A 116461-nucleotide genomic window follows, 5' to 3' on the forward strand; every position below is an offset into this window, starting at 1 on the left:
TTCTTTCCTTCTTACTCAGTGGCTGCCTGGGTGGCTGTGTGGCTGTGTGGCTGGGTGGCTGGCCCTTAGCGTCCTCCTCTCCTTGTTCTCTTGCTCTTTCTTCTTCTCCCAGATTTCTCCTTCTAATTATTCTCTCTCCTGCCAGCCCCACCTGTCCTTTCTCCTGCCTTGCTATTGGCCGTTCAGCTCTTTATTAGACCAATCAGGTGTTTTAGACAGGCACAGTAACAAAGCTTCACAAAGTTAAGTGTGTTTACAACATAAACAAAAGTAACACACCTTAAAATAACATTCTACAACAGATCATGGTGACACACCTGGTTATTCCAGAATTCAGGTGGCAGAATGATTCCACAAGTTCAAGACCAGCCTGGGCTACATAGTTCCAGGCCAGCCAACGTTATATAATGCGGCCCTGTCTCAAAAGGAAAAAAAATGCTTCTTGGATATTCTGGACATGCATTTATTTCCAGCTTCAGGACGCTCAGACAAGAGGATCACGTGTGTGAGGACTACGTGACACTTTGGGCTCAAACAAACCAACAAAATAATAAATAAATAAACTTTGTTTATACATTTCTTTCATGTTGGAGATCAAACAGGAACCTTGCACATGCCAGGCCGGAAATCTACCTGCCTTGATTTTCTTTCTTTCCTGCCTCCCTCCCCGACCCGATCCTCTCTGAGACAAGCTCTCCCAGGGTGCAGCCTGGGCCTGAACTGGAATTCCTCGGCCTCCCCAGTGCTGGGATTAAGGTCTGAGTCACTACTATACTCAGCTTCCTTCTGATTTTTTCTTTCTCCTTCTAGAGCTGTGCTAGACAAGCGCTGTGCCCCAGCCATCCCCAGCCCTGTGGCCCCCAGACTCTTCTCAGGAAACGAGTCACAAGGCTCTGAGAGTGCATGGGGGCAGGGGACAATCTTTGAAATTCTTCTCAGAAAACCAAGTTTATTCTGTCTGGATTGTTTGTGTATTAAATCATTTTTATCAGATAAGTCTGGACTTCCAATCCGTTTTTGTGCTTTTTCTGGTTGTCATATATTTGTGTGTACATGTGTGGGGTCAGCATGCACACATGTGAAGCTCATGATCCATCCTTTTTTTTTTTTTTGAGATGGTCTGTCCAAGTCTAGGGACCCTACTGTGCCCACCTCCCCTGCACCGGGGTTACTGCCTCACCCAGCTTTTATGTGGGTGCAGGGCATCCCCACTTAGGACATCTTCCCAGCTGTTGTTTCTTTGTTCTTGCTGGACGCTCCAGACAGGCCTCAAAAGCCTGTGCCCGATCACAGGCCGCGCTGTGCCCAGCTCATGAGTCCGGCTAACCTGAGCGAGCCTGCCACATCATCCCACTGCTGGGACAGCCCCAGGCACAGGAGCCCTTCCTGTCCTACTCTGTCCCCTTGACACAGCATCCTTGTGCTAATTTATTTGTTTTGGCATTTCCTTCTCTTCCTGGCTGCCCAGGCTGTCCTGGGTTGTTTGTCCTGTCCCAGCCTTACAGCTGGCCATTTCTCAAAGAGCCTGGTTCCTGTCATTGAACACAGAGTACAGGACCTAGACCTGGGTCTCAGTGTGCTTGTTACTATTCAGGGGGTCACTTCGGTCCTCACAGCTGACAGAGCTAGAAACGTGTGCCCGCTTACTATGTAGACACACAGATATTCACACTTACACAGAAAATGGATTGTTTTCTCTGTACGGCTTTCTGTCTCCAATCCCACTGTTTTCCTCTGTACCACCTCATCGTGTCCACAGCAAATCTAGGCGGTCCAGACTATTGACTTCAATCATTTGAACTTATTTAATAACCTCTGTGTTTATTTTGAGACAGGGCCCTGCTATATATACAGCCCCTTATGTTCGGGGTTACATGTGTGTGCTTCCACCACCAGCTGGGTTCCCACCCCTTTTAGAGATGGAAACGGAGGTTCGGAGAGGTTCGGAGAGCTTAAGCAATCTGCACAGCTCTGGGAGGAAGGCCCGCCCACCAAGGCCTCCCGTCAGCACCTGAGCTGGTGACTGGCCACCATGATGACAATGCAGTGCCTGGTGTCTGTGCAATAGGGGACCCCCATTTGGAGCTCCTCAGGGAGGTGAGGAAGTGCTGGGACAACTGGGGTGGTGTTATGATTGTAGGCAGAACCGTGATGTGGCCTGGGGGAGTCCAGGGCAAAGGCCCCCAAAGCTGATGCAGTGCGGAAACCCAGGGAAGGTCTGGAACCAGGCTACCCAGAAAGAAGCCATGTGGTTGCAGTAGGTAGCTCTGAAGATACATCTTAAAACAGACAGAGAGTGACCTTCACATGGCCGCCTGAGAGGCAGGGCAGTAACCTGGGAAAGGCTCTGCAGCCCGGCCTGCTCAGCCGCTTCCAGGTCCTCTCTGGTGCTTCACTTCTCAGGGTTTGCTTGGGTGACATGACAGTGTGTGCCCAGACCCTTCCCGAGTCCCTCAGATTCGGTCCACTAGTGCCTCCCTTCACTCACCGCCACACCTCCCCACCCCCACCCCACCCCTGGGTCTGAAGCAGCCGAGGACTTTCCATCTCTCTGCTTCTCTGTATGTTTATGGAGTACATTATGGACACTCGGGCCAAATCACTGCCTCCCTCAGCACCCGGATGGGCAGAGAGCTGAGCTCAGGGCTCGACTACTCCAGCCTGGAGAAGTGTGAACTGCTGTTGGTAACTGGTGTGCAAAGGATTTGGGGGATCCTGGGGGCCCGTTGCAGGGATAGCATCTTCCAGTTCCAAGAGCGCGTGCAAGCCAGGTAGAGTGCTGCACACGGGTAGTCCCAGCACCCGAAAGACTGGACTGGCGCAGGAGGATTACAGTTTTGAGGGCAGCCAAGCATAACAAGTGAGACTCCTTTCAAAAACAGAGAGACACAGGCTTTGAAGTCTCGCTGGGGTCCGGAGGTGCCCGGCCCACAGCCCTGCTGGAGAGGACGCCGGGCATGGGCGCTCAGCCAAGGAAGGGAACCCGCCGCGTCTAGAGCTGGGCCCTAGGAGAACACAGTCCCAGGGATAGACCAGCCTGCTGTCGCCCTGCTCCCCGCGGGGTGCTAAGAGCAAGGGGCTGAATTCTTCTTCTCCCTTCTTTGTTTGTGGAAGCAAAAAGCAGCTGTAAAACCCAGAAGCCTGGGAACCTGGACACGGAAGTGGAGTCCTTCTAGGGAAACCCAGCAAGAAGGGGAAGAGAAGAGAAACAACCAGACAACCCGCCAGCTGTCCACAGTCTGAAGGGAAAGGCCTAGAGTATCGCAGTACATACAGTCCCTAGCGGATGGAGCCAGAGTAAATCAGAGCAGGCCTAGGTCCGCTCTGGGAGGAGGAAGACACCCCCTGGCCGCTGACACCTGCTTCCCGTGGGAGGGTTTGCCTCCTCCCCTTCACAGGCCAGTTTCTCCCGCCCTTTCTTCCTCTTGGTCCGTGTCAGGTGAATACACTGTCAATGCCTTTAGAACCCTATATCTAAATGGTTCTAGAGCCTTCCCTCCTAAGGGGGAGACATTTTTTTTTCGTTTGTTTGTTTGTTTTGTTTTTTGAGACGGGTTCTTTCTGTGTAGCTTTTCACCACCTTTCCTGGAACTCACTTGGTAGCCCAGGCTGGCCTCGAACTCACAGAGATCCGCCTGCCTCTGCCTCCAAAGTGCTGGGATTAAAGGCGTGCGCCACCACCGCTCGGCGACATTTTTTTTTTAAAAAATTCATTTCACTATTCTGGCGACCGGCTAGACTTGAAATATGGATATATGAGCACCTTGGTTGGTGCAAAGTCACGTGTGTGCATTTCACAGTACCTGGGTGGAGGGCAGAGGCCTAGGAGTTCCTCCCAGTGGGTGAAGATGGCAGAGCCGGATGGGGGCTGGGCAAACCCAGACTTTCCAGACAGTCGAGGAGCTCACCCACGGAGGCGGATCTGGACCCTGCCAATTCAGATGGCATGATGCGCCCCTGTGGGGGGCTCCATGCAGTGACCGGTGGATCTGTTTCTTCACCTCCTCCAACCTGTTGAGGCCGTGGTTTGGGGCTGAGCTGCTGAGCAGAGATTTGTGTGCAGGCTCAACCCCTCCTGTCTCTAACTCCCCTCCAGTCCGGTGCTTTGCGACCCTCTTCTGGCCACCTGCCCTTGTGGGTGTAATGAAGGTGGAAGGAGATGCAGAGGAGATGCAGGTTTGGGCCAGTGCTCCACTGCCCGCCTCACCTTGAGACACACACCTCTCTCCAGCCTCAGTTTCCTCCTCCCTAAACCAAGAACACCAAGCTGAGGCTTCAGGTTCAAAGATGACGCAGGGGAAAGCTCAGAAAAGGATCTGGCGCTCAGGGTCTCAAGAAACAGGAGGAAGCCTTGAAGCCGTCAGCCTTTGGTGCATGCGGGGACACAGACCCAGGCGCAATGCGACGATTGGCCCAAGGTCACTCAGCCCGAGGTCGGGTCTGACCCCAGGTGGCCTGATTCCATCATGGGCCTGGACAACAGCCAGGTTGCAGCCGGCGGTGTTGGAGGAGCGGGCAGGTGGCGCCCCGGGGCTTCTGCTTTGGAACCGCTGAGGGGAGCACGTTGCCACCTGGGGGGCTAGGCACTAATGGGGCAGCCCGCCCGGCAGTCACTGAGCCGTTGACCCTCCCCGGGAGGGGCGGGGCGCTCGGTTACCTCATCGCCGCCTCCGGGAGGCCCTGCTCGCTTGCTCGCCCGCGCGGCCGGCTGGGGCGGCGGCTCCCGGCGCCCGCCGGAGCGGAGAGAGGACAGAGCTGCGGGCGGGGGCGGGTCTGCGCCGCGCCGGGTGCGCTCTCCCTGCCGAGCTGCGGCTTCGTCCGCCGCCGCCGCCCGCCCGCCCGCTCGCTCCTCGGGCCTGGCCTCTTGCTGCCCAGGTGCTGCCGGCGGCGCGACGCGGGTGTCCCGGGCAGAGCGCGCACGGCGCGGTGCCGGCTCATGAAGCTCCCCGGCGCCGGGCGCGGGGGCGCGGGCCAGCCATGGGCGGCAGCCTGCGTGTGGCTGTTCTGGGTGCTCCGGGAGTGGGCAAGACTGCCATCATCCGCCAGTTCCTGTTCGGTGACTATCCCGAGCGCCACCGGCCCACAGACGGTCCCCGCCTCTACCGGCCCGCCGTGCTGCTCGACGGCGCTGTCTACGACCTGAGTATCCGCGATGGTGACGTCGCCAGCCCCGGCTCGAGCCCCAGAAGTCTCGAGGTAGCGGTTTGTAGGTGGCCAGGTGTGTGTGTGTGTATGTGTGTGTGTGTGTGTGTGTGTGTGTGTGTGTCTGTGTGTGTCTGTGTGTCCGTGCGCTTGGTGCCCACGTGCGTGTCCACGTGGACTGACCCAGGGCGCCCGAGCATGTTCCGGGATTAAAGGAAGAGTGTGTCTTGGTGCACTGCATGAGAGCCTCCTGCGCTAGCCTGGAGGCACCCCGCGGCTGTTTCTTGTCCCCGTGAGTGCTGGTGTCTGGATCGGCATCTGGTACAGCACTGCCTGAGCTAAGCCGCTGCCACAGACTGGGCCAGACACAGGAGTATCTTTTCTAGAGGGGGCCACTGCTCCCCCATTCCTGTGCCCTGCATCAAAACCTCAGTGAGTTGTGCAAAGTCCCAGACAGACCTCTAGTCTTGGGCGCTGGATGCCTTGGAGGGCTTCCCAGAGAGCCTGGCCTTTGAGAAGCACCTGGGAGGCTAAATGGGTAAAAGAAGCCGGAAGAACACCGCAAGGGGAGAGAAGAGAGGTGCTTGGCCCAGGCTTCACCTGTCGGGCTGCACCGGCAGTCAGTCACCACCGGCTGGCTGGTGGAAGGCGGGCCGGGGGTCGCACTGACAATGACAGGCAGCAGTAGTAGTATAGGGAGGGTAGTAGTCTGCCGGGAGGCCAGGACGTAGGAGAGTTAGGACCTGACAAGATCCAGGCACAGCTGGGAAATCTGGCCTGAGCGAGGGTGTGTACAGAGTTTTGGGAGGTGATGTGGTCTGAGGACGAACCATGGGGTTTGGGAGTAGGAGGGTCAGCTGTAAACCTCAGCCTTTACCCCCAGGAGTGGCCAGACCCTAAAGACTGGAGCTTGCAGGACACAGACGCCTTTGTGCTGGTCTACGACATCTGCAGCCCGGACAGTTTCGATTATGTGAAAGCCCTGAGGCAGCGCATAGCAGAAAACAGGTGAGGGCCGGGCTGGAGGTGGAGGTCTGCCTAGGGGAGTGGGTAGTTCTGGTCTGGGGGCTTCTGGATCACACGTGGTGCCCATGAGAAGGTCTCCTGCTATATGAGGTCTTTGGTACAACCGAGGGTCTCTGGCAGTAGGCGGGGGCCGCCTGTATTTGTACGCACGGGGAGGGTTCCTCTGGCCATGCAGTCTCCAGCACTGCCTCTCTCATATCCATCGGGCCTCCAGGCCGGCGGGCGCGCCAGAGGCACCCATCCTCGTGGTGGGCAACAAGCGGGACCGTCAGCGGCTGCGCTTCGGACCTCGTCGTGCACTGGCCACTCTAGTCCGCAGGGGCTGGCGCTGCGGCTACCTCGAGTGCTCAGCCAAATACAATTGGCACGTGCTGCGTCTCTTCCGGGAGCTTCTGCGGTGTGCTCTGGTGCGTACACGTCCTGCGCATCCGGCCCTGCGCCTGCAGGGGGCGCTGCATCCAGCGCGCTGCAGCCTCATGTGACCAAAGTGGACAGGGAAATCTCCTAAAAGCAGGCTCCCACCCAGTCTCCAGGCCGACAGGCTTTCCTTTGAACTTGATTGGACCCAGCCAACTCCCAATCATTGGACAAGTTCAGTTTTATCTGAGACCTTATTGGGTCACAATCACAGATGGAAAGGACCTGAATATGAACGGGATTGGAAGCCTTCGTACAGCTTTACTGGAAACACCTTTTGTTTTTGAGACACAGTCTCACTTATGCAGGCTTGGCTGGCCTCGAACTACAAAGATCCACCTGCCTCTGCCTCTCCAGTGCTGGACTGGTTACTGGAGACACTTTTTAAGTCATGCCTTACCAGGTAATAAAAAACAACTTAACCGCACAATTTAACTGTTTCTTGTTCTGGAATAGGCAGGTCAGGGTGTTGAGGCTTGGCCTCCAGGCAGTTAACTCTAGAATCCCAACATATAACGAAGGCTCAGTCCCCAAAAAACAGGAGCTGGAGCAGTACTTGACTGTCAGAGGTTCTGTTTACTGGACCACAGGTCCTCAGGACACCGGGGTGGCCCGGTCTCCTCTAAGGCATTCAATAATATTAGTAATTAAATAGCAACACTCATCCCCGAAACCGGAATGTACAACAGGTGTCCCATTGTGCCATGTGGTCCCGTGGGGTCTGGTCCCATGAGGTCTGGTGCTCAAGAGGTGGAGGGGGGGGGGTCCCTGATGCAGAGGGTAGGTTAAGGCCACAAAGAAAATGGAATGGGGTATGGGTGCAGTTGAGCCGGTCCATCACATTCAAGAATCTGGTTGGGTCCTTGGGGTGACCGACTGTAGGGCATTCCAAGCCCCGAGCTCCATGGGTCCTGATGGGCGGCGGGGTCCCCGAGGTGTGGGAATGCGTGAGGGTTTACGGTCTGGCTGTGTGTCCATCCGCCCCCTTGCCAAGGTCAGCGAGGGTTCTGGGCCAGTCAGAGAGCTCCTGGTTGCATCCAGCGCCCGCCCCACAGCAAGGCAGGGGCTGCCTTCATCAGAAGAACTGGACAGAGCCTGGCTGCGGGGCGTGGGCAGCCCATTGACTGTGCGGCCCGATTCCCCCGGTTGGCCACACTTGCCACCCAGGACGCTGAGGGATGAAGATGAGGAGCTGGACGAACAGTAAGCAGAGTCCGGAGCTGGGGGGTCAGGGGCGGGTCCCATAGGGGTATGGCTGGCAGCAGCCTCCAGGGCTCGGGCATTGGCCAAGAATTCCTCTTCCAGTCGCCGGATCAGCTGCTGCTCCTGCTGCGGGTCAAGCTGCAGTGGCGTGCGGAAAACGCTGGCGGGTGTGGCAGCCAGTTCTGGGCTGGGGCTGGGGCCCCGGGGAGGGCGGGGCGCCGCAGGGCTGCGGGCACGCGGTGTCTGCGGGGTGCTCCTTCCAGAACCCCCCGACCCCCCGCCACCCCTGCCCCGGGCTACCCACGAGTGCTGCCCGTCTTGGTCCCTGCGCACCATCAGGACCGCCTGTTCCTCGCGGCTCTGGCTGCGGGCGCGACGCACGGGGCTGGAGGCGGACGGCTGAGAGCCTCGGCCGCCCGGGGCCACGCGGGGCCGTCCCCGGTCCAGCCGGTCTCGAGACTGGCTGCGAGGGGCGGGCGGCCGTCTCGGGGAGGCCGGGACAGCCGAGGTCAACCGGTGGCTGGGCCGCTCCCTGCGGGAGGCAGTGGCCGTGTCGTCGCTGCGGGCACCCAGGGGGCCACTCTGGGCCGAGGAGGCGGAGGAGTCACTGTCCCCGGAGTAGCGGCGGGAGCGGGGGAGGGGGGGCAGCTGATCTCGGGGCCTGAGGCGGGGAGCGAGAGAGATGTGTATCACTGGCGCGGGTGGAGCGAGCTGGTGGGGCCTGGCCTCTGCCAGGGGACTTCCAGGGACAAGTGAGCGGCCTGGCCGAGGCCGCGACTTCCCGCCCCAGGTTTCCGAAGCCTGGGTTGGACCGGCCACCGCCTGGAGCCCGCCCCAGCTGTGTTGTTGGTTTGTCTGCGTTACCATGGAGACGGAGAGCCAGGCCCGCCCCCACGCGCGGGAACTTTTCCCAGGGTGTGAGTCACCGCGCCCCAGCGGACGCCCCTCCCCCCCAGCCCGGGCCGCTCCTCCGGTCCTCCAGCTTCTCACCTGAGCGGGACCTCGGGCCCCTCCTTCGTGCTCCGCAGGCTGATGGGGGTCACTTCTGGCCGGGAGCCCCGGCGCTCACTCCCAGGGACGGGGCTACCAGGGCGAGGGCTAGGAGTGGGCGATCCCCTCTGCGGGGAGAAAGTCCCGGCCCTCTGCGGGGGCAGCCGGTGCGCTGTGGGGATGGAGGCGCCAGGTGAGGGCGGGGCCTCGGAGACCGGCCCGCTCGGCCGGGGGCCGGACCCCCCCACCAGGCACCTACCCGCCGAGGAGCAGCGGCAAGGGTCATGCTTGTCTAGGTAGTGCTCCAGCGTATCCCAACCGCCACCCACGCGCACCATCACGTGGCTCCGCAGCACCTGCAGGTCAGAGGGCAGGCAGGTCACCGTGGGCCTCCCCGACAGCCCCGAGCAGCGGGACACGCCCTGCCCTCCCCACTTACCCTTACAAAGATAAGCAAGCTCGAGTCTCCCACTCGGTACTTGCCCTCCGAGACTTTGATCATGGGGAACTGGTCGGGGCAGGTGCAACGGCCCAGGATCTCCCTTACCTGAGGGCAGAGAAGAGGCTGAAGGTCAAGGGTCAAGTCCTCCTGGGGTTTAAGTCAGCAGCTGCTGGGCAGGAGGAAGTGCCCACTCCCTCCCACACGGGACCTTTTGCCCGCATACTGCATGGGCTCTGAGAACTCTCGAGAGTTCTGGAAGCAACCGGAATGAGAGGACAGGGCTGTGATCGGGCCAGGGGCTGTGCCCGGGAAGAAACACCCGGAAGAGCCTTAAGCCTGTGACAGCCCTGGAGCCATCCACAGCCAGGACCCGATGAGTGCAGGAGGCCCATGCTCCCATCCGAGCATCCCAACCAGAGGGTACCATGCGGGACACACCCCAACAGGCACAAAGGCCTGGCAAGCACACAGCCGCACACACGTCCACAGAGGCAATGGATGACAGGCTGGCCCTGTGGGAAGGCTACCCTCCTTCTACCCACAGTGACTCCAGAGGGAATGAGCAGGTGGGGCCTTGGCTGACCCAGGCCCAGGCTGGGGTGGGTGTGGACAGGGTATCCATGCTGCCCACAGCCATCCAGCGCCTGGGTCCTAGGCAGGCACATCATAGTCCTAAGCTCCTGATAAGAAAGAAACTCTCAGTCCAGCTGCGGGGGTGGCTGGGACACCTAGGTCTTGGGACAGGAGGAGGGAGCTGGAAGTCTGTACCCTGTACCTCCGATGCTCCCAATAGCATTTCCTGCTCCCAGCAGCAGCAGCCGCCATGGGGCTGGGCTTTCCATCAGGACACCAGAGCGAGGTCTCCCCAGACACTCACTGTATACAGCCTAGGCCAGGGGCCGCAGGCACTCGGCCTGAGGTCTGAGGTTGCCAATGTGTCTGTCTAGCACCCGTGTGCCAAAAGGTGCCTAAGTCACGCTCCTCCAAATGAAGCAATGCACTGAGCTGTGTTGCTGCTCATTCTACACAAAAAAGAGTTCATGCCAGAGGCTGGGGTTTTATCTGCCTCAGACCTAGCTGGGCTGTGTGGCCTCACTTAGCACCTCTGCCTCTCTGGGCTTAGCCATTTCCTTGTGACCAGATATACACCCGACAGTGAACATATGTACCCCCCTTTCTGTGGGGCAGGCTGCAGAGGGTGGGCCCCCAAGGCTCAGGGATCGGTGGGCATTAATTAGCTCTGCCATCTGGTCCCCGGGTGGGGAGACTGGGCAGGGGCCACCCCATGTGTACATCAGAAGGACTCACCAGCTCGTCCAGGTTCCGCAGGTCATTGAGCGTCATTCGGGGCGTGCGGGAGGGAGCCCCCGAGGCAGTGACCATCTCGGTGGCATCCTCTTCAGCAGCAGGGGCGCTGGATACCTGCGGGGTAGCCCGAAGCTCCCGCTCAATTTCCTGCTCGAACTGGACCAGCTTCGGGGCCAGCAGGCCCAGGCGCGCCCCGCGCCGGGCCACCTCCAGCAGGCACAACACGACACTCTTCTCGTTCTTCCGCAGGACCAGGTCCTCCGTCTCGAACATGAGCACTTCGGGCACCCCCAGCTCCGCCCGGCACCAGCCGATGAAAGTGGCCACGTTGTCTCGGGCCATGAAGGAGCCAGGCGCCACACTGTGTGCCTGGAAGGCCACACCTCGGGTTGGGCGGGCAGCGGCCAGAGCCCGGGCGGCCTCGGTGACAGCGTTGGCGTGTTGGCACAGGGTTGTGCCTGTGGCCAGCCCCGTGAGGAAGCCCTCGCCGCTGCCGGGCAGACCTAGACCGTACAAGGCATTGAGCCAATCGGCCAGGTCTTCCTTCATGGCTTCCACGTAGGCCTCGCTGGATCGGAATGGCCGCACACTCTTGGCCGCAGAGCCCGCGATGCCCGCCACCGGGTCCGCCATGCCCAGGGCCAGGGGAGTCACTGTTGGCAGGGAACACAGGTCAGGCCTGCTATTGCTATGGAGACAGACCCGCAAGGGCTCCGAATGGTCTACCTCTGCCGGCCCGCCACTCGGGGGCAAATGCTAAGTTAGGTGCGGGCCACGAGCCAACGCGACACCTCCTCGCCCTCGCTGGGAAGTGGGTACAGTGCCACGACCTGCTTCGAAGGACTCCGTAAAATGGACCCCATCCTAGAGTTTGTGCGCTGCTGCCTGGCTCGTGCGGGGTCGGGGGCCGGGGGCAGGGTGGCACCCGCGGGGCAGAAATGCCACTTACAGACATGTGGGCGGGGAGGGACGGGCGAGGAGGCTCGCCCAGGACCACCGGGGGGCTGTTTCCACGGCTCAGCCCCCAGCCCTCGCCAGTCCCCGCCTTCCCCTCTCCCCTCCGCTACGGGCCGCGCCCCTGGAACGCGCCGACCGCATCTCCATTCTACAGACGAGGAGACTGAGGCGCAGGAGGGGCAGGCGCGGGCAGAAGGTCGCGGAGCAATGGGTGGAGGGATCGGGGCGCCCAGGCAGGCCCCGCCTCCTGGGAGAAGCAACCCCCCCGGCCGGCGCTCGAAAGGCCGGGACGCCGAAGAGCCCCCGCCAGCCTCCGCAGTGCTCGCGGCCTGGTCCAGAGAGGGTGCGTGGCCGGTCAAGGTCACACAGCCCTGGGAAGCGGAGGCCCCGCCCCGCCCGGCCCACCTCCGGGCACCCTGGACGGAGGTCCTGGGGGGTCCCCGCGCTCACCTGGCTCACCCGCCGCCCCGGGGAGCATCGCCCCGGCGGGGCCGGAGCCGGGCCGCGCCGCCGCACACAGGCGCCGCCCGAGCTCGCTGCATCCCGGCGCCGGCTCCGCCCCGCCCCCCTGGAATTCGGATCCGGCCAGGAAGGGGCGGGGCCGCGCTCTTAAAGGGGACGTGTCTTTCTCGTCCCTTAGGCCCCGAGGCGGCCGAGGACGCCCTCCGGACCTTTGACTCGGCGCCTAGACCGCCTCCACCGTCCTGGGTCCTCCGAGGAGGGGTTCGGACTCTTTTAGTTGTCCTCCCTCCGCGACAGTGGCCTTCCCGGAAGCGATAGGGGCCGGGGATTGCAGAGTCACCTCCGTCCCTGGTGGACCTCGGCAGGCCTGATAACCCGATGCCCTTCCTCCAGGATGGCCCAGGGATATTGGGGCCCAGGGATAGGCAGGTGGCTGATGGATAGAATAAAGGAGGGGGCGTGGCAGGGGCGACTCCACGCCTGAGCGCGGAAGGTCTGGGGAATCCTGCCCCCTGCTGTCGCCGATGAGCTGGGCACCGCCAGCCAAGTGAAGGTCCAGAACTTTCGTAAAGCTCCCACTGTGTTCCCTAGACCTAGACCTGAAGACTGGGCAATCACCTCTAGGAAGGGCATCTCCAGGGGAGCAGCTGAAGGAGTAGGGCCTTGATCTGACTTGTTGCACTCTCAAGGATCACAGGCACGTGTTGGACACCTACTGTGAGCCAAGTCTCACCCCCAAAGGCAGCTCTCTGCTTACGGTTGTCAGGAAAGCAGCCCATGGTTTGAGAGAGGAATGAGTTACTGAGGGGAGAGTCTGGAACATGTGGGTGTGTGCAAAGACTGAAATTTTCACTCGGATCAAGGAAGGAGGTAAGGGAGGAAGCTGGGAGATATCTAGAGGGCGAGTTTTTCACACTGAGGGAACCTGTCTCAAAAAAGAAGGGAAGGAAGAAGTGAAGAAAGAACAGTGGACAGGTTTGCAAGGCCGGAGTGGTAGAGACATTAGGGCAGGTCATACAGGGCCTCGTGGACCATGCTTTTCAAAGGACATGGACGCTATAGAGGGGTTTATTTCTTATTATTGAATTATTATTGCTGGACAGTGGTGGCGCACACCTTTAATCCCAGCACTCAGGAGACAGACAGGAGAATCTCTGATTTTGAGGCCAGCCTGGTCTACGTGGGGAATTCCAGGTCAGCCAAGGCTACACAGTGAGACCCGATCTCAAAAACATAACAAAATTCCAAATATGTTTTTTCGAGACAGGGTTTTTCTGTGTAGTTCTGGCTGTCCTGGAACTCGCTCTGTGGCCCAGGCTGGCCTTGAACTCACAGATCTGCCTGCCTCTGCCTCCTGAGTGCTGGGATTAAATACATGCTCCACCACACCTGGCCCTTATTATTACATTTTATTTTGAGGCAGAGTATTACTCTGTAGCCTGGGCCCCTCTAAGGAGGAATTTGGAACAGGGGAGTCATACCGGCCCTGTAGCTGCTGTGGTGGGCAGGGGGTGGGGGGGAGGGTCAGAGAGCCTCAGAGGAAGTCAGGTGGTTTAGGTGGGAGTGGTGAGGGGGTGCTGGATTTTGGCTGCCTGTTGAGAACTGATGATATATCTTGGTGAGTTGAGTGTGTCAGGACAGATGAGGGAGAAATCCCAGGTGTGGGGCTGAGCACTGTAGGGGGAAGAACTGCTAAAAACCACCCAGCAGGCAGTGAGGGACTGGAGGTGGGGGAATTGGATACGGATATTGAGAAATGACCTGGCCTGGAACAAGCTGTAATGAGCCATCCTACCCAGCAATAATAGGATACACAGATACTTTTTATTACATCGGTGTGAGTGTGTGTGTGTGTCTGTGTGTACATACATGCCAAGGTATGCATGCAAGGCAGACTTTTGGGAGCTTGTTCTGCCTTTCCCCATGTGGGATCCTGGGGATTGTAGCTTGGTGGCAAGTACCATTATCTCTTGAGTCATTTTGCCAGCCCCATATGACAGTTTTGTGGACTAGAGAAACTGAGGACTGGGGAGGTTGAGGCACATGTGCAGCTAGCAGCTGTGCAGGCATTTGACTCCTGCTTGGACACAGGACCAGGTTTCCTATTGCTTTGTGTTGAAGTTTTGAGGACCTCGTGGTACTGTCTAGCTGGCTAGCCTTGAACTTAACAGTGTAGCCAGTTTTATTGCCCTACTGTTGTGCTAGTGAGCAGCCTAGCTAGCCTGGGTTGTGGTCAGAGGTCTAGTGATGTCAGTGGAGTCCCCTAGCAAAGCCTTCACGGGCAGGCTCCAGCCCAGTGCCTGGCAGCTCCAGGAGTCGGGTACACTGGTCAGTTCATACAAAGCTCTCTCCCGTCTATCTGGAGCGGAGCGGAGCCCAGTCCAGGGCCAGGCAAACATTTACAAGGTTCAGACTGGGCCTGCCAGATGAGCATCCAGACGTCAGGATTCCTGCTGTTAGCTGTGGACATGACTCTGACCAGCTTCCTGGGTCCTCCAAGAAAACAAAACAACGCAGCAGGCTCAAAGCTGTCCACTTGAGTGTTGTCCCTGTACCTCAGGAGTGAGGCAGACTGGGATGGCCCGGAAGCTGCCCTGGGCCCTGATTATACTGAGGGGCACCTCCCACGTGACCCTTTTGTCAAGATCTGTGCTGTGTGGCCTACAGAGGGACCACAAATCTCTTGTGGAAATTTTACTTGCTCTTCTGCCTTTCCTCCCTCCTGAGGCATCCTCTGGTATGATGGATTCAGGAGTTACACCGCCTGAGTGCTCAGGCCCATCTCCACCCATAGGCAAGTGCTTCACCACCCAGCCCTACCCTATCTCCAGTCCTCAGTATTTGGGAGTCTCACTGTGACCTCAATTCAGGATCCTCTTGCAGCCTCCTGAGTTCCGGCAGTCCAGTGTGTAGCACCACTTGACTGAAGGCTAAATTCTCTGACCTGTCCTATCAGGTGTTTGGGGTTAACATGTTAGGACACTTCACTTGTCTGGAAGAAGCCTGATGGTAATCCTTTAGGCCTCACAGCTGTGTAGAAGGCACTGGTCTGTGGCGCTTGATTGCAGTGATCAAGAAAGAGCAGGTGGCTGGGTGGTGGCGCGTGCCTTTAATCCCAGCGCTCGGGAGGCAGAGGCAGGCGGATCTCTGTGAGTTCAAGGCCAGCCAGGGCTACAGAGCGAGTTCCAGGAAAGGCACCAAAACTACACAGAGAAACCCTGTCTCGGGGGTGGGGTGGGGGAAGAGCAGGTGTATAGTGAGGCAACAGCCAAGCATGGTGGGAAACCACTCAAATTTTAAGTTTGGGTGACCTGTGTGTGACCTTAAACTGCTCTGGCCTCATTTATTTGTGGGTGGCCATAGTTTGTCATGTCTAGGAATGGACAGACGAAGCTGGAGGCTGGTGTGGGTATTAATGGTTGTTGGTGTGACAGAAGCAAGCCCTACTTCCACCAGTTAGACTGAAACAGGGGCAGCTCTTGGAAGAAGGGTGCCAGCCGAGTTTAGGGCACAGGGCGGAGGCCTGGCAGTGGTGGCACACGCCTTTAATCCCAGCACTAGGGAGACAGAGTTGAGTTCCAGGACAGCCAGAACTACACAGAGAAACCCTGTCTCAAAAAAAACCCAAGACAACATGAGAGGAGGTCGGCTGGGTGGGGGAGCCCGAGTCAAGTCTGGAAGAAGGCAGCTGAAGAGCTAATGGCCTGTTTGCACTGCAGAGGACATGGCGGTTGGAATGACTTAAGGCCCCATGGCTGGCTCAGTCTTCCAGAATTCGGGGAGCAAATGACACAAGTCAAGCCTAACAATTCCAGCTCCCTCTGGAGGAGCCAGGGGATGAGAACAGGTCTCCAGTGGCTCACCTTTTCAAAGAGCACCCCTAATCCTTGCTCCCATCCAGTAAGGGCTGGAAAGAACTGAACATGAGACTGCAAAACAGAGGCTGAGAAGGATGACAGTTTATAAACATTTGGAATTTTATTTAAAAAAAAAATCACAACCATGAACATTGTTACAATTAGAGGCCCTCTTGGTTCTCCACAATGATACTGAGCATGCTCACAAGGGGTTCCCATTGTTAAGTCTTAAAATAACCATCTTTAAAAGGAAAAAAAAAAAAACAAACAAAAAACTCAGCACACTACCATTTAACTTGTTTTAATGTTTCTTCACAAATGGTGAAAATACTAAAGTACAGACAAGGAATAATCATAATGTTGTGGCCAACATTATAAATATGGAATTATAAATTTAAAACATTTTCTGGTTTAAAAAATAAATCTGGTCGTCAATGCAGCTCTGCGGGTCTCTCTAGTAGGGCCGGTCTCTACGTTCCTGACGGTGCTCGCCTCTGCAAGGCAAAGGGACCCATTAGACAGAATAAGGAGGGACACAGAGCCCTGTCCGAGCCCCCAGGTGCTCCAGGACTCACTGCAGCAGAGGCTGGGAAGGGGCAGTGCTCTCCCCACCACATACTTATCCATTTTCCCAGGTCCTCCACGTCCGCCTCTTCTTCCTCCCATCTGTTCCATCAATGGTCCAGGAGGCCCCCCAGGACCACCTCGTCTTCCTCCACCAAAGCCACCACGGTCCATGCCACGGCCGCCTCGGAAGCCACCTCTGTCTCCACCTCGGCCACCTCTGAACATTCCTCCAGGACCGCCACGGTCCATAAGTCCACCTCTTCCTCCCCGCATGCCACCAGGACCACCTCGGCCACGATCACCACCTAAGGCAGAAGAATGGCAGGTGAGTCAGAGGAGTAGAGGCTGAGGCTCTGAGGACACACTGGTGAATCTGCTAATCCTTCTCCTAGAGCAGACACTACTCAATCACCAGGAAGCTGAGGTGCTCCAGGAAACCTGTACCTACCCGGAGGTGGGAAGGGTGGCGGGAGGAAGCCCTCGGGCTTAGGGGCCTTACACTGGTTGCATTCTGTTCTCCAGGCGAAGTTCTGGTTTCCACAGCCCCTGCACCAAGAAAATCACCAACAGAACTGAGGGAGGTGGAGAGAGTCACACGACATACTATGTACCATCATGGAATTCCAGGTACGACACTAGGGTCTGAATGAGGTCTCAGGCAGCAATGTACCCCGGAAGCACCAGAGTGCTCAATCCGACCCTCCCCAAACAGTCCTGCCCCAGAGTGGCAATGGGCGACATCACTAGCAGGCTACTAATTTGCAGGGAGAGGTACATACGGATTGGGACACTGCCAGTCTCCAGCTCGGTGCTGGACATTTCCTCCTCCAGAGGGGTTCCCTCGGGAGCCCCGGGGCCCCCTTGGGGGGAAGCCTCCTCTGTCTCCTCCACGGCCTCCCATTCGACCCATGGGTCCTCCAGGACCTCCTGGGCCACCAGGACCTGCAACAATAAAAGAGTCAATCACCTCTTCATGACAACTTTGCTACAGGAAACTCTTCTACAGGCCCAGAGTGCTGCCCATGAATGTTGTTCTTTCTGTGTAATTTCATGTAGCCTCCAACTATGGCATTTCATATAATGAAACTGACATCCAGGCAGAGGTTCCCTGGAGCTTCCACGCCCGCTAACCACTTAGCCCACATTGTACAAACACGCAATGTTGGCTCATGGTCTAGTATCAATTTTACACACCCTTTTCTTATTTTACCGCTCTACTAAGTTTCTCAAGGGCAGCAATTACTGGAAAAAACCAAACCAACACTGTTGAAAGCAACACAAAAGTAGCTAAAACAAAGTGCCCAAAGAATACCTCCACGAAGTGGTGGTGGCATTCCTCTGCCCTCACGAGGTGGCATGCCACCCCGCATGCTGTTCATTGGAGGCTTCTTTCGGGCAAGAGAAACTTTAAGTTTGCTTCCTTGAAAATCTTTTCCTGGAAAAGATAACAGAACACCAGTTATCCTCACATTCCAACTCTTCCCTCTCCAAGCAGCTACTTTCCAACAGATTCCACCTTACGGAACTTGCCCACCCCCCAAAGCATAAACCTGCCCTCTCATAATCTCTAGGGTCTTTCCTGGCATGACTGGAGATGTATTATGGTTGGCGGGGCTTGCTTAACACATACAAAGGCTTGGGTTCCATCCCCAGCCTTACCGAAGACTGGGCATGGTAGCCAATGCCTATAATCTCAACATTTGGAAGTAGAGGGAGGACTGCAGGATCAGGAAGCTCAAAGTCATCAATAGCTACATATGGAGTTCGAGGCCAGCCTAGACTACATGAGGTCAGAACAAAGGTTGTTAAAGATATTTATTTAAGCAAGGTATGCAGCACACTCCTGTAATTCTAGCATACAGCAGCAGAGGCAGAGGAACTGCCAGGTCTGAAACCAGCTTGCCCACGTAATGAAAACTTGAAAGACCCAAGGCCTAGGGATAAAACCCAGTGCTAGAGCACTTGCCTGGTATGCAACCGCCCTAGTCTGTCAGTACTTGGGGTAGCTGTGGGCCTTGAAACACTCAAAGGTGTTTTCCCTTCTCTATGTCTCTCTCTCATGGAGCTAGAAACTGAACCCAGGGTCTGTACATATTGGTGAGTACTTGCAGCTTGAGCATGGTAGCTTTGCAGTAAGAGACACAATAAAGGGACAGCCTGACCCAGGGCCAAGGGCCGTGTCCTTTAACAGCAGAAGAGCAACAGGGCGAACCCCTGTTTTCTGGAGTGGATCATATTGTTTCAGCTCTCAAACTCCTTTTTCCTCCCATACTGTGGTCCAGAAAAGGTTACGTACATGCCTTCTGTTTCTAGACTCGAGAATGGTGTTTTAATGGTATCCAGTATAGCACATACTCTCTCAGAAGGTGACACACGCAACTGTTCTAAGCAGAATTCAGTGACAGGGAGCACATCCTACCATCAAACCACTCCACGGCAGCCTTGGCAGTTGGCGGGTCTTCATAGGACACTGTGGCGTCACCTTTAGGCTTTCCTGTCTCCTTATCCAGGTAGATGTGGATCATGGGTTGTCCAGTTCTCTTGTTCATCTATTGATAAAACAGTAATTAGGATGTGACTGTAACATTTGAGCTTAAACAAGTTCACAGTAGTTCCTAAGTGCCCCCACCGTCAAAAGGCAGTCCCGCAGAGTGTGGTGCTCCACACTTTTAATCCCAGTGCTCAGGAGGCAGAGGCAGATGTATTTCTAGGCCAGCCAAAACCGATACAGCGAGACCCAAAAAAAAATAAGACTCATTCAACTTCTATTAAATATTAATACTACATATCAACTCTACACCTCAGGGTATCAGAATCACGAGTGACTTAATTCTTCAGCTCTACATCTCAGTTGTGTTCAGTACAGAACCAAGAGCAAGCAGCATTGAGTCCTACTCCTGGCCCAACCATCCTGATCTTGCTTCCTGTGTAGTAATCCCACATTATGTGCCCAAAGAGACACCTAAGCCAATCCAGGATTTGGCTTCACAGGACATGTAACTATTACAAAGAAAATCACTGCCAGGGCCAGGGATGCAGCTCACTGAAGAGCCCTTTTCTCGCATGAACAGGATCCCTAGCTCTCTAAAAACAGAAAGAAAAAACTCTTCCTTAATGACAACCATGAGACTGTGAATATACTACATGAACTCTTTACTTCCTCTAGGGTTGGAAAGATGACTTATTCTTCAGCTAAGTACTACATGTGATCGGTCTGAATTCAGAAATCATATTGTACAACAAACAGGCACATGAATAATACCCAATCTATATAGGCTTAGACATACAGGGAGGCAGAGGCAGGAGGATCTGAGTTCAAGACCAGCCTGGTCTATAAAGTGAGTTCCTGGACAGCCAGAGCTACACAGTGAACTTCTGTCTCAAAAGAAAAAAACAAAACAAAACAAAACACCCAACATAAATAAATGGGGAGGGAAGGAAAAAAAAAAAGCTTGGTGGCAAGCATTTTCATCTTACTGAGCCATCTTTGATGCTTAGTCTTAAGACTTAAAGTGTGTGTGTGTGTGTGTGTGTGTGTGTGTGTGTGTGTATGAGCCTTCAGAGGCCAGCAGAGGGTATCAGATCCCCAAACAGAGTCACGACTGTGGCTCACCTGAAAGAGCATTAAGTGCTCTTCTTTACTTAGCCATCTTTCCAGCCCTGTTATACTAGTACAACCCGGGTATAGGTGCTAGTGCCTGTTCTGGAACTTGCTTCATAGACTAGGTTGGTCTCAGAGATCCACCTCCTTCTGCCTCCAGACTGCTGGGATTAGAAGCGTATGCCACCACACCTGGCTAATAGTCAATACCTCAAACATAAAATGTAGGCGCAGAAATTTGGGTTTTCACTTTTGCCCAGAGTGGGTAGGACAATGGAAAATCCTTACAGCATATGGTGAATGTGTGTGCATGCAAGATAGGTAGAGAAGAATCTTATAGATCATTTGGTCTTCTTTCTTGCAAAGGACCTATGTTCAGTTTAGAGCATCGAGGTCAGACTTTGCAACTGCCTGTGGCTCCAGTTCCACAACAGATCTGACAACCTCTTCTGGCCTCTTTGGAGGCACCTACATGCATGCAATGCAGTGACATACATTCAGAGATACATACATATAGCTTAGTTACAGATGGAGTTCAAACTTACACTGCAGAGTGGACAACTGTGCAGAGGTCTGGCCAGACACCTGCCACATGGACCAATCCCCAGATCCCATATAGGGGAAGGAGAGACCTGACTCTCACCTCTGACCTCCTGAGACATTCTTTGGTTCGTGTATGTATCCTCCCACAATTACACAAACATGGATCTTAAAGTAAGTGTAAAGAAAGAAAAAGCAGAAGAACCTGACTTCCTGGCTATAGAGAGTCAGAACAGAGTTGTAGGACAAATCCACCAAGTTTACCAATCAGCTTGTACCAAGTAACCAAATAGTTGCACATGGGTAAACCTTTCAGTAAGATATCACAACAGGCTTGTAAACAGGAACAAGGAAAAGAAGCCAACAAGAACAGATCTGATAGCTAACAACATTCGAACCAAGGACTTCTAGTTCAGCTAGGTGTGGTAGCAATGTGCCTTTAATCCTAGCTCTGGGGAGACAGAGGCAAGATAATCAGCCCGGTCTACATGGCCATCTCTAGGTCATCTCCATTGACCCTGTCTTAAAAACAAAACAAACAAAAAACCAAAATCAACCAAAAAACCCCTCACAACAAACAAAACAAACAACCACTACCACCACATTACCAAACCAACAACAACAAAAATCACACCAAACTAGAAAGAACTTCTAGCCCCCAAAGGAATACAAATACATGAACAAGATACAGGCTGGAAGAAGGTACTTCCAACAAACAAGGATTAGCACTCAATCTAGAGCACTGGCTGCTCTTCTAGAGTGGTGGGTTCAATTCTCAGCACCCACGGCAGCTCACAACTGTCTGTAACTACAGTCCCAGGGATATAACAACTCCCTCTTACCTCTGAGAGTACCAGACACACACACACACAGACAAAACACTCATACACATAAGATAATAAGTCAATCTTTTTACTGTTGCTGTTTTGAGACAGGGTCTATGTAGATCAGGCTAGCATGGTCTACAGAGTGAATTCCAGGACGGCCAGAGATGTTTCATTGGGAGACCCTGTTTTTTGTGTGTGTATGTGTCTGTCCCCGACCATACTTGCCCCATTCACTAGTTTATTATTCTCAGAATTTGGTCACTTAGTAAGGTTTGAAATAAAATATTACTAAAAATAAATCATTTAAGATGAAAATAAAATTCAGTCTAAGGATGATTTCAATTGTTATGTGCCAAGTAATTAGAGAATACTAAATCGGGTGTGGTGGTGCACACCTTTAATCTAAGCACTAGGAAGGCAGAAGCATGTGGATTTCTTTGAGTTCCGGCCAGCTGGAGCTTCAGCAGTGAGACTCTACCTTAAACAAAACCAAAAAACAAAACTCATGAAGATCTCTCTCTCTCTCTCTCTCTCTCTCTCTCTCTCTCTCTCTCTCTCTCTCTCTCTCTCTCTCTCTCTCTCTCTCTCTAAAAATTCAAGACTGGGTTTGTCTGTGTATAGCAGGCTGGCCTCAAACTCAGACATCCTGGTAAACCTTCAATCTTACCTTGGGAAATAAATCTATAAATGTTTAAATGCCTCTACACATCACACAATTTATTTGTGTTTGTGTATGCATTTGAACCATTAACTGATCATTTGAAAATATGTCTCCAAATTATTAACTATTCAGGGAATACTAAATACTTTTCTTTTTTTCAACAGAAAAAGACAAGTTTAAGTTACTTAAAAACCCAGCAGACCTAGTAATAGAACCACTAGATGTTTAGCATTTTTCCTCTACAAAAACTGGCTAAGGTTGGTGTGGCAGTGCCAGACTATAAACCTGGCACTTGGGAAGGTGGAGGCAGAAGGATTAGACCATCTTGGAAATCTTGTCTCAAAATCCACAGAAATCCAGCTAACAGGAGGGGAAGCTACTTATCTTGGTAGCCCTAAGGCCCTTGTGTACAATGCAAGCCAGGCAAGTGCTCCATCCAGTGATGGCTATAGCCCCCAGCCCTGACAGAGAGTCTTTGCATCACACAGTGTTTTAAGGAGACAACCACAAGATAGCGACAAGAGTCAGAGAACTTCATAAACAATCCTTAGCATGGTTTTAGTACTTCAAATGTGTCTTGTGGGCTCAATTTCTGCTGGATCATCGGATCACTATCCACTCACCTTGACAACCCCACACTGCTTAAAGAAGTCTGCCAGATCATCCAGAGTCACATTGTCATTTAAACCTTGCACATAAATTGCACTGTTGTCAGAGTCTTCATCGGGATCTATAGGAAGGCCTTCCAGAGAAAATAAGATAAAACAGAATTACCGCTCTGTATTAATAGTGGCTTCCTTTTTTTGGAGATAGGCTGCCCTCAAACTCCTAATCCTCTTTTTTCAACCTCCCAGGCATGTCCCATCAGGATCTAATAATAGGGGCTTCTTAACCAATTGGACATTATTATCAAACAAAGGCAAGAGAACTAACTACCAATTACAAGGACATCAAGTTGGAAATTTTTGGTTACTTTAAGACAACTATAAAGGAAGTCTCAAGCTGTCTTTGCCAAGACAAGTCTGCTAGGCTGTTGAACTCTTGCTTTTATGGCATTTACTCAAAACAGCACAAGGTAAAGTTCAAAAATTTAAAGTTACCTAGATCAAGATCTGGTCCTTCATCCATGGGTCCTGCCAACCAGGAAAGATCATACAAGATATTATCAGTGCAAGCCTTGCAAGCTACAAATCTTACAAACACACACAGCTATCTACTACACCACCATTTGATGGGGGACTCATTAATTCAAAATGACCCGCACTGTTAAAATGGAGCAGTGCCCCTTTAGCGTTTGTGAAGTTTGCTAGGGTTTTCTTTTTCCTTTGCTCGTTTGTTTCTAGACCATTAACCAAATACACTCTTAATGCTTTATGTGCCAAATTAGTGTTAAATTAAATTCAAAACCTTTCCTCCACATAAACCAAATTAAAACTGTACTCTCCCCCATATTATAGAAGCAGTTGCTCAATATTTCAAGTTACCCTTTGTTTTGTAACCATAGGTTAACCTTATTACCCCTAAGACAATGCCGGCAGTACCCATTAGTCTCTTGTATAGATCATTTTTAAACCACTTATGAAACTAGTAAAAATTATAGTTTTCTAAAAACTGACTGTATTTTTTTTAAACACTATCCATGGTAATACTCAAAAACTTACCACCAGGCTTATTGAAGCCACCTCGCTCTCCAGCGCTGCTGGGGGGATAAACGAAGAAATGAAGGCCTTTCCCTTTAAAAGCCAGTACCGCTCTGAGCCTTGCGGGGGCTCGTGGGGAAGAAGGGCACTGGCTAAACACATCTCCAAACAATGCATCTCTCTCATCTTGTCACTATGCCTTTCTTCTGGGCAGCTTGCTCAAATTTCCTTAATATACAACCTTGCTTGTCTGATTGGATACACCAGTGTGGCTGGTTTCTTTCATGTCAGGGGCTGGTATTAATAGTGCAATACTTGGCAAATTAAGGAAGGAAAAAAAAAAAACCCTAGACCCAAACACCCACCCCATCAGCTGAAACACCAGGGAGCTTGGTGTAGAAATTTGAAGGCAGAGACAGTTGCTGTGATAAACCTTTCCAAGTTCATAAAGGTGCACCCTCAACCTCTCCCAAGAGAGCTCCAAATGAGGCACTAGGCTTCCTAACAAGTAACAGTATATTAATAGAGCAGGAGACAACCACATTAAATGTCTACAACACACATCAGAGGACGCATCCAGCCAATCTTCAGCATAAAGCCATACAGTCCAGGGCCCTAATGGATTTAACAGTTACTGTGAAAGGAGAATTTACAACAAAAGCAAGGCTCAGCGGACTGGGGGTGCAACTTTATAGACATACCAGTTAAGAAGACTATGGCAATACACACACTATAATACAGAGGGGAGAGGGAATATAAGTTGCAGCTTTTTTTGGGGGGAGGGGCAGTATTTCTAGGATTAAATAAAGGTAGCTCCCCAGGGGGGAAGACCTGACATTTTCTTAACCAGTATTGCACCTTTAATACCTAAATATACAATTTCAAGCTGTTGCATGCAGCTTTGCTTCTTTTTTAAAAGTACACACCATAAAATGTTCTCTCTCTTTTAACACAAAGTTTACACTTTAATGTTACACAATTCTAGAGTATTATACCTCCTCTGGTTCATTACCAAACAACAAGTATGCAGTTACCAAAGTTACAGAAGGATTCCATTTATACAATGAATACATTTTGTTTTAAATATTCTATGTATATTTTTCCTCTCCATATGGACACCGTGTCTAGTCCCACTTTTCATTATGCTGCCGGCTGAGTACTGAGTACGGGTACTTTTTAAGTATTGAAGTGTATACAAGGCTCTCACTTTGTAACCTGTAGCATATAAATGCGACAAAGCATGTTAAAAAGTTTCCACGTTTAACAGCCAATGAAAATATCAAAATACTGAGGCAATGAAAAAGGGCATGTTAACAACATTGAGCGCCTTACCTGGAGCAGACACTGAAAACCATCACCACACCACAATAAAAAAGGGAAAGGGAACTGCCCCGTGTCCTGTCCCCACAGGATCCAACAGACTGCTTCACAGTCTGTTAAAAACCTATGGGGTAGGCCATGGTCTCTTCTATGGCTCCAGGAGAGACTTCTCATCCAGAAAGATGGGCCCCTCTAATAGCAGTCTAACAAAGTCGTAGAATCATTACTTCTGGAGTACTGAGATGAATAAACTTCAAACTGCTTTTGCAATTGAAAAATACTAAGAATTCTAAGTGATTTGAGACGTGATGATAGTAATTTCAAGTGTCGATGTCTATTTTAAAAAAATCCATAAAGACGTGAAACCTTTATAATGGAATAATATTCTCCAAATCAGAAAACCAATTTTTACTTTTCAAATTATTCATAAAAATTTGCATGTTATCAAATGACTTTTTTCCAATAAAGATTTCACTGAAGAGTTTATTAAAGTTATGCAGAATAAACAAAACATTAACTATCTTTCAGCACTATAGAAATTTGCTAGTATGTGAATAGGTCACCCTAATCGTTTAATTTTGTATCTATAAAAAAAGAATTGCTAGCTTTTCTTTGAACAATTGCCCCAATCAAATTTATACTCACTACAACATTCTGCATAACTTTTTTACTAGTTTATATAGGGACAGAACACACACATAACTAAATCTGGATTATGTTAACCACCAACATTATATCTCACCTTCATCAAAGTATAGACACCAGAAAGGGATGAGGGATAGAGGGAGGGAGGGAGGGAGGGAAGGGGAGGCAGAGGCAGTAGGGTCACGTTACTGATCTAAACAGTTTTCTAAACCAGATCGTGCCATCAATCACAATGGTCAAACCAATTTAGACTTTTACAATCTCCAATAGGGAGTGATGCTATACTCATACACATTACTCTGTAAAAAAGTTATTAGATTGTTCTGTGCTCCAACTCAGGCCATGGTTTAAGGGTTACAGGGCCAGTCTTCATCATGTTCAACAATTCTGGGTACAAACACTGGAAAACAGCTGCATCCTTTTTCTGCAGTACATACACCAGGTATTTTAAGACAACCGTTCAGAGTTCATTAGTTAAGACCTAGGGTTGTTAGAAGGTTGTGTGTGTTCCATCCCAAATCTATTACCCAAAGAGGCTCTCACCTCTGAACACCATGAAGGGGACTGAAAGCTCTAGTTTCAAAGCCATTCTTTGCTCACCCCAACCCAACAAAGGTTATTGGCAGGGAAAAAAAGCAAACTGCCACTTAAATGACATTTCCATGTTTTAGAAGATAGCTTGACCTCAACAGATTGTCCATGGAAATGTAGAATAAATTTCTTATGTCTTTCAGTCCCTTCTTCCCATTGAAAATCCTATGGATGAAGCAAAATTAGGTAAAAGGAGAAAAGGTTTGCTCTTACCCCATTCCACCGCGTCCTCCTCCCCGCCCACCTCTGCTCATGCCTCCACGATCAAATCCCCCTCTTCCCCTGCCCCGGTTATCAGGGCCACTCATGCTCCGGTTCTCTCCTGGTCCGGAAAATCCTCCAGACTCCTGCCCATAAACACCCATGCTACTGGGGTGCTCCTGTCGGAATGAACCTGAGGAAAGAGTCACATCGGTAAGCCACGGACCACATTTACACCACTGCCTGACATCCTTTCTCTTGGAATCATGAACCTCTCAACTAGAAGCAACTGCATATATATACTATGCTGAAAGTATTGCTACCAGAAGGTTCCCTTAAAGAACTATTAGTTCAACAAGGCTAACTAACACAGGCTGTAATAAACTACTTCCAAAGGGAAAAGGTGCCCTGAAAAGAATACATCCATGGTTCCCGTGTCCAGGATGTCTCCAAAAGCAGTTTCTCTGCACTACCTTCCAGAAACAAAAGCAGAGCCAGGTTTTCTAGGGCTAAGGGCTGAGTTACAACAAGGAGCTTTAATCATTCTAGTCAAAAAAGCACACAGATGAAATAATAAAAAGGACAGCTAGGGTTACACAGAGAAACCCTGTCCCACAAAACAAAACCCAAAAAAGAGCAATAATTGAGGCAGAACTTAAACAGTAAATGAAGATACTTTTGGAGTTTTAGTTACTTCTCCAAATGTCAGTATAAGCACTGGGGCTCCATGGTAGAACTTATGTTAAGACCCTAGGCTCAACCCCCAGCAGAAAGTAAAAATCAGTTCCACCCCTAATCATCTCCCAAAGTCTTAACAATCCCTCCAAACTACAGTATTCTGAAAGGACTCAGCGTCTTTGCTTTCTGGATTCACACAAAATCAAAAGCACACAGTTTTGATTTGACTATCAGAAACCATAGTAGCCATCTACAGCTACCCTCCCACTTTTAATGATTTAGGGCAGGTCCTAAAGAATGCTAGCCCTACTTAATGCAGAGTGCCCGCCCTCTTGACTGAATCCCTACTGGGATTGTGACTCTAGAAGCAAACAGTGGTAACAAGCACTCCCCATTTTCAGAAATTCCAAGCACAAACACTCATACTTGGTTTTCTCTTAGCAACTCACTCTGCTGCCCGTAGCTGCTGCTCTGTTGGCTATATTGACTTGGAGCCTGGCTGTAGGATCCAGTCTGAGGGGGGTAACTAGTGGGAGGCTGCTGCCCATAGCTGCTTTGTTGACCATAGCTACTCTGCTGTCCATAGCTGCTCGGCTGTCCATAGGTGTTCTGCTGAGAGTAACTGCTCTGATCGTAACTAGTAGGCTGTGAGGAGGAGTAGCTGAAAGAAAAAAAAAACACACAAATTTTCAGTAAGGGGGGAGTGGGGGAAGCACCTTATTTCTCCCACGACCCTGAATACAAAACATTCATGGGTATCCTAACAGTTCCTTTCTTTTGTCTTTCATTGAGATGGGCCAGACTGTTCTTCCACCTGCACACAACTGAGTGCTGGATTATAGGGATGTCTCACCGTATCTGGCCAAGGCAACATTTTTGTATTTATAATAACAAAGCTTTAAGTGGAAGAGAGAAAATGAAAACAACCCATGTGTACACTGAGCTGCAGTTTAGAGCTCCCATTTAAAACAATGTTTTCAACCATATTTAAGGCAAATCCAGGAGTTCAGAATATGTACCTGTGCACTTAAGAGATGACTAATGCAGTGAAAAATGACATTGAGCATAAGGACAGAGTCAAGTGAGGTGTTCAGTTCCAGTGCCTCCCTTTCTTTTTGCAGCACCAAGGCTCCAAACTAGAGCCTCACACACTAGGCAAGTGTCCTACTTCAGTCGTCTAATAAGGTGAGTGATGACTTGAATTTTCTGAGGCATGGCTGCTTGGTAATACAGTGTGAACACGTGTTGTCTCTGTATGCCACACCCAAAATGCCAGTTTTTCCTTCAGATTCAAAATTGCTTTGCTATAGTTTTAACCTTTCAAACATCCTTAGAAATCTAAGAATAAAGACAAGACTAGTAAGAAACCTTAGGTTGTTGAATAAAAGGTACTAGGTCTATGAAACTACCCAGGAGGTAATCTATCTACATACACTACTAAAAATAAAACTTAGCTGGACGGTGGTGGCGCACACCTTTAATTCCAGCACTCAGGAGGTGGAGGCAGAGGCAGGCAGATCTCTGAGTTTGAGGCCAGCCTGGACTACAAAGTGAGTTCTAGGAAAAGGTGCAAAACTACACAGAGAAACCCTGTCTCAAAAAATCAAAAAAATAAAATAAAATAAAAAAAGAAAGACTCTCAATGAACCATAAATATGTGCAACTAAACTAAGTATGTGCTGCCCCTTCTACAACTGTTCAAGCCAACAGTCTTGTGCACCAGCACAACTTGCCAGAGCAACTGTTCAACCTCCCAGGGATGGGTCTGCTCTCCAAGAGCTATAAACCCTCCTCTCTTCTGTCCCTAGTTGTATGCAATGTGCTAACCTATGAAACAGATAAATCAGGAACTAGTTTAGTTATTTACAACTAAACTAAAATTAAACTAACATTTAAAGACACAACTCTGTCAATTCATCTGATGCTTACTTCAAATGAGACATAGGTCAGAGAACTTGCAGGTTTCCTTAATTTTAAAGAAACCAAACTGGGACACTGTAGCTATGATGGTTAACTGAGACAGAATATGAAGGACCACAGAGCTTGAGCTGGTCCAGCAATGAACAACCCTGGATTCCCTCCCCAGCACTGCAATGGGTGGTAGGAAGGGAAGTCTTGTACCCACTTTACCCATGGTGACTATTTGAGAAGACAGTTTCTAATGGTTCTGTGAAGATAGTTTCAGACATTTCTGTTTCTCATACTTATAATTACAAAAGCAAAAATTAAGTTTTTGGTCAGTATTTAGAGAATAGTTTAATAACTATAATAGATCCCAGACACTACTATGGGAACCCAAGACTGAGGTCTGACTATTAACTGTATATGTGGTCAAGAGTTACTAACAAACAAATCTTACCCAAGGAAGCCAATGCTAGCTGGTCAACAACCTGAAAAGAAATCTCTTATAGTACTCACTGGCCACAAAGGAGAGACTGACCTGGTAGGAGGATAGGATGGAGGTGCAGTGACTGGCTGCATGGGGTAGCTCCCAGGTACCTGGGGATAACTGTAGTTACTCTGTCCATATCCTAGGCTGGGCTGGTTATAACCCCCTGTGCTAGATTGAGGTTGACTAGTCTCAGCGGGCTTGTTACCATCCTGTGGTCTAAAAGGAGAAATAAAATAGTAAGACTTAGTTTCAACAACCCCAAGCCCCTAGTTAAGAACCCCCAGTTCTGTGAAACGTTAACATCAAGCTTGAAAATAAAGAAAATAAGCCCAGTATCAGTCCATCGGCATTTGCTGGAAGAGAACACCAAGGGAAGTTAACAGTATACTTCGTTTGTTCTGTATCAGCAGCTACTAAGGGGCTCTCGTTGTTATATCGCCAACATAAGTAAGTGACGGGGGGGGGGGGGGGGGGACGGACGGACGGGGGGTACGGGGACACTTTCCTTTTTTAAAGTGAACTTCTGAAGACAAGAAATCTGAACAACAATGTAAACTGAAGTTTAATTTGTAAGGTCACAGCATCATACATTTTCACTATCTATGGGTTTATGCTACTCATTTACTAGAAACAGACTAGAAAAGACACTTAGCCTGCTGTAAATTAACTAAACCTTGCCACACCCGTCTCCACAAGACAGGGGTGTGGATGTACCTCCCAACCCATGCTCAGACCGACTAACTCAGGAACTCCCCAATTCCTCAGGGCCCCAACAGTTTACACCAAGGCTACAGTAGCATAGTTGAGTTAGGACTATCTCAAACAAAGCACCAATCAGCAGGTGACCCAGAGAAGATGCAGAAGTACTGGTTTCTTCACTGAGATGAAATGGGTTATAAAGTTATAAACTTCCTCTTTCCAGTGAGAAAGGAATAACCACTGTTGATCAAGAGACAGCTAGCTATTTTTAAGGGTGATCAGCTCAGAAAACTAAGCTTGGGAGCGGGGCACAAAACAATGACTTATCAAAACCTAATTGATACACAAAATACCCTCCTGCCGTGGCTTGGATATATCACTGCCTTGAGAGCTTCACGTGACTTTGCACATGCGATAAAATTTTGTAATACCTAAGTCAACTGCAACGGGGCCTTCTAGGAACCAGCCAGTTAAATATAACTACTATACAGGCTGTCTATGGGATATTAACTACAAGTGGCTCTGATTACTCACTGTGCATTTTAGAAGTAATTTTCACGAGTGTTTGCCAGAGCTAATTTCTTACCTCTACAGCAGATAAAAAGTCTAGGTTACAAGTTGATCTCTTGTTTATTCCCTAAAAAGTCTTCATTGAAATCAGAATTCAGTGTTCCTTCAAGACTGTATGCAGAAGCCACCTAAGTGCATTGTCTAAAGCAAAGACCTGAAATCTTCTGTTAAGTAATAATATATACCACTTATCTACCAACCGGCCATGGAGTATGAACTTTATTGGACTCTTTTACTATATACCACATAGCTGGGTACCCAGTTATGAATTTATTTGTCTATGACTTGTAGTTACCAAACCACTACATCACATAGAGGAAATCACATCACTGCTTCACTGAGGTAGTAATTCTTTCAGGTTGTGGAAATATCCTCTACCGGTAACTGGGTCATATACCACTACTTCTTCACTGACGTGTAACCCACCCACCGTGTACTATCAACTACTGCATTTTTTCCTAAAGGAAAGCAGTTACCAATTTACAGGGTCAACAAACCAAAAGTTAAGTACCAAAAGTAGAATTCTACTGGTAGTTAAACAATGTGGGAAAACACACACAATTTTCTTGTGTTTAGAAAAGCAGAACAGTCTCCTCCTTCCCCCAAAGTAGGTTCTGAAACCAGGCAACTGATATTCCTCGTTTTTGGCCCTCTCAGATGGCACCATTTCTTCACCAGAATACCTGTATGCTGTGCTCCTGCACCCTGGCTGCTGTAAAGACTGTGAGAACAGTCAAAACCTAGTGTATAAAGGGCCATCAAAGGGAACTAAGTCATGGACAGTCTAAGTGTACAGAGTTACTCTTTCCTTCATATCCAAAGCTGGCGCAACAGAGGACTAGGCAACTGTGGCCTTACCTTGTAGGTGCGGTGGCTGCTGGCTGCTGGCCATAGGCTGGGTAGGCAGGCTGGGTGCCATATGCAGACTGAGCTGCGTAAGAAGCCTGGGTTGTGGTGACTGTAGCGGTGGTGGTGTCATAAGCACCAGTGCCATATCCTTGGACAGGCTGGCTGTATGCCTGGGGGGCAGTTGGAGTGGTATAACCTACAACAAAGGAGAATTGGATTAGACTCCAGGTCCTCTTCGTCAGAGCACTGCCTTGGTATTTATTACCAAAACAACTTGGAAACTGCCCACTTTAAAGCATCACAAAATTGAATCCCTATAAATCTCCTTGCAGAAGAGTAGCAACAAAGAGTGTTTCAATCATTGTTGACTACATTTTTAAAAAATAAAGTGTGTGCACATGGGAGCTCACCATGGCACATGTGGAAGCACGGGACTAGTTTTGGGAGTTGGTTCTCTCCCATGGATTCTGGTCATTAGGTTTGGTGGCAAGTGACCGCATCTGCTGAGCCATCTCACTGACTCCAAAGTTTTAAAGTCTTAAGTACTGTCTGAAGTAACTCATTCATGCATGCATGTGTGGGGGTGTCAGATCCTCTGGAACTGGAGCTACATACAGTTGTGAGCTGCCACGTGGGTGCTGAGAATTGGACCCTGGTCTTCTCAAAGCACAGCCAGTGCTCTTAACTGCTGAGCCATCTCTCCAGTTCGTTATTAATGATGTATTATTACCTTATCTGTTTTCAAACTTATCTACAAGAGAGGTGAAGTGTGCATTTTGTTGTTCTGACAGGAAGTCTCATGCAGCCTAGGCTTGTCTTCTGCTACTTAGGTAGCAAAAGATATCTTTCTTCTGATCCCCTCATCTCAAGTCTCCAGCCTTGGGATCACAGGCACATCATACCTGGTTGATTGGTACTGGGGAACCCAGGGCTCCATGAATGCTAGGCGAGCACTCTACCAACTAAGCTACATTTCCTACCTCAAGACAGAATATTCTATATATATATATATATATATATATATATATATATATAAAAAAAAAACTGTTGCCATGGAGAACAGGCTTCTTTCTGCCCCCACATAAATGAATGGACAGGAGTGAGTGCTATTTTTTTTCCTGATTATAGACCCATCTTGCTAGCAGATTTCCTGAGCAAGTTTCTCAATTAATTAGAAATAGACAACCCCCATCAAAACAGGAAATAAAATGTCCCACGACGGGAGGTAAAGGGCAAATGACATAGCACTTAAAAATAGCCACGAAATCGTCCTCAGGTACTGGATTAAGCACTAAAATCTGCCGTTAAATGAGCTCAAAGTACACAACCTTTCCTGGTACTGAATCTTTGCCTGCCTTCCTCATAATCAACAGACTCAAGTCAATGATGCACATCTAAATTCTTACTAAAGTTAAAAATGATTTCTGACTGTGGGTGCATGCCTGTGATTCCAACATTCCAGGATCACAAATACCAAACCAGCCCGGGCTACATAGCAGAACCTTGCTTAAAAAAAAAAAAAAAAAAAAAAAAAAAAAAAAAAAAAAAAAAAAAAAAAGAAACCAAAATAGCCAAGTGAGTATTCAAAATCTAAAAACAAACAAAACACCAAAAACTGAGACAGTCTCATTAAACTGTCCAGGCTTGCTTACTGTAATACCTTGTTTTATAACTTAACTGCCAGATTTCTGATGTATACAGTGTTCTGCCTGCATGTGTCCCTGCACCAGAAGAGGGCACCAGATATCACTATGGGTGGTTGTGAGCCTCTATGTGGGTGCTAGGAATTGAACCCAGGTCCTCTAGAAGAGCAGTCAGTGCTCTTTACAGCTGAGCCATTTCTCCAACCCTGTTTTTGAAGCAGGGTCTCACAATGTAGCCCAGGCTGGCCTTGAACTCAGACAGGAGCCAGCCTCTGCCTCCCAAGTACTGGGATTAAAAGCCTGTGGTACCAATCCTGGCTCAACTTCTTTTTGAATATAAAGTATCACTTTTTACAGCACATAATCCTTTCTTCTCAAACATTCAAAAGAAACTCTAAAATTATATACAAAGACATTAGTTCCCTGTCTAAACTGGTGAAAAACCAATAAAAATATATTTCACAAAAGAGCCCTAAACACTTCTGAGTTGGCATGTTGTTCATCTGAGATGGGAATTTGTTGTTTTATAGTAATAGAACCAGAGCTTCCCATACATGCTAGGGAAGTGTTCTACCACTGAGCCCTATGCTGTGGGGTAATCTTTTTGTACACTGTGAATATGTGTCACTGTTTTACCTTGCCTGTTTAGGCACCTTCTGATTGGTTTAATTTTAATAAAGAGCCAAATGGCCAATAGCTGGCGAGAGGATAGGTAGAACTTGTGGGAAGAAATAGGAACTCTGGGAAGAACGGTACCAAGCAGAGCTAACGAGTTGTGTGGCAGAATGTAGACTAATATAAACGGGTTAATTTAAGGTTTTTTTTTTTTTTTTTTGGGGGGGGGGTTGAGACAGGGTTTCTCTGTAGCTTTGGAGCCTGTCCTGGACTACCTCTGTAGACCAGGCTGGCCTCGAACTCACAGAGATCCACCTGCCTCTGCCTCCCGAGTGCTGGGATTACAGGCGTGCACCACCACCACCACCCAGCATAATTTAAGTTTTAAGAGCTGGTTGGGAACAAACCTACGCTAAGGCCAAGCTTTTATAATTAATAAGTCTTTGTGTCATTGGGGAAGCTGGCGGTTCAAAGAAAATCCAACTACGGCTCTATGTATTTAAAAGTTCTTTGCAAAGTTCTAAAGTTAACCATATACATCATTCATCTAAACACAGAAGTCCATCTATCCAATTACTCTTTATGAAACTTTTCCCGACATGGCAAGACTTATAAGATTCACAAAAGTTCAACAGAAACAGTAACTTATATGTCTCAAAACTGCAGTAAGAGCCCGTATAATAGCAATATAATAAGGTACTGGGTTAATAAGTAATTTTTTAATTAATCCATAGTACCCACATAAGCACCCAAGCAAAATGAACAAAAATCAACAAAACAACAAGAGACTAACAGCACATCTATATGATTTCTTCAAGGAAAAAGGTGGTACCATTGTACAAAGAAAATTTGTTTACAGTCAACAGTAAAAATCACAGCTTAAGAATCGTTTGAATCATGTGAGATGCAGCTGTTATCTGTACCTTTCTTCTGGAGCTTCATTTAGGACCCTAGAAGAGAACACTGTATTTCTATGCATTCTCTGTGATAATTATCCACTGACTTTTATGTGTAAAGACAGCATGGGATTCAGAATAATGTGTCTGGATCCAGCTTCCTACTCATTGTCTCTTACTTAAGTAGTAAGGGTTAATTTTGATTCGTACAGCCTAAAAGCAGTGAGCAGGAGTAAGTGAGGTATGACAAGTAACTTAGAATTACTTAGTATACACAAACTCCTCATTACCATGCAACATAGTCTGGCTCACCAAAGTCATCGTTTTCTGCTTAAGAGTGTTCTATACTTTCTGGGCTCACAATCAGGACTAGACTTTCTATTCTGCTTAAAAATCACTTTGTCATGACTTTGTTAAATGGCTTAAGGATAGAAAAGGCTAAATTGAAATTAGATGTTCTCAAATCTATAGTTTTAGTTTCAGTTTTCCCCACACCTGCACGAGGTTAAACACTTCCATCCAAAGACAGTAGTTAAGATAGGTTAGCAAATTCTTCCCACGAAATCCATGTCAATGAAATAAATGCCATGTATTTTTTCTATAATATAATTTGGAGTTCAGATAGTTGGAAGGTAGTCTTTACATCTCCAACTTATATCACACAACATCCTACAGCAAAAAATGGTCACATTTTTCACATATTCCATATTATGTATTCTTAGACCGGCTTTCCTTTTTAGTATCCTAGAATGCTATCTTATGTTTAAAACACACTATGTCTTAAAAAAATTTTGTAACACTTAAAACAGAAAATGGATTAAAATAATTTATAACACTTAAACAGAAAATAAAATGTGCCTGTGCTATGCAACAGACAAACATGTACATGCAGGGTGGCAATCTGTTCCCTTAAATAAATCTAATCATGCAATCTAGCTTTCAGGGAGCAAGGAAAATCAGTTGGAGTAATACCTTTGGGAAGGCAAATAACAAAGGCTTGACAAAAGTCAAATTTAATGGTAAAAACTTCCCCCAATTATACAATGACATGGATCTGCAAATGGCACCTGAAGCAGCTTTTTTCATTAGCACCTTGTGTGTGATGTTAGAAAGTCTGGGGTTTAAACAAATGAAAACACCTAAGGGTTAACATTACAGGGTTAGACAAGATGGAAAGCATTTCCCATGCAAGAATGAGCAGGATAGTCAAACCTGTACTGGTCCCTTCTACTGTGGAAAGCACAAAACAAAAAGTAGAGGGTACACTATCAGATGAGGCAAACAGATGTGAAAACCAAAAAAAAAATTTTTTTGAGACAGGGTTTCTCTGTGTATTAATCCTGGAATTTCCTCTGTAGACCAAGCTGGCCTTGAACTCACAGAGATCCTCCTGCCTCTGCCTCCCAAGTGCTGGGATTAAAGGCGTGCGCCACCACCGCCCGGCTTAAGCTCATTCTTAGCATGAGCACAATCTTTTACATTAGTCCCATTTTGTTGTATATCATACACAATGTATAAAAGTTTAATTTCTTTTGGACCTTATTCCACCCACACTCTATTGGATAGCCCTCAAGGAGAATTTAAGAGGAAGGGAAAAAAATACTTCCTAGAATAAAAGATCCCCAGATGTCAACAGACAAACCAGAATATATACCTAAGAGAACAGGCCTTTCAGCAAATCCCCTCAATACTATCACCAAGTCTCTTCTCTTGAAGGCCGGCCTTACCAGTGGGAGGCTGTCCATAAGAAGTCGCATATGCAGTCTGCCCGTAGGTGGCAGTGGTCTGAGCCTGGGTATAGCTGACATCAGTAGGCTGTCCATAGGTTCCATAGCTTTGTTGCCCATATGCCTGCTCCAAAGAAATGCATGCAGTAGCTTCATAAGAATCTTGTATTTTAGCAAAATAACAAACTGATTTATTAGTTCATAAGCTGGAGAATCAAGTAGAAAATACTGCTTTCTGGTTTAAAAAAGAAATTATAAAAATAAGATGAATCATCTTAAAAATTATGACTGTTCAGAGGCAGGCAAGTTTGAGGCCAGTTAGGTCTACAAACCAAGTTCTAGGATAGCCAGGGCTGTTACATAGAAACCCTGCCTTGAAAAAAAAGAAACATACATACATACATACATACATACATACATACATACATACATACATACATAAATGATAAATGCTTTATACAAGCTCATTCATGTTTTGGTAAACCTAAAAACAAAAAAGTTCTTAAAAAATAAGCAAAGTCTCAGTTAACCTAGCTTAGCAAAACGCTCTCAAGAGCAATATGAGCACTGGCATGTAACTGACAGCACAAACTGAACATCGAGAAAGACAATGAAGATTCAGACAGCCTCTTGTCAGATTTAAGAACCAGATTTTCAACACGATACAAAAACACTATTAACTCCTATTTCAAGAAAGTGAACCAGAACAGTTTCATGTTCTTATGATTATTAGTATATCAAGATTACTGTTTTTAACTTGGACATCAATAATACCTAAAATTGGATAAGGAATGAGTTGTTCTTTCAGATATCAACATGTTTGTATAGACTTATTTGCAAGACCAATTAAATGTGAAACATGGTTTCCAAATATTCCCATGGCAGTCAATATCAGCATCTTGGCATGATCATTCCAGAATTAGAGGTCTTTTTTTTTTTTTTTTTTTTTTTTTTTGAGACAGTCTTACTGTGTAGTTCTGGCCTGGAACTTGCTATATAAGCCAAGCTGGCCTCAAATTCAGAGAGCCACCTGCTCCTGCTTCCTCATGTTGGGATTAAAGGTTTGTGCTATCATGCCCAGCTGAGGTAATTCTTGACTAATATACACAATGTATACATTCTAGAATCTGTTACCTTTGGCTTTTTGAAATAGTGGCTGGAGCCAGTATATCAAACATTCTACCAATGAAACAGACTCCCAACTCCTGGTTGAACCCCCCACCCCATATTTCTGCAGTGCTGGCTGGCACACACAATCTACCATTGAACCCCAGCTCCAGTTTTTTAAGTATTTAATTACTTTATTTGACTGGTGGAAGGGCGCATATGCACGTACCATCATGGTGTATATGTGGTGGTCAGAGAACAACTTAGGAGTTGGTTCTCTCCCTAGTATGTGGGACTTGTAGGATGAAACTCAGGTTATTGGGCTGGGTGGCAAACACTTTTTCCCCAAGGAGCTACCTCTTGCCCGTGGCCTATGTTTTTACACAGACTTACAAACTGGCAAAAGCTGAGGAACAGTAATTTTTAAATTACTCCACTAGTCAATGTGCAACCACTAGCAAGTAACGTAATAGCTATACAGTATTATTTTCTTATCGGCAAAGGTCCTAGTATGATCTTCCTTGGAAGAATTGCAATGATGACTAAATTAATTTATGCATAATAAAATATGTAGAAAGATCAAGACTACAGTGAGATATTTACTTTGAGCCAGGAAATTTTTTCTTTTTTTAGTGTTTTTTTTTGTTTGTTTTTTTGAGACAGGGTTTCTATGTGTAGCCTTGCCCCTTTCCTGGAACTCGCTTTGGAGACCAGGCTGGCCTTGAACTCACAGAGATCTGCCTGCCTCTGCCTCCCGAGTGCTGGGATTAAATGTGTGCGCCACCACTGCCCGGTGAGCCAGGAAATTTTTTCAAAAAGAGCCCATTTCCAGTTTTAAAATGGTTTCGTTTACAACAAACCCTCATTGTAAAAATTAAAATTATCAAGTTTTTAAAGATTAGACAATACTACTACTAGTTACTTATATATAATTTTTAAAAAGATCTGCTAGCTATTGTTTTAGTGGCGAACTGAAACATCTTTATTTGTTGTCTTTTTTGTAACAGGATTTCTCTGTGTAGCCCTGGCTGTCCCAGAACTCATTCTGCAGACCAGGTTAGCCTCAAACTCATGAGATCCACCTGCCTCTGCCTCCCAAGTGCTGGGATTAAAGGTGTGCGCCACCACAGCCTGGCTAAACTGAAACACCTTTACTGAAAATATAACCACACATCCTTGTCTTTGGGATTACCTGGGTGGTCTGTGCATATCCTTGAGTTGGCTGGGCGGTGTATGCACTGTAGCTGCAAAAAGAATTAAACATGAGAATTGAATACAGAATATTCCAACTGTGCATTATCCTTTACAATTACAAAAGGCCTCATACTCTAAAACATTAACTGTGGACAAAGTATTGTTGCAGAAAACTGACTTACCCCTGCTGGGCTGCAGCTTGGCTGTAGGTACTGTAATCTAGAAGAAACAAGAAAACAAAATTATTAGCACAGACAGGGAAGGGGAAAGAGGCAGAATTGAGGCAACAAGAATAATTCTTTTAAACTGATTCGAGTGGACCTATATGCAGACACAAGTCACAGTTAGCACATCTCATCTCTCAACATCAAACCAATTAAAAGCCAGTTAAATGCAAGAAGTCTGAATATGGTGCTAGCTAATGAGGTCAAGATCAATTGAGTTGGCAGGGAACCTCGCATATCCTGCATATTCCCATGATCATAAACCCATCTCAACCACCAGCTGTCAATTCAAACACATGATCATTATCTTAAGGCTAATAGAAACCAAGACCACAAAACAGCACCAAGTCTACAATCATATAAAAAAGGAACAATGCAAAAGTATTAGAATGTTTCCTCCCACTTTCTGTTTTTTGAGACAGGGTTTCTCTGTGTAGTCCTAGCTGTCCTGGAACTCTGTAGATTATGGTGGCCTCAAGCTCAGGGATTCATCTGTCTCTGCTGCCTAGCATTTTTGTGTTTTTGAGATAGGGTCTCTCTACATAACCTCAAACTCAGAGATCCACCTGCCTCTGCCTCTGCAGTGCTGGGATTACAGGAGTGAGCTACTATCATGTCCAGCTTCTATCAGGCTTTATCATTTTAGTAAGACCAACCACAATTCCCTGTAACAGTAACAGTGAAATAGAATGACCAAAAAAAAAAAAAAAAAACCCCAACAGTTATTAAATCTAAGAAGAGCCTACTGTTAGAGCTATCTTCAGAGTAACACAAAAGCTAGAAACCCCAGGGAAGCCAAGGCAAAGGATGGGAGGGAGTACATCAGTGGTCAGAACACATGCACATTCCCAAGTCTATAACCTGGCATATATGGATGCCCTGGGTTCCAACTCCAGCAGCATGCACAAACTGAAGCCAGGTTAACAGAACCCTAACAACTGGCAAAGATGACAAAGCATTTAATAGGCCTAGGGAAAAAATTACTCTAGGTTCATTATTGCCATTTCCTAAAACTTAAAATGATTTCAACTTAAAAAAAAAAAAAGCCACAAATTTTCTTCTCTGTAAGTCCAGCTATCATTTTCTTTCTCATATGAAATTTATACTATATCAAAGGCAAAGGTTAGTTGGCACATATCTTTCATCCCAGCGGCATTCAAGAAGCAGGGGCAGGTGGGTTTATGAGTTTTAGGCCAGCCTAGTCTACACAGTACATTCCAGGACAGCTAGGGCTGTGAAAGACCTTGTCTCAAAAACAAACAAAAAGGGACTAAAGCGAGTCTACACAGGTATCAAGTAATGAAAATAAATGCCTAAATTTTCAAAGCACCACTGAATTAAAGTTAGATAATTTGGGGGCTTTTTTTTTTTTTTTTTTTAAAGGCAAAGCAATTTTTTTTTTCAATACAGGGTTTCTCTGTGTAACAGTTCTGGCTGTCCTAGAACCTGCTTTGTAGACCAGGTTGGTCTCGAACTCAGATCTGCCTGAATCTGCTTCTGAGTGCTGGGATTAAAGGCTTGTGCCACTACTGCCCAGTGAGCAATTATTTTTTAAAATAATTCTAGTTATTTCTCCTCTACAAGAACACATCTTCTTTGGTGTTCAAAGACAGTACTGCCATTAAGACAGAACAAAAGGGTCCTTTCTTTTCCAATCAGAAAGCAGTCAGTCCCTAATCCCAAAGCAACAGTTGACATCTTTCTTCACAAAGGGGATCTTCCCCACTCCATGCAATCCAAAGCTTGCTTCACAATATCCTGAACTCATCTCTTAAAAAGTGGACTTACTACCTTTTTACACCTCATGTGACTACTTTTCTTCCTCTAGACCCTTAATTTCAGAGCCCCATTATCAATATTATCAGTAAACTGTCCCCAAAGATACCTACAACAAAAAAATAAATGTTCAACTAAAATCCTGAAGCATTTTCAATGTTACCTTTTTTTTTTGAGACAGGGTCTCACTATGTAGCTCCAGCTGTGCTGGAACACACTATGTAGACCAGGCTGGCCTCAAACTCTGCCTGCCTCTCCTCTCCAAGTTCTAGGATTAAACTATGACTAGCTACTTGTCACATTCTTTCTATGAAATAAAAAATTGTGAATCACTTCCATGTAGCATTTGTAATATACACCAACAAAGCATCGAAATCCTTATATTGCAACCTTCATTTTGTTGACGTTTCTGTGTAAAAAATGGTTTTCAACTCACTGGCAATCAGCTCAATGTTTACAAAAAGACTTACACAAGAGCAGTTATGTAAAATTGGCAAAGCTGATACAGAACAGCTAAGGACCTCAGATCAGCATGAAACTGGAGGATTTGGTGGGTTAAGGGGAGCAACCACCCCCCAACTCATGTTTATCTACCTAATACAGCACACAAGCCTCCTACTGTCTCAAACATGACACTGAAACAATGGCCAGATAATTTAACAACTGAAAAACTATGCCCAAATGGACATAAAGAAGCAGGCAAAGGGGCTATGATGGGTAGGGAGGGCTCAAGAATGTTGGTAAGGTTTTACTTCTTGTTCTGTTATTTGGGCACTGTAATTCTGCTTTACTGGACATACTCTGTAGGCACTATTCTACAAGATACAGATGGGGTGGGGGTGGGGGGGACCACTATTCCCTAAGACAGAGGCTTACTCAGGGCAGCCACTAGCCAAGCTGTAGAGATTTGGAGGTTTAGACTACATAATGTAATAAAGCCAGGAGGGTAAATTTCTAAGGCCCAAAAAGCTTTAAGGACTGAAGAGCTCAAGATAACTGGCCCCCACCCCTTACCCCGACAGGTTTTCTCTGTGTAGCCCTGGCTATCCCAGAACTCACTGACCAGGGTGGCCTTGAACAAGAGATACGGCTGCCTCTGCTGGGACTAAAGGCGTGAGCCGCCACCACCACCTGGCGTCAAGAACAACTTTGAAAAAGTCTAGCTAAACTGTATTTTTCAGGAAAGGACACTAAGTCCTACATAAGGTTCCCTCAGCAGGGACAGGACTGTGGGTATAGCAGAGCATGCTTATAACTCGAATATGGTTCATGGTGGTTACCAGCAAATAGGATTTGAAGAAAGATTACTAAAAAGTGGCAATGATCTACCAAGCAAAAATCTGCAATTGCCTTCTTGGGTTTTACCGGGTAAGAGAGTGTAGAAGACCCACGGAAGAAACCATTTCCCACCAGGATGTACTGGGCTGTAGTTTCTCAATCTTTCTCAAAGCCTGGTATCAAAAGCCAGCATTTACCTGTTTACTGCCTACATCATCTTTGGCGTCGCCAACCTGTGATGCTCGAAGCTTTTCCAAGCACAAGACCCAGAGCTCTTTCTGTCTTCCCCCTCGATTTCTCCTACTGCCTCCAAGGCCACATCAGACCCCAAATTCCTCCCGAGGGAAAAAAAAAGCGCCACCGTGCCAGTTAACTGTGCACCAAAGCGTTGGTGAAGGCTAGGCTACACTCACTGGCTCATTGAGGGACAACACCACCCATCACATTGTCGAGTTCCCACCACCGACTTTCAAAGTTGGCTACCGGTCTCCTTTCCCTGGCCTCCAGAGCGCCAAGAAATGCAGGTCTACAGAAACGTGCGGGGGGGGAGGCTTTCTGTTTCTCCCGGATCAAAAGTGCCAAGCGTTTCTGGTTAGGAGTCTGCTCTCCGGATCCAGACGGGGCCTTGTTACACAACCGATCCCCGCGCCGTGTGCTGAGAAAAGGACCCCGGGAAGCCACTGCTTTTTTTGGGGCAGGGAAGGCGGCGGAGTTACCACACGATAAAACCGAAGCCTCCCGAGTGGGGAGAATGCGGATTTGGGGGGGACCCGCTCTGGGCTCGCGGCTGGGGGGGGGGGCCCTGCAGGGTGCCGCTTGGGCGCGCCGAGCCAGGCCCCGGAGGATAATGGGGCCCCCGCTCCTCGGCCGGCGCCCCTCGGCTCGCACGCTCGCGACGCCTTTTTGTGCGTTTGTTTTGGACGTTGAGTTTCGGCGCGGGGAACACTCGCCCTCCGGCTAGCAGCGGGAGCCGAGGTGACGAGGGCCACCGGCCGCGGCTCCTCGAGCCGCCCGCCGACACCCCGCCTCCCGCGCCCTCGGGGTGGACTCGAGGCCGCGGTCCCCTCGGGGCCTCCGAGGCCGCAGGCCCCGCCCACGTGGCGGGAGGCCCGGGGGCCCCCGCACCCACAACCGCCACACAAAGGAGGCCCAAGGCGGGCCCCCGCACGCTCCGGCCACCGCGAGGCCCCGGCGCGCAACGCGGGCGCCGGAAGGTTCCAGAACCAGCCCGCCCTGGTGGGGGAGGGGGAGGGGGAAGGGAACGCGGACCCCCGAGGTCGTCGGGTCGCGGCGGGGGACTCCAACCCCTCTCGGCAACTCCACTCAGTTACCCCTGCCACCCCGAGGGACGAGCGCCCCCCAGTCGGGGTGTCCCAGCCGTCGCCAGCGCGACCGCGATCCCACTCCACTCACCCGTGGACGCCATTTTCTCTCCTTCCTCCTCGTTCTCTCAACGTCCGTCTCCCTCTCGCGTTCCCCCTAGGCGCCGCACTGCGCAGGCGCGAAGCCCGCAACCTCGGACGCTACCATCGGGCCGGGCCACGGGGGGGGGCAAGGAGGTTTGAGCCAGGGATAGCTGGTTCTTCGGTCCAGAAACCGGGGACCCAGCCCTCTCTGAAGAGCCAGACGGGACGCGCGGGTTAAAAAGGCACCCTCGGGGGCCAGCGCGCTAGGAAGCGAGCGTCACCCACCAACCCGAGGCGTCCCCTGCACGAGGCCCGGTGGCTTGGAATGGTTGCGCCCGCTGGCTCCAGGGACCGTCTCGGAAGAGTCTGTCCTGGAGGGAGACGGAGGCTGGCGGGAGGCCTGGGGGAAGGGATCCCGGCCTGGAACAACTGCTGACTAATCGGCGGGCGGGATCACGCGCCCGCGTGTGCGCGCAGTGGGTTTGAGGCACCTAGGTCCCGGCCTGGAGCTGGCGGCCCGACTCCCAGGCGGGCCCCCCCACCCGCTCCTCCAGGGTAGGGGGGGGACGACGCGCTTCTCGGGACCTTGGACGCGTGGCCCGAGAGGGCGGGGGAGGGGACCGAGGTCGGTCGGTCCGTCGGTCCGTCCGCTGGCTGGGGAGGGAGGTCGGGGAAAGCCGCGTCCGGCCCCGATAACGGTCGGAGTTGAGAAGCCCTGTCATCATCCGTCACCCAATACCCTTGTTTTAACAGAAAGGAGACCCCAGGCTCAAGAAATTGAGTACTTTCCCCAAAGTTAGAGAGCTGAATTGGGCCCGGACCCCGGGACGCCCCCTCTGTGCACCACCCGGAAGCATCTTCCCTGTCCTTGACTTCCCATTCTGTCCTCCTGGCTTCCCAGTAAGGTAGGCAGGGTGTGATGGTGCCTAAGCCTGAGAGGTCCCTGGCGAGGGTTCCAGAGGGACACTGAGGCGGATCGCTCGCGAGTGGGGAGCTTTTTTTAAGAGTTCCTAACACCACGGACAGACAGACTAGTCTCAGACCCACGGTAGCATGGCGGGCGACGACTCGGAAGAAGCGAGAGCCCATGTGGGAGAAGGAGGCGTGTCGCACCTTTCTGGGATGGGAGTGGTTTCACCGCCGGAGCTTAAAGCCAGGCTCGCCAGCTCCCCGGCGGCGAGGGGCCGGGAGGGGAGTGGAGAGCGGGGTGTGTGGCCCTCAGTTTCCCATTTGATGTAAACTCCCTTCTCAGGTGAGAGATCCAGGCACCCGGGGGTCTGTTAGAGGGACGCACAGTGTCTCAGTGGGGTGCCCGTCGGAATCTGAAAGGGAAAAGCTGCCATACATGTGGTGTTCTAGGGCCAGCAGCTGGACTCACGACTTAATGCTTACAAGTCCCATTTTATTAGTTGAAGATGCGGTTGGAGACAGAGACTCAATGATACTGCTTGCTTAGGATGTGTGAGGGGCCCTGGTTTCCATTTTCAACTCCAAGAAAGAGAAGAGACTGATTGAGAGGACTCGAGGCCCAGTTCTGTATGTCCGTGGACCAGTCCCTTAGTGCTCAGGGATGGAACGGTTGTGAGAAGGTGCAAGAGGAAGCTTCAGTGTAGGTGACCCTGCCTCCAGGTAAGGGTGAAATCTACCTGCTCTTCTAAACCCAGTACCACAGGTGAAGGGCAGGGTTCACCCTAGCAGGACCTGGGGCCAGGCTAATCTTTGAATGAATGCATATAATGCCTTGAATATGTGCAAAGAGTAGTATCCTGAGATGAGAGGGCGCCTCCTTCCTCCATTAGTTCAATCCACTTGGGCGAAAGGTCAAACTTGACTCCTTAGGCGAAGACTCGCGGTGTGGGAAGGGGACATTGGAGCTGGGCTTCAGAGCGTAGGAGACCCCTGTTGAGAGGCCGGAGGAGAGGAAGCCGCAGGCAGAGGAGGTTTGCACAGTTTCCCTTTAGGAAACTGGCAGGTGCGAGGGAGGGCCTTGGCAAGGAAGCTAACTGAGTCATCCCAGTGGGAGACTGGAGAGGACTGCTCAGGAGTGATTGCGCGGCCTGGAGGAAAGCCCAGGTGTGAGGAAGGTGAATGAGAGAGAGAAAAAGGAAACTCTGGGAGCAGTCATGACCCTGAGCTGGGCCATGTGGGGAGACAGGGAGGAGAAGGGAGAGGCGCTGGAAGGCCCAACATACAAAGAGAGTGGGTAACCAAAATGGCTGGACTAGAGAGGGAATAGCAGCCCAGCCCCCTGGGCTGGAGAAGTTCAGGGGAGGGGGAGGGGTATGCCAGCCAGGAGGGCCCTGTAACAGGTAAGGACCCGGAGACTGCTGAGAGAACCTGACACCAGTGTCCGCTTTGATATGTTAAATAGGCTCAGTCATTTGTCGGGGTTGAAATCTAACTGGAGAAAAGCTTTGCTCTGTGAGCAGGGAACGACCTATTTGAGGACCCCCCCCCCCAGCTTGGACCAGCTAGCTGGCCCTTCATTTGTAATCTCTGTGCCTCCCATAAGTAATGAGGTGGTGCTTTGGGTTTATTGAGAAGGAGCTGGGGGCCGAACCAGGTGCAGTGGTGCAGATTTGTGACCCAGTACTCAAAGCCTGGGCAGACTCAAGAGAATCTCACATTGCAGGCTAGCTTGGGTTCCAGGTTGAGACTTTGTTTAAAATAAACAAAACTTGAAAGATAAGAAAGCTGTGGGCCTCCAATCTTTTCCTTTCTTATATGATCCTGTAAGCAAAACGTGTCTTAATCACCATTTCCCAGGTTGGGAAACTTGCCCACGGACACACAGCAGAAGGCTGGAGCAGACACTAGGGCCAGGGCCAAGGCTGGGGAGGAAATAGTGCCACAGTTCTGAATCACTCTGGACGGCTTGGACTGAGGGGCTCCCCACAGCTGCCTGTCCCATTGGTGGGCCTCGTGATGCCCCTTGTTCAAGGGCACCTGAGCCATCTGGGTTCCCTGAGGCTTGGACACTAGAACAGAGGGAGGCAAGCGGGAGACTGGAGCTGGCCTTGACCTTGCCACTCCCAGGGGGAATGTACACATCCTTTTGGCAGTGAAGGGCCACAGTTCAACTTTTTTGGCCCTGTATCTCCCACTGAGACTCCTTTTCAGGGTCCACCCGACTCTTTGAAACTGGGTCTCGTCATCCAGGCTGGTTTTTTCACTCAGTATATAGCCAAGACCTAAATGTTTATTTTATTCTTTTTACAGCACTGGGGAGCAAATCCAGGTGCCCATGTATGCCAGGTAAGCACTCTCTCACTGGTCTGCATCTCTAATGACCTGTATTCCTGATCCTCTCGCCTCCACCTCCTGAGTGCTAAGATCACAGCTGTGCTCTACCACACTGGCCTCATCAGGACTTTATGCATGGCCCCTGCCCATCCCAGACACATGGGCAGGTGGGATAGGAACGTGGCTAATAAGCACACCTCTTGGGGCTTGAGCCCACTTTGGCCAAGCTACTGGACCTGCCTCTGCTGGTTCAGTTCCTGCCTCTGTAAAGTGGGGCCATTGGTAAAGTAGTTGAGAGGGAGTCACCTAAAAGCAGCAAGAATAATTTGTTGCTCTTTTTGTTTATTCCCAGCGCACAGCCTCAGGACCACCTTTGACTACCATCAACCAAACTATGCATGCCCGGGATTCTCCTGGCTCACTGCCCCGGGCACTGCCCCTGGCCTCCTCAGTCCTGATGCTCCTGATGAGCTGCCTGTGGTTACTGGGGGCTGGCCCCAGCCTCACATTGGCTCCAGAGCTGCTGCTGGACCCCTGGCAGGGTGAGGACCAGCCGCATGATCCTTGAGGGAAGCTAGAGACTTTCTCTAGGGCCTGAGGCCAGTCAGTGGAGTCAGCGTGCACCTTGTGGTGGTCACGAGGCTAGGACAGTGTCCCAGGGCACGTTCTCCTGCAGACATGCCCAGCTCATCTACAGTGAAGGGGGGCAGAGGATCCTGAAGGAGGCACAGAGGTGGGAAGCTGTGAGTAGGAGTTCTCATAGCATCTCTTGCTGACAGCTTTCCCTGGAAATAAGAACTAAAATTTTCTGCCAAACATGTACTTCCCACAAAACCTCCAGTTTACATCTGAGGAACCCAAATGACGTTCAGAGAGGTGAAGCGATTTTTCTAAGGTCAGGTAGCTCTGTGGGAGTGCAAGGTTCTAGCAGGCGGATTCATTAGAATGTGTGCTACTAACCAGATGCAGCCAAGATTTGGGAACTGACAGACAGCTTCCCTGGGCCTGGGACACAGCAGCCCTCGGCAGCTGGTTGCCAGCGAGAAGACTGCATGTGGGTAGAGTAGCTGTGGTGTTGAGAAGCCTCTGGTCCCCTCTACCAGTGATGAGTGGTGATAGTTCACATACTGGCTTTTGGTTGGGGAGGCTGGCCCACCAGGTGGCCCTCGTAAAGGCTAACCCATCCCTCTAACCCGGCCCCCTTCTCGTTCCCAGTGCACCGGCTAGTGACCCATGCTCTGGGCCACACCGCACTGCCGGGCCTGCTCCTGAGCCTGCTGCTCCTGCCCACTCTGGGCTGGTGGCAGGAGTGCCATTTGGGCACCCTGCGCTTCCTGCACAACTCGGCCCTGCTTGCCCTGGCTGCTGGGCTGCTGGCTGTGCTGCTGACAGGCCTCGGGGTGTCCAGTGCAGCTGGAGGTTGTGGATATATGCCTGTCCATCTGGCCATGCTGGCAAGGCAGAGTTACTACCCTGGGTGGCCTCAGGGGACACTGCCACCGTGGCTGCTCCCATGGCTGCTGCTGGCCCTGACCCTGCTACTCAGCTCTGAGCCGCCCTTCCTGCAGCTCCTTTGTGGCCTTCTTGCTGGCCTGGCCTGTATCCTTTGCCTGGGCCAGGGACCATGTGGACCTGTGGCTGGGCCTCTGGGGTGCCTTGGAAGGAAATGGCATAGGGAATCCATGCCCAAGCAGTGTCTGGTGACACATCTTCCTCTGAGCCATGCTCTGGGCTGGGGACAGAGCTCATGGCCAAGGGGAGGTGTCAGTTACAATCAAAGGACCCCATAGGATGTTGGAGAGAGCTGAAGGGACCCTAGAAGTCACTAACCAGGATCATGTGTGAAGGAGCCATCAAAGCTAAGATTAGCAAAGAGGCAGGCTCAGGGTGGAGCGAGTCTGGGGCTCTCTGGGAACAGAGGACCGAGTTAGGGCCCATGGGACAGGTATCTTCAACGTAAGCTTTGCTCCCAAGCTATGGGAAAATAGGCTGACCATACAACCCTTCAGGCAGTCACAGGGGACCGGTTCAGAATGCAGACACCAGCTACTCAAGTCTGGCTGACCCAGGGGGACCTGTCTTCAGGCACACAGGGTTATGCACTGGCCAGCAGAGTGGAAAGCGGAGTGTGGGGAAGGCCCATGCCGGCTTCTGTGCTGGCTGAGTAGTTCCAGGTAGGCAGTTCCCTTTTGTCCTCGGCTTCAGCTGCTCAGGGGGTCCTGGGGAGTGCAGCAAGGAGACGCATGGTCCCTTCCCCTCCCCCCAGTTCATTTGGTTTCCTTGACCTGCGCCCTGCCCTGGGCAGGCAGATGCTGCTGGGGCCTTCCGGTGGCTGGAGCTCTCGGAGCGGAGACTGCAGGTGTTACAGGGCAGTGTCCTTTGCAGGACTCTGGCCCGGGGCTGGCCACTGCGGCTCCTTCCCACCCCAGGCAGTCTGGCTGAACTGCCTGTCACTTTTCCTGCTGGAGTGAGGTGAGGGTGACACCAGGGGCCTGGCATTGGATGGTGGAAGTTGTGACAGTGGCTGGCAGCCCAGGCCATCCACCTCTGTCCCTGCAGGCCTGTCACCCCTGGATCTCCTTACCTTGCTTCCCCAAGCTCCTGGTCTCACAGTGACGGCTCTGCCCAGCTTCCCCCAGGCCTGGGGCCTGTGCAGCTGACACGGGGAGACTCGGAGAGGGGCTCGGACTGGGCTGCGTCCAGCTTTGCTCCAGGAAGCCCGATGTGGGCAGCCCTGGATGAGCAGATGCTTCAGGAAGGGATCCAGGCTTCGCTCCTTGATGCATCAGTGCAGAGTCCCCAGAGCTCGGGGTGGTTGCCCAAGGCCTCCGTGTCTTCTCTCCGGTAAGGCAGGGTGGCCAGGGGTGCGGCTTCCCGATGTGGGAGCCACGCATGCCCTGACACGTCTCGCTTGTCCCACCTCACAGGCTGCAGCAGCTGGAGCACATGGGATTTCCCACCGAGCAGGCCGCAGTAGCCTTGGCAGCCACAGGGCGTGTGGAGGGTGCAGTGTCTCTGCTGGTTGAGGGGCTGGTGGACACTGAGGCCCTGGTGACCGAGGGGAGGGGTGGTCCTGCCCACTGCAAGGGCGCCGGGCCCTCATAGTCCAAGAAGAGAGGAGGGTCTTGGGCCTGGCCTGAGTCCTAGCCTAGTCTGCTGAGGGCTTGGGGGCTTGAAGGCACCCCCGGGGGCAGGAGTGGGCCCCAGCGTGTTCTGACACTTTCTAAGAATAAAAGCTGATGTTTTCAACCTGGCCTCCGAGTGGCCCTTGTCATGTCTGGCTCTTCTGTGTTGGCGTCGGGGAGGATGAAGGAGTGGACAAGCAGTGAATAAGTGGCTGATGGCAGGAGGGTGACCCGTGGTGTCTAGGACCACAGGGCTCCTGTCCCAGTATCCTCAGCCTAGGTGGACCCTCTGGCTGAGCACATAGAGACCAAACTGGGTGGGTCAGGCAGGGACATTTATTGTCCAGTACATAGCAATCCATGCATCTGCAGCAGATACTTGGAGTGGGGGTCCCTTCTGCACATCCCGTCCCCACCTGGGACACGGGAGGTGGGGACTTGGGTAGAACTGAAGTAAGAAGCACCAACCATTCAGTCGGGGACTAAGCAGCCTGGACTCAGGTGGGAATCAGCACCAGGAAACGGGACTCCCCAAGGTTTTAAGGAGCGGGGGGACCTGGGACTTGTGCCCCCATCCTGACATGTCTGCAGGGCCAGGCAGAGTCCCCGGCCCTAGGTCGGAACACTGGAAGCCTTGAGCCTCCACTGTTCCCCTTGAAGGCCGTTTCACCCCACGTCACAGGGAAATAGACCAGGTGCAGTGAGGCCTGACTTCTGAGGAGGCTTCCCCTCAGGACCAGTCCCTGCCTATCTGTCAAGTACAGACTGACATCACTGAGACCTGCCTGCCTACCCCTAAGGCCAAGATGGCACAGGGGTCCCTGAGGATATTAATAAATAGGAACTGGCAGTCTCTGGAGGCAGCTGGCCAAGTCCAGGCTGGGGGAGGAAGAGCCACCACCATCCTCAGCTCCTCTCGTTGCGTCTTCTGGGGGTCACGATCTGGTAGTTGGTTGGGTGTCCTCCCCTCTTGCCTCGAAGGAGGCTGGGGGTACCCGTGCCATCAGGGCCTACCCCGGATCCCAGCTCTGGTTCTGCCGGAGGGAAGAGGAGAGAGGCTATGTTAGGGGGGGCGTTCACATGGGAAACCCACTCTTTGCCCTGGGAGGTAGCAGTGTGCCCTGGCATCCTAGAGATGGAGCTGTGGGAATAAGGGTACTGAAGGCTGGTTAGTGCCTCCCCATGACCTCTGAGCCCCCAGCCCCAAGAGAGCACTGGGCCGTCTGATGCCTGATTTCTCGAATGGGGATGGCCAGACTCACCACATTTACATGTTTGACATATGATAACGCTCCCCAAATAATGGATAATTTTGAGACTTCTTTGGAGTGAAGGTGAATTCTGCGTCATCCAAACTTCAGAGGAAGTTAACTGAAGCTAGAGAAGAAACTTCCTCTTTCCGTGGGGAATAGCACCATTTGGAGAGTCAGGCTTTGCCCCTGAACAGCCTCAGCGAAACTGGACCCCATCAGGGCCCCAGTTGCCTCATTTCTAAAATCTGGGACATTTTCAGATAAACTCTGAGGCCCTAGGCGGCACCAACAAAGACCGAAGTCAGTCACCAAGGAGTTGTGGTGAGATATGCCCTGATCTGCATGTAAGCTGAACCCCAAGCCTAAAACATAGTATGCTTGCCCCCTGAGAAAACTAACATCCTTCAAAACCCAAGAAGGAGCTCTCTGGTCTGGGAAGCCCATGAGTATCCTTTGGTAGCCCCTAAAGCTGGGGAGAAGGTCAGGGTAGGCTGTTTTTCTAGTGGGGGAGAGCCTGAGGATTGGTACTTGGCCAAGCCTTTCCCTGTTCCTTGGAAAGACAGTTGGAAGCTTGGAGAGGACCACTTCCCATGGAAGGCGCTGCTTAGGGGTGGGCTACTAAAGGGGCCTGGCTTTTCCCAGGTGCCTGTGTCCATCATCTGGGGGCTATCAGAAGCACGGCCAGCTAAGGACAGGTCACAGTGGCCCTAATCAGCTCTTCTATCTAGCTGTCCATCTACTGTTGCACTATACAGGGGGTGGGGGTGGGGGGGGTCTGACAAAGTGTTGAGACTCTGGAGTTTGGCTCTTGATTCCCAATGGTCCCTCAGGTCATTTGGAAGCAATGGGGATGATGGACAGGTGCCAAGAGGCTTCAGGGTAGGGGCTTGATAGGTCTCCATCAAGACTTCGGTCTCCCCTCCTAAGACAAGGACAAGGCTGGTGAGGTCTGCTGAAACATAGTCCCTGATGTTTCTAGAGTTTAGAGAAGCCATATGGCTAATGGTGGGGAATTAGAAACAGACTGTGTGCACTTTTTTGTTGTTGTTGTTTTGTTTGTTTTGTTGACAAACTTTTGCTCAGCAGCCCAGGCTGACCTCAAATTTGCTATCCTCCGGTCTCAGCCTTCCAGTGCTGGGATCTTAGGCATGTAGCCACCATTCTTGGCTTGGACAACACACACTCTAACCTCCAGATCTTATCTCACATTAGATTTCCTGTCAAGGTTGTCCCTCTCACAGCCAGGCACAACCATGCATCTTCTCTGACCCCACACGCGGTCTCCTCTTCCAAGAAGTCCAGCAAGGAGGGCCCAATCCCTGGGTACTCCCTTTGAGTCTGTAAAGTGACTGACAGACCGCTCCCCAGAGCCCCGCTACTTTGCAGGGCCCAGTGCCATCTAAGCCTAGCATTCAGCAGCTGCTTCCTGGTTTTGTAGAACAAAGGACTGGTTTTAACCCTGAACCTCCTCTTCACTTAGGCTCTCAGTTCTTAGCTTTATGAGAGGAGAGGTTGGACACAATGTGGAGACCTCTGGGCATGGATGTGCATATGGGCTGTGAGACTGGGCAGAGGCTGGAGTGGGCAGAGGACAGCCAGTGCGGGGGGAGGGGGGGACACTCTCGGTGGGCAAATGAGAAGCGGCCCATACCTGTGACTGGCCAGCCCCATCTCCCCACACCAGCTATGGCCTCATTAGCTTCACCTCAGGAGTCAGGTGTGGGGGAAGGGACGGCCCCCACCCCCAGCCCGAAGCCTAACTGCCTTTCATGCTGCCTGAACCAGCCTTCTAGAACCTTCCCAGTCCAGTTCTGCTCAGTGTTAGTCTCCACCTTCAGGAAACCTTGAGGAAACCCTGTAGACATCTTAACCTCTGATCTTCCTCTGCTTGTTCAGTCACCTATGATCCTTGCCCTTCTATGTTAGGGGGGCGTTCACATGGGAAACCCACTCTTTGCCCTGGGAGGTAGCAGTATACCCTGGCATCCTAGAGATGGAGCTATGGGGAATAAGGGTACTGAAGGCTAGTTAGTGCCTCCTCATGACCTCTGAGGCCCCAGCCCAGAGAGAGCACTTGGTTCTCTATGGGGATGGCCAGACTCACCACATTTACTTCTGGTCTTCACTGAGACACCACCTCCAGGAAGCCCTCCTGGACTGCCCCCCCTCACGAACTGTCTCCCTCCCTCATGGTGACAACTGAACCCAGGGACTTGTACATGCGAGGTAAGTGCTCTACCATGGAGCCATGTCCCCAGCAGGCCAGAGGCATATCTACCCTGTCACTGAGCTCTTCTTGGCTTTTGCTACCAGTGCCAGCCCCTACCCCAACCCTAAGACATACAAGGGCAGGGCTCCATCTATTGGCCGTGTTGGAGCCTGTGCTGATAGGTGACTGCCCGGAACAGCAAAGCTAGTTCCTTGTGCCAGGCTCTATTTCCTTGATGAATGGAAGGATCCAGTGTCTTCTGGCCCAGACCGAGCACTGGGAGGCATCTTCTTCATGACCAAGCCTGCCCCAGGCCCTTCCTGGGAGGGTTTGCCCCTGCCTGCCCACCCTGCCATTACCTGGCCAGATGATGGCTTCCAGCAGGGTGACCCGTCTGGCCAGGAGCTCCAGCTGGGCCTGCTGCTGCAGGAAGCTCTGTAAGCTAGGAGCCTGATGGGAGATTGAGAAGAGCAGACGTGCGAGTCTGGCCTCTAAGGGCTGGGCCGGGAGCCAAGGGGACGGAGGCAGAGAGATGCTGGTGGGCGTCGGGGCAGGGGTCTGGACCAGTGTCCACCAGACCTCAGTGAGGTGGGGAGAGGGTGTGCCTAGCTCCTCAGGTAACCAGGCGGATGGGAACTTGGAGGGTGAATGCCAGGCTACGGATCTGGCTCCCTTGAGCCCTGACAGGGAGCTTCAGGACACATTAGGACTACAATGCTCGCTGTGGGATGGATACCTGGGCTCAGGAAGGCCGGTCCTGGGAGAGTCTCCAGAAGTTTATGGGGAAGCTGGTCAGAACTGGCAAGTGGCCTGTTACCCAGAGTTCTCTGGGTCCTGAGTCTGCCTCTGTCACCCACAGTTCCCTGCACTTTGGGGATCTAGTTGCATTGCTCATGACTTGAAAGACCAAGTAGTCTACATCCTTTATCCATAATCCTGTGGGCTTGGGCTCTGACTGTATGACCCATGACCCCAGTATGGCTAGAGTCTGGCTGTTATCCACAAGCCCTCACTGATCAGGAGTCTGGTCTCTCTTTCTTTCTTTCTTTCTTTCTTTCTTTCTTTCTTTCTTTCTTTCTTCCTTCCTTCCTTCCTTCCTTCCTTCCTTCCTTCCTTCCTTCCTTCCTTTCTTTCTTGTTTTGTTTTTCGAGACAAGGTTTCTCTGTGTAACGAATGGCCTTGGCTGTCCTAGAACTCACTTTGTAGACCAGGCTAGCCTTGAATCACAGAGATTCTTCTGCCTCTGATTCTCAAGTGCTGGAATCAAAAGCATAAGCCACCCACCACATGTGGCTTAGGAGTCTGGTTTCATTGCCCATGACTTCTTGCAAATCTCATACTCTGTTGTCTCCAAGCTCCTGAAGTCCTATAAACTACATCACCCACACTACCTAGAGAGAGGCACAAGGATGATTCCAGGAGCAGGACCTTCCCCTGTGGAGAGGGGAAGGCCTCTATAGCCTATGCTTCTTCAGCCTCAGAACTGGACTCAGGCTAGTTACACCCCAGGAGGGTTTGGGGGAGGCTGGTAAGCAGGGGCTGGGCTGGCTGGCCGTCTGTCTGTCTCTACTCACCATAGAGCCCAATCATTGTTTCCAAGATTAAAACCCTCTCAGCTAAAATCTTCAAAGCCTCGCGTAGTTGGTGCAACCCCTCCCCCTGTGGAGAAAGAGACAGATGCAGCCGTGACGGGGGGTCAGGAGGGGACCCCGCAAAGCTTGCCAGTGGCCCCTGCCCCACCCAGGACAAGCACCTGTAGCCCTGAACCACCTACCACAGCCCAGGACCCACGGACAGCCAAACAAGACGGAGAGGGATCGGAGGGAGGCAAGGCAGGAGGAAGCGACCCCTGGAGACCCCCTCAGAAAGTTCCATTTGATCCCAACTGGCTGCAAGTTGCGCCACTCCGGAGAGCATTCCTCTGCTTGCCCCAGAGCCTGCCACCCATTTTGTTCCCAAGGCCTTGTGGAGCCAGCTTGACCTCTCACCTCCATTCCCCATCCTCTGCACAGGGTCCTGTGACATCCCTGGGCCACCAATACTATGGGAGCCCCCACCTCTCTCCCTCTCCCTCCCTCTCTCTTCCTCTATCTCTCCTCATTTTAAATTCTTATCTTTGAAATCTCTCTCTTCACTCACATTCTTCAGATTGACTTTTTCTTTAAGTCCTCACGTTCACCTCACCCTAACTAACTATCGGGGCGATCAAGCTAGTGACCGTTCACACCAGGGTGAGTAGTAAGTGAAAATCAAACCGCTTGAATGGCATTGTTGAAGATGGGGCCGGCCGAGCTGAGGCTCCAGCTTGGTCCCCTCCAGGTGGGGGGACTGTTCCCCTCTCGGCCAGCGCCAGCCCCACGTTCTGATACACCTTGGGGAGAGCCCTCAGCCCAGCCCCTCCCAGTGTGTTCCCAGGGGTGTGGCAGTGGATCCACCACGCTCCTTCTCTAAGGCCCCCCAGCCGCCGGGGTCCCGACTCCCCAAGAGCACTCACTGAGAGAGCACTCTTGGGTGCCCGCCCCCCAGTCTGTTCTCTCCCTCCCGAGCACAGGGTGCATGGTCTTACCCAGCACTTCATGTCCCCTCTCTAAACAACTTCCAGAATGTGAGTGTTTCCCGGCAGAGCACCAGGATGGCCAAACTATCCCAGGCCGGCCAGCATCTAGAAGAGTCTCTCGGCATTTAGTATAGGGTGACTGAAGGGATGCACAGTATGCACACATCTCCTTGTGTGTATGTATGCACATGTGTGTGCATATATATGTCCATGAGGACTCATACATAGGCCAGAGAATGTCTTCCTCTTTGCTCTCCATTGTATTTAAGATTTTGATTACATTTGTGTGTGTGTGTGTGTGTGTGTGTGTGTGTGTGTGTGTGTGTGTGTGTGATCATGCCATAGTGTACGTGCTGAGGTCATAGGTCAACTTGTGGTCCCAGCATGTGTGTGGACATCAGAGAACAAATTAAATGAAGCAGTTCTTTCCTCACATCACGTGAGCCCCAGAGATGAAGCTCAGGCCTCCTTCAGTCTTGTGGCAGGCACCTTCACCCCAGAGCCCCCGCAGGCCCTCCGTCTTATTTTGGTTTCTACCTTTATTTTTGAGGCAGGGTCTCACGGTGAACCCAGTGTGTGCCGTTTCAGCTAGTCTGGCTGGCCATGGGGCTCCACCTGTTTCCAGTTCCCAACGCTGGGGTTACAGGCATTCGTGCCATGCCCGACTTCTGTGTGGGTGCCAGGGATCGGGGTTCAGGTCCTCTTGTTTGTGCAGCAAGTGCTCTTACCCACTGAGCCATCCTCCCCACCCCCTTTTCATGTGACGTGTGTGTGGTGTGTGTATGCATGTATGGACACCGTGTTCACATTTGTGTGCACGCTCGTGTGTGCACGTGTCTGGAGGCCAGAAGCTGACATCAGAGGTTTTTCCCCACCTGTTTATTGAGGCAGGGACTCTCCACTGAACCCAGAGTTTGCTCTGGTAATTCTGTCCCTGCCTTCCAAGCTCTGGAATTACAGGTGGGCTTTGAAGCCCACCCAGCATTTATGTGGATCCTGGGAATCCAAACTGGTCCTCACGCTTGCTGTCTCTCCAGATCCTGCTCCTGCCTTCCCTCCTTGCCTTCTGTTTTCTTTGAGATATGTCACTCTGTAGCCCAGGTTAGCCTCAAACTCACAACAGTTCTCTCTCTCTCTCTTTAATTTTAAGACAGGGTTTCTCCATGTAGCTTTGGAGCCTGTCCTAGAACTCGCTCTGTAGATCAGGCTGGCCCCAAACTCAAGAGATCTGCCTGCCTCTGCCTCCCAAATGCTGGGATGCAGTTCTGTTTTCTTTGAGATATAATGTCAACTCTATAGCCCAGGTTAGCCCCAAACTCACACCACTTCTGTTTCAAACTCCCATGACCTGGAATTCCAGACATGAGCCCCTAGACCTGGCTTACCATCCAACCCTTTGAAGCGGTTCCCCATAAGAATATCTAAGCAACTAAGAGGACTTCAACGCGTCCATTATGAGTTTGTTCATTCCCTGGGGATATTCCTTATGTTCCAGCTGTCCTGTCAATATCATAAAGATTGAGCTCTTCATGGGTCACTGAACTGCCATTTCAGCCTGGGGTACTGGGGTACTAGGTCACATGCCAAAGTAATCCCTCTTTGAGTATCATGGAGCAGGATGTGAAAATGGATGATCCTGGGGCTGGGAAGATAGTTCAATGGTAAGAGCACTTACCAAGAACGAGGACCTGAATTTAGAGCCCCAGATTCACATAAAAAAACCACCCAAATGCCCACAACCTCAGCGCTGGGCAGGTACAGAGAAAGGGGGTTGCTGGATGCTAGCCTAGCTGAAAAATAGTGAGCTCACAAGGGAATAGGGCAGAGAATGATACATGGGCACACACAACCACACATTTGTATACACGTGCACATGCACACACACACACACAACCACACACTTGTATACACATGCATGCGCGCGCACATGTTTGCCTTGCTGCCTGTCCATGCTCCCACTTACAGCATGTCTCTGATCAGGATGCCCACGGCCTTCTCGACTCCTTTTCTGTTTCCAATTCATCCTCCATATTGGCATTCAGAGACATACTTTGCAAACAAAAACCTGACCACACCATTCCCTCTCACTCTTTAATTTAAAAAAAAAATAATAAACTTATTTGTTTCTGAGATCCTTGAGTATCCCACTCTGTAATCCAGGTTTGCCTTGAACTTGTGGCCATCCTCCTGCCTCAGCCATCTGAATGCTGGGATTACAAAGTGAACCACCATGCCTGGCTTTCAGTTTAGAAATACTTAAACAAATGCCCCAGGGTCCACCAAAGTTCGAATTCTTTAACAGGACCTCCTAACGCCTCTAGCCTCTGTCTCGCTTCCTGCCTGTCAAACTGCTGTTCCAAGTACCGGCAACTGCGTGAACATCCCAGGCTCACTCAGACTCCAGGCCCTTTGCATACCCTGGCCCTGCGTCTCTGTCTGAATACCCCGTGACTGGTTATGTTCCTGTCATCACCAATACACTACAGCCCCAACACAGCCAAATTCCTTTTGCCCTGTGGCTGCTGACACAGTGTTTTGCCCCAGCTCATGGTGACTTCTGGGGACTGACTCTGCAAAGCATCTCTCTGCACTGCCCAGCCCTCAGCAGTAGTGGGCTCCCTAGCCCCTCTGGGGATTTAGATGTCTTCGCCCGTTTCACTTCTGGCCCCACTTTGCCACCAGCTCGCTCTGAAGAGCTGGGCCTCAGTTTCCCTATCTGAATAAGGGCTTCCCTCTTAACTAGGTGGAGTCACTCAGACCAGTCACTCAGCTCCTGCAGTACATGACTGTGGCCACCTGGTGACACTACTGAGCCGCAGCTAAACTTGGTAAGCAGCTCTGAAAGCTGCACGACCCCTAGGGGGCGCTGGTAGGTGAGGTGCGTCTGTAGGTGTCCACAGGATGTTTCCACTGTACCAGGATCCCTACCTACCTCCAACCGAGCTGGTCCCTCAGCCCAGAAGCCTCATGCATCTCCAGCCCAGCGAAGTCTCTCCCAGGTAGCAAGCAGGGGCAGAAATGCAGGTGGTAAAAAGAGGAAGGTGGGCAGGTGGGGGGTCCTGCTACCTCTTGGGGGCCCCTCCCCTGGGTGGTCCTGGGTTCAAGGTCTCTCCTGGGGTGGCCCAAGGCTCCCCATGCAGGGATAGGGACTGCACAGCCTGGCTCTGTTGTGACCTGGTTTTTCCTATACCTTCTGGGATGGGTGAAAAAACCCAGGGTCTCTGGGAGAGTGAGGGGAGGCTGAGGGTTGCTCCCAGGGGTCTCCCTGCTGGGTCCACATCCACACTGTCAAAGGTCAGGGACCACAGGGAGTGGAAGAGTGAGTTGGAGAGCGGGGAAGCAAGCGTCTTGGGGAGGTAGCAGGGCCCCTGGAAGTCATGGGATACACGGAGGTGCACTCATGCGGGCTGAGGACTACCACGGCTGTATCCATCACTGACTCCATGACAAACAGTGAAGACATGGATCGTGGCCGGTGCTGGCCACACCCTCACCAACGGCTCTCAGGACCGACAGGAAGGCAGGATGCCACTTTCTAAAGAGTACTCAGGCTCTTTCTTGTGGGGATGTTTACTGGAACCCTACCTATTTTCCAATCACGCCAGCAACGGTTGCCAGGTGTGGGATCATGACACTTCGGAGCATGGCTCGTTCTAGGCCCTTGCGTCTTTGGGCAGAGTAGATTCTCAGGCCCCAAATCTGTTCATTAGTTATCTCCAATGACCTCACGTGAAGGTTCCCAGGACCTCACATGCATTTCTGAGTGTGTCAGTTCCTAGGTTTCTCTTCCCATTTACTCAAGGTCTGCTGTGCATGTGACAGTTTCTAGACCTTCCTTTCTATTGTTCACAGTTGGCTTTGTAGCTGGTAGTATCTAGCTCACCTCATCTCATTTTCCGTGGTTCTCTGTGCATATGACAGTTTCTAGGCTTCCCTTGTGGACTGCTTGAAGTGTGTGATAGTACCTAGTACAGATCTTTTGGGGACAACAGAGTTGGCTCTCCTGCCCTCATTAACCATGTCCATATACATAAGGGTTTCAAGGTTCCGCTTCCCAAGCTTCCTGGGGTCTCTATGTGTATGTCGGTTTCTAGGTCCCCAGCCCTTTATTCCATGGACCCCCTGTGCTTCCCTTCTTCGTTTCCTGACTTTCCTAAGGTCCCTTTTCTGCTTGGGGTGGATACTGTCTTCACAGGCCCTTTCCTTCTGTAGACAATAGGACAAAGCCAAAACCTTTGCAGGAGGGACCCTGGAAGCGGGGAGCTGTGTCTGGGTCACCTAAACGGCCCAGCAGGAACAGGCAGAGTCGTCTTGGCTTGGAAAGGCTACGGAGGGTAAGTGGGTGAGGACAGAGGCAGAGACAGAGACAGAGCGTGTGTGGGGGTCTGCTGGGAGGGCTGGCCCTGCCTAGCGGGGAGTGCCAGGAGAGGAATGGAGCAGGGCTCCAGTACGTATGTGACTAGGACACCCTCAACCCAGCATCTACTGGTGAGAGGATTCTTTCCTGAGCACCCAGGGGACGGGAGGCAGGGGGGGGGAGGGGGAGGGGAGGGAGAGATAAGGAAGGGAAGGGGGATGGGGAGACAGAGAGAGGCAGGGGAGGACAGGGGAGGCAGGGGAAGTAGGAGGAGGTGGGGAGAGGCAGGGGAGGGCAGGGGGAGGCAGGTGGGGGCAGGAGAGGGTAGAGGAGGCAGATGGAGGCAGGGGAAATAGGAGGAGGTGGGGAGAGGCAGGGGGAGGCAGGGCAGGGCAGGGGGAGGACAGGGAAAGCAGGGGAGGCAGGTGCAGGGCTGTAGCTCACCCAGTGGCTCTTCTCTCCAGGGTCTCCTTTGGGGCCAGGTTCTCCCTGAAAGGAGAGTCAGAAGTAAGGGTGGGGGTGGGGGCGTGAGGGAGAAAAACTCACCACTCCGAGTGAAGGCAGTGGTGGAGCAGCTGTCCAGCGTAAGTGAGACACTGGGTTTGATCCTGGGGGAGGGAGATTTCTCCCAGGGAAGAAACAACAGGTTGGTAGAACTGAGCACAGATTTCCATAACTTCCATCACATAGGAGACAGAGTTTGGAAACACCCAATGCTTTGTCGTGAAATCACAGAAAATCCAGGCCTTAAGCTAAAGAACACACGCCAGGGCTAGGACCAAGAACCAACCCAAAATGGATTTTCTGTGATGAAGCTCAATTCCTGAAAGAGTGAAGTGAGGTCTGTAATCTAGCTGTCTTGGGGCACTCAGCACTTCTCAAGCAAATAACAGAACAGAGTTCCTCAGACATTACCTCTCTCGTCCAATTAAGCATATGGAAGTCGACAGCTATATGAAAAAACAGGAATGTGATGCACATTTAAGAGAAAAACCAGTCAACAGAAGCAGATCCCTAGCTAACTAGGTGCTGTAAGTAGGAGACAAGGCATTTAAAACGCCCATGACAAGGGCTCGAGAGGTGGCTCGGAGGTAAAGAGCACTCCTTGCTCTTGCAGAGGACCTGGGTTCAATTCCCAGCATCCACATTACAGCTCACAACTGTCTGTAACTCCAGTCCCAGGGGATCTAACACCCTCTTCTGACCTCTGCAGGCATCAGGCATGCATGTGGTGCACAAACACATTCATACACATAAAATGAAATCTAAAAAATTAATAAAATGTCTATGAGATATTTTGGACCATCAAGATGATTCGATGAAACTGAGCAAGCCAGAGAGCCTTGGTGGTTCAATTCCTGGAACCCACAGTGGAAGGAGAGAGATGACTTCTAAAATCTGTCCTGTTCCACACATGTCCCCCACCCCATCAAACACACACATAATAGTAAATAAAATAAAAAATTTAAATTTAAAAAAATTTAAAGATTAAGAAATTTTTTTTAAAGAGTATGGTGGCATGCACCACCACTGCCTGGCAGGAAAATTTATTTTTATTTTTATTTATTTATTTATTGGTTTTTCGAGACAGGGTTTCTCTGTGTAGCTTTGCGCCTTTCCTGGAACTCACTTGGTAGCCCAGGCTGGCCTCGAACTCACAGAGATCCGCCTGGCTCTGCCTCCCGAGTGCTGGGATTAAAGGCGTGCGCCACCACCGCCCGGCCAGGAAAATTTATTTTTAAATAAATAATTAAATGCTTGAGCATGTCCCAGGGAAACCAAGCCAGTAGGTTGTCCTCCTCCATGTCTCTGCTTTACTTCCAGCCATGAGCTCACACCCTGGCTTCCCTCAGTGCCAGATTGTAACCTGTAAGCCAAATGAACCTTCTCTTCCCCAGGCTGCTTTTGGTGATGATGTGTATCTCAGCCACAGAAAGCTAACTAGGACAGACAGAAATCTGGACCTACAGAAAAGTATAGTATTAGAAATGATACATGATCAGCAAATTTAGAACTACAGTCATCCCTCTGTATTCATGTGGAATTCATTCTCCTGTGGGTACCAAAATCCACAGGTGTTCAAATCCCCCAATAAAAGGCTTAGTCTTTGTATGTAAGCTGTAGGTGTACAGAGAAGAGTTCATCTGCCTCCAGCTTCTTTATGATGCCAATGTAACTGCTCTGTAACAGTTGCTACTGTACCGCTTAAGAACGAATAAGAACCGAGCCTGATGGCACGGGTGTGGAGTCCTTGCTACTCAAGGGCCGAAGCAGGAAGGTTACAAGCTCTTGAACCTGGGCCTGTATAAGCAATTTAGTCAGACCCTGTCTCAAAATGGGGGTAGAGTGGGGGGGGGTGCAGAGATGGCTCAGTGGTTAAGAGCACTTGCTACACTTCCAGAGGTCCGGAGTTCAGGTCTCAGTACCCATGTTGGGTGGCTCACAACTACCCCCATCTCCAGGACACATGACACCCTCTTCTGACCTCCAAGGATCCTCCCACCACCAATGGGATACACTTACACACAGATACACAAAAATAAAAATAAATCTTAATAAAAAAAGATGGTTAGGGATGTAATACAGTGATAAGAGTGCTTCCGTAGCATGGGCAAGGCTCTGGATTTGATCCCCAGTAACCAGAAAAAAAAAAAAAAACGAATAATGATTTTAAAAATCCATACATGGTCAATATGGGCTCAGGGATTATTTTTTGTTGTTTTATTTTTGGTAATATTTTCAAACCATAATTTTTCAAACTATGGCTGCAGAGTGTGCAGCGTTTAAATTTTTTTTTTTCTTTTCTTTTCAAGACAGGGTTTCTCTGTGTAGCCTTGGCTGTCCTGGAACTCACTCTGTCGACCAGGCTGGCCTCAAACTCACAGAGATGTGCCTGCTCTGCCTCCTGAGTGCTGGGATTAAATGCATGCACCACCACTGCCTGGCTATCTTTTATTTTTTTAACGCCAGCTGACTTTAAAGTGATGATGATGATGATGATGATGATGATGATGATGATGAAGACGACGTTATGGGTCTGAGGATCTAGCTTCCTGATAGATTACTTGCTAACAAAGCTGCTCAGTGCCCTGGGTCAGTTCTCAGCTCTCTCCAAACAAGTGTTGTGGGGTGTTTTAGCAAATGCAGAAGTAGAATACAGAGCAGCGACAGCACAGGAGAGGATGGAATGGAACACACATTCAATGCACCTACACGAGTCTGTGACACACACACACTCACAACTGCTTTAACACCGACGCATGTGTTAATCATGTAACGTGAGGAAGGAAGGACAATGTTGTTCTCAGCAACTGTGAAAAAAAAAAACCCAACAGAAATAGGAATTGCAAAAAAGGGGGGATTGCTAAAAAGCTATCAGTGGGCGCAATGGACCCCAAAGTGCTCTATCGTGAGGAAGGCGAGGGAGGACGTGGCTCAGAAGCAGAGCGATAACTACAGAAGAAGGCAAGAAAAGGAACAGGGAAAAGAGCAGATAAACAGACACCAACTGCAGATGGTTGACTTAAACAGAACCCCGTTGATAATTATGCAGATGATGAAAATATCAATGAACTAAACGGCAGACTCTGAAAAATGCAAGACTCGTGTTATTTACAAGAGATGTGCTTTAAATACACTGGCACCAACAGACACAGACAGCAAGCATTACAGCATTGGTGTGGTTCCTCTAACAGCCAACAAAGCACAATCCAAGATGAGTGTTCTAGAGATATGAATATTCATTCCACAAAGGCAAAGGCAGCGTTGAAATCCTGAACATGTATCTGCTTAATAACAAAGATTCAAAACACATAAAGCAAAAATTGGCTACATTAAAGGGAGAAAAGGACGAATCTACATTAAGAGATGGAGAATGAAAAAGAGAAATATAAGCCGGGCAGTGGTGGCACACATCTTTAATCCCAGCACTCAGGGGCCAGAGGCAGGAGGATCTCTATGAGTTTGAGGCCAGCCTGGTCTACAGAGATCCAGGACAGTCAGAGCTACACAGAGAAACCCTGTCTCAAAAAACTAAAAAAGAAAACACCACCACCACCACCAAAGAGAAAGATAGAGTCAAAGAGACGAGGCATGTAGAGAAAGAAATGGATACAGAGCCACAGCCAGACAGGTTGAAAGGATGGATGATGGGTCCTAGCAATGAAGGGGAGCTTTTCTGAGTCACACAGGGGGTCGGGTGCTCCAGGTTCAGGAACCTAGAATGATGGGATCCTGGAGGGGTGGGTAGGGGGGAGATTGCATCACTTACCTGCAACCCCATTAGCCCTTGGGGGCCAGGTTCCCCAGGCAGTCCCTATGTAAGAGGAGGGGACAGAATTAAGTTAGCTGGTGAGAGCTACCGTCTCGGACCCCTGGGACTCCCCAGAACCCCCCACGTAAGGTCATCGGTATACTTACCCTCTCACCCTTCTCTCCCGGGTGGCCAGAGCTTCCTTTGGGTCCAGAAGGGCCTGGGGTTCCCTGAACAACAAGACAGGGCCTCAGCCTTGTGCTGGGGGTAGGTAGGACTGGAGTTGGGGATAAAGGAAATGGGGAGGGAGCCCCAGCTTGGCCCAGGTCTCATCGTATGCCCAGCACACAGCAGCAGGCAGGTCAGACGTCCCCACCTCATGTGCCGGCTGCAGCCTGAAGAATCCCCCCTTTTCACCGCCTCAAGGGATAATGATGCTTCTTGTTGGGTGAATTGAGTTAAGAAGATTTATGGAAAGCACTTTGCATATCAAAGTACTTACTGAATGGACGGATGAACAGATGGGTGAATGGAGTTACGCATGGGTGGTAGAACTTGGATAATGACTTACCATGTGTCCAGGACTCCCAGGGGCACCCGCGGGGCCAGGAAGTCCAGGAGGACCTGAGCAAGACAGAGTGTCTTCAGGAACGGAATGGACCTCGAGGCTGAGCAGTGCCCCACCCGCTGTCTCCTTCCTAATGGCCACAGCTCAGTGCTGCTGCTTCCTATCAACCCCTACCCTTACCCCAGGCTGGACTCAACTTACCCATGGGCCCTGGGGGGCCCGGAGGGCCTGGGGGCCCCGTGGGTCCCTGGGGCCAGTGGCTGCCAGTCTCGGTGAAGGTATTAGACAGAAATGGATCTCCTGGCAAGGGAAAGAGAGTGAGTGAGTGGGGCGGGGGGGAGAGGAACAGTCACCGCCTGCCACCTCTGCCGCCTTGGCTCTGGCTGCCCTATGGGACAGCCTGCGGCACAGACAGGGTCACCGGTCCCTGCTGCCAGGTACAGAGGAAGGGAGCCTTGGCTCTCACCCTGCCACAGTCTAGCTGGTGACCCGGGACTGTCCCTTGCCGATGAGCACCAGAGTGAAAGCAGCCTTTCACCAACTGTCTACCGCGTCTCAGGCGGCTATGCACTGAGGATCATGGGGGCTCCCCTGGCGGGGGGGGGGGGCACTGTGGTCATCGGCACAGTACAAACAAGGACACTGAGGCTAGGAGCAAAACCAAGAAGGATGAGACGGAATAAACGATGAGGTGAGAGAATGAATAAGGAATGGTACCCAGTCACTCACCAAGGATGGGAGCCGGGCGGTGGGAGCGCACACCTTTAATCCCAGCACTCGGGAGGCAGAGGCAGGCGGATCTCTGGGAGTTGGAGGCCAGCCTGGGCTACACAGAGAAACCCTGTCTTAAAAAAATATAAATAAGAACAATGCGGTTGAGGCTGAAATTGCCACTGAGCTGTCCGACCGCTCCAACCTCTGGCAGCGTGTGGGTAGGTCAGGCCCGGCTACCTGCAGGAAATGCCTGGGATCCATGCTGGTGCTCAGCTGGGGGAGGGGGCCGGAGCCACCCTGAGCAACAGGACTAGGGCTGTGGCCTTGGGAGCTCAGAGCTCACGTCTTGAGTTAGACGTTGAGCTCCCCGGCACTCTGAGCACTGGACTGCAGCCAGCTCTGAGGCACGGGGCGGGCCTAATGCCAGGTGTTTCTGAGCATGTGGCGTGAAACCCCTCTCCCTCTCCCCAGGGTGTGGACGTGGCACGTGACCTTCCTTTGTGATTGGCAGCACCTGCTGAACAACAGGGTGACAGGTGAGCAAGCCCGGCCCACGATGTCACATGATAGATGTCACATGATAGATGGTAACAGGTACCAGGGTTATGGCTACTTCGGTTACCCCGCCTCAACCCACTGGGACCCCAGGGAGGACTTACCATGCAGGGAGATATGGGCATGGGGTGGCCCAGCAGGGGCTGGAGGTCCTGGGGGCCCAGGAGGGCCTGGAGGGCCGGGAGGGCCCATCTCTCCAGGAATGCCTGCAGCTCCGGTCTGGCCAGGGCGTCCTGGGGGTCCCTGTGGACCTGCGGTTAAGAACAGGGATTGGTGGGCATAGGGTGGGCAGGGACAAGGAAGTCTGGGGCAGTGGGTTCCAAAGGCTCCGAAGTGCATAGGCCTGTCCTCCTTGGCCATCTGTGTCAGGGAAGAACACAGCATCGTGCCCTCTATCTCAGCCAAGCAGTTCTGGGCTTCCTTCTATAGGGCTCCCAGACCTCCCAGTGTCCTCCACAGAACCTGGTCAGAGGGGTCAGGCACTGTTATTTCTCATCGGCCTAGCTATCCCCCATCCCGGAGGCAAAGACTGGGCTGGTCCCAGCCAGTGCCCAGCTCAGGGTCTGCTGAAGGGAGTGCCTGAGCCAAGTGGACCAAGACAGTTTCACAGCCCAGGCATGAACGGGCACCACTGCAGGGCTGGCGAGCCAAGGCCCGGTAAGTGGACTGGGCCTGTCCACCTCGACTATGCCAATGAAAGCATCCTCTGAGTCCCCTGGCAGGAGGCATGCCTAAAGAAGCTGAAGAGAGCCAGCTGGGGGGCGCACGCCTTTAATCCTACCACTTGGGAAGCCGAGAAAGGTGGACCTCCATGAGTTCAAGTCCAGCCTGGTCTACCTAACAAGCACCAGGCCAGCCAAAGCTGCATAGGGAGACCCCATCTCAAACAATGAAAGCAACAGCAACAACAACAACAACAAACAAACAAACAAAGAAAATCCAACCAACCAATACAATACAATACAATACAAAAAAGAAGCTTGGGAGGCAGCCCCGTGGGCACGTACCTGGTGGGCCTCTCATCCTCACTGAGCCCTGGCTATCAGTGTCTCCCTTGGGGCCAGTGGGCCCAGGCAGCTCCCAAGGATCAACTCTGTCTGCAGAGTAAAGAACATGAACTTGGCAACTCTGGGGTTGCATTTGACCCTCACCCGAGCTGGTCCCTCAGACAGCCCTGACTATCCTGAGGTAGTTGTGCGCCCCTCCCATTCCCACTGGCTCCTAGTAAACCCTGGAGCAGTTAAGCAGGCATCAGCACCCCTGCTGGGCCTGGGAGGGAAGATCCCAGACCCGCCTCCTGAATTGGAACTGTCTGCTGCCCAGACTCCAGTGCTCAGGAGTCCCCAGGTACTTCCAGTCAGGTCCACTGGAGAGCTGGGAGGACAAAGGCCGGCCCTGAGGGGTCAGACGGGGCATTTCTTCCACTTGAACTATCACATGGGGGGATGTACCCTGCTTTGCCTCTTACCCTGCAGGTCTCCATCTCCAGGGCTGCCCTGGGTAGCTGGGGATCCCCAAAGCAGGGCAGAGTCCTCAGGAGGAGCTGGGATCGAGGACACTGATCCTGTGTCACTCAGAACAGCCACCTGTGGAGGAAGACAGAGATGGGCAGGCGCCAGGAACTCACTAGGGATAGTCCAGCCTTGGCCTTGGGGGTCAGGAGGCCCAAGAAGCCAGCAGAGTGGAGACCTTGGGCTCAAAGGGGCCCAGAATGTCATTACAAGTGTCACCATTGATCATATGCACCATGAAACAGTCATTCCCAATGCCCCTGCCACCCAAGTTGAGCTCCGTGATCATGGGATCTGTTGGCCATAAGAGTATGCTGCTTCTGTTAAAGTTCCACAGCGGGTTGGGAGGAGGTGTGTGTGTGTGTGTGTGTGTGTGTGTGTGTGTGTGTGTGTGTGTGTATGTGTGTGTGTGTGTGTGTGTGTGAGAGAGAGAGGCGGGGGAGCATGGGTGCATGCATGCAGAAGACTAGCCTACTGCCTCCCAACATGCCAAGTAAGTGCTGCAGCACTGAGATTTTGCAGGGGAAACTGGGAGGGCCTGATACCCCACACCCACATTAGGGCAAAGAAGAAGGTTCTGCAGGTATGCCAAGCTCCCCGACCCAGGGTCAGGAAAAGACGGTGGTCTGTCCTCACAGCGGAGGGTCTGTAATTATGTAACTGCTCCTTCTCCTTCAGGAATCTGGCTTCCAGATTTCCCTATGACAGTTAACACTTTATTAAACTTCCTCACATCTGATCAGGACAAGTTCCCAGAGGAGGGTTATAGCAGAGCAAGAAGACAGTGTGTGTCTACGCATGTCCGGAAACCCTGGAAGAAAAAGATGACTAAAAAGTGGTAGTTGCTGGGTGGTGGTGGTGCACACCTTTAATACCAGCACTGGGAGGCAGAGGCAGGCGGATCTCTGTGAGTTTGAGGCCAGCCTAGTCTACAGAGCGAGCTCCAGTATAGGCACCAAAGCTACACAGAGAACCCTGTCCCGAAAAACAAAACAAAACCAAAAAAGTGGTAGCTTAGAGCCAGTGAGATGGCCCAGCGGGTAAAAGTTCCTACAGCCAATCCTACTAACCTAAGTTCAATTCCAGGGACCCACAGAGTAGAAGAAAAGAACACCCCAAAGTGTCCTCTGACACACACACACACACACACACACACACACACACACACACTGCAGCACTCTCACATGCCCACCATACACAAAGAAATACATTTTTTTTAAAAGGTGGCAGCTTATGGCTGCAATCCCAATTACTAAGAGGGTAGAGACAGGAAGATCTAGAGTTCAAGACCAGCCTACACTACATAGCAATACACCTGTGGTGGTTTGAAGGAAAATGGGCCCACAAACGGAGTGGCACTATTAGGAGGTGTGGCTTTGTTGGAGTGGGTGTGGTCTTGTTGGAGGAAGTGTGTCTCCGTGGAGGGGGCTTCGAGGTCTCATATATGCTCAAGATAGTGCCTGGTGTTTTTAGAGCACTTCCTGTTGCCCGTGAGTCAAGATGTAAGAACTCTCAGCTCCTGCTCCAGCACCATGTCTGCCTGCACGCAGCCATGCTCCCTGCCGTGATGATAATGGACTGAACCTCTGAACCTGTAGGCCGCTACCTCAATGAAATGTTCTCTTTATAAGAGTTGCTGTGGCCGTGGTGTCTCTTCACAGCAATAGAACCCTAATTAAGACACTACCAGTTAAAAAGGAAAGAAAAGGGAAAGAGAACAGGTGGTCTTTTAGTGCACTGGTGAAGGGCGTGACTAGCTTGCACAAAGCCCTGGGCTTGATCCTAGTACCACATAAACCACATAAATAGTGCACCACATAAATAGTGCACACCTGCAATCCTAGCACGCAGCAGGTGCGGCAGGAGGTCATCCTCAGCTCTGCAGCCAGCCTGAAGCCAGCCTGGGATAGGTGAGACCCTCTCTCAAAAGAAGAGAGGGGCTGGTGAGGGGATTCTGAGTAAAGGTCCTGCCACTGAACTTGGTGACCTGAGGAGTTTGGTTCCTAGCACCCACGTGCTGGATGTAGAGAACCCCGCATACATACAATAAACAAATGAACGAACAAACACATGATTTAAAAAGATAGGTAGACCTCTGAGTAGGAGGCCAGTGTCGTCTATACAGTGAGTTCCCGGCCAGTCAGGGCTACATGGTGAGATCCTGTCTCAAAAGTTCTCCGTTTTCTCTCTGGAACACAGGGAGTCTCTGCAAACAGTTTTCTGGATTTCTGATTTTTCCTGACCCTACGTTCAGGATTGTGTTTAACTGTCTTATTTTGTAACCTTCGAACGCTTTTTATCTTGAGATAGCATGAGATGTGTAACGGGCATTTTCATTTATATATAACGGTATGAAGGGGCAGGATAAGGGCAAAGATGAGGGGCAGGCAGGGTCTGTCATTGTGCTGGGGGATGTGTTATCTGCCTGAAGCTGGGCCTCATGGGAGGGGGTTTTACAGCCTCCTGGAGGGAGGGCGCACCAGGCTGTAGGGAGGGCACCGGGCTGCAGGGAGGGCACCGGGCTGTAGGGACAGGCGCACCGGGCTGTAGGGATGGGCACTGGGCTGTAGGGAGGGCACTGGGCTGTAGGGAGGGCGCACCGGGCTGTAGGGAGGGCGCACCGGGCTGTAGGGACGGCGCACCGGGCTGTAGGGATGGGCACTGGGCTGTAGGGACGGGCACCGGGCTGTAGGGCTGTGCGGCAGCCTCATAGGGACAGCAACTGAGGAGCAGGGGACAAAGAGCTGGATGGACATCAGGCAGGGGCTGGGCCATGCCTGTGGAAAGCAGTCTACCCGAGCACGGAAGCTCAGAGGATGGGCACGGGGGTGCAGGAAGGAGAGGGCGAGGCCAAGGTCTCCAAGGCCCAGGGCAAGAGGGGAGCTGCTCACCCACCTTGGCCTCCAGCGCCTTCAGCCTCTCAGTCAGCTCAGACACTCTGCTGCAGTTGAGACAACCTGTGGGAAGGGGGAAGGCTGAGGCTAAGGCCAGAACTCCTAGGTCCCCTTAGAGTCCTCACCCTTGGGGGAGACAGGTACTAATGACCCTAATCTGTGGGGAGCAGTGACTCTGCAGCCCAGGTGGGCATCACCCCTCGGGGTTCCTTCCATTCCAGAGCCTCCAGAGAGGACCCTTCCTCCCAATGCAGGCTCCGGGGCCCTGGTTCTGACGGTCTCAGCATCCAAACGCCAACTCCAGAAGCCACAGGCAGGAAACTCTGTTGTTTCCTACCCGGCAGGGGTGGAGCCTGGGCCCACCCGCTCTGGGGACCAACAGACCACAGTTGGGATGCTACTGGCCTCACAGGTACCACCACTGTCTGGCTGTATTACAGAACCACACTCCAGCTTTTCTGACTTTTTTTTTTTTTTTTTTTTTTTTTTTTTTTTTTAATGAGGCGTGTGCAAACTGCCAGCCCTGGTCCTCCTCACTGTAGCCCTGTGTGACACAAATGCCACACCGGAGGCAACTGAGTTTGTGACAAGGTGCAGTGAGTGCCCAGCACAGTAACCCACACAACTCAGAGGAGTCAGGGCTGCCCACTCCTGGCTATGGCACCCTGGGCAGGGTAAGGCTTCAGTTGACTCTCGGTTTCCTTCTCCTAAGAGTAGTGTTGTGGGCAGCTGTGAGGTTTGAAAGCATCTGGCTGAAGCCTCTGGGTCCCAGTACAGAGAGGAAACTGGGGTGTTGGCCTGGGGTTACAGGTCTCAGTGTGACTCCCCTCCGGGTTCGTCCTCTGCCTTGAGGCTCTCTGTCCAGGGGCTGAGGTAAAGACGTGTTACCCTTCATCCTCTACTTCGGGACCCAGATGACTTCCAGGGACAATTGCCGCACACTGCCCTGGGTCCACCCTCGATCTCCTCCAGTCCGGAGATTCCCCAGGCTGCCTCAGGACCCACCTGAGAATGCTGTGGGCCGTACTGCCATCCGCCGCATGGTGCTTCCTGGCCATGTGGGCTCCGGGAAGCCAGGGGAGCCTGCGATGGAGGGAAGTGGGCTAAGGGTCTGCTGACCTGAGCCAGCCCTGCCCCACCAGACAGCCGTGCGTGCTGGCGCCCCAACGGGGATCTCTGCTCCCCTTAATGCACAGAGAAGCACAGAGAGGTGGGATAACTTCCCTGGGTCACACAGCAATAAGGAGGCAGGACTAAAGGAGGCTGACTCCTCGATGGGCTGGTGGGAGAGGCCGGCCACCTGTGGGGGCCACACAAAAGCTGAAGGCTCCCCCAGTGAGCCCAGCCAGTGGCAGAGCCAAGGGACAAGCTCAGCTCCTCTACTTACTGATCTGTGGGATCTGTCCTCTCTGACCTGCAACACTAAGGCCTCTGTTCTTGTCTGGCAAGGCCAGGAGAGGGTGACGTGTGCACAGGTCTTCTGTACATAGACAGGGCTCAGGTACACAGTAGATGCTCAATAAATGATTGAGCTTGCTCTCCATACCCCACTTAGTGAGAAAAGACCAAAGTGATATGTTCAAATGAAAGCCAGGGAGAGGCTGGCTGCCTGTTCCAGGAGTCTGCCCCCTCTGCACCCAGAAGGATTATCCAGCCTGGCTGCTCTGGTTTCATGGGCCTGGTTTTCCACACAGCTGGAGGGACCGGCTGGCCAAGCCAAGGACGGAAGGCGCAGCTGGAGGGCCTCTCCAGCCAACAGTGGTAACTGCCCTCCTCAGCCCCCTGCGCCTGCCTTTTAAGGCCATGAAGTGTCATCCTGGGGGGGAGACAAGACCCAAATAAGGCACCAGCCTGGCTGCTTGGACATGGGCTGTGGGTTGAGGCAGGGAGTGAGAGGCGCCGCTGGCAATCCAAACCAGACGGGTCTCTCTGGCCAGCCCCCGGCAGGGAGGCTGCCTGGCCCTGCTCCGGGTCCCAGGGTGCACATGGGATTTTTGCTCAGGCTGGGCAATTTCTTAAGAGTCCCAGGGACCTGTAACTTGCTCAGGTACGGGGGTAAGAGCCTCGTACAGGATGCAGGAGTGGGGGCTTGCAGCCCAGGACAGTGGCCAAGATGGGGGTGCCGGAGGGCCGGAGAAGAGTAGATTCCACCGTGAAGCAGGCCAGTGCATTGCATGGCTCAGCACAGTTCTAGAAGAGACAGCCACAGCAGCTACGCACGCACGCACGCACACACACACACACACACACACACACACACACACACACACACACACACAGCCCTGCACATCCCAGGCACCCCCACATGTCTTGTTTTGGTTTTACCACTGCAAAATGGGACCATATGGTTCTAACAGATGGGGAAGCAGGCATCCTCCTCAGGTCCCCTCCCTGCTTTCCTCTTGGGGAACCCAAGGCAGAGGGATGACGGGACTTACTCATGGTCCTCCCTCAGGTCTTCAGGGAAGCCAAGCAGAGCTGAGGACAGGGTGGGACTCTGCAGCTCTACCCGGCAGGAAAGGCCCGTGTCCAGCAGGAGACAAACTCCGTTGCAGTCCTTTAGCTTTTTTGTCCCAGGTGAGAGTGTAAAATGCCACCTTTTTATTCTTTGCAAAAAACTGATCCAAAGCAGCACCAGTCTGTCTTTTAATCTGCCCCCCTCCCTTTTTTTTTTTAGGGCGGGGAGTTTTGTCTCATAGAGCCCAGGCTGACCTAGCACTCATTGTGTGGTCAAGGATGAGTTTGAATTTGTGATCCTCCTGCCTCCGCCTCACACGTATCATAATTACAGGTGTGTGTCACCATGCCTAGCTCCCAGGTGTCGTGATCACAGGTGTGTGCCACCATGCCTAGCTCCCAGGTGTCGTGATCACAGGTGTGTGCCACCATGCCTAGCTCCCAGGTGTCATGATCACAGGTATCACCATGCCTAGCATCAGTTCTTGATTTTAGAGAAGGGTCTCCTATGTAGCCCAGGCTGGCTTCAAACTTACAATCCCCCTGCCTCAGCCTCCCTAGCATTAGTATTAGAGGTGTGCACCACCATAGCTAGCCTCTTCTCCCCTTTTTGCCCACAGCACTCTGTGTGTGCGTACCCTCAAAGATGTCCTGACTGGAGCAGTTCCCCAGATGACCACCGCTTGTCTGTCCCTTGACTCCAGCTCCCGTCCACCAGGACAAGGACCTTGTCTGTCTTGTACCTGCCAAGGAACGTCCTGGGAGCCCTGCAGGACTGCAAGCACCGTGATAAGACCTTTGTCTGTGAGCACACTCCTATCTCGGGCTAGCAAAGAGTAAACTCCAGCAAGCACAAACCAACACTGCAGGTGATGGACGCAGCTGCGCCGAGGACCAGCACCCGGGGGGTCCCTGAGTGACTGACCAGCGGACCTGCGGCTGGAAATCATTTTCCAAACAGTTTGGTTTGGGACATTTGGCCAAGAGCCATAAAGAACCAGAACCATGAACAGAGGGGCTGGGGAGACGGCTCCATTGATAAAGTGCCGTGTGCAAGCGTGAGGACCTGATTCAGTCCTTAGCACCCGTGTGAAAGCCATGTGTGGTAGTACACGCCTGATCTCATCGCTGGGGGGGTGGAGATAGGAAGGAGGAGGATCCCTAAGGCTTACACGCCAGCCAGGCTAGCTGAATCGGTGAGCTAGCAGGGCCAGAGGCAGACCCTGTCTCAGAAGAAAAGGAGAGAGAGAGAGCGCGAGGAAGACACCCAACATCAAGCTCCAGCCTCCATATTTATACATATGTGCTTGCCCACACACGTGTACACAATGCACACACACATGCACATGTACACACATGCTCACACACTTATACACACACACACAATTTATATACATATCCACATATATGTACACACATCTATACATGCATACATATATATGCATACACATACATACATGTATATACATATATACATGTGTATATATGCATGTATACACACATATGTACATGCACACACATACCTGGAGCAGCAGTACAGACAGAGTAGCTTAAAGTGATTGTGAGTTTCAATTAGCAAAGGACATTTAGTTGGACATGGTGGCACACACCCGAAACCCCAACACTTGGGAGGCAGAGGCAGGTGGGTCTCTGTGAGTTCAAGGCCAGCCTGGTCTAGAGAGAGACTTGGTCTCAGAAATGTTTAAGTGAGGCTGGAGAGACTGGCTCGGTAGTTAAGAGCACTCACTATTCTTTCAGAGGACTCCAGTTCGGTTCCCAGCACCCACATTGTTTGGCTTACAACCTCCTGTAACTCCAGCTCCAGGTATCTAACACCATTTTCTGGTCTCTTTGGATACCTGCATTCACATGTGCAAATGTGCACACAGGTGCACACACACAGAGAGAGATTATAAAATTTGTTTTTAAAAAGGTGTTTTGGAGCTGGAGAGATGCTCAGTGGCTAAGAGCATTTGTTCTTGAAAAGGACCCAGGTTCAGTTCCCAGCACCCACATGATGGCTCACAACCATCTGTGACTCCAGCTCCAGGAAATCTGGTGCACATGCACACATGTGTGTGGGGGGACCCATAAAAATAAATAAATCTAAAAAAAAAAGTTTGAGTATAAGCTAGGGGTGTGGTTAGTTCAGTGACAGGCTGCTGGCCTAGCTCAGGCCCTGGGACCCATCCCTAGTGTGGCAGTTTGAATGTAATGGGCCCCCATAATCTCATAGGGAGTGGCACTATTAGGAGGTGTGGCCTCGTTAGAGGAGGTGTGTCACTGTGGGGACAGGCTTTGAGGTTTCCTATGCTCAGGATAGTCCCAGTGTCTCAGTCGACTTCCTGTTGCCTGCAAGATGTAGAACTCTCAGCTACTACCCCAGCACCATGTCTGCCTGCACACCGCCATGCTCCCTGCCGTGATGATAATGGACTGAACCTCTGAATCTGTAAGTGAGCCACTCCAGTGAAATGGTCTCATTTATAAGAGTTGCTGTGGTCCTGGTGTCTCTTCACAGCAATGAAAACCCTATCTAAGCCAGGCAGTGGTGGCACACGCCTTTAATCCCAGCACTCGGGAGGCAGAGGCAGGCGGATCTCTGTGAGTTCGAGGACAGCCTGGTCTCCAAAGCGAGTTCCAGGAAAGGCGCAAAGCTACACAGAGAAACCCTGTCTTGAAAAAACAAAAAACAAAAAACAAACAAACAAAAAAAAAAAAAAAAAAAAAAAAAAAAAAAAAAAAAGGAAAAGAAACCCTAACTAAGACACCCAGCTACAAAGCAGAGAAAAAAAGTTTAAGGAAACCATAAAACTCAAAAAGGACTAGAAAATATTGAGTTTTCATTCAGGATTCACAGAAATCAGGCAAACCTCCCAAAGCTCTGATAAACAGATAAAAATACTTTTGGAGACATGCCCCACTGTAAGAGGGCCTTTAATGTTCATAGCTTAGTAAAGACGCTGTGGACTGGGGCATGGCCTGCTGTGGTTAAGACATTCCATCCCTCCCATTGATGTTTGCCCAGAGACCCTAAAGCAGGCTCATGGTTGAGGTCCGTTTTTATTGTGTCTTACAAAGGCCCTGAAGGCTGGCCCTCACAGGTTCCACTGACTCTGGGCCACTTCCCACTATCTAGGAGGTCCCCAGCTGTCTACATGGAGACCTCCCCTGCCCCAATTCCTACACCTATGGTTTCTATGTCACCTCCTCCAGGAAGTCCCCCTAAACAGACCAGGTCACCCACCAATGCCAAAGCCCTGTTGGCATGCTCATCGCTCAGTGAGCAGACTCCTACAAGGCTGGTGTGCTCCGCAGGTTCTAGCCCTGTGTCCCCCAAAGCTGCCTCCCTTCCTGTGCCAAGTGTCCTTCCATTGACCAGGGCACAGAGGAGCACCAAGGCCCAGGGCAGCAGGGCCAAGGTGGGCTGGGTTCCGAGCCTTCCCCAAACTGGAAATGAGGATGGAAGCAGTTTGAGGGGGGTGTCTCTGGGCTCCCTCAACTCTGTGAGTTTTCCTTCTAAAGAGCAGAGCGGGGAGGGGGGGCTTGTTCACATCCAACCCCCCAGGCCCATGTGGCGTCGTGACCACACCGACCACATGGCTCCAGCCTTCCTAGCTAGGTCATGTCTCCTGTGTGCATTTACTTTGTAAATGTAAATATTTGCGGATGACCAGCCAGTGGCCTAAGCCAGGGCTTAGGATCAGAGCTGGGGCTCTCAGCTCTAAGAACCCTCCAGCCCAACGAGGGGGCCTCTGGGAAAGCTTGCTGTGTTCCTGGCCTGTTCAGGGTGGGCAGGCTTCGTTCAATTTTTACGTGCTCACTTTACACCGGGCGCATCCCAGGCACTGGAGCTGAAGGAGCCATGTTGGCAGGGCGCCAACTTAGTTAGCCCTCCCTAGGAGCACCAAGGTGGCCACAGGCAGACAAGCTGGCCACTGCCAAGGCCACAGGGCAGGGAGGCCAGTGGAGCCCAGGGTAAAGGGTGTGTGCGCGTGAAGGTGGGTGTTACGGGAATGTGGGAGGACAGTGCCCTGGTGGACTAGCGTGGAGCTGGGATTGGCTGAGCCTTCTGGACAGGAATGGGAGAGGATGGGTGGTAGCCATGTGCGGGATGACACAATAGTCAGCCTCCAGAACTCGGAGCCCATAAAGCAGAGGCTTGGCTCTGTACCTGGCACCTGGCTGGCACAGACAGACAGACGTGGGATGTACCCAGCCCTCCCTAGAGAGTGGAGAAGCTGAGGGGCCCTGGAAGGGTGTGGCTCAACCTGTCTCACATCTGCTCTGAGGCTTTGGGGCTGTGCATTCCTTTTTTTTTTTTTTTTTTTTTTTTAGAGCCTGTCCTGGATCTCGCACTGTAGACCAGGCTGGCCTCAAACTCACAGAGATCCGCCTGCCTCTGCCTCCCGAGTGCTGGGATTAAAGGTGTGCGCCGCCACCGCCCGACTCCGGGCTGTGCGTTCTCAAGCAATGTCCATCTCTGGTACCCACCATGGAGGATGGGGGCTGTGGGGGTTCCAGGTAGGGCAGAGAAATACATATCGGAAGGCAGTGAACCAAGGAAGAGAAGCCACGTGTCTCTAGGGAACCCATGGACAGAGGAGGGTGAGCCCCGGTTTCTCCATCTGGGGGTGCTAAGACCAGCCTCACAGAACTCTGCCCTTACTCCAGAGCTAACCCGACCTGGCTTGAATGGGCCCACAGCTTTCCCCTCTCTGAGCCTCACCGTGATGACGGAGGAAATTGGCGGCTTCCCTTCCCCTTGTCATGGTCCCGGCAGGAGGGGCTGAGACAGGATGCCGCTGGAGAGAACCTGGTCACAATACTTACATACTCTGTGACCTTGTGCGACCCTCACACCCTCTGGGAGCCTTATTTTTATCATCTGGACTATGGGACTGGTGGGCAGTAAGTCTGTGGGGAGCCCTGCAGCAGAGTCTCGGGGTGAAGGGGCAGGGAGGGGGTGACAGCCACTCCGCCCTCTGCACAGGTTCAGACACTGGCCCAGAGGTGACCGCTACACTCTGCTCCACTTCCAGCCAGGCACTGCGCCAGCTCCCTGCCTGCCCGGCCTGCGTAGTATACTTTGGCCTTGGATCTTTCTCATCCATTGTTTCCACAAGTAGGTGGCCAGGCAGAGCCTGAGCCGGGTCATTTTTACCCATATTGCCTCCTCCCAAAGCCTGGAAAGGACCAAAAGGTGGGTGGATCTCAACCCTAGCTCTTACATGCTGTGTGACCCCAGGCTGGTCCCTTCTCCTCTCTGAGCCTCATAATCCCCATCTGTAACATGGGACCCCACTGGTGACTGAGACTGTCCTCACTCACTGTCACAGCACGAACGTCCCCAGCCCACCATCCCACTCACTTCTGAGCCGCTGCTGAGGCAATGGGTCCCCGTACCTGCTGGGTCACCATGGTGCCCCCGGCACAGAGGGGAGAGGAAGATTTATCTGGAGTGTGTGAAAGATGCCAGGCACAATTGTCCCCTCCCCCCCCCTTAGAAAAAAATCTGGAACGGCAACGGTCTCTTCCTCTGCGGCTGCTCCAGTCCCTGTCGCTGCTGGTGGCGAAGCTGTGGGTCGTGTCACAGCTATGGGGTGGCCACAGGAGCAGCCGTCATCAGGGGAAGCAGCTGGGTGAGCATGGCCTAAATCCAGCCGTGAGAGGAAGGGCAGGGCCCAGGGTGGGCCAGCAGTGTCCCCACGCCTCCCACCCCCACTCCCAGAACAGTTTTCCAGAACATTTGGATCGGGCTTCTGTTCTCCTCAGCCTTGTGGGTGGGAACAGCCCTCTTGTCCCATCACGAAGCCCGACACACCCTCTCACCCCAGTAACAACACCTGGAAAAGCAGACTCCAATCTCAAACTCAACTGTCTCATGGGTGCGGACCCTGAGGTTCAGACGGGGAGCCTGGATTGCCGTAAGTGGACCCGACAGTCTGGGGCCCTTTACTGAAGACCCCTTCAAACTCTGTTTTTGTTTTGTTTTGAGATAGGCTCTCACTATGCAGTCCTGGCTGGTCTGGAACTCAGAGATCCGAATGCCTCTGCCTCCCAAGTGCTGGGGTTAAAGGTGTGCGCCACCACCTCACCCCACCCGACTCTGAACAGGCACACTGCATGGACTCAGTCCTCCAGGCCAGGGCTCTTGTATGATGCCTGGGGAGTTCCGAGCTCAGCATTCCCACAGCGAGTGGATGGTGAAGCCGGCCTGGCCAGGAAGCCCTGGGTACCCTGGGCCCAGGTTGGGACTTGAAGGCCCCACAGAGAGAGCGGGAGAGATTGGGAGTGGTCTGGCACACAGCCTCAGCAGCTGCCTCGACATGTCCTCTACCCTCCCCTGCTCATCAAGGTCCCAAGGACACAGTAGCCATTGTCTGATAAGGCCTCACCTGAGCTCCCACACCTTGGGACTTGCCCACAGCACCCCTGTGGTCTCCTCGGCACCCTGGCAGCTGGATTTTCTTTATCCTTGGAACCTTCCTCTCTCTCCACTGGTGAGGAAGGCACTGGTCCAGGCTTCTAGCCTCCCACTGACGGCACGGTTCCCACAGCAGGGGGCCTGATGTAGGGCATGCACCCCATTTCTCTGCAGCTCCACGCGAGACCCCTGCCTCAGAACTGGTAAATCTTCTCTTATAGACAGCTCCATGCTAGGGCTGAAACCCAGAGCTTTGTATATGCGAGGCAAGCACTCGATCCCCATTCACAATGGACTCTGGGCCCTCAACTCCACCTCTCTGCCCTCAGTTTCTCCAGCATGAGTTGGCGGGATGGGGGGGGGTGAAGTTTGCTTCACTCAGCTCCCCTGATGCAGAGTTCCACTTTCATATCCCTGTTTCGGGACCCAGGACACAATCTTGTGCTGTAGGGGTCTTCTCTAAGGCCAGGGTCTCAGGTTGGTTCTGGGCCACTGAATGTGCCCTCCCACCCCCCGCCAGGGCCATGCCTGGGAATGAAGTTCTTTCACATCTGCTGCTGTAGGCTCAGCCGGGCAGTAAAGCAGGTTGGAGCGCAAGAGGCAGGAAGGCCCAGGGCGAGCTGCAGGCTCCAGGACTGAGCCACCCCACGCTGAACAGGCAGATGGGCAGTGTGTGAAAGGGTCCCCCTGGATGGGACACATTCTGCACATGAGTGCACCCCAAAGACCCAAGACAACAGAACCAGGCAGAGTGTTTGAGTTCTAGCGCTGCCATGTAGCTCTGAGCACCCATGACCTTGTGGGGTCTTAGTCTCTCCTGCCACAGGGTGGGGGGCACTGTCCCTCTTTCTTAGCTGGCTCAAAGGAACGGCTCAGGCTTTGATATCCTGTGGGAACATCTGGATGGGGTCACCCAGTGCAGAGCTTGGATGGTGGAGGTCCCCGGAGGCTGAGATGTTGAGACTGTGGTCCTCAGAGTAGCACTCAGTGTACCCTTGGAAAGGTGGGGTCTATGGGCTGGGGATGTCGCTCGGTTGGTAGAATGTTTACCCCACATGCATGAAGCACCTGGGTATGGTGGGACACGCCTGTAAACCAGCACTCGAGAGGCAGAGGCAGGAGGATCAGAAGTTCAAGGTTATCATCCTTGGCTACATAAAGTTCAAGACTAGCCGGGTGGTGGTGGTGCACACCTTTAATCCCAGCATTTGGGAGGCAGAGGCAGGCGGATCTCTGTGAGTTTGAGGCCAGCCTGGTCTACAGAGCGAGTTCCAGGACAGCCAGAACTACACAGAGAAACCCTGTCTTGAAAAACCAAAAAAAAAAAAAAAAAAAAAAAAAAAAAAAAAAAGAAAGAAAGAAAGAAAGAAAGAAAGGAAGAAAAAGAAAGTTCAAGACTACAAGAAACTCTTTTTGAAGGAGGTGGGTCCAGCAGGAGACTTCTAGGCCACTGAGAATGTGCACTTACAGGGCACTAGAACCTGAACCCACATCCACTTCTTTTCTGCATTAGCCATGAGATAGATGTACTCCCGCCATGATGTCTTGTCTTGCCCACGGGCCCAAAGCCCTAAGGCCAACCAGTCTTGCGCTGGAAACTCCAAACGTGAAGCGGAATAAACCTTTGCTATGTAAATGCAGTGCACGACGTATTTTGTCATATCGACGGAAAGCTGGCTGACACAAGTTAGAAGGAAAGACTTGGGATGGCATAACTTAAAAGAAGGCGACACAGCAGATATCAAAATTAGAAGGAGACGACACAGCAGATGTGAAAATTTCCCAGGCCCCTTAGAGGCCAGCTGTCGCCATGAGGGGACAGAAGGCATCGTCTGAATGGGAGGCACTTCACAAACGGTCCCAGGTCCCAGGCTTTCCTACCTTCCTCACAGGTCACCCCTGAGTGTCCAGGGCAGCACCTCCATTCGCGGGCAGTCACTGTCTTGTACATCACTTTGTACGTGGGCCTCACCACAGTTCTGTAGCTGAAAGACAAGCCAGGGGTCCCAGCTCAGACAGTCCTCCACCAGCTTTCCCGCTGCTCTGGGCGCCCTGGTGCCCTCGTCTTCCATTCCATCCCTGGCTTTAGCTCTTTACTGCCCACCCTGGCCATGGGGTCTGGATTTCAACGGCTGGCTGGACTGTGCTGCTCACGGCTCTAGAACGATCCCTCCGTGCAGAGGCCCTGAAGTTTCCTCCCTCCACAATGCCTGCCTTTGTCTCACCTCTCCTGAGGCCCCCAGACTTCCTGAGATCACTCAGGCCTTCTCTGCCCGTGCTGTGCCCCAACCTGAAGAGACAGCGTTCCCTCCCCACCAGTGCCACTCACCTGCTCCCAGGGCAGCCCATGGGCCACGGGCAGTTCTGCAGCACCCGCTGGAGGTAGGTGCCATTCTGCACATGGCAGGAGACAGTACGGGTCACCACGTAGGAGCACCAGTTCCTGAGACAAAACCCACAGAGAGGACGCTCAAGTGGCAGGCCCAGGACTCCGAGAGGCTGAGTGAAGGGGACCATGTGTTCTCCGGAGCCCAGGAGGGAAACCACTGGGCTCTCTGTGTCTTTTAGCTGGGGTCTCCACAGAGCCTGCATCTCATGGGTGACCTCGGTGGCCCTGGATGGGGTTGGCCATGCTAAGGGATCCCGGGAGGCCTCAGGGAATGAGCTGCAGGGCCAAGATGGAGCAGGGCGTGATCATCGGGGCTCTACTCCTCGTTTCTGGACTTTAACAGTGAACTACTGCCCCCGCCACCCCCTGCCACCAGTGGAAGCCTTTGAGAAGCATACCTTTTCAAAGTTATTTCTCAGGAGAAACATTTCCAGTCAGGGGTGAAGAGGCAGGCTCTGGGGTCAGCGGGCACTGAGGCCGTGACCAACAACCACCCACAGAGAGAGCACTCAGCTCCAGAGCCTCGGTCTCCCCCTGTGGGAAGCGGCCCTTTCATCAGGGTGCAAGACTTAAATGAAGGAAGGGCAGCTCCTCATGGGCAGCAAGGGCAACGAGCAGGCTCCCGCCAGTGTCTGAGGTGGACAGCGGCCAGCCCCAGGGGTGGCGGTTTGACCCGGAGAGTTTAAGCTAGGGTGGTGCGCACCTAGCCACACAGGCACGGAAGCTATCTCTTTATTTTTCTTTGTTTATTTAAGACAGGTTCTCAGTAAGTATCCCACACTGGTCTCAGCAATCCTCCTGCCTCTGCCTCCTAACTCAGGGACCGCAGGTATGTGCCATTTTACAAGCTCTCGCCCTTTCTGGAAGGGCCCTTGCTCTGCAGCTTTGGGCTGTGTGTGACAGCTGGTTCTCAGGTTAGTCCACAGGGGCCTAGCCTTTTGCCATGGTCTGGTAGCGGCTCAAGCTAGTCCCAGGCTTGTACCATTCCCAGTGCTGTGATGATACTCACTTTCCTGCTCCTGCCCTGTCTGTCCCTTCCCTGGACTTTCCTCCCCTTGACTGGTTCCGGCGGTGAGGCCAGAGGGCTAAGGGACCATCCTCAGCCCCACAGACTGAGACTTTCCCTTCCTTGTGGGTGGAGCTAGGGCAGCTGGGTGGGGGTGGGGGCTGCTGGACTGGGGCAGGGAGGGGACAGGGACATTCCAGGTGCTCAGCAGCCCTCAGCCCAGCCTGAGGTCAGGAGCCCAGGGTAGTTTGTTGGGGCTCAGGAAGGAGGAGACGGTGTCAGGTGACCTTTCTCAGCCTGGGCTGTCTTCCCCTGCAGACTATCCTTCACGGCCTTGAGCCCAAGGTCAGCAGGTTCCCAGGCTGGTGCCTTCACAGAGCCACCAACCATGTCTTAACCAACACACGGAGGAGATGAGAACCAAGGCCCCGGAATGGAGTCAAAGGCCAGGCCCCGCTGGCCACATTCTTGGGCTCAAATCTGGCTCTGTGGTCCCAGCTTGGTGACATGTTGTCTTCTCCTCCCAGGGTCTCAGTTTCCTCTCTAGAATGGAGGCATGTCTTTCTGGCTTTGTAGAGAACCATTTATATACCCCTAGCATATAGTAAGTGCCCAGTGTGTGCAGTTCGGCATCCTGATGGGTCGGTCATCTGTGCTTAGACACTGTATCTAGCTACCTCACAGAGGGGACATCGGGATCAGTAGGCGGTACCTGACCTGTCACACACACAGTGGTGACAAGCACAACCCAGCGGTCTAATTCTACATGATAAGGGGGTGTAGGGAGTGGGGGTGAACCACAGGGGGTCTGAGCGTCAGGGAGTGGGGGGAAACGGATGACGCTCCCTAGCTAGGCCCGGTGGTCTGACCTGCACTGTGTGTACCCTGGAGACTAAAGTTGAGGATCGCTTGGCCCAGCCTAGGTGACAAAACAAGACTCCCACCTCAGAAAAATTAAATAGAATGGCAAATGGCTCAGAGGCAAACCCCGATGACCTATGTTGAATCCTTCGTAACCACATAAAGGTGGAAAGAGAAAACCAACTCCCCAGAGTTGTCCTCTGATCTCCACACACGTGTGTGACACATCACACCAACACACACACACAGGCACACACACACACACTGAAACTCACACATTCAGCATGGGGATGCTGGTGTGCACACACTGGTGGAAGCACCCTCGAGGGCATGTGTGCCTACAAATGCTTGGAAATGTGCCGGTGAGGACGTGCACAGACCCACAACACACACAGACTTGTATGTGAAGATCAAGGCCCACATTGGAGGTCAGGTGGAGTCTGTATGGAGCCTGCAGCTCATGGGTGACCTCAATGGCCCTGGATGGGTGGCCATGCTAGGGGATCCTGGGAGGCCACAGGGAATGAGCTGCAGGGACAAGATGGAGCAGGGCGTGATCACTGGGGCTCTGTCCCCTCATTGTTTTTTTAAACATTTTTTAACAAATTTTTTTTACATTTTCACATGTTCCTGAAGAAAAGACTGCCCACCATGCAAATGTGTCTCACACACACACACACACACACACACACACACACACACACACACTCCCTATGGACAGACAGACTAAGGTCATGTCCTCTGACCTCAGTGCCAGATAGTCTCACCATACACACGTGTGCACACACACACCCTGGCAGAGGCATGCCCGGCAGGGCTCACAGGCATTAGAGCGTGTGTGCACACAAGCACATACAGCCACACTTCACATGCACAGGAACATCCCCCACACCCAGCTCTGAACTAGGCTAGGGGCAGTCCTAGAAACCCTGCGATCATCTCAGGTGTTCTTTTGGGGGGCAGGGGACAGGAGCTTCTTTGTCTTCCTTAATTAACGGTTTCGTGCTGTTCCTAGCTATTTGCTGAACTCGGCCTGAATCCCGTGTGGGACACTCAAACCAGGTGGAGTTCAAGGTCCGCAGCAGACTGCCTCCTCTATCTGGTGGTCGGCCTCAGGGGCCAGAGCACAAACCCAAGCCTTGCCCTTGCCCACTTCCAGAAATAGCAGGAGGTTTGGTGTGTGTGTGTGTGTGTATGACTGTATGCATTCCTATGCATGTATGTGTGTATATGTATATATGTTTGCATGTGCATTTGCATATTTGTGTGCATGTAAGTATGTGTACTCATGTATGTGCATGTACATTTGTGTGTGCATGTACGTGCATATTGTATGCGTGTGTGTGTGTGTGTGTGTGTGTGTGTGTGTGTGTGTGTGCCTGCCAAGCTTGTGTATGGAAGTCAGAGGCCAACTTGTGGGAGTAGTTTGCTCTTTCTAAGGTGGGCCCTGGGAACTGAACAGCACTCACCTGCTGAGCCATCTCAGTGGTCCCTGTAAGAAGCCTTTTGCAAAGCATGTATCAGATATGGTCACCGCTTGCCATGGACCCCAAAGTCCACCACGACCCCCCACTGTCCTGCAAGCCCTGTTCCTTGCATCCTTCCAGCGGCTCACATCTATTGAGCATTCATGGGCCATGCGGCCCCTTTCCCACGTTGGATGTTCAGGATCCATCGGTAGAGCCCTGCTTCCTTATTCTGGCAACTCCCACTCAGCCTCTGAGTCTTAACCCCAAGGTCCAGGCAGGACTGAGGTCTCCTCAGCCACGCACAGTAGCCCTGAGCTATATTCTCCTCCATGAGTGCTGGGATGAATTCAACTCAGGGCTGCTCAGAAGTGTTTGTTGAATGACTTCATGACCGAGAACACAGCAGCCCGGGCAGAGAAGTCAAAACTCAAGGTTTTCAGAGAGAGATGCAATACTCAGATACCCTGCCATCCCTGAGGACTTCCTTCTGAGGCGTGGTCAGGGATAAAGGTGCCCAGGAGTCAGGTGAGGCTGAGCTGTGAGGTGGGTCACCGGCAGGGCTGGGAGGAGACAACACATCCCTTCCTGGTCCCCCACCTCTGCCCACTCAGGCCCTCCAGAGCCTCCAGAGTCCGCTGAGAAGGGAATAAAAACAGGCCAGACCAGCTCAGCCTGGCACGGGCGGCGGTCCTCTGCAGTGGACCTGCACGCCCGCCCGTCCTCCACTCCCTGTGTCGAGGGGCCCAGGGGACTTTGTCCCCACAGGGCCCAGGGCTGTGATCCGGAACAGCGATAGGAACTAATTGCAGGAGGCAGCCAAGCGGGCCGGGGGCCAAGGGCCGTTATGAAAAGGAGAGGAAAGAACGGAGACAGGCCAGTGGGGGTGGGGTGACGCCGAAGAGCCAGACCCCGAACGGCACCAGTGGGCAGCTCCAGTACTGCGATGCAGTCTCCTGCCGTTGTCATGGACATGGTCCTGACCGGCTCCGACCTTGTTGTGCCCATCTGCAAATGGGGAGAGCAGAATGGCTTCCACGCAAAGTGCTCAGTGAGCCCTACCTGGGGTCAGTTCTTCCCGGCCTGAGGTGTCACAGACAGCCATGGCTGATGACAGCCTAGAAGGAGGGGGTCAGGGGCTTCCAGGGCGTTGAGAGAGGGCACCTGCCTGGGGTTAGCCATGTGGGCATAGACTGGGATCTGTGAATGCAGGAGCTGTTCAGAGAAACAGGGCTGAGCCTGGCGCGGGGGGGGGGGGGGGCACAGAGGCAGGAAGCAGTCCTACTAGGGGACGCCGACTGGCGGCATCGACGTGTTCCAAGGTGGCCCCGCTCAGCCCCTGGGCACCCTAGTTGCAGGGGGCTCAGAGTCTCACCACATTCCTGGGGTTGGGGTGGCCCCTTGGATGCCTTCCCAGGCCACCCCCTCCTCAGGCACAAAGCCTCTTTTCTGCCTCCAGTGCCTCAGCTGCCAAGGGGTGCCTGGGGCGCCTGGCTGGAAGTGGAGGGAGAGGGCTGACTGGGGCGCGACATCCCCATGCTGTCTCCAAGATGCTGGGACAGGGCCATGAGGGGGACGTCCTGGCAGCCGGGACCACAGCTAACTCCAGTGTTAGGCCCCTACCCTACCGAAAGTTGGTCACAGTGGGAATCCATGTGCGCGGCCTGCACTGGTTTTCACTCTCAGAGCAGACCTTCAAACACAAGACAAGCAGAAGAGGAAACTGAGGCCCGTGGCTGCGATTCTCTGTGTCCACAAAATGGGAGTGAGAACACTGCCCGAAGGGCTATGTGACACAGACCGCTGTGACCGCCTTCTGTAAAGAGACCGAAGCAGACCCTAGTGAAGGCCAGATACCTACCCACAGGCAAAGTTCCCACACAGGAAGCCCCGGGGATGCCGAGGACAGCTGGGAAGGTGTGGCCTTGGGCTGGCTGGTGGGGACTATGGCTGTAAGCTTTCTCATCCATCACCCCATCTGACTCTGGGAAGCCCAGATTCCTAATCCTTCTCACGTCAGCATCTGGGATTCTGGGGGCTCGCTCAACGGACAGGGACAGGTAATCTCCCAACCTTTGTTTCTCTATGAGACAGCTCACAAGAAGAAGGAGCCTGGGACGGCAGCTGGGAAGGTTCTAGAGGCTACAGATGTAGGAATAGTGCCAACCCAAACCAGCTGTGGTTGGCACACGGTAGGTGGTGCTGTGACGCCTGCCACACAGCTGTCCCCATGCCAGACAACTAACTGCTCTTCTGGCCCCCGATGCCTCTGCGGCTTCTACCCTCTGGGCCTACTAAGGTCACCTGCTTCGTTAGCTGCCCGGGGACCTGCTGGCCTCTGACCACTGAGAAAGGGACATTTCTGAAAAGAATGAAAGAACTGAGTCCGCAGGGGGTCGGGGCCCTCAGAGGCCTTTGAATGGGCTGAAAGGCCCAAGAGGCCTGGCTAGTCCCCATGGTCTGTCCCGGAGACGGGGCCAGGGGCTGCAGGCAGAGCAGGGGCCGGGGCAGGTTCAGACTCTGCCATCGAGACCAGAAGGCAAATCTGAATGCCGGCTCTTCCACTAATAGCCCATGGGCCGTCACTGGCCTCAGTTTGCTCCTCTGTTGAATGGGGGCGGGTTTCCCTACATTCTTCAGTCCTGAAAGACACTGTCTAGAAAAGGCCCCACAGGACCCTGTCCTGGGAAAGACTCCACAAAGGCCGGCAGAGAGTCACAGGCTGTTGGGAGTTCCAACCAAATGCCAGGTCCCAGGGGGGGCCTCTGACACTGACCCACTGCGCAGACTCCACCCCAGGCCTTCCTCCAAGCGAAATAAATAGATGGGGCACTAAAAAAAGCCAGCAACAGGGAAAAGGGGAGGGGGAGCCCTGAATGGCTGGCGAAAGGGTGACCCTGGCATTTTACACGTGCAGGAACGGGGCCCTTGGGCCAGGCCCACAGAAGTCCTGTGTGTGTGTGTGGGGGGGGGTTGGTTACAATGGCATGGGTTTACCTTCTGGTGGCTCTGGGATCTCAGGGGTGGAGCAGGGGAAGCTGTCTGTCCTTTCCTACATGGGTAGGTGAGCAGGCTCTCCAGAGCACTGGGTGACCAGGTCACCAGGTCTCCGCCCCCACCCTTATGGTATGGAGATGAGAACCCCTGCTTCAGTCCGGGACTGCCACCGATGTGGGAGAGAGGTCTCCGCTCCAGTACCGGGATTGCACGGAGCTGGGGTCAGGTCCCCCGTCCCAGTCCCGGGGTTGCACCGAGCTGGGGTCAGGTCCCCCGTCCCAGTCCCGGGGTTGCACGGAGCTGGGGTCCGGTTCCCCGTCTCAGTCCCGGGGTTGCACGGAGCTGGGGTCCGATTCCCCGTCTCAGACCCGGGGTTGCACGCAGCTGGGGTCCGGTTCCCCTCCCCACCCCTGTCCCGGGGTTGCACAGACCTAGAGGAGACTTACCTGCGACCGGAGAACCGGGCGCCCGGGACGCTCCACGCGGCGCCGCCTCCCGGGAGCAGGAGCCCGAGGCAGAGCAGCGTCCAGGCCCGCGGGCCGCCCATGCTGTCGTCCCCGCCGCTGCCGCGGTCGCGCAGAGCCGGTTCCGGGCGGAGCAGGGCGGGGGCGCTCGGCTTCGCCCGCCCCTCGCCCCCCGCCCCCGCCAACCCGGAAGCCGCCCGCGCCCGCGCCCCCGCCAGGACGCCCTCCAGGTGCCCACCTGCGCCACGGACCGGGAGACCAAGGTCCTGGCCGCGGCCCCCGGACGCTGCCAGGACCCGAACCCACCACTCCCAAGTAGTCACGCCCCGAGGCACCCGCTCTGACATCTCCGAGGAACCCGAAACATGCGGGATCCGCCCAGTCGACCCAACAAAGGCTTCCTGAGCTGTGCCATTGTCCCGGGCATCTCACCCCGCACATCCTGCCCGAGCTGGCGCTTTTCATCACTCTGTGCTGGGCCGGCAAAGTTGTCCAAGTGACGCAGAAGACGCCCAGGCCCAGGCTGCTTTACATGTGAGGACACGGAGGCCCAGAGAGGGGACCCGCAGAGTCAGCCTCAGGGCTCCAACCCTCGCATCTCAGTGTCGGGGGCCTCATAAGCACAAGCAGCAGCAGCATTCTGGTGTGGGCCTCAGTTTCCCATTCTGTACAGCAAAGACGGGCTGAGAGTGGGGGGGTCCGGGTGGGACTCAAGCACGTTCCGTGAGGCGTAGTAGGTGTGTGTGTGTGTGTGTGTGTGTGTGTGTGTGTGTGTGTGTGTGTGTGTTGTGAGCAGTATCCTGTGCAGATATGAGACGATGTTTGTGTGTATGCATGATGCTGTGTTCATGAACGGTGCCAAATACATGTCATGTGCTGCATCTGTGTGTGCACAGGCAGTGTTTGCTTATGTTTGCCATATTTGAATGTGCAATGTATGTGCTTGGGTGGTGGGCATGTGTATGTGTACGTGTGAGATGCTTGTATGCGTGCATGGCATGTTTGTATATGCATGTGTATGTGTAGTGTGTGTGTGTGTGTATGTGTGTGTGTGTGTGTGTGTAGTATGTTTTGTTTTGTTTCTTTTTTGAGATGGAGTCTCTCCATATAGCCCTGGCTTGGTTTGGAACTAATTATGTAGGCCAGGCTAGCTTTCATCTCACAGAGATCTGTCTGCTTCTGTCTCTGCCTCCTGAGTGCTGGAATTAAAAGGTGTTTGATACTGTGCCCAGCTCTAGTATGTATTTTTGATAGCAGTGTGCGCTACCTGATGAGCGCAGAGTTATCAAGGGAACTCTCAGAAGAGTGTCTACCCCCACCTGGGGCGGGGGTGGGAGTGAGCAGCCTGAGCGGGGAACCCTTATCCTGCTCGGTCTTGCGTGGGACCCAGATCAGCTGGGCAAGGGCCATCTCCTGGTTGCTCGCCCATCTCTGAAGGAATCAAAAACAGTCTGATTGCTGGATTGCCTCTCCTGGACCCGTGGGCAGGAGCAGGTCCTGGGCTAGAGTCAGGACCCAGACATAACCAGAGTCCTGAGTGGAAGACAGAGCCCCATCCCTGTCTCCGAGGGGCCAGATAGATGCTGAGTTCAGACCTTGTCTCTTGACAGTCTGGCCACACTGACTTACACAGTCCTCCCTGTCTCTGAACCTCAGTTTCTTGATTGGTCCTTATAGGTCTTTGGGCAGGATTATGATGCCCCTACTTCTCATGCCCGCTCAGCCTCCTCCAAGGGCATGACCACGGGCCTAACTTTGCCCCAAAGGGGTGTCTGTCTCCTTCATTGAGGTTGTTGGCACTTGGTATGTGCTGTCTTCTGACACTAAATCAGTCAGTCCCCTGCCTCACTGGCTAGGCCTTGGGGGTTTTGCTTGTCTTATTTTGTACAGTATTGGGAACTGAGCCTGTCACCTTGCCTTGTCCCCACAGGCAGATCAGCAGCTTGATTCCACCCCTACGTGCTCATCCCACTGCAGGGCCCAGGTCTGTCTGAGGTCCCAGTCAAGTGGCCGGGATCAAACTCCATCACCCCAGGGGCACAGCGGAGAGCATGCTGCAGCACTTTCAACATGCCAGAAGGCAGCCAGGAGGCCCCAGCAGCCATTAGCAGAAAGTCTGAGACACTCCTGTGAGTTAGGACATCCACATTCCTTAATTGACCCACCAAACACTGCAGCTCTCGAAGATCCCTTTCCCAGCATGAGACTCCAAAGAGCTCTTATTAACATTTCACACCGGGGAAGGGCCTGACTTACTGAGGCCAGAGCCCCAGAGTCTGGAATATTGATTTATAACACAACCAGGCTGTTCTGGGCCCACCGAGAGCCGTCTGACCCAAGACAAATCTCTTCCCCTCTCCTGGGAAAGTGAGAGAGCTTTGGTTTCCCTGAGGTGGTTAGGGCTTGGAAGCCGATGTGAGTGAACAGCGGGCTCTCTGGGTCTCTCTACAGAGGCGCAGAAAGGCAGGATGTGTCTCCAGGGAGGGGCTTTTGGTTTTGGTTTAGTGGAGGTTTCCATGTTCACTGAGTGTGTGTGTGTGTGTGTGTGTGTGTGTGTGTGCTGGTGTTGGCTTGATGTTTTAGGGCCTGTCCCTATGGCTGAAGCCCCCCCCCCAGCAGTCCGGTCTCCCTGCCCGCCAATCCCAAATCATAGCTCCCAGCAATGATAGCAGCTCCTGCTGTCCCCCGAGACCCCCAGCTGACCACAGGCCAGGCTGTGCTAAGCAGTTTGCCTGCTCTGTCTCCTGCCCAAGCTTCTGCCAACCGGGAATGGGCAATTTGTCCCCAGGTGTGGGGACACCTCCGGGCTGCTGGAGAGTGGGGGGTAGGACCCTGCGCTGGTAATCAGATGATATCACCTCCTCCAGCCAAGTCCTGCAGGAGGCTTCTTTGGGGTGAGGGGACTTGGCACAAACTTGGGCTCCCATCTGGACTGAAGAAGACATGCAGGGACCTGGATCCACATACTGGGGGACCACAGCGGACACACACGTGAACCTCCTAGAGCTGGCCATGGGGTGCGGGGAACAGCCACCCACCCAGCCTTGTCCAAACAGGAAATGCTTTTGTCCCAAACAAACCTGGGTCATGGCCTCTTTCCCCTGGGAGCTCCAGCTGGACCTCAGCTCGTGACTGTTCCTGACCCCACTTTGTCCCATGAGACCGCCTCCTAGCCCAGGCTGCACTGAAGCCCTGTGCCCAGCAACAGGGCCCTGGCAGATCTGATCCATGCCCACAGCCCCAGGCGTTCAGGCACCATATATCTGCCATCAAAGGCTACTCAGATAAAAGGCAGGGCCTTCTAGATCCTTCCAGGCTGGGAAAGCGCCAGCTCGCACCTCGGGCTGGTGAGGACTGGCTGTGTCCAGGGGCTGGGCGAAGGAGGCACTCCGGCTGGCTGGGTGGGTGAACTCAGCCCACAGGCTGCAGCTGCCCTAAAGTGAACTGCTCTTCTCACCCAGCTGAGGCTGGCGGGCAGGGGAAGGAAACTGTCAGGAAATCATAAATTAGAACTGAGGGGCTTCCTGCCCTTCTCTGGAACCCTCCAGAGGAGCAGCCTGGGCTTTAAGGGTGGTAGACAAAGCACAAGTCACCAGAAAGCATGGTGGGACAGCGCGTCTCCACTGGAGGGTTCTCGGTCATCTACTGGAACTTTTCCGGACTCAGTTTCTCCATCTGGAAGATGGGGGTAACAGGAGGACTTGGAATGTGCTCTTTTAACTACGGAGGGGTGGAGATAGAAGTCTTCTGAAAACGTCCATTTCCCTTCTCCCTCGGTCTTTCCTCTGGCCCGCATCCTCCACACGGCTACCTAGCTGCCCTCCGGGGTTCTTTCTTGTTTCGTACCACTCTGCAAGTGTGGACTGAGGATGCTCGTCACGTAGCATCCGCTGTAGGAGTGGAGAGAAGAGCCTTTTGGGCATCCATACTGCAGCCGAGTGGCTGATGTATTTAGTGTCATTTAAAGTTGGGATGAAGGGACATTAACTGAGGTTCCACCGGGTTTAAATTCTAAATCAATGGTGACAAGGCTGGTCAGAAGGCTGCTTGCTGACCTGGGGCCCACAAATGTGTTCCGCAATGTGGAAAGGTGTGCGCGTCCCAGCTCCAGTGAGATCAAGACCGCCCCTGCTGGATGCGTCTCAGATGAAGACCATGGCTCCCCGAAGTTAGCTGGATATGGAAGAGTAGAGGGAGGGAAGAGGCAATGCTCACACCAGAGAGCCTGAAATTGCTGGCTGCCATGTTAGTCCCAGGTGGCACTGAGTAGGCCCTGGGAGGCCCCTCTCCTGACCTCTCCCCACCGCGGGGGGGGGGGGGGGGGGGGGGGGGGGGGCGGGAGTTGAATGGTTCTCATCAATGGAGGCTGCTTTGAAGGAATGTGGAAAACCAAGTAGCATTAAGTGGGGTGTGGGGGGGGGTGGGGGACTCAGAGAAGGAGGAGACAGCAGCCGGGTGGGGTGGCACACACCTGTAACACTGGCACTTGGGAGATGGAGGCAGAGGATCGAGGGTTCAAGGCCAGTCTGGGCTGCATGAGACCCCACCTCAATCCCTATACACATCCTGGAAAATAAGAAGCGGAGGCCCTGATGGAGCAAGCCAGAAATATGCAGAAGAGGAGCCGGGGGGGGGGGGGGGGGGAGAGGGAGGAAAAGAGACAGACACTCAGGAGGAGGGGTACTTGGAAAAGAGGACCCCACGTTGTTGGTGTCGGCTCCCATGGGAGCCTGGGGGCAGGGCCAGGGTGCTCAACCTCCCAGGCTCCCGGGGTGGGAGTCTGCCCGTCTGGCAGTGGCTCTGGCTGCCTGTGGCTGGTCTGAGTCATCTCAAGGGGCCCTTTAGGTAATCAAGCCACGAGAGACATCGATGCTAGGCCAGGACTTGGCCCAGGGAGGCTGAGGCAGATGAACAGCTGGATGGGTGGGGTCCAGACGTTTGCTGCCGGCTCTCTCTCCCCTTCCATCCAGCCTGTCAGGAGGCTCTGGGTCCCCTCTCTATTGATCTCTGGTCCATTGCAGTCTACCCGTACCCTGTGGACAAGGCCCTGGTCTCCATGGTCTCTCACCTTGTCTCTGACCTTCCAGGCCTTGGGTTCCTCCTAAAGGCAGGGGACCCATGTGAGGCGTACGGGTATATGAGGCGAGCCTTGTTCTCCCCAGGGAGAGAGCTGCATATGTCTTCCCTCTGTCTCTGCACATGGCAGCCACTAAACGTCTCCCAGTGCCCAGCCTACTGGGAGCTTTCCAGCCAATGGAAGGGCTCTTCATCCCTCTCCCTGCCTGCAAGACCCATCCCTTCCTCCCATCTCAGCTCGGACATCATCCCCTGAAGTTGTCTCAAACCCAAAAGGCCACTGGCCTTCCCCAGCTACAACCACCTGAATGTCTGTCTGCTTCCCCTGCTGGGTCACAAACAGGCAGAGATTCTAGACCCCCTTGGCAATCTTTCTAAGAGTTCTAGAAAATATACAAATCATGCAAAATATCCTCAGCTACAAAAAACTGCTGCACAGAAAAATAAAAAGAAACAACATTCATGTACAGCCTGCAGTCAGATCACAGAGGCTGCTTCTAGGATGGGCGGTGGCGGTGTGTGCCTTTAATCCTAGGTGGATCTCTGTGAGTTCCAGGGCAATTAGGAAGACATGATGTGATGCTGTCAAAAAAAAAAAAAAAGGCTGTTTTTTCCTCCACATGTAAAGAGCTCTTGTGAACCAATAACATTTGATTGATAATGCAATAGATACACAGACTAAAGTTGTGAACAGATGGTGATTTCAGAATGACAAACAACAGGAAAACAACAGGACAAAAGCAGGGGAGGAATACAAGCAATGGAGAAAACAAGCCACACAACCAGATCCTGCCTCTAACAACAAAACAGAAGTTGAAAGCACCATCAGGTAGAACCTTGCAAAACTGATGCCGGGGACTTATTTATTTGAATAAGATGTGGTGGCAAGGATGTGGGGACATGTCACCTTCGTGGGTGCTCTTTTCAGAGCCTTTCAACTCATAGTACGATATCATACATGATACTCATGTATCAGCTGTACACCCCTGACCCAGCCATTTTACAGTGAGAAGTTTCTCGCAGCTGGATTTGCAAAGGACACAAGGAACTGGCTATAGCAGCAGCGATCTGGGAACACTCTAAATGCCCGTCACAAGAGGCTACAACTGCACCCCACCCCCCACCCTCCCCACCCTCCCCACCCTCCCTACCACCCCCTCCACCCCAGTGGGATACTGCATTACCATGAGAAAGATCAAAGTGTATCCAGCATGGTGCCTCACCTCTGTAGTCCCAGCTGCTTTGGAGGTAGAGGCGGGAAGACCACAAGTTCAAGAGCAACTTAGTGAAACTCTGTCTCAACAACGCCGGTGGGTGAGGCGGCACAGGCCTGTGAGTCCAGAGCTTGGAAAGTAGAAACAGGAGGATTGCTTTGAGGTTAAAGTCAGACTGGGCTACGTAAGACCCTGTCTCCAACAGCCAGCCTTTGGTGGAGTGCTTGCCTGGCATGCAAGAGGCCGAGGTGCTGCCCCGGCACCACAAAGAAGAAGGGGTGAGCAGGCAGTGGTGTGCACACATACACGGAGGGGCTGTGGCCCAGGACCGGACGGTCAGCCTGCACACTGCTGAGGGGAGAATCAGTCACAGGCGACGAATGCAGAAGATGCAGAGGCACAGACAGGGAGCCCCCGGCCATGGAGGCAGGCCTCGGAAGGTGTCTCTGGGGGAGGAAATGCTGGCAATTGCGTGGCAGTGACACAACACTGCCTCTGGGACCTCCATGCTGGAGCCTCTCACTTAATCACACCGAATGGTGCATGGGACGTGAAGTGCAAGGCTGCACAAACGTGAACACGTGATTAGCCACAACTGCTAGGACGAGCATTCATAACTAAGAAGTCTCTGTGTCATGACGTGGGAGCTGGTTGGTGGCCCAAAAGAAAAGGACTGGTCAGCCGGGTGGTGGTGGCGGCGGCGGCGGCGGCGGCGGCGGCGGCGGCGGCGGCGGCGGCGGCGGCGGCGGCGGCGCACGCCTTTAATCTCAGCACTCGGGAGGCAGAGGCAGGCAGATCTCTGTGAGTTTGAGGCCAGCCTGGTCTACAAAGCGAGTTCCAGGACAGCCAGAACTACACAGAGAAACCCTGTCTTAACCACCCCCCCCCCCAAAAAAAAAAAGATTGGTACATGTCCTCAAGCCCAGAAACAGCTTTTAAGGAGGTCCACCCACCTAGGAGCCTCTGTGCTGGTCCTCAGTAGGCCTCACCTAGGGCTCCCAGAGCTCGGGGCTCATCTGACTAGAGGCCTCTTGGAAACACGGGGAGAGGGGGATTGTGACCGGAAGAGAGAGCATGTTCCCAAGAGCCTGGCCAGGGCTTCTCTCCTACCCGAAGTCTACTGGAGGAACAGAGCTGGTGTCCTCCCCTGGCTCCAAGGAGGGAGGAGGGAGTGAAGACCATGGCAGAGGAGGAGGGGCAGGAGACAGACCACATGGGACATGGAAATAGAGATGAGAGAGACAGAGATGAAGGACACGGGAGAGAGGTGAAGCCTGGGCATCAAAACCAAGGGAGGGATGTAACTGTGGGGGCAGGAGAGCCGGAAACAGGGCCATCTGGGTCTGCATTCCATGGTGCAGCATGGAGTCTTTATCTGGTCCTGCTGCGTGGTCACAGCCCCGGGAGGAAGGACTTGGCTCTGGAGAGGGAGGCCAGGGTGTGTGGACCACAGTCTAGCTGACAGCCGCTGAGCCAGGCTTAGCCTGGATTTAGCTCCCGGACCCTGCACTGTGCCCATTTCCCCCCCACTGCAATCACCTTCCTGTGTCAAGGGGCTTGTCTCTCTGCGCCCCGATGGTCTTGTTTACAAGGAGCATTTAAATAAGGCACCTAGGTCTCCTCCGGAGCCTGAGGTGCTCAGGAAATACAGCCCACACGGAGCTCAAAGTGTGTTGCACGTAGTGTACAGAATGAGAAACTGGCACATAAAGGCGGGCCTTTGTCGGGGAACGCTGAGGGAGAATTGAGGTTCCTACCCACTGTTTCCTGAAGTACGTCTATTGACCAGTCAATATTTCTAGCCAAAGCAAGGAAAACTCATGTAACCTAGGCTGGCCTGAAACTCACCGTCCTACCTCAACCCTCAGCACACTGGAACTATTGGCACAAACCACGCTTGGGCTCACAAACCTGACTCTGGGTAGAAGGCTCTCTGCCTGCAATTAGCAAACGTTGCCACTAGGTGGAGCTGGCTTCCTCCTGCGCAGGAAGGACCGTCAATCCCTCGTCCATTCCTAGAAAATGCCTTTCGGGAACAGAAAGACAGTCTCCAAGGATTTTTGTAGTCAGCAATGTCTGCTCCAGGTGATGGAGTGGGACTGGACCTCCTGCATGCCAGGCAGCCCACAGGAGTGCTTCCCATATACAGGCAGAACTTCCTAGAATGAGCAGAACGCCTTTTAAAAGGCTGGAGAATCCTCATTGGAAGGATCAGTCACTGTTTAGGGTGGCTAGAGAGGAAGGTTTGGTTCCCAGCACCCACACGAAGGTGCACAACCGCCTCCAATCCCAGTTTCAGGGGATCTGATGCCCTCTCCTGGCCTTTGGGGGCACTGCATGCATGTGGAACACACGTATGCAGGCAAAACAAAACAAACAAAACCCCTATGTATATAACGTAAAAATTAAAAAGCATTGTAGTTGGGTGGTGGTGGCACACACCTTTAATCCCAGCACTCAGGAGGCAGAGGCAGGCAGATCTCTGTGAGTTCGAGGCCAGCCTGATCTATAGAGCAAGTTCCAGGATAGGCTCCAAAAGCTACACAGAGAAACCTTGTCTCGAAAAACCAAATGAATAAATAAATAAAATAAAAAGCATTGCTTTGGGAATGAAGAAGACAGTAGGTGTTTATGCAGCAGGAGACTTCATCAGGAATGGTGCAGAATTTCAGGTTTTTCAGTTTGAGTGGTTTTAATTTGAATTTTTTTTTTTTTTTTTTTTTTTTTTTTTTTTTTTTTTTTTTAGACAGGGTTTCACTATATAGCCCTAGCTGTTCTGGAACTCACTATGTAGACCAGACCTTCCAGACAGCTGAGACAGATGCCTGCCAACCACACCTGGCACAATGTCAGAGAGAAATCTTTTGTTTGGTTGGTTGGTTTGGGTTCTTCAAGACAGGGTTTCTCTGTGTAGTTTTGGTGCCTGCCCTGGATCTAGTGCTGTAGACCAGGCTAGCCTCAAACTCACAGAGATCTGCCTGGCTCTACCTTCTGAGTGCTGGGATTAAAGGTGTGCGCCACCGCTTCCCCGCGAGAGAAATCTTTTTGAGGTACTTTTGCTTGAGCCCAGGGCCTCGTGTGCTCTCTCGTTCCTCCCCTCAGGACTGAGGCTCCTGCTTGCTTCCAGCTCAGCCTTCCCCACACCCTCACCCCCAAATCCCATTCTGAGACGTCCTCAGGAGTTAAGACGCCTTCTTGATTGGACTCTGCTTGACAATCGCTGACCTTCAAGGAATCATTCTTTTTCCACAGTCACCCTTCAGTGGCCAATTAGAACCTTGGGGCAGTAAAACATGATGTCAATATGATGCCACTGAGTCGGTTTTTACAAATACAAGAAAGTGAATCTCCGGCAACCCGGCCAGCCTGCCTTAATGCTGCCCCCAGGCTCGGCTTCAGGACCTTTGTCCCACCCAACGCAGTGAAAAGCTTCCTTTTTTCGGCTTCTGTTTGTCCTTTGAAGTCAAAGCTGGTTCTACGCTGAATGACTTCCTTCATAGCCACACGCGCAGTCCGAGCGCAGCCCTCTGTGCCGGGCAGGGGTTGCCACAATTTCTGTGCTTGTGGCTGCTCCACACTCAGTGTCAGTTAATATGAAGGAACATCTGATGAGGAGGGACCCCAGATGTCCCTGTGGACACTACGTCTGTGCCAACATTTTCTTATTTCCAATTTGTTACTTGTGATATTACTACATTGTAATTAAATTTTAAGTTTAGACTGCAGGTGTAGCTCAGTGATACCATACATAAGCCCAAGGAGCCGGGCGGTGGTGGCGCACGCCTTTAATCCCAGCGCTCGGGAGGCAGAGCCAGGCGGATCTCTGTGAGTTCGAGGCCAGCCTGGGCTACCAAGTGAGTCCCAGGAAAGGCGCAAAGCTACACAGAGAAACCCTGTCTCGAAAAACCAAAAAAAAAAAAAAAAAAAAAAAAAAAGGTAAATAAACCCAAGGATTTGATTCCTGCATTGATCCAAAAAAAGTTTTTTTTTTTTTTCTTTTAAAGTTAAAAATAGACTCATGGCTTTCAGGTGTATGCTCAATATACAGGCTCACCAAAAGGGAAACTGCCCAAACATCCCCAAAGATGTGTGAGGAGACAAAACAGGTGCTATTCACACAATTCAACCATAGAAAGGAGTCGTGCTGGCACCCGATACAACATGGATGTCCTTTGCAAAAGCGCTAAGCAAAAGAGGCCAGACGGGGCCAAGAGGGTTTGGGACTGAGCGGTTTCCTGCGGTCCTGGGAGCCACTGTCAGAGTGTATGTGCGGAATGTGGGTCCGTTTTCCTCTATCAGTGCTGGAGGCTGAGACCAGGGAAGGGCGACCCACCCAGCCACCCATCGATGATAGTGCTTGGAGCGGGGGAGGTGTGATGGGTGAGGTGATCTCCCTAAGATTCAGGGGAGGTCGTGGGTGAGGTGATGTTCCCTAAGATTCAGGGGAGGTTGTGGGTGAGGTGGTGCCCCCTAAGATTCAGGGGAGGTTGTGGGTGAGGTGGAGGTGGTGTCCCCTAAGATTTGGAGGAGGTAGTGTCCCTACGATGGTGTGTAGTGATTTTATTCTGGAAAAGGGTCTCAGCAGATATGACTAAGGGTCCAAGATTTTGGGGGTTTGGGGGAGGCTGTAAAGACCAGTGTCCTTATAAGAGATACACAAAACAGACAGGATGGTGCACATGCCTGCAAACCAGCACGAAGGAGGCTGAGGCAGGAGGATCGGGAGTTCATGTGTAGTGTGGGGTACACAGCAAGACCTAGATGGGAGTGGTGTGTGTGGGGGGGAGGGTTCATGGGAAGAGGGAAGCAGGAATTTAAGTAATGGAGCCACAGAACAGGAACACTTGGTGCTATCAGAAACTTCTAGAAGCATGGAAAAATCACCCCCCCCCCATAGGTTTCAGAGGGAAAGCAGTCCTGATTTCACACTTATGGTCTGCAGAACTTTCAGAGATCCATTCTGGTTCTGTTTGTTTTTGACACATGATCTTGCATAGCCCAGGTTGGCCTGGAAATTCCTATGTAGCTGAGGCTAACCTTGAACTCCTGATCCTCTTCCCTCTACCTTGAAAGTGCTGGGATTAGTCCTCACTGGGCTAGCTCAGCTCCATTCCTGCTCCTGTAAGACACACACACACACACACACACACACACACACACACACACGCACACACGCACGCACAGAGAGAGAGAGAGAAAGAGAGAGAGAGAGAGAGGGAAGGAGGGAGGGAGAGGGAGAGAGGCCCTGCCTTTAGCTCACTGCAGTTGTGGGAGCCCTTTTCCTCCTACATGGAGATGATGAGCCCCAGGGAAGCCCCACCCCCCATCCCTAGTGCAGGATGGCAGGTTTGGGTAGTTCAGACTCATCTGGAGTGATTTGCTAGTGGCTCCTTCCAGTGCCTATGTGACTAAACTGTGTGTGTGTGTGTGTGTGTGTGTGTGTGTATGTACCTTGATTCCTTATGACTGTTTGTAAACATGAAACTCAGGCCTGGGTAGAAGAATATGAAGGCAGGGAGGAGATGGCCAGGACCCACAGAAACCAGGAGCGCAAAAGGACAGTCTCCTTCTGGCACTCAAGAAGCCCACCCCTCAGCCTTCCAGCCACCAAAGCTGTGAGACTGAGAACTGTCCAGAAGAGAAAGCGTTGCTGCTGATGGGCATGGGTGTGGCTGGGGACCCCTGCACAGTACTGGAGGGAACGTGAACAAGTATGGAAATCACTGTGGAGGGTCCTCAGAAAACAAAAGATGGAGCCGTCCTATGAGCCAGAGATCAACTCCAGGTACATACCTGACAGACTGCAGCAGCAGACACCCGCATCTATCCATGCTTATCACCCTCCACTCTTAGTAGCTGGGATGCAGGGCCAATCTAGAAGCCCATCTGTGGGGAGGTAAGAGGGAAAAGGTGGATCTGATATACAGTTCTACTCATGGACAAAGAACAAAGTTACATCATTTGCAGGAAAATGGATGGGAGTAGGGATCAGCATGCTGAGGGAAATAAGCCCGACTCAGAAAGACAAATGCCCATGCTGTCTGCGCAGCAGATCTGGCTAGAAATACACATGACAGGAGAGCAGAAGGGGCTGTCTGCGGGAGGAGGGGGTGCTGGAGAATATTATTTTAAGGTGTGTTACTGTTGTTTAGGTTGCATTTGTTTAACTCTGTGAAGCTGTGTTCCTGTGCCTGTCTAAAACACCTGATGGTCTAATAAAGAACTGAACGGCCAATAGTGAGGGAGGAGAGAGGACAGGCGGGGCTGGCAGGCAGAGAGAATATATAGAAGGGAAATCTGGGAGGAGAAAAGATCAAGGAATAAGGCAGAAAGGTAGCTGGAGAAGGAGGAGGACTCCAGGAGCCAGTCACCCAGCCACCCAGCCACCCAGCCACCCAGCCACCCAGCCACCCAGCCACCCAGCCACCCAGCCACCCAGCTACACAGCAAGCCACAGAGTAAGAGTAAGATTTACAGAAGTAAAAGAAGGGGAAAAGCCCAGAGGCAAAAGGTAGACAGGATAATTTAAGAAAAGCTGGCAAGAAATAAGCCAAGCTAAGGCTGGGCATTCATAAGTAAGAATAAGCCTCTGTGTGATTTATTCAGGAACTGGGTGGCAGGCCCCCCAAAAGAGCAAAACCCCCAACAACAAAGCGGAGCAGTGGGAGAGGGAACAAGAGGAGGGCAACTGCAAGGAAGGTACACGACAGACAGACACACGGATGTCACGACAGACACATGGATGTCATGATAGACACGCGGATGTCAATATAGACAGTCAGACGGATGTCACGACAGACAGACACACGGATGTCATGACAGACAGACACACGGATGTCACGACAGACAGACACACGGATGTCATGACAGACAGACACACGGATGTCACAACAGACACACAGATGTCACAATAGACAGACACGAATGTCACAACAGACAGACACATGGATGTCATAACAGACACAGGGATGTCAAGACAGACACAGATGTCACGACAGACACCGACACATGGATGTCATGACAGACTCACGAATGTCACGACAGACAGACACATGTAAGTCACGACAGACACGTGGATGTCATGACAGACACATGGATGTCATGACAGACAGACACATGGATGTCATGATAGACAGACACATAGATGTCACGACAGACAGAGACACATGGATGTCACAACAGACACAGGGATGTCAAGACAGACACACAGATGTCACAACAGACACAGACACATGGATGTCACAACAGACAAACACACAGATGTCACGATAGACACAAACAAACAAATGTAAGGGGGCTGGAGAGATGACTCAGTCATTATAAGCCCTGACTGCTCCTCCAGAGGTCTTGGGTTTGACTCCCAGCACCCTCATGGTAGCTCACAACCATCTATAACTCCAGTCCTAGGGGAATCTGATGGCCTCTGCGGGCACTGCATGTGCATGGTACACATACATACATGCAGAAAAAAAAAACCACCCCCACACAAAAATAAAACAAATTTTAAAAACTGTTAAAATGTTGCTGTTTTTTGAGCACCTGTGTGGCCTGGGCAGGCGTCTCCATGACGGTAAGGTGACCTGCTGACGTCCTACTCAACCTAAGTCAGAAGCTCATTTTTTAGTAAAAGGGGGACTTGCAGGGCCCTGGCCCCTGTTTTGGGTAACTGTTGCCTTGCTTGCTGACCTTGACCTTGATATCCTCCCTATGCTAATTCCCTGCCAGGTTCCTCCCTTTTGAAGGCTTAAGGGAAGTTCCTTGTCTATATATCCTGCATTTTGGGCGTTACAGCTTAGATGCAAGATTGTAAAACATTGGTAGCAAACTTCTGCCCTCCGGGGTTCTCCCATTGTGCTGTAAGCCTGTATTTAAGAACTCTTCCCTCCTTCAATAAACGGCATTTGGCATTAAAAAAAAAAAAAAAAAAAAAAAAAGACGCGGGGCAGTGGTGGCGCACGCCTTTAATCCCAGCACTCAGGAGGCAGATGGATCAGGTGGATCTCTGTGAGTTCGAGGCCAGCCTGGACTACCAAGTGAGTTCCAGGAAAGGCGCAAAGCTACGCAGAGAAACCCTGTCTCGAGAAAAAAAAAAAAAAGTCTACTCTATTGGCTAAGATGATGTCTCACAAATGTATCTATGTATCAAAATTTGCCAAGTTATTTGTTTTAAAGATATTCTCATTTTTTATGTCATGCTACCTCAATAAAACTGTTTAAAAGTTAAAAAAAAAATGAAATGAAATAAAAAAATGTTGCTGTTTTTCTCTCTCCCTTCTGTGCTGTGGGAGGGAACAGAGCGAGCCCATGTGTGAGGACCCAGGCTCCAGGGCCTCCAGGAGCGCGCAGATGAAGCCAGAACTGGGACCAACTCCTTCCAGGCCCCTCTGACTGACTGTCCCCGCCGGTGTGGCCAGGGCCTCCTCCGTCCCTACCGCCCCAGCGGGGGAGAGCCCCAGACATTCCCAGAGCAGCCTCTGGGATACATTTAGAAACTGGCTGGGGGCTTCAAGCTGAGCCCAGCCTGGTGAGTGGGGAGCGGCCATCTGGAGCCTGTTTGCTGGGCCCTGGCAGCAACTCTGAGCAGAATTACTGGAAGGGCGCCGTGAGACGGCCAGCCCCCAAGTCGATGGCCTCCAGTTGAATCCCGGCCCCGACGCTGCCTCCTCACACCAGACTTCTGGCCTCCTTGTCTTAGTCATCACATTTGTGAAATGAGAGTGTGATAGAATTCACTTCAAAATGCTGCTGCCACAAATCGATAAGCAGCTATGAATGCCAGGATGCTTAATAAAGGGATTTAAAAAAAAAAAAAAAAACAACTGGTAATCAACTACTGACTTAGTCTGTCTTATGTTGCTCTAACAGAATACCGGAGCTGGAAGTGGAAGTCAAGGAGAAAGGAAGCCCCAACAATAAACAGTCTCAGGAGAGCCCGAGCCCACTCCTGTGAGGCTAGCCCAGGCCTGACCTTTTTTGAAATAGGGTCTCACTCTGTAGCCCAGGCTGGCTCAGAACTCTTCATCCTCCTGTCTGAGCCTCCTGAGTGCTGGGATTCTGGGTGTGCCCCACCACACCGGCTCTTCCCAAACAGCTAAAACTCTATGCTCATTAAAAATAACTCCTCAGGGCCAGTGAGACGGCTCAGTGGGTAAGGGGGCTTGCCACCAAGCCTGGCGACCTGAGTTCAATCCCTAGGACCTACATGGTGGAAGGAGAAAACTGACTTCTGCAAGTTGTCCTCTGACCTCCACACATGTATGATGGTATGCACACAAACACACCTACACATGCATACACAAAATAAATAAAATTTAATTTAAAACTCAAAAGAAGTCCCCATTTCTTACCCTTTTGCTTTCTACATGAGTCTGGCCACTCTGATTCCTCATGCAAGTGGAGTCATACCATTCGAGATTTGTTTTTTGTTTTGTTTTTCGAGACAATATTTCTCTGTATTGCCTTGACTGTCCTGGATCTCGCTCTGTAGATGAGGCTGACCTCGAACTCACAGAGATCCGCCTGCCTCTGCTTCCCCAGTGCTGGGATCAAAGGCATGCACATTCCACTCAGCATCATGTCTTGAAAGCTCACTCAGTGGTAGCACATGCCAGTTTCCTCTAGCGTTTTTATTATTATTATTGCAGTAAAATACACACACTATGAAGTTTACCATCTGAACTGTTTCAGAGTGGACCGTGGTGGGAAAACACTCCTGTTTCTCTGTCATCCTCTCGGGATACTTCTGCCCTGTTCTTCCGTTTCTCTGGTGACGCTGGGGATTGAACCTAGAGCCTGGCATGTACTAGGCAAGTGCTCTACCACTGAGCTACATCCCAGCCCCCCTTCTTTTTTTTTGAGGGAGAATCTTATATAGTTGAATCTGGCCTAGGCTCAAACTCACTTTGCAACCCAGGTTGACTGGAACTAGCCTTCCTCCTGCCTCCGCCTCTGAGTGCTGATCGCACAAGCCTTTGCCACCACGCCTGACAACGCTTCTCAGTTTGAAATTAAAAGTCTGCATCGGTTGGACACTAACGCCCCTCTCCCAGCCCCGACTGCCGCCATTTCTAATTTTTCTACTGGAACAATTTCATATGAGAGAGCTCGCACAGCGCTTATCATTCTGTGTCCGGCTTGTTTTGCTCAGCAGAGCGTCCCCACGGCACACCCATGAGGTAGCATCAGCGAGAATTTCTTCCTTTTTACCGCTGACGATGCTTCAGTGTACGGCTGTGGCAGACAGTTCAGTCGTCCATTCATCTGTCGGTGGACACCGAGATTGTCCCTCGATTTGGCTAGTGTGAGGTAAGCACTGTGAACATGGGCATGTAAACACCAGGCGATCCAGAGTTCCAGGCAATCAGCATGCCTGATTTCGATGAGGTCCTGTGTTCGGTGTTTGGGGGACACACCCAGAAGCAGAGTGGGGTCACGGGGCTGAGTCCCCAGGCTGTTTTCTTAACCTTCTTGCCAGGAAGTGGCGAGGGCTCAGTCTCCCCACATGCATTAACAGTTGGTCTTTTTTTTCCTACCAGCCAGAGATGGGTGGGTGAGGAACAGCGTTAGCCACATTGGGCTGTGTGAGCTGCTGTGCTCTTGGCTGGAGGGCTGAGGGAAAGCAGACCTTAGGGGCCTGGAGGAAGGAAGCCTGGAGACAGTGTTCTCTAGGGCACTCTCCTTTGGGGAATACTTTTCCTAGGGATGCCTGGAACCCTGACCCAACTCCTGTTCTGTTTCCAGAGTTTCTAGATGGAGATGGCAGCATTCCAGAAAAACCACTCTATACAAAGGGCAGGAAGGGCAGCCACCTGGCTCCTGCTCACCTGGGAGCCACCTGGGCTGGGGAGCAGAGACCTGGCCTCACTAGGGTTAGGCAGCAGCTGTGTGCACAAGTGTCGCGCATTTAAACCCAGGTGACAAAGGGAAGGAGCTGCTAAAATGCTAGAAGCTTCCACGCTAACTTCAAGGTGGTTCAGCCAGCGTTTGAGGAGGGCCCTGGAGCTGTCCCCCACAAAGTTTCTGTTGTCAATGCAGCCAGGATGGAAGCTGCCCAAGGGAGCCCCAACATTTCCAGGCAGCTCCTAGGAGCGGGGGTTGGTGCTGGAGAGGCCAGAGCCTGCTTACCATGGGCAAAAGACAGCCACACTCGGCCCAGGCCCTGGTCGGCTGCACACAAACCCATTCCCCCTGGTCTTCCAGCTCCCCACATGCCACGGGGGCTCCAAAGGCCACCTTGGGGGGGGGGGTCATCATTCTACATGGTGAAGTCACTATTAGGAAGATGGGGACTCCAGAGGCCCGGAGGCCAGATAGAGTTGGTGCTTACCTGTAAAGCTGAGGAAGCTGGCCGATGGCCACACCATCCTCAGAAGAGACCGGTGGCGGGGTGTGCGTCAGGGCACCCCTGGAATGGGCCTGGGGGAGGCACCAGCTCACTTCCTAACCCATCTCTTCTAGAAATTGCACACAGATAAAAGGTCCCAGTTAATGAGGATTCTGGTTCAAGTTGTGAAATCCTCTGCAAAGCCCACTCCGCATAATAATGTATCAGAAACACAACAATCCTTTAATCTCCCATGAATTCATTGCTGGGCCCAGAGATTCCGAGCACGCCTGTGGAATCCCTAATTTTTGGAGCTGATGGTTCTGAAACGGCGGCTGATGTGAGGCTGGCTTCCATGCGAGTGGCCTCCCACTGCTCCCACAAAGGCTCAGATTGTCCGAGTGGTTTTCTCTCCAAGAACCATGTGTGTGGGGGTCTGAATTAATGGCAGCTTGGAAATTTTGCTATGGGTGGGATGTGGTGGGCTTGAATCCGAGGAGACTCAATGGCAGTTCTGTGGCCTTGGGCATCATCCCTGGCACCATTCACTCATCCCACCTACGTCTGCCCAGGCAGGCACAGGTGCTGCGTGGCAAGTGTAGGAAGCTGGTGGGACCAGCTGCAAACTGGAAGATATGAGAGAAACCAGGCTATGACCTGTGAGGGCACAGCGTGAAGGTACAGCAGAAAATAACTGGCATGGCCTGCCTAATCCAGTGCCAGGGCTCTGGGGGAGGGGGACCTGCCTAATCCAGGTGCCAGGGCTCTGGGGGAGGGGGCCTGCCTAATCCAGGTGCCAGGGCTCTGGGGGAGGGGACCTGCCTAATCCAGGTGCCAGGGCTCTGGGGAGGGGGGCCTGCCTAATCCAGGTGCCAGGGCTCCGGGCGAAGGGGTACAGAGAGGATCCTCACAGGCTGAGCTGAAGGATGAAAGGGCCTGTCATTCCTGGGTGAAGAGCCATGGGCACACAGGCCTTGAGTCAGGAACATACCGTGACCGAGATATGTGGGACAAGTAAAGTCACCATCACCATGTCACATGAGTGTGACGCCCGGATGCACTTCCCATGGCTCATGTGTGCCAGGCTGGAGCCTAGCGGTAGGTGCCTTATACGCCTGAGGCCTCAGGTTCGATCCCTCATACTGCCAAAATAACAATCATGCTGTGGAGCACCCTGGGGAGGATGCCCACCATTGGCCTCTGGCCTCCACAAGCATGCACACCCAGTGCACACATCCATGAGAGTGTACACACGTCCTCGCACACATGTGTTTATACGCGTTGCACCAATTTCCCAAGGATAATGCAACAAGTTACCACACACTCAGGCTTAAAACAACCAAAGTTCTGAGGGGCTACTAGGGCCAGAGAGCAGCCAGCCTTTTATTCATTTATTTATTTTTTTAAATGATGTATGTGTGTATGTATTCCCATGGAGGCCAGAAGGGGGTGCAGGAGCCCTTGGGCCTGGAGTCACGGGCACTAGCGTGGGCACCGTGGACACTGAACCATCTCTCTGGCACCGCATGGACTCTTGCCCTCTCTGCTCCTGCCGCTCCTGGCCGGGTGCCAGGGTCTGAATGCCCCCATCTCCCATCGAAATGCTGAAATCTAATCCCCACAGCAACATATTGTACCATACCCGAGGCCTGGTCTTTGGGATTCCAGGCCTTACAAGTTAGGCCCAGGGGAGCTTTTTTATTGCCCAAAGGCAATAAACTCTGGGAGGCTGGGGACAATCTTCACCCCACACAGAATCTGCAGGTACCTGGGTCTCGGACTTCCCAGCCTCCAGACCTGAGCATTACATTCTGTTGTTTCTGAGTTTCCGGGCGAATGTGTTTTGTTACAGCAGTCTAAACAGGCATTCCTTGGCGTGTGGCCTCCTCACTCCCGGCCTCCTTTCTTCTTTAGACAAGTTCTGGATTGGCTTTAGACAAGCTCTGACCAGTGGTGAACTCCGATTTTCCTGCCTCAGCCTCCAGTGCTGGGATCCCAGGTGTGGGCCAGCAGGTCCAGCTACACCTCCGTCCCCACAGTTACCTCCTGAGCTTCTCCCCAGGAGGCTCCCTTTGTCTTTTATTGTGTATATGTGCATGCTCATGCAGTGTGGGGGTGGGCCGGGTGGGGGTATGGGTATGTGGGGGGGGGTCAGCGTGCCATTGGCACACAGATGGAGGGCAGAGGACAATTTGTGGGCGTCAGTGCTTTCCCATGGTGGGTTCTAGAGATCAAACTCAGGCCCTCAGACTTGTGTGGTAAGACATTGACTGCCGACCTGTCTTACCAGCCCTCCGGTCTCCTGCCCCCTGCTGGAGACAGGGTCTCTCTGCAGCGCTCCAGCTAACCTGAAACTCAGGTCCTCTGGAAGTCACAATCTCTGAACCACTGAGCCATCTCTCAGCCCCGTGGCTGTCCCTTCCTGTCAACGTCTACCTGGCCTGTGCCTTAGCCTGCTTCTCTCAAGGAGCTGTTTTTTGAGACAGGATATCACTATATATCACCGGCTGGCCTGGAACTTGCTGTGTAGACCAGGCTGGCCTTGAACTCACAGCGATCCCCTGCTTCTGCCTTCCAAACCTTGGATTAAAGGTATGTGCCAGAATACTTGACTGCTGGTGCCTCTTGAGGAAGAGCTGTCCTTGGATTTGGGGCCCGCTCAGATAGTCTGAAGAGACCATCTCATTTCCGAACCCTCCATCTAATTGTATCTGCAAAGACCACTTTTCCAGCTAAGGATTCCTTCCCAGGGTCCAGGGATTCAGGGATTCGAATGGGGACATATCTTTAGGGGGCCAGCAGTCCAGAAGCATCCTGCCCTGTGAACAGCCTTGCGCAGGTGGTGTGAGGACCTGCCGGGAGGTCTGGTTGTCCTCTTGTGTTGTTACAGCTGTTCAAGGTGTCCGGTGGCTTTTACCTTTTCACTCTGCTAATGGGAAGAACAATAGCGATTGTCTGGCAGAGTCACCCTACCTTCCTGGGAGACAGCTCACCGGGCCATGGCCATGTTTTTGTTACTCTGCTTCATTATACTGAATATTCGGAGACGGTGGTGGGGGTGACTGTCTCCCAGAGAAACAGCTGTATATAGCTAGTGGAGACCATTGGGCAGAACACTCGGGATCTTTGGGAACTGTCCTAAATAAGGACACATGGAATGGAGAAACACCTAGTGAAGCAAACCAAGAGACCCCCTGACTGAATCTCCGAACAGCAAGGCCTCCTCCTCCTCCTCCTCCTCCTCCCCTCCTCCCCCTCTCTGGGTCCAGCATCATGGTAGAGGTGGCTGAGAACAGCTCCCCCCTCTCTGCCCAGGAAGGGCAGAACGCCAGGACACATAACGCACCCCCAGCTCCGAAATGTGGAAAAAGCAGCTGGGGGCCTGGGACTCTGTCCCCAGCCTCCCTTATGGCATGGAAGGCCTGCCTCAGGGACAGCAGCCACGTGCACAGGCTGCCTTCACTCCTGCGGGCTCACAGGGTAGAGGTTCCATGCCGTGAGGCGGCTGCCCTGCCCATAGCCCCCTTCACAAGGCAGGGTGTCGCTCTGAGAGAACCCTGGTGCAGAGCAGCCGTGCAGAGGTTAGACCAGAGACAGCCGGGAGAGCTAAAGCACTTCCAAGGGCATTCACTTCCTGTGGGTCTGAGAGTCAGCAGTTCAAGCCTGAGCACGGTGGAGATCTTGGTGACAGGCGATTTAGACGCAGATAGCAGCAGCGAATTGAGAGGAGGCTGCCATCAATACCTCCACGAGGGGAGCAAGCTAAGACACGGGCCAGCTAGACAGTCACAGGATGGAAAGAGACAATCGGGGCTGGAGAGATGGCTCAGGGGTTAAGAGCACTGACTGCTCTTCCAGAGGACCTGAGTTCAGTACCCAGGTCAGGGGGCTCACAACTCCAGCTCCAGGGGATCCACACCCTCTTCTGGCCTCTTCAGGCGTGCGCGCACGCACGCACGCGCGCACACACACACACACACGACTTTTTTTGGGAAAAAAAACCAACAACAATTGAGTGGATCCCTCAAGGGACTGTAAAAACTCTCAAAGAGAACCCCCATAAAGGAGGCCTGATTTAATTAGATTAGATCGTCTGAGGAATGGTTTCCACTCCAGGAGACCAATCCATCATCCCTGGAACCAATCACAGTGTGAGTCCAACAAAGACAGCTACGTAGCTACGTGAAAAGCCAGGGAAGGACAAGGAGGGTCCCGGGATGACCCTGCGCATGCCCAGGGGAGCCGGCATACTTTCTCAGAGACCCAGACTTCACTAAAATCAACCCAACCAAGTCAGTTAAGACAGGAAGACAGCAACATGCCCCGGAGAGTGGGGGAGTTGTTACAGTCTGTTACTGAAGATATCCAGTCAGTGTTTACCAAACGTTTATGAGATGTGAAAAGAAACAGGAAGCAGGTCCACACCTGGGGAAGACAGCAGCAGATGTGAATGGGCAAAAAGTTGGGGACCTTAAGGAGGGAGAGATTATGCCTTCCTTTTTTCCTTTTGAGACAGGGTCTATCTAGAACAGGCTGCCTTTGAACCCCCAGAGATCTGCCTTCCTCTGCCTCGTCAGTGCTGGGATTGAGGGTGTGTGCTACATTCCAGCTCCAAGGGATCCGACTCCCCCAGCCTCTGTGGGCATCTGCACTCATGAGCACATTACTGCCCCCCCCCATTAATTAAAAATGCACATGCTTGAATCCCAACACTCAGGAGACAGAGGCAGGCAGATCTCAGCGAGTTCGAGGCCAGCCTGTTCTACAGAGTGAGTTCCAGGACAGCCAGGGCTACACAGAGAAACCCTGTCTGAAAAAACCAAATTAATAACAACAACAACAATAATAAATCTTTTTTAAAAGTGAGAGAAAACAAGGGATGGTGACCCGTGCCTATAAGCCCAGCACTCGGAAGGCTGCGATGTGAGGATCACCGTGAGTTTGAGGCCAGCCAGCGGGAAGAGGCGTCTTGGAGAGCTGGAGCTACAGGGAGACCCTGTAGTCACTAGGACCGACTAGGTCTTGAGGCAGGGGAGCAGAGTGCCATCTTTGTACCTGCCTCCGCCCTCTGATCATCTCTATGAACCCTCTCTGCAGAGGGTGGGGAGCAAGAGGACAGGAAAGAGCAGAGCCCCTGTCCAGGGGTGTGGGCATTCCCCAACGTACCTTTGAGAGTGGGGTGTCCAGACTAAGGAATGGGCCTCAATTTGGAAAGATGTTATACGCGTGTCTGAGAGTCAAGGGCTGGGAGCGGGCCATGGTGACAGTCCTTTGAGCATGAGAAGGGGGAGTGGTGTGTACATCCGGGCACCTGAGGCATGGCAAGGCTAGGCCGGCTGGATGTTACTAATGAGATTGGTTTGGTTTTGCTGCACTAGGGGTCTGACTCAGGGCTTGTGCACTCCAGGTGAGCCCCCACCCTGGAGCTGAACCCCTAGCCTGACTTACTATTAATGAGCTGGAAAGGCCAGTGGCAGACAGGCCATGGAGGCCCCATTACTCTAGAAGCACAGAGAAACTGCCAACAGGAGGGGCTGTCTAGTCTGCAGGGGTCAGAAAGACAAGGAAAGGGGTGACGATGTGGCTGCCATCCCTCTGTGGGAGATGGCAACAGCCTGACCTTGGCAGTGCCGAGGATTCCGAGTGCTCATGGCGAACCTCCTGGTAGGGTTTGGATACACGATGTCCACTGAAAGCTGTGGGTTTGAGGCTTTGGTCCTCGGTTGCTGGTGCTCTGGAGAGGTGACAGGGTCTTGGGGGTATCGACCTAATCCTGGGTTAATCCAATGATGGTTTTGTAATGTGATGACCTTGATGTGGGCGGGAGTAGGCCGTGGTCAGCACGCCCTGAGGGTATACCTGGCCCTGGTCCCTCCCTTTCGACATCGTCGTCCACTTCCTGGCCATTATGTGAGCAGCAGTGGTCTGCCACTTACTGGCCCTGTCATGTCTTCTGCCTCACCCAGGGCCAGCAGCCAGGGACTGAGACCTCTCCTTCCTCAGGTGGCCACCAAGGCATTGCACACTGGCTTACACACCCTTTGTTTGTGGGCCAACAGGAGCCCAAGGACCAGAGAGGTGACCGTTCCACATGCCAGCACTAGCACCCACAAGGCACGAGCCACCTGTCCTGGGAGAAGCGGGTGAGGTGGGCTGCCTGCCCAGGTGGTTCAGGGATGCCTGCACAGGAGGGTGGGTCTCCAGCTGTGACCACCCGTGGCCATCTTTCCAGAGCGTGGTCAAGATGTCGTACTTGGACCTGTTCCTCAGGAATGCATGTTATTAGAAGCACCCCCGCAGGCCTGCCCGACCAATGAGGCCCTCTCATAGTCTCCCTGAAGGGCCCGAGGCCTCCCCACCAGGTGTGGGCTCCACCTGACATCCTTGAAGGAGGCAGGAGCCCTCCCAGTGCCAAAGATCCTTGGCTGAAGTAACCATAGACGTGGTAGCAGGAAGGGTGTCCAGCTCGAGGCTCCAGGAACGCTTCAGTTTACACTCTGAAGTCCTCAGCAGTCACAAAGACTCCCAGGGACAGGAGCCAACATACCTCTTGCTCCTGGGAGGGCCAAAGTCTACACTGAGTGACAGATCCTCCCATGGGATCAGACAACTGTGGCCCCCGATCCACACAAACCACTCATGGCTTTCCAAGGCCTTCCGGGGAAAACGCATGAGAATCAGGGCCAGTGCCCATGGGAAGCCCTCTTTCCAACCTGTCATTATGGTTTCCTGCTGTGGGGTGTGAGTGTGTGCGTGTGTGTGCGTGTGTGTGTGTGTGTGTGTGTGTGTGTGTGTGTGTGTGTGTGTGTGCGCGTGCGCGCGCGTGCGCGCACGTGTGTAGGGCAGTGGTTGACGTCAAGTAGACACTCGCTCTGCACCTTATTTTTTGAGGCAGGGTCTCTCTGAACCCAGAGTTACTGATTGCCTAGGTTGGTTGACCAGCAAGCCCCAGGGAGGCTCTTGTCCAGGGCTCAGACTGCAGATACAAGTCACCACACGTGGCTTTTTAACCTGGGTGCTGGAGATCTGAATTCAGGCCCTCATGCTGTGTGACAAGCAGTTTACCCACTGGGTGCCTTAGTCCTGCCCACTGTTTTGATGAGAAACAGGAGGAAGCTCACGGCTCGGGTCCCAGAGGAGGTCAGGAGGGTGTATTAGTCCTGTCTCAAGTAAGTGGCAGAGCTGTGACCGGTCATCCTGAGCACACTGTCCCTGTCTGAGAAGGCAGCTCCACCTGGCCCTCCGAAGTCACAGGCTTCTTCTGGCCACATGGCTGGGCTGTTTTATAGGCAGGTCTTTCTGGGTAGTGCCTGAGACCAGGTGAGTTACATCATTACAGAATTCTGAATTGCCTGGGCCAAAGAAAATCTGGCTGCTGAGTCAGGCTGGTGGCAAAGGCCAGCAATTCCATCACTAGGGAAACTGAGGCGAGGTTAAACTGAAATAGTCCTGGGGACCATCAGTAGGAGCGGGCCTGTGTAGCACCACCGAGGCCCAGGCCCCAGGCCCTCAGAAGTCAGCTCCTGATTAGGGCATGCCTGCAGACCTGTAATCACAGCGTCTCTGGGGCTGAGACAGAAGGATGGCCAGTTTGAGGCTACCTGGGTTACGCAGTGAGATGCTGTCTCCAAAACTCAAGGGCGAGCTCTTGCCAAGGCCCTGGCACGATGTGGTTAAAAAAAAAAAAAAAAAAAAAAGAAAAAAAAACAACGAAAAGAAGAGAATCTGGCTGCCAGCAGAGGCAGGAAGCAGGATGTGCGTATCACAGCCGCTTACCACAGCCTGAGGCAGGAAGGAAAGACCGACATCAAAACCCTTTGATCGTAGTCTCTTGATCTCTGAAAGCTTCATCTCATTGTGGCTGAGAGGACGGACGGGCCTCTATGACTCCTGCGGCTCCTAAGACTCGCTAGACGCTCGGGAGCAGTGGTTCTCAGCCTTCCTAATGCTGCGCCCCTTTAATGCAGTTCCTCATGTTGTGGGGACCCCCCAACCATACAATCACTTTAGTTGTTCCTTCATAACTGTAATTCTGCTACTGTTACGAATTGTAAGTATCTAATGTGTGACCCCAGAGGGGTCAAGACCCACAAGTTGAGAACCAATGCTCTAGACCATGATCAACGAGGTTGACGATCAACACGCTGTGTAGGCCTCTGGCAAACTGAGCCAGAGTCCAGGTCAGGTGGGAGTCCTTCACGCTCAGTGAACAGGAGGTAGGACAAGTAACCTCCAGAGGGCCAGCCCCCACCGAGGCACAAAACCAAAGACCGTGTCGCTGTTGCAAGTCACAGGGGGTTCCTCGTCCCCAGCTCATCACATGCCAGGCTCCTATGATGCTCAGTAAAATAACTGTGGGCAAAATGAGCCATGTGGGGGCTGCAGAGATGGCTCAGTGGTTAAGAGCACTGGCTGCTCTTCCAGAAGGCCCAGGTTCAATTCCCGGCACCCACATGGAGGCTCACATTTGTCTGTAACTCCAGTTCCAGGGGATCCAACATCCTTCACATGTAGGTGAAACACCAGTGTACATAAAATAAATAAAAAATAAATAGTTTTTAAAAATGGCCAGGCATCAGTGGCGCATGCCTTTAATCTCAGCACTCGGGAGGCAGAGCCAGGCCAATCTCTGTGAGTTCGAGGCCAGCCTGGTCTACAGAGTGAGATCCAGGACAGGCACCAAAACTACACAGGGAAACCATGTCTCAAAAGGAAAAAAAAAGAGCCATGCGGTGTCAGAGAGAGAAGACTGAGAGGGTGTGCTTGTACTGGGGAGTGTATGCATGTATGATGAGTACACACGTTTGGTGTGCACACGATCTGTGTGGTATGTGCTAGAAGGGAATCAGGCTCAGCCTCAGCAGTGGGGTTCTCTGGACTCAGGGCTGACAGTAGTTTGTGGGCACCAATGTAAAATGAAAATATACGGTTTCTTCTTGGAAAAAATAATGAAGAATTTCAGGAGGCCGACACCCAGAGCCAAATCTGGAGCTGTTTGAGTACACACAGGCCTGAGACTGCCAGGGTCATCTGCCCGGGAAGCCAGCCCTATGAGCTGCAGCCCCCGTCCTTGCGCCCTAAGAATGCTCTGGTGCCACAGGTTTGCATCCCCCCCCCCCATTCATTTCCCAATGTCCTTTTCTTTCTTGTAGAGCTAGATTCCTGACCAGCGTGACCTCTCCTCCTGGCCTCCTGGTTAGCGAGCATCCCTCCATGAATCTGCCCCTTGGTGCAGGACTGTGTGACCCTCTCCAGCCAGAGCTGGAGCTGTGGTTTGAACGACATGAGAATTTCTTCCCTGGGGAGCTGGGGATGTCTACCTCCCTCCTAAGGGTTCAGTGGCAAACTAAAGCTCCACTCCACCAAGGTTCACGTGTCCAAGCGTGGGTGACCCCAAAGCAGCAGCCCTGGAGAGTCTTCATCCAGACGGAGCCCTCTTCCTCACCCCCCCCCCCTGTTTTCCTAGTCCGCTTCTTTCTACACTCTCCATGCAGCCATGGATACGTGGTGGGAAAAGTCATGGTTAAACTGCTCCAGTTTGGGTCTGCAATGTCTCCCAAAGCCGAGTGTTGAAGACTTGACTCCCGATTTTTTGGTATATGGAGGCAGTGGTACTTTAAGAGGTGGAGCCTAGTGGGAAGTCTTGATGTTGTAGGCGGTGTGCCCTTGAAGGGGACCACAGAGAGGGGGTGTGGGGGGGGTTGGAGGGGGGACTCTTTCCTTCTCCCTCTCTCTCTTTGGTTTTTCTTTTTTTCTTTCTTTCTTTTCTTTTCTTTTTTATTTTTTTTTTGGTTTCTCGAGACAGGGTTTCTCTGTGTAGCTTTGCGCCTTTCCTGGATCTCACTCTGTAGACCAGGCTGCCCTTGAACTCACAGAGATCTGCCTGGCTCTGCCTCCTGAGTGCTGAGATTAAAGGCGTGTGCCACCATCGCCTGGCCTCTCTGGTTTTTCAAGACCGGGTTTCTCTGTGTGGCCCTGGCTGCCCTAGATCTTGCTCTGTAGACCAGGCTGGCCTTGAACTCTGCTGGCATTAAAGATGTGCCACCACGGCCTGCTCCTCCTTCTTGTCTTGCTGCCGGACCAAGAGGTGAC

At 52.1% G+C, this 116461-nt stretch overlaps 5 protein-coding genes across 33 annotated transcripts; 2 read left to right on the forward strand and 3 right to left on the reverse strand.

Annotated features, from left to right (window-relative positions):
• Positions 1 to 1794: 1794 nt before the first annotated feature.
• Positions 1795 to 7015, forward strand: Rasl10a (RAS like family 10 member A). The gene is made up of 3 exons (XM_006972963.4): positions 1795 to 5196; positions 6026 to 6150; positions 6383 to 7015. The coding sequence occupies exons 1-3, from the start codon at positions 4978 to 4980 to the stop codon at positions 6648 to 6650; spliced, it is 612 nt and encodes a 203-aa protein (XP_006973025.1). The 5' UTR covers positions 1795 to 4977; the 3' UTR covers positions 6651 to 7015.
• Positions 7011 to 12302, reverse strand: Gas2l1 (growth arrest specific 2 like 1). Of its 2 annotated transcripts, XM_076545838.1 has the most exons (7): positions 11936 to 12089; positions 10529 to 11181; positions 9218 to 9325; positions 9038 to 9134; positions 8779 to 8950; positions 8122 to 8449; positions 7011 to 7926 (listed from the first exon to the last, which is right to left on the reverse strand). In XM_076545838.1, the coding sequence occupies exons 1-7, from the start codon at positions 11961 to 11963 to the stop codon at positions 7429 to 7431; spliced, it is 1884 nt and encodes a 627-aa protein (XP_076401953.1). In that variant the 5' UTR covers positions 11964 to 12089; the 3' UTR covers positions 7011 to 7428. The 2 variants fall into 2 exon arrangements, with proteins under 2 accessions (XP_076401953.1, XP_006973026.2); XM_006972964.4 differs by having other exon boundaries at positions 7011 to 8449; positions 11936 to 12302.
• Positions 12303 to 15900: 3598 nt separating this feature from the next.
• Positions 15901 to 43559, reverse strand: Ewsr1 (EWS RNA binding protein 1). Of its 11 annotated transcripts, none has more exons than XM_015991797.3 (18): positions 43459 to 43559; positions 38950 to 38986; positions 38766 to 38817; positions 36467 to 36590; positions 35952 to 35969; positions 31595 to 31781; positions 29516 to 29683; positions 27525 to 27736; positions 26410 to 26590; positions 23662 to 23696; positions 23101 to 23133; positions 22624 to 22742; positions 18791 to 18920; positions 17684 to 17806; positions 17151 to 17313; positions 16820 to 16917; positions 16424 to 16676; positions 15901 to 16298 (listed from the first exon to the last, which is right to left on the reverse strand). In XM_015991797.3, the coding sequence occupies exons 1-18, from the start codon at positions 43469 to 43471 to the stop codon at positions 16259 to 16261; spliced, it is 1986 nt and encodes a 661-aa protein (XP_015847283.1). In that variant the 5' UTR covers positions 43472 to 43559; the 3' UTR covers positions 15901 to 16258. The 11 variants fall into 11 exon arrangements, with proteins under 11 accessions (XP_015847283.1, XP_015847281.1, XP_006973030.1 ...); XM_015991795.3 differs by having other exon boundaries at positions 23662 to 23699; XM_006972968.4 differs by lacking the exon at positions 35952 to 35969.
• A 172-nt stretch (positions 43560 to 43731) lies between these two features.
• On the forward strand, positions 43732 to 49948 carry Rhbdd3 (rhomboid domain containing 3). Of its 10 annotated transcripts, none has more exons than XM_042285694.2 (9): positions 43732 to 43815; positions 44205 to 44356; positions 44861 to 45080; positions 46671 to 46706; positions 47047 to 47236; positions 47910 to 48293; positions 49004 to 49166; positions 49254 to 49538; positions 49622 to 49948. In XM_042285694.2, exons 5-9 carry the CDS (start codon positions 47089 to 47091, stop codon positions 49797 to 49799), a joined length of 1158 nt encoding a protein of 385 aa, XP_042141628.1. In that variant the 5' UTR covers positions 43732 to 43815; positions 44205 to 44356; positions 44861 to 45080; positions 46671 to 46706; positions 47047 to 47088; the 3' UTR covers positions 49800 to 49948. The 10 variants fall into 10 exon arrangements, with proteins under 10 accessions (XP_042141628.1, XP_076401963.1, XP_042141625.1 ...); XM_076545848.1 differs by lacking the exon at positions 43732 to 43815 and adding an exon at positions 43867 to 44006 and having other exon boundaries at positions 44811 to 45080; XM_042285691.2 differs by lacking the exon at positions 43732 to 43815 and adding an exon at positions 43867 to 44006.
• Positions 49949 to 50137: 189 nt separating this feature from the next.
• Positions 50138 to 88899, reverse strand: Emid1 (EMI domain containing 1). Of its 9 annotated transcripts, none has more exons than XR_001577255.3 (15): positions 81903 to 82320; positions 81455 to 81558; positions 71695 to 71772; positions 70691 to 70752; positions 67753 to 67870; positions 67292 to 67381; positions 66389 to 66535; positions 65217 to 65315; positions 65019 to 65071; positions 64615 to 64677; positions 64466 to 64510; positions 60640 to 60684; positions 54856 to 54940; positions 53641 to 53731; positions 50138 to 50853 (listed from the first exon to the last, which is right to left on the reverse strand). XR_001577255.3 is itself a non-coding variant. In XM_042285687.2 (15 exons), the coding sequence occupies exons 1-15, from the start codon at positions 88837 to 88839 to the stop codon at positions 50726 to 50728; spliced, it is 1338 nt and encodes a 445-aa protein (XP_042141621.1). In that variant the 5' UTR covers positions 88840 to 88899; the 3' UTR covers positions 50138 to 50725. The 9 variants fall into 9 exon arrangements, 8 of the variants coding, with proteins under 8 accessions (XP_042141621.1, XP_015847289.1, XP_006973034.1 ...); XM_042285687.2 differs by lacking the exon at positions 54856 to 54940 and adding an exon at positions 88739 to 88899 and having other exon boundaries at positions 81903 to 82016; XM_015991803.3 differs by lacking the exon at positions 53641 to 53731 and adding an exon at positions 88739 to 88897 and having other exon boundaries at positions 81455 to 81552; positions 81903 to 82016.
• Between the last annotated feature and the right edge of the window lie 27562 nt (positions 88900 to 116461).

The sequence above is a fragment of the Peromyscus maniculatus genome, chromosome 10 (assembly GCF_049852395.1).
Source record: "Peromyscus maniculatus bairdii isolate BWxNUB_F1_BW_parent chromosome 10, HU_Pman_BW_mat_3.1, whole genome shotgun sequence".
In the NCBI taxonomy this organism is placed as follows: Eukaryota; Metazoa; Chordata; class Mammalia; order Rodentia; family Cricetidae; genus Peromyscus; species Peromyscus maniculatus.

What these genes read in the sequence shown, in the direction of transcription:
- Rasl10a (XM_006972963.4), top strand. Translation starts at nt 4,978, where the DNA reads ATGGGCGGCAGCCTGCGTGTGGCTGTTCTGGGTGCTCCGGGAGTGGGC. An exon ending in CGAGCCCCAGAAGTCTCGAG is followed by an intron (nt 5,197 to 6,025) that starts GTAGCGGTTTGT and finishes CTTTACCCCCAG; the next exon opens with GAGTGGCCAGACCCTAAAGA. An exon ending in CAGCGCATAGCAGAAAACAG is followed by an intron (nt 6,151 to 6,382) that starts GTGAGGGCCGGG and finishes TCGGGCCTCCAG; the next exon opens with GCCGGCGGGCGCGCCAGAGG.
- Gas2l1 (XM_006972964.4), bottom strand. Translation starts at nt 11,963, where the DNA reads ATGCTCCCCGGGGCGGCGGGTGAGCCAG. An exon ending in CGGGGCGGCGGGTGAGCCAG is followed by an intron (nt 11,182 to 11,935) that starts GTGAGCGCGGGG and finishes CCCTGCCAACAG; the next exon opens with TGACTCCCCTGGCCCTGGGC. An exon ending in GGGCCCGAGGTCCCGCTCAG is followed by an intron (nt 8,450 to 8,778) that starts GTGAGAAGCTGG and finishes TCCCCGCCTCAG; the next exon opens with GCCCCGAGATCAGCTGCCCC.
- Ewsr1 (XM_015991795.3), bottom strand. An exon ending in GATATGCACAGACCACCCAG is followed by an intron (nt 36,591 to 38,765) that starts GTAATCCCAAAG and finishes TCTTTGGAGCAG; the next exon opens with GCATATGGGCAACAAAGCTA. An exon ending in AGGACCAGATCTTGATCTAG is followed by an intron (nt 22,743 to 23,100) that starts GTAACTTTAAAT and finishes TTTCTCTGGAAG; the next exon opens with GCCTTCCTATAGATCCCGAT.
- Rhbdd3 (XM_042285694.2), top strand. Translation starts at nt 47,089, where the DNA reads ATGCATGCCCGGGATTCTCCTGGCTCACTGCCCCGGGCACTGCCCCTG. An exon ending in GCTGCTGGACCCCTGGCAGG is followed by an intron (nt 47,237 to 47,909) that starts GTGAGGACCAGC and finishes TCTCGTTCCCAG; the next exon opens with TGCACCGGCTAGTGACCCAT. An exon ending in ACTTTTCCTGCTGGAGTGAG is followed by an intron (nt 49,167 to 49,253) that starts GTGAGGGTGACA and finishes CTGTCCCTGCAG; the next exon opens with GCCTGTCACCCCTGGATCTC.
- Emid1 (XM_042285685.2), bottom strand. Translation starts at nt 82,165, where the DNA reads ATGCAGGCTCTGTGGAGACCCCAGCTAAAAGACACAGAGAGCCCAGTG. An exon ending in GGGCCCCCCAGGGCCCATGG is followed by an intron (nt 65,072 to 65,216) that starts GTAAGTTGAGTC and finishes TGTCTTGCTCAG; the next exon opens with GTCCTCCTGGACTTCCTGGC. An exon ending in CTGGGAGTCCTGGACACATG is followed by an intron (nt 64,678 to 65,018) that starts GTAAGTCATTAT and finishes CTTGTTGTTCAG; the next exon opens with GGAACCCCAGGCCCTTCTGG.